General features: G+C 38.9%; 11 protein-coding genes and 1 long non-coding RNA gene across 21 annotated transcripts; 9 read left to right on the top strand and 3 right to left on the bottom strand.

Annotated features, from left to right (window-relative positions):
• Positions 1–4393: 4393 nt before the first annotated feature.
• LOC113036447 (uncharacterized) lies at positions 4394–6736 on the bottom strand. The gene is made up of 2 exons (XM_026192814.2): positions 5377–6736; positions 4394–5244 (listed from the first exon to the last, which is right to left on the bottom strand). Exons 1-2 carry the CDS (start codon positions 5656–5658, stop codon positions 4591–4593), a joined length of 936 nt encoding a protein of 311 aa, XP_026048599.2. The 5' UTR covers positions 5659–6736; the 3' UTR covers positions 4394–4590.
• A 465-nt stretch (positions 6737–7201) lies between these two features.
• Positions 7202–15707, top strand: LOC113036215 (extracellular calcium-sensing receptor-like). The gene is made up of 6 exons (XM_026192396.2): positions 7202–7293; positions 7486–7783; positions 7944–8738; positions 8894–9121; positions 9287–9410; positions 14794–15707. Exons 1-6 carry the CDS (start codon positions 7217–7219, stop codon positions 15705–15707), a joined length of 2436 nt encoding a protein of 811 aa, XP_026048181.2. The 5' UTR covers positions 7202–7216.
• Positions 15708–20094: 4387 nt separating this feature from the next.
• On the top strand, positions 20095–22936 carry LOC113036761 (uncharacterized). 8 transcript variants are annotated; one of them, XM_080289237.1, is made up of 8 exons: positions 20100–20306; positions 20360–20403; positions 20546–20713; positions 20935–20986; positions 21080–21155; positions 21272–21404; positions 21616–21723; positions 22283–22936. In XM_080289237.1, exons 4-8 carry the CDS (start codon positions 20938–20940, stop codon positions 22718–22720), a joined length of 804 nt encoding a protein of 267 aa, XP_080145363.1. In that variant the 5' UTR covers positions 20100–20306; positions 20360–20403; positions 20546–20713; positions 20935–20937; the 3' UTR covers positions 22721–22936. The 8 variants fall into 8 exon arrangements, 7 of the variants coding, with proteins under 7 accessions (XP_080145363.1, XP_080145362.1, XP_080145360.1 ...); XM_080289238.1 differs by having other exon boundaries at positions 20129–20256; positions 20307–20403; positions 20517–20713; XM_080289236.1 differs by having other exon boundaries at positions 20100–20403.
• LOC113036760 (uncharacterized) lies at positions 22838–27968 on the bottom strand. Of its 3 annotated transcripts, none has more exons than XM_080289231.1 (13): positions 27843–27968; positions 27016–27790; positions 26629–26713; positions 26439–26529; positions 26212–26300; positions 26004–26131; positions 25858–25909; positions 24921–25018; positions 24683–24819; positions 24534–24599; positions 24300–24346; positions 23986–24134; positions 22838–23267 (listed from the first exon to the last, which is right to left on the bottom strand). In XM_080289231.1, the coding sequence occupies exons 2-13, from the start codon at positions 27182–27184 to the stop codon at positions 22945–22947; spliced, it is 1434 nt and encodes a 477-aa protein (XP_080145357.1). In that variant the 5' UTR covers positions 27185–27790; positions 27843–27968; the 3' UTR covers positions 22838–22944. The 3 variants fall into 3 exon arrangements, with proteins under 3 accessions (XP_080145357.1, XP_080145359.1, XP_080145358.1); XM_080289233.1 differs by having other exon boundaries at positions 27016–27053; positions 27409–27879; XM_080289232.1 differs by having other exon boundaries at positions 27016–27620; positions 27666–27879.
• Positions 27969–31259: 3291 nt separating this feature from the next.
• Positions 31260–35432, top strand: LOC113036759 (extracellular calcium-sensing receptor-like). The gene is made up of 7 exons (XM_080289115.1): positions 31260–31303; positions 31423–31708; positions 31788–32001; positions 32035–32174; positions 32768–32890; positions 33842–33965; positions 34461–35432. The coding sequence occupies exons 1-7, from the start codon at positions 31260–31262 to the stop codon at positions 35363–35365; spliced, it is 1836 nt and encodes a 611-aa protein (XP_080145241.1). The 3' UTR covers positions 35366–35432.
• A 1919-nt stretch (positions 35433–37351) lies between these two features.
• LOC113036631 (extracellular calcium-sensing receptor-like) lies at positions 37352–40822 on the top strand. The gene is made up of 6 exons (XM_080289114.1): positions 37352–37410; positions 37519–37816; positions 37960–38754; positions 38926–39135; positions 39323–39446; positions 39909–40822. Exons 1-6 carry the CDS (start codon positions 37367–37369, stop codon positions 40820–40822), a joined length of 2385 nt encoding a protein of 794 aa, XP_080145240.1. The 5' UTR covers positions 37352–37366.
• Positions 40823–41334: 512 nt separating this feature from the next.
• Positions 41335–44739, top strand: LOC113036630 (extracellular calcium-sensing receptor-like). Its single transcript, XM_080288430.1, has 6 exons — positions 41335–41375; positions 41522–41804; positions 41992–42804; positions 42885–43112; positions 43233–43356; positions 43636–44739. The coding sequence occupies exons 1-6, from the start codon at positions 41350–41352 to the stop codon at positions 44553–44555; spliced, it is 2394 nt and encodes a 797-aa protein (XP_080144556.1). The 5' UTR covers positions 41335–41349; the 3' UTR covers positions 44556–44739.
• A 6738-nt stretch (positions 44740–51477) lies between these two features.
• On the bottom strand, positions 51478–51804 carry LOC145420016 (uncharacterized). The gene is made up of 2 exons (XR_013901295.1): positions 51684–51804; positions 51478–51607 (listed from the first exon to the last, which is right to left on the bottom strand). It is a non-coding gene; the product is annotated as an uncharacterized LOC145420016 (long non-coding RNA).
• Positions 51805–57805: 6001 nt separating this feature from the next.
• LOC113036285 (extracellular calcium-sensing receptor-like) lies at positions 57806–59909 on the top strand. Its single transcript, XM_080289113.1, has 4 exons — positions 57806–58189; positions 58344–58574; positions 58721–58844; positions 58996–59909. Exons 1-4 carry the CDS (start codon positions 57806–57808, stop codon positions 59907–59909), a joined length of 1653 nt encoding a protein of 550 aa, XP_080145239.1.
• A 3583-nt stretch (positions 59910–63492) lies between these two features.
• Positions 63493–66554, top strand: LOC113036441 (extracellular calcium-sensing receptor-like). The gene is made up of 6 exons (XM_080289275.1): positions 63493–63581; positions 63707–63989; positions 64105–64677; positions 65061–65183; positions 65371–65494; positions 65656–66554. The coding sequence occupies exons 1-6, from the start codon at positions 63493–63495 to the stop codon at positions 66552–66554; spliced, it is 2091 nt and encodes a 696-aa protein (XP_080145401.1).
• Positions 66555–72545: 5991 nt separating this feature from the next.
• Positions 72546–75759, top strand: LOC113036481 (extracellular calcium-sensing receptor-like). The gene is made up of 6 exons (XM_026192869.2): positions 72546–72634; positions 72779–73064; positions 73235–73807; positions 74147–74269; positions 74501–74624; positions 74861–75759. Exons 1-6 carry the CDS (start codon positions 72546–72548, stop codon positions 75757–75759), a joined length of 2094 nt encoding a protein of 697 aa, XP_026048654.2.
• Positions 75760–81567: 5808 nt separating this feature from the next.
• LOC113036552 (extracellular calcium-sensing receptor-like) lies at positions 81568–84802 on the top strand. Its single transcript, XM_080289217.1, has 6 exons — positions 81568–81656; positions 81797–82082; positions 82194–82766; positions 83122–83244; positions 83465–83588; positions 83805–84802. The coding sequence occupies exons 1-6, from the start codon at positions 81568–81570 to the stop codon at positions 84701–84703; spliced, it is 2094 nt and encodes a 697-aa protein (XP_080145343.1). The 3' UTR covers positions 84704–84802.
• Positions 84803–108911: the final 24109 nt, after the last annotated feature.

The raw sequence follows: 108911 nt of genomic DNA, 5'->3' as shown, positions 1-108911 counted from the left end.
AGCAAGAGCTGAAAGAGGCGGCTACACCTGGAATGGACTACGTCCTCCTGAAAGTCACAAAGAGAAAGTGGGCTGAGCCTCGCTGGACAGGCCCTTACCGCATAACAGAGCGGACCTCCCACGCTGTCAGGCTCGAAGGGAAAGGTGACACCTGGTTTCATTACACACAGTGCGCTGCTGCCACCGAACCAGGAAGAACCTTGAGAGAGGTGCAGAAGGACCTGTCAGAAGGAGCTGCAACAGCATCACCAACCACTTGAGGGAGCCAAAACTCAACCTACAAGCCGGCTGGTTACAAAAGGGGGTGTTCTTCATACTGAACTAAACATTTTTATTTTTCTATTTTTAACATCTTTTATGACTTTGCTTTTATATTGGCTTGAGTTTTTAAGATTTACATTTTACATTGCAATAGTTTTAACCGCTGAAAGCTCATTTAAAGTTGTGTCACTGATACTTTTTGTTGCTCTTTAACTCCTAGAACACGCCCTTGGCGAGGTGGGGGGAACTGGACCACCTTTCTGTGCCCCATCATCCTCTATTAGAAGACATCCAAGCTAAGTAAACATGTCTTGGCCCTTTCCCCCTGAAATGACAGGCAGGCAAAGATGTTGCGTCTTTGTTTGCTTCCTGGCCCTGGGTCTCATTCCCATTGGCATAATCCTGATCTGTGAAGGGCCCCCGAAACTTCTGACACCTTCAAGTTCAAAAGCTTCGCCCCCTTCTGACAGTCCAAATCTGACAAATGTAGCCCCTAGGGTCTTGCCCACCACTTCCTCTCCAGTTTTGCCCACGCCCGATCCATTTAGAAAGAAACGAGACACGGTTACCTCCTGTACCCCAAGTACGACTAGAATGATTACTCTCTGTGTCCCCAACAATAAAAGTTGGGTAGTCGAAATAGATTTCGCTAGCTTCCCAGTCACTCCCGTCACCAAAGACCAAGGGGGGGATCTTTTTAACCTTGCAGTACATCTCTCCTCCTCAGTGTGGTATATAACCCTGGGAGGTTGGCATCAGTGGAAGTGGTCCAGTTTAGTGTCAGAAACGGACCTCGATTGGTCCAAGCACTCTAGGGGTCAGGCTTTGCACTGGAGAAACCAAAATATGCTCAGAATAACAAAAAAACCGGATCTTTCAGGCTTAATTTTTACCCTAAAGGATCTGGCCTTGACCTCCTCGCCAACGGATGATGAAAACTCTGATCGTGAGGGTGACGAACATTATCGTCTTTCTCTTGTTTAAATGCTTCTAGAATGGTTGTTTCTCTGTGGTGTTTTGTATTAGGCTTGTTATTAATTGTTTCCCTCACCCACTTCCTCTTGAAGGATATATCTGGTTGAACTGTGTCTGGTCGGGTTGTGAGGGTTAAGCGATGTTCTCAGGGTCTCCGGACTTAAGCCTGAGCGAATGTGTACTCCCACCACTGGATATAAATTGTTTTTTTCCACACCCCTTCCTCACGTTTTACCATATTCACTTTTGAATGTCCTTAGCAGTTACCGTTCTGGGTTTATTTTATGGTTGATTTATTCTTTCACATTTTCACGTTTATATCTCTCATTATTATGGTATACTCTGTACTCTCCACATTTTTATCATTACTTATGCTTTTTGGTTGCTGAGTTACAGGAACTGTTAATTTTGTGTCACTACCCTGGTTGCACTGACTCGTTGTATCCTTGTGTGCAGGACAGCTGTTACTGCTTTCGTCTGGAACCGAGACTGCTTGCAGCCGACCCCTGGGCAGGGTGGTGCCTGGACTCTTTTCTCCTCATCTGCAATGACAGATAAAGACAAATGATAAGACCCGAGGAGTTTTTCGAGCCAGGCTTCGACACGTCTCTGTGTTCCTTTGAATGTTACTTATTTTTGTGTGTTGACCCATTTAAGATGGGTCAAAAGGGGGATTTGAAGAAAATATAATCTGATCAAACATTATTCAGCTTTAAATATTGTTCAGCTTTAAAGTTACTGTGCAACTGTGTAATAAAAATGTGCTCACGACTTTGGCCTTGAGAGCGATAAGAAGCGATCGCCTCATCCTGCAGGTGCAAGATATCTGCAAGCGAAGAGACTAGAACACCCAAGGCCGATTTCCTTTTATGGAGTTGTTTTTCTGCTAATGCAGCACTTTCCTCACAACCCCCTCCTGTAAGTTTTAGAGAATATATACCCATCCTCACAGCAAATATTAGGAATCTCCTGATGTGAGCTGTGTTGAGAGGTTGTCTCTGTCTCAATAAAAGTTCACTGATTCCCCATCTGCCGCAGGTGTCCGGTTGTCTTCATTCTCCGCCAGCCTGGTTAAGTCAATTCCTCCTTAACATCTAAAAGAACCTATTTAATGAAGGAAGACGGGTTCACTTTGTGTTTAATATTATTCTATTGCTGTTGTTGTTTTTTTTGTATCCTTCACTAATCAGATCATCATCCACTGGACGTAAAACTACAGCTTATTGCACCAGCAGCATCTACTCTTATATAACTATCATTAGCTTACAGCTTTAAGCTTTTAAGGTGCTAACTAAAAATAAAGACAAGATGATAGTTTATTCAATTTTAATGAAATTAGCAGATTGTCTCGGTGGAGTTTAATAAACTCCTTGCTATCTAAAATATAACAGGACACCGGAGTAAATTCTCCAGCATCTCACACTTCTGATGATCAGCTGTCTGCTTGACGTTTATTCAGCTGTGTAAAAACTATAACTTTAATCTCAGACAAACCGATTTACTCAGGAACAACTAAAATACTGAAAAAAAAGCCAAACAACAACATTTTTAATTTATCTAAGTGACTCATATATATTTAACCTGAGTAGCGAAAGACGGCGGTGGGTTTGAAAACAATTTGCCGGGAGTCCGGTGTTCTCACAGCGCTAGTGACCTAGCCCCTGGCTAGCTATCGAGCTAGTGGGTAACAGATGTCTCCGAAAACGTCGGAGCGCTTTTGAAAATATGTGGTGTCCTGATAAACTGAGCCGATATTTGAGGTTTACACAGCTACATTCTCGCCTGAAAATATGTTAAACGTTTATTTTGTGACCCAGAAAGAATAATAAGAGTAATATTAAAACTAACTAGCTATCGCCATTGTTGGAAACTAAGCTGGGCCGCGCTATGAATTCTGGGACAAAGCTGCTTCTTCTTCTTCTTCTTCTTCTTCTTCTTCGGGGTTTAACGGCAGCTGGCATCCTTGTACATGCAGTGCTGCCATCTTCTGTTTCAGTCCGTTATTACACTCTTAAATCCTGCTACTTATTCCTGGGTCTTTTGGGATCTTACAAAGCTTCAAACGACGCGTCGACTATTAAATCAGTCGTCGACGATTTTGATAGTCGACGTAATCGTGACTAGTCGACAAATCGTGGCAGCCCTACTGGACATCAGCGTGAACCAGGCATTTAAAGTGGCACTGCGCCTTGAGTGGGAGGCTTGGATGACAAGCGGCGAGAAATCATTTACCAAAACAGGCCGCATGCAAAGAGCATCTTTAACTAAAGTCTGCCAATGGATCCTAAATGTGTGGAGCTGTGTCAAAACATCCACCATCACCAACAGATTTCAAAAGGCTGGACTGCTGCGTGATGAAGAGCACCACCTGTGCTCAAGTGAGAGCGACAACAAAGAGACTGAAGTGTATGGCGAGAGCCTAAGGCTGTTCAATTTGGACACTGAAGAAGACGACTTTGATGGTTTTAGTGCTCAGGAGGAAGACGAAGAAGGCGATTAATTACTTTTCCTGGTAGGCTGTCGTATGTATACGGTATATATTTTTACCGGTCGTTAGAAAATATTGGAATGTTGTTCATTCACTGTTCAGTAAAAAAACATAAGCAACATAACTTGTGTGTTACCGATAAGTACAAAATAGATTTCCTGTCTAAAATTAGAGCATGTGGCTTTTACAGTTTTTTTCAATCGCTAACAAGCGCCTACCCATACTTCAGATACTTTTTCTAAACTCTTAACACAGACTCACACCTACAAAACACAATTGGCCAAATGGATAATTTTCTTCTCAAAAATACATTTTGTTAAATATATACTAACTCTTCATTTCAAAATAGAACACATCTTTCTCTGCACACACTAACTGTACAAAAACACTATAAATCTGACTCAAAATGAAATTAGTCTGTCAAAGAATAACACTTGTTTTCACTTCACAAGGTACATGCAGTCAATCAAAGTACACCAGGTTTCAAAATACTGGCTATTATTGACATTACAAAAACTGCATAGACTTTTATGTTTCAGTTTTACAGGTATTTGCATGCGAAACATGCAATCCACCATTTTGACACCAGAAATGTCTTGGTTGGTAACTGTATGTCCACATGTACAGTAATGTTCACATTCAAAAGCATTCCAGTAAAAAGCAAACAAGTTTATGTTTCTTTACTGTTTACTACAGGAGGTACAGTAGAAACACAGTATGATAGGACAGAGAAAGTTTTACAGTATTGCTTACAGTGAACAAAATATCCATGAAACGCACAAGAGCATTCTGAACAAAAAAACAACAGCAAAAAGCCAAGATCAAAAGGGGGGGAGGGGGGCTAAAAAAAGGCAAAAACTTTGCATCTAATCTCTGCGATCTTCAGGGTTAGGCCACATGTTTTCATCAACATCACATCTGATGTTATCCAAGTCGATGCACCTGGGATAGAATCGCCTGGTATGTCGGATCCACCCTTGGCAATCGTCAACTGTGATGTCCCTGGAGCCAGCATCCATGGCTTCGAGGAGGGACATCTGGTCATGTGGCTGATGGTCATAAACCTTCCACCTCCATGCAGAAAAGAACTCCTCTATGGGGTTGAGGAAAGGTGAATAGGGTGGAAGGAAGAGACTTACCAGTCTTGGGTGGACTTCAAACCATGTTGTTATTGCTTGCGAGTGATGGAAAGCCACATTGTCCCAGGTAATTACAAAGGTCCTCATGTTTTCACCCTCCTGACCCTGCTCTGGAACCAGGCGCTGGTGGAGATCATTGAGAAAGGCAAGCAAGCGCTCTGTATTATAGGGTCCAACCTGACATCTGTGAAGGAGTAATCCTGCATTTGCAATTGCTGCACACATGGTAATGTTTGCCCCTCTCTGTCCTGGCACATCAACTGTGGCCCTTTTTCCAATTACATTTCGTCCACGTCGACGCCTTTTGGCCAGATTGAATCCTGCCTCATCGATGTATATGAATTTATGAGGGGCCTGGTTGGCCTCCAATTCCATAACTCTCTGAAACAAAGTTTATGTAAGTCATGTTATTACTGTATACCATACTGTACTGTAACCTAGTATTGTGTAGGTTACCTACTTGCAAAGTGCAAAGCTTATAGAACTGGACATTGGATTGAATATACACTATACCTGGACATATTGTCGTCGTAGCTCCTTGACCCTCTCACTGTTCCTCTCAAAGGGAACAGCGTAGAGCTGCTTCATCCGCACTCTGTATTTGGACAATGTCCGCGTAATGGTTGTGAGGCTGATTCTATCGATATTGTCAAATATCTCATGGTCCGCCACAATTCTAGTTTGAATTTCACGCAGTTTTATTGCATTATTTGCAGTAACCATTTCTACAATGGCAAGCTCCTGATCATTACTGAGGAGCTTTCCTCTTCCCCCAGAGGGTGGAAGACATTGCATTCTTTAGAAAGACAAAAAATTCAACATATGCATTACTGTATGACCATATTGACATGTCAAGTGAGAATAGAAACAATCCATGTAAAATGCAATACTTACCTGTTGGTTTGTTGAAAGATGCGTATAATGGAGGCAACTGTTGACCGCCTCAAATTGGGCTGCACTCTTTCACCAGCCTCTCTTAGTGAAAGACCATGGTTGATTACATGGTCAATGATAGTGGCACGAATTTAATCACTGACTACTGTTCTTGCAGCCCTTGGAATGCCACCACCACGCATTCTTACACCTCTACCTTGCCCTCTCCTTGGGCCTGCTCTTCTCCCTGGGCCCCTTGCTCTTACTCTTCCTCGACCAGACATTACAGTGTTTGTCTTTTTTTTGTTTCCAAAAACATCACTCCTCAAGGTCTTGCCTTATAAACCCCACTGAGTCTAAGCCAGAATGGAAGAAGCTGTCGTTGGCCCAATTTACCCAACATAAATCAGCTGTGTGTCAATTATTCAATTGTTTGTTTATTATCAGCTGAGATATATTTTTGATATTGATATTGTTTTTGTACTGATATCATTGCAGAAGCAGAGGTTTTTATACTGTATCTACGGTTTGGAATATTGTTTTTGCTATTGTGGGATGTTGTGTGTTAACATTCGTAAATACTACAAAAACAGTCCATAATTTTGTTGGGAGGTATAGCTTGTCTGTTAAGAAAATGTAAGCATTGTGGAAATGTGTTCACTGACTGCATATTGGGTGAACACGACATGAAATGTAAGAATGGTATGGCCACAACAGACCGATGCTGTGCTAATTGTGTTTAGAGTTTTGCAAATGTGACAACTGTTTGGACAAACGCTTGTTAGCGACTGGAAAAAACTGTAATCAGGTGCACTCTGTAGTCTAGAATTTATGGTAAATATATGACCTTTATTGCCATAGAAGAAGAAATCACTGCAAATTTCCCATGGGAAAAATAATTTGCAAAGCATATGTATTTGTAGGGAGTTCTATTTTACACTGTGACTTCATATTTAAATGGGCATGGCTAAAGTGTATGTATGTATTTATTGTATTGTATATGTATGTATTTACTTGTATTCTATTGTACATATTGTATATCTTATTACTGTTCCTCTGTCTCTCTTGCTGCATTGAGCATGTGTATGACAAAATAATTTCCCTCGGGATAAATAAAGTTCTTATCTTATCTTATTTATCTATTTATTTTACACACTTTAACCTACATTAAATTGAAAATTAGGGCATGTCCCTCCTTTTGCCCAACCTTGTAGGTCTACTGAGAATGAACTGCCACTCTTCTATCATTTCTTATGTTTCACCAAAAGGTATAAATACCACTGTAAATTTCATTTTCAGTGCCACTAATTGATTTAGCTGAAAAATGACATCAACACAGGTATGGCCAGAGCAGGGATGGGCACTGCTGCAACTGCTGTTAGTGGCATCTGTCTCTCATGCTGAGGAGCCAGTGTGCAGGCAGAGAGGAGATCCTGGGAACCCACTGCTATGTAAGGATGGGGATATTATATTGGGGGGTATGTTTTCATTTCACACCAGCTGGAAAGACAGAAAGGATACCTACACGCACAAACCACTGCCACTTCAATGCACCAGGTAAGTCTCATCAACGAAATGCATTTAGATTAAAGGAATCTCCTAGAAGTCATTTGATACAAATAAAACTTGATAAATATTTTGTATTATGTATGTTTGGTTTCAGTTATATAAATCATTGACATTAAATGGTTTTGTTTGAAATACTTTTTCTCTCTATTTTATGAATTATTAATAATTGTCTCAATTAAGTTTAAATTTCAGAGATTTGCAGTTTGCCCAAGCTATGCTTTTTGCCATTGAGGAGATTAATAACAGTACAGACCTACTGCCGGGAGTCACTCTGGGCTATAAAATCTTTAATACTTGTGGCAATGTTGCCCGAAGTGTAGGACTTACACTGGCTTTGGCTAATGGTAATGAAATTGTGTCTGTACCCTCCAAGGCATCATGTACCAGACCTGCACACGTACAGGCCATAATGGGAGAGACCTCTTCCTCTCCAACAATAGCAATAGCCACTGTTATTGGACCATTTTATGTACCAGTAGTGAGTAGAACTGATATTTTATAAAATGAAATAAAGTAACTAAATCATTTTCCCAACTCCTCTGAGCAAATTTAATTAAGTGTTTGTCTTATTTTTAACATCTTAATCTTCTCTCATTCTGTGTCTTTTTCAAATATAAGTTCTTTATGTTTAATTCTAGATCAGCCACTTTGCCACATGTGCTTGTCTCAGTGACAAAACCAAGTACCCATCCTTCCTCAGAACAATACCCAGTGACTACTACCAGAGCAGAGCCCTGGCACATTTGGTCAAGCATTTTGGATGGACTTGGGTTGGAGCTATCAGAACTAATAATGATTATGGAAATAATGGCATGGCCACATTTACAGAAACTGCACAGCGCCTGGGCATCTGTCTGGAGTATTCTGTATCTTTTTTTAGAACAGATCCATCTGACAAAATAAGAGAAATAATTCGCACTATAAAGGCTTCAACCTCCAAGGTGATCATTGCCTTTCTGTCACACAAGGAGATGGATGTTCTGATACATGAGTTTTCATACCATAACTTGTCTGGGTATCAGTGGGTAGGCAGTGAGTCTTGGATATTTGATTCGCAAACAGCAAAAATGGATATACATCACATACTGAATGGTGCCATAGGCCTTTCCATTCCCAAAGCACATGTCACTGGCCTGAGAGAGTTCATACTGGATGTGAAGTCACTCAATTCATCTAACAATGAACTATTTACTGAGTTCTGGGAGACATTATTTAACTGTAAGTTTAGGCAGTCAACGTCATCAGCAAACATTCAGAGAGAGTGTACTGGACATGAAGATCTGAACGGAGTTCAAAACAGCTTCACTGATATGTCTCTCATGCCTATCTTTAACAATGTCTATAAAGGAGTGTATGCTGTGGCCCATGCCCTTCACAACATTGTCAGCTGTAATAAAGCATGTAGCAACAAAGTCCAGCTAGATCCATTCACGGTGAGCTTAAAACCAACTAATACTATTGTTAACACATTAAGTTCAATTAGAAAGAAAAATGATTTTAAGAAAAGAGCTAATGTCTTATATTCGCAAGTCAATAGGTGTGCAAGATCTCAGTCATGCAATATACTGAGTTATGACATATTTCTTAGATTTTACAACACATACGAAAGAGTCACTTCACAACTAAGGAAGGGGATGAGGTTTACTTTGATGAGAATGGAGATCCAGCAGCAAAGTATGAAATTATAAACTGGCAGCCAAAAGAAAACGGCGTTGTGGAGTTTGTGACAGTTGGTCTTTATGATATATCATTAGCTCCAGAAAAAAAGCTAAATTTCCAAAACAAGTCTTTAATTTGGGCAAGAAACTCAAAGCTGGTAAGCTATAAAATATTCAAAAATTATATTATAACTGTACATATTTTATACATATTTTTATATAGTTTCACGCTATGTTTTTTGCTTATTGCTACATGTTGGAAAGATGACACCATGCAGTGTTTTTCATATTTTATATAAAGTTTTATGTAATTATTCATGCAGGTCCCTGTGTCAGTTTGCAGCGAGAAATGTCCGCCAGGAACACGCAAGGTTCTCCAGAAAGGAAGGCCTGTTTGCTGCTATGACTGTATACAATGTGCAGAGGGAGAAATCAGCAATGTTACAGGTTAGATCTCTTTTTTTTTTAAGTTTCGCACATAGCAAAAATTTCACATGCCATCCAAAAATATGGACTAATTCCTCTGAAGAATTATTTAATAATTTTGATGAATTGTTTCCTACAAAATTTATAAATCCAAAACATTGTCTAAAGCAGGGGTGGCCAACCAGTCAGAGACCAAGAGCCACTCTTTTTTTTATTGTGTTACCGCAAAGAGCCACATCATACACATGGGCACACATGAACATCACCCATCCCTTCCTCCCTCTCTCTCTCACACACACTCACACACACACCTCTGCTCAGCCAGATTTATTGTAAATGTCACACACCAACATGATAATGACAGGAATGGACTCCTACAGTACTAAAACCACAGGCCAGTCATTTTCAACAATGAATATTGTGTGCACTGTCTCTCACACACAAACTCTAAGTCCACAAACAAAAATATAATAATCTACAATAGCATTTTTCTTTTACAATGCATGTTGTTTTGTGGGACTTCTGGCATTCCTTGCCTTGAACAATCCTCTTCAAATCTGGCTTGTATTCCGTTGTTACCACTCGAAGCAATGAGTGTCAGTCAGAACAGATCGATGCTTTGATTTCACATGTTTTAGGGTAGAAAACACAGACTTGCAGACGTATGTTGAACCAAACATTGACAGTATCTTAAGCGCAGCCCGTTTGACATTGCGGTATTTTTCCATTGGCACACCTTTCCAGAACTCAAGGGTCCCTTCCCTTAAAGCAGGTTTCAATTGGTCCTCCTTATAAAGATCGATCATCTCCAACTCAGCCGCAGCTTCATCTGTGACCAGCGGGACTTTCAAACAGTCTGTCTCTGCATTAAATGGGTCGACAATGAATGCAATCTGTGGCCTTTTCAATTGTAGATCATGGAACAGGGTCACAAAGCTTTTGTGCAAGTTTTCAACCAGCACTGCATATCTGTCTCTTTCCTTACTCAGGGTGGTGCTGGCGACTTAACCGCTGGCTTTTAGCAGAGTGGGAAAATGCGATAAATCTACCTTTTGAATATGTGCCTTTAACAGCTTCAGTTTGTTGACAAACGCAAACACACTTTCCACTAGGTCAGGCAGCATTTTCTAACTTACCCTGCAGGGTCAGGTTCAGTCTATCCAAGTGACACAGCTTGTCGACCAAAAATGCCAGATCCATAATACACTTGATGTCTGAGAGCTCGGGATAGTCCTTGTCCTTCTCTTCCATAAACAGTTTCAGGGATTCCAAAAGCTCAAAGAAGTGAGAGAGTACCTGGCCTTTTGACAGCTACCTCACAGTGCAGTGGAGTGGCAGGTCACCTGGAAGCCCTTGGTCCAGCTCAGCGATGACATTGTTGAATTTCGCTATGGTTAAGCGCATGTGTGCGGATGTAGTTGGCGATTTCCATCAAAGGCTTCATGACGTTATCTAAATTCAATGATTTAGACACGAGTTGCTTCCAAAACTCAGGAAATGTTTGGTCAGCTTGCACAACCCCATGAGCACGTTCACAGATCCCATCATGGCTGGTGCTCCATCTGTGGTTATTGCAGTTAGTTTCGTTATAGGCAGATTCGATTTTTCAAATGCAGCCATCATGGTTTCTTTCACATCTATGGGTTCTCTCTTTTAATGGCACAATATCAAGGAGTTCTTCTTTGATCACACAATCGTTTGACACAGACCGTGCAAATATTGCCAACTGAGTCTTGTCTTGTATATCACAACTCTCATCCAATGCGACACTAAAATACTCACATGCTTGAAGGTCAGAATGCAACTGTAATTCAATAGCTGTGTTAATGTCTGATATTCTGTGTTAACAGTGTGGCGGGACAGTTGGACGTCCGACGATACCATGCGTTTTACTTTTGTCGTTTTCAGGAGAAAAGATTTCAACAACGTCACTGAGTCTGTGAAGGTTCTCAGTCATCCAGGTCGTTGTAGTCTAAGGAGCTTGGAAAGAAAAGCATCTGGACTTCTTTAAGTTGCTTGAAGACGTTTCACCTCTCATCCGAGAAGCTTCTTGAACCTTCTTGAAGAACTGCAGAAGCTTCTCGGATGAGAGGTGAAAGGTCTTCAAGCAACTTAAAGAAGTCCAGACACTTTTCTTTCCAAGCTCCTTAGACAACGTCACTGAGGCATTTTTTTTAACAAACTCCCCTTCATTGTATGGCTTTTTAGCCCGTGCAATGTTCCAATCCAGCATATTTTTGTTTAGCTGTGCATTTTTCCCCTGCCATTTTGAGAGTGAACTTGCCCCTACTGGAAAACTTTGCGGTATTTTCATCTCACACACATGCGCATTCGATGAAAATACCATATTGAACTCAAGCAAAGCGAATGCGCACATTTTAAAAAACCAATAACAACAAACTAGAAAGCGAAAATTTCAGAAGAAATTTAAAGTGTGCCTATGCCGCCGATAATCAGTGTAGTTTGCCATTCATACGGCTACAGAGAGCAAAACTCAGCAGAGCAGCCATTCTCCACCATGAACTATGGTAAAAAAAAAACACCACTCGCGCCTCACAGATGACAGCTTACAGTTTTGTGTAAAGATGAGGTGACTTCGTACAGCCCCGATTTGCAGACGCTGTGCACAGAGGTTAATGAGCAGAAGTCCCATTGTACCACGGCAGACCCGACAATGTTTGCATGAACACGCTTTGAAGCATTACGTTATGGACCACTTTTCACACATGGTTGGTGTACCCAAACAGCCGGCTGTAGCTTTTCAACTCACAGCTCGACACACACCAAAAAGAAAAAAAAAAACAGTCGAGAGAGCACAGACTTTACGCCTGAGAGGCGTGATTGCAGATGCCGCTGAGGTGGGTCCACCTCCCCTGCAGCGGCACTGTAGACCACGGCCTGCCACACACATCAAACACGTAAAATAAATATTTATGCACTTTTGCATTCACTTTTTGTTTTTTGTTATTTTTACACAGTGTTCTGAATGATTAACAATGGTCTACAGCCAATCTTGTGTATTATTATACAAACGTTGGTTGTAAGATTCAGATAACTATTTAATAAAAGCTAAATATTTTATATGAGAGCAAGAAAGAAAAGTATATCTTTGTGTCCCCCTTTCCCTGTTAATGCCCTACCTGGCCCCCTGCCAAAAGCTTTGCTAGATCCGCCCCTGCACAGTTACCAGCTGTCAGCTACACAAAAAAAGGAGCTTGGTGTTATTTGTCTCTCAGAAACAGTTCATAACTTCCCTTCAACTCATTCATGTCACCTAAAAGGTACCTGTAAACCTGTTTCTCCATCACCAGTTCAGCTCTGATGATTCAGTAAGGACATCTCCTGGTTTCGACCAGCCCTTTTTTACAGCTGTGGCTCCAGCAAACATCAGCTGATACTAGAAACTAAAATCAAATGAATTCTAACAACAGCTGATCAAGCTTAAACGTGCAGCTGCTGTTGTTTAGCGCAATAAACAAACGAGAGAAAAGCCGATCATTGATCAGTTTCATGATTGAAGTTTCAACAGGCGAGAGAATGACAGGAAAGGTTGTCATAAAGTTCAACATCAGTAACTTAGCACGCACACAGCTGTATAGAAACTCCGTCGTGCTAGCTAGCACGCAGTACGAGTTATTGTAACTGTCAGCACAACAAAAATAAACTACACCTAAACTCGGTTTATATCTGACCCAGATAGAGTGCAGTTCATAACTTCTTACCTGAAATTCAGTTCACCTCACGCTCCTGCCTTTGGTTTCCCTTATTCATGATTGAGCTCCGCGTTAGCCACCACCGGTCGATCGGCGGTCGCCTCGCATGTCTCTTTTCCCGCATGTCCTTTCTGTCAGGGCTAGCTGCCCTTTGTTGGAGCTCTGCGTTAGCCACCACCAAAAACTCAGTTATTTTTCCCACATCGACCAGCATCTGGACAACCACCTTTCACTGTTTATACCGTTACTAAAATGAATAAATGAATTATCGGCCCATATAAACGAAAAATACTGTAAATCCAGCTGAGAAACAGTCTCTTGGCGAGTGATCGGGTGGTGAAACGAGTGTCAGCCGCCTCACTGTAAGCCAAGCCCGGGTGCTTTTTAGCGAAGAGACGCTAGCCATGCTAGCCATGCTAGCTAGCTAGCCGTGCTAGCAGCAATATCGTAAGAGCACTGTTCCTAATATGTTTTGACAAACGAGCAGATATTTGACGTTTACACACCTACATTCTCGCCTGAAAATATCTTAAAAGTTTATTTTGTGACCTAGAAACAGTAATAAAAGCAATATATTAAACGAAGTGGTGGCCGCCATTGTTTGAGTCGGTAAAGGTGTGCTATGAATTGTGGGATATGGAGTGTTCCACCAAGCATACACCCTTGCGGTTACCGTAACTATTCAATGGTTCGCGCAACCTTAAAAATTCAAATGGTTCTTGAAAGCAGCGACGCTGTGCGCGCCATTGATATTGTCGTCATTACGGTAATCCAAATACGGGTAGACAGGCCATACCACTCCCGACATACCACTAGAGAGAGCCAACACACCACAAATTAAGTTTGAAATCTGTTTCTAGGGGGCCAAAAGTTGAATCTTTCTCATGGGCCTACAAATGGGCCAAAATTTGCACTAAAATCTAAATATTTAAAAAACTATAAAAGTCATAAGCACCAAAAGTCATAGCATACTAGTCCAGACCCAGCCGCACAAAATGATATAACATATGTAACCCTTGTGTCAAAACTGTAGGAAAATAATAATAAGAATAATAAATCCGACGAATAGTAATAAGTGTGCCTCTTGGCATAGGCACACTTAAAAAACTTCAAAACACAAACACAAACTTTGATATGTATGTAAGAGCTGCATTAAACCAGGCAAAGAGCCGCACCCTGGCCACCCCGGCCTAAAATATACAGAAAAGCAGAATGCATTTATTTGCACATCTCATAAAGCAATATTTTGATTATTATTTCCAGGTTTTTTTTGTTTTTGTTTTTGCTGTTGTCGTTGTTTGTTTGCTCATTTTTCTGTGTAAATGTCTGAAAGAAGAATATTGTCCTATTCTTGTCTGATACAGGATTCTAGCTGCTCATCAGAGTGGGTCTTGTCAAGTTTTTATTTTAATTATGTGCCAAATTCTTTAAAAATATTGAAAGTTATGGCCTGCAGAAAGGCCAGTTCGGGACTGGTTTCTTGATGCCAAAATTTTGCTGTTGTGATCAGTGCAGTATGCCTTTTACCATCAGCTTGAATGTCAAACCTTTTTCACAGTAAATACTGCTTGTAAGAGAGAAAGCACGTGCATGTCTTCAGAAATCTTTGTATACACATTTCTTCCTTGGAGCAGTTACAGAAATAACTTTACTCAACAACTGTAAAATCTGCTTCAATATAAAATTTTCAGATTCTGCCACCTGTGTGAGATGTCTCCCTGAGTTTTGGTCAAATGAAAGACGAGATGCCTGTATAAAGAAGGAAGCAGTGTTTTTGTCATATGAAGAAATTATGGGAGCACTGCTCACTGCAGCATCTTTATTTGGGACATGCATGACTGCTAGTGTGATACTCATTTTCTTCAAATATAGGAAAACTTCCATTGTCAGAGCAAACAATTCTGAGCTGAGTTTCCTGCTGCTCTTCTCGTTAATTCTGTGCTTCCTGTGTTCTCTGACCTTCATTGGTAAGCCATCTGACTGGTCTTGTATGCTGCGACACACAGCATTTGGCATCACCTTTGTCCTCTGTATCTCTTGTCTTCTGGGAAAAACAATGGTTGTGTTAATGGCCTTCAGGGCTACAGGTCCAGGTATTAATGTTAAAAAGTGGTTTGGACATGTACAGCAAAGACTCTGTGTTCTGGGTTTCACTCTGATACAAGTTATCATATGCATCATTTGGTTAACAACTTCACCTCCTTTCCCATCTCAGAATTTTAAGGAATTCAAAGATAAAATCATCTTAGAGTGTGCCCTTGGCTCAGCTGTAGGGTATTGGGCTGTGATAGGATACATTGGAATACTGGCCATTTTGTGTTTCATTTTTGCATTTCTAGCTCGGAAACTGCCTGATAATTTTAATGAAGCCAAATTGATCACTTTCAGCATGCTAATATTCTGTGCAGTATGGATTACATTTATCCCAGCATATGTCAGCTCCCCTGGGAAATTCAGTGTTGCTGTAGAAATATTTGCAATACTTGCATCTAGTTTTGGACTGCTAATTTGCATCTTTATACCCAAATGTTATATCATCTTACTGAAACCAGAAAAGAATACCAAGAAGAACATGATGGGGAAGAAGTCACCACATTTATTTTGAGAAATATAAAAAATGTTTTTTGGCATGCTATATAAAAAGTATATTTGCATTACACTTGCATGGCAGGACTTTGCATAACAATGAATAATAATAAATAGCTTAAATAACTGTAATTAAATAAAGTCACTGTCAGAAGAAAATTGTACGTTTTTTTTATTGATCACTAAGCAATCCACATGTCTACGTGACTTTTCACATGAACTCTTGTGTGATAAACTTATTTAGCAACTAACAGCTTCCTCTTTTCTAAGAACATACAGACTTAGAAAAGGGGAACCTCAGCTCTGAGTTCTTGGAATAACTTTGTTATCTTTGTACACACATGTGACCAGCTTGTATAAATAAAGAACGCAGACAGTGACAGAGTGCGAGTGCCCTCCTGCAAGGACGAGCGCTCTGTGACTGCCCTTGCGAGTAAAGACGACTGGAGTGTTTGTGTTTTCTAACTCAGGTGTCTTAGCTGAAGAACTGTGGGGCGATTCTTAGAAATCCCCTGTCAGTCACTCAACTAATCATTTCTTCACATCTGACAGTAAATGCTTTAATTTAGATTTTTTTCTAAAATGTATTTAGCATTGCTTAGTGTTAAAGCATGCCTTGAAGTGGTGTCTCCTGAAGTAAAACAAATTAAATCAATAATATCATAGATCACTGATTCTAAAAGTGAGGTCTACAGTTTTTGATTTGGTTTAATCTAATCAACCTAATTAAGCTAATAATTTGTAGCCGTCAGAGTGCAGAAGTTAAGATTTCATTGAAAATGAAAATACATGAAAATATCTTGTCTTAGGCTTAAATTATTATCAAGTATTATTTTAGGTTTGGCTAACTGAAGTACTACCCATGGCACGCAGTGTTGTGTGTTGAGTGACATGTTTTTTTAATGCTTTAGTGCACAGTGTAGACTGGTGTCTCGAACTCCGGTGCTTGAGGGCCGCTGTCCTGAGAATTTTCCATGAGTCCCTGTTGCAACACACCTGAAAACAATTAGTAGGTCATTAGCAAGACTATAGAACTTGACTGCATGCTGAGGTGGCAATTCAACCATTTGATTCATTTTACAGCAGCTCATGAGTGAATGAACATGGTTCAATAAAAGTACATTTTTACAAACACTTACATTTACTTAAATTTAATTGGGTAGAGTTATGGGTGGCCACTTTCGCAGGGAGTAAAGTCCTATACTCTTGCTAACGACCTACTAATTCTATTCAGGTCAATCAATCAATCAATCAATCAAAATTTATTTCTATAGTAGCACATATTAAAAACCAAAGTGCTTCACAGTCAGACAGAGCAATAGAATGAGACAATTAAAACAAAACAGTTAAGAAAGAACAGGGCAAAAAACAATATAGGTGACAACACAACAAGCCAGATAATAGTCTGCTAGTTTGAATCAAAAGCCAAAGTAAAGAGATAAGTTTTCAGATGCAATTAAAAAAAACTGGATAGACTTGGAGGTACGAATATGAGCAGGGAGGTTATTCCAGAGTCTAGGTGCTACGGTAGCAAAGGCCCGGTCACCTCTGGACTTCAGACAAGACCTCAGTTGCGTTAGGAGCATCTGATTGGAAGATCTTAGTGTTCTATTGGGATTGTACAAATACAGGAGTTTGGATAGTTAGCTGGGCGCTAAATTGTTTAGAATTTTAAAAGTAAACAAAATAATTTTAAAATCTATATGATATTTAACAGGGAACCAATGTAAGTTGGCTAAAACTGGAGAGATGTGATCATAGGTTCTAGTATCTGTTAAGAGACATGCAGCTACATTTTGAACTAATTGGTAAAGAGAAGAGTGTTGGAGGCCCAAGCAGAGGGAGTTACAGTAGTCCAGTCTGGACGTGATAAATGCGTGGATAAGCTTTTCAAGGTCCTTTAAAGGAAGGAATGGTTTTGCTTGAGATATCTGGCGCAACTGGTAAAAGCTGCTTTTTACCACTGTGGAGACCTGGTTCTCTAGATTAAAAGAGCTAATCAGGAACACTCTGAGGTTTCTTACAGTGAGCAAGAGATGGCTAGCAAGAGGACCTAAGAGGACGTACCTCATGAAGACAGCTGAACAGAGGTTGCAAAGAAGCAGAGACATCAGAATTAATTAAAGGCGAATAAATTTGGATATCAATGGCATAACAGTGGAAGGAGATGTTATATATATATATATATTTTTTTTTTTTTATTAATCCCAACGGCAGCATGTACAAGGAGAAAATAACTGGACCGAGCACAGACCCCTGAGGCACACCACTGTAAATTGGGGCAGAGGCCAAGGTGTGTTCCCCTATAGCAACGGAGAACGGTCTGTCTGAGAGATAAGATTTAAACCACACTCAAAAAAATCAACTAGGGCATGTGTTTGATTAGCAAAGCAGTAATATGTTTACATTACATGAAGAAATAATTTTTATGGGTATTAAATGATTCATTCTTTTTTGTTGAATATGAGTCAAAGAAAATTCTGATGAGTTAAATTCATTCATGGCAATCCAATGAGAATGAGGTCCATCAAACCAACGACTCAGATAGCGTCATGCATTGCGCATGCTCTACGCCCACCGGATGCGGAAGAGTCCGTTGAGAGTTGACGAGCGCATGTGGAGTTACTCCTTTGGTATACTTGACAGTAAGGTAAGTTATTCACATATCTCTTTATATATTTATTTAGGTTAGGAGTGTGAGAGATAAATACTATTGGTTAAATGTTTTACCTCTAAGTGGTAACTTAGAGGAGCTTTATATATCAGGGAGTGTGTGGAGCCAAACACTTTTCACATGTAAGTCGTGAATTTGAATTTTCTTTCCAACTTAACCGGAGTGGCTAATTGTTGCAACAGAGCAAAAACTGATGAGGCTATTTTGGTAAGTTCGGTTTTTGTGTCTGTTGACTTTGAATGAGGTGTGTTTCATGGTTATCTGCATGGTTAGCACTGTTTTTTCTCTGGAGTTAGCTAACTTTGAAGAGTGTCATGTCGGCGGGAAAGCCGCGTAGAGTAATGTCTTCGCATATAACTCCTTGAATGAAGGGTTACTTTCTCCTTAACCGGAGTTGGTGATTGTTGGTAGCAGTGGTAAGACTGACTGAAGTAGTTTTGGTGATTTTTATGATGCTGTACTTAAAATTGCTGTTTTTGTCAGTGGAGTTTAGTAAGGGAACAACCGCATTAACTGGATAGATGAAGGGTTGAATTCAACTATACCAGTGTTTTGCGGAATTAATAACAAGGAGAAAGAGAAAATCTGTCACAATAATTGCATGTGTATTTTCTGTTTTTTGTAATATCTTCAATTAGTTTTTGAATTCAGAATGATTTAGGTGGATCATTGTTCGGGTCATAGTTTCTCTGCTCTCTGCATTAAGGCTGACTAACAGTCTTCACATTTCACAGTATGTAGATATTAACACAAATTCATCAAGAGTAATAATTTTATTTTAATTAAATAATTTCTCTCCCCAGAAATACGTTGAAAAATAAAGCCACATTCCCGTGTTCTGAGATTCTTATACCTCCTCAACAATATCAGGTTAGTTTCATAAGTTTGACATATTATTAATATTATAATTATTATTATTATTATTAGTAGTAGTAGTAGTAGTATTGTTGTTGTTATTATTAATCTGTTTTTCAGATTGACAAGGAATTCCTGCCCATATCGACAGTACCGCTGCTATCTACATTCTTTTTTGAGCTAGACTTGTACACTCCATGCATGATGGAGATCTTTAGAAGCAAAGGTGGAGGGCTGGAAGAAAAATTATGGGGACCATCTCCAAGGTGTGTGCTAAAATGGTTAAACCTGTGTTTAAGAACTTTTTATGCCCATAACATGACAATTTTATGAGCAAAAGTATCTATACATATGGTAGGCAAAAGTCCTAAGTTGTTTTCATAACCTAGTCAGTTTTGAAGATTAACAATGGCTAACACTGAGCAGTGCTGATTTTCTAACACTGGAAAATAACTCAAAATGTTAGAAATATTCCAGTGTTAGAAAATCAACACTACTCAGTGTTAGCCATTGTTAATCTTCAAAACTGACTAGGTTACTTTTAAACATATAACACTGTCAAAAGTGTTAATTTAACACTCAACAGTGTTGTATTTAACACTCAGAGGTGTGGACCCATATAGACACTCTCTAGTGTTAATTTAACACTGGAGATTTTGCTGTGTATGTCAGATTCATTGATGGATGAGGGAGGAATTACTTTTCTGCAAACAAGTTCCTACCAGAGCCACTGCAGAAGAACTGTTTAAAATCATAGACTCTTACTTAAAAGAGGTCGAGCTGAAATGGGAGGACTGTGTGGGGATTTGGACTGCAAGCGCTGCAAGCACTCATCAAGCGTGTCTCCCCCAATGTGCAGTGGACGCACTGTATGATACACCGCGAAGCACTGGCGTCTAAACAGCTCAGACCTGAGCTGAGTAACGTAATGACTGATGTACGGTGTACATTTTAGGACATCGTCAGGTATCAGACAAAAAATTGTCAGGTGTCAGTTGTCAAAAAAAAAATTGTCAGTTGTCAAAAAAAAAATTGTCAGGTATCAGAAAAAAAATTGTCAGGTGTCAGTTGTCAAAAAAAAATTGTCAGGTATCAGACAAAAAATTGTCAGGTGTCAGTTGTCAAAAAAAAAAAAAAGTCAGGTATCAGAAAAAAAATTGTCAGGTGTCAGAAAAAAAATTGTCAGGTGTCAGAAAAAAAAATTGTCAGGTATCAGAAAAAAAATTGTCAGGTGTCAGACAAAAAAGTTGTCAGGTGTCAGAAAAAAAATTGTCAGGTGTCAGACAAAAAAGTTGTCAGGTGTCAGTTGTCAAAAAAAAAATTGTCAGGTATCAGAACACAAGGTACCAGAGAGAAAATCTTCCTGCAGGTGGCGCTGTTGTCATGTCCCACCCGAATTGATTTCCAAATACGTCATCAACGTGTGACCGTGGGAGAGCGTAAGGTCATTGACCTCACCGGAGTTTTACCGTGGTTCAGGCTCCTAACGACACAAGGTAAGTTGAACTTTTTCTCCCTTTTGTTCATATTTTTGCCACAGTTGTGTTATATTAAGTTGCAGTTATGTTGTGAAAGTTACATATCAGAGACGGAAAGCCAGTTTTGTACGAAACCAAATCAGTACTATTTTTGTCTGGCTAATTCATTCTAGCTAGCGACAGTGGTGAAATGTGATTCAAATTTAAACTGTTCAGTAATTGTTTTGTATACATTTCAGCAAATGGACAAGCTGAAAGCTTACGAGCAGCTTAAAAAAGACCTTGAAAATGGTAATCCAACACTTTATTAAATTTTTTGGTAATGTTTGCAAGTTAATTTTTTTAACTGCAAAGAAAATAGAGGTTCTTTTCATGGTACTCCAGCAGCTGTTAAAAGGATCATGTGTGGCCAACAAGGGATGGAGGACAGCGACATTCATCATGAGATAAATGTTTCACTGTAAGAACTTTGACACACTTTTTTTTTTCCATTGTCAAAATCGATTCTTCCTCAAGCTGTAACATAATATGCCTCTATTTTGTTTTTTTTATTCGGACATGTTTCTGTTTTATTAGGAGACTGTCTAACCCCAACATCGTCAGACTCATGGCAGTTGCCCGCACTGAGTCCTGCTTTTTGTTGGCAGCTGAATACATTCATGGCGCAACCCTGCAGCAAGTGCTTCACACAGACAGCTGCTTGGTGAAGGTACTAATACTCATAATTTTATGTTTAATACATTTAGGTAGATGTGAATAATCTTAATACCCTCATATTAAAAAAGAACTTTTTATTGCTGGCATTTGTTTAAATATGTACTTGAAACCATCTTTGTGTACAACATATAAAAAGACTGACATGTTAGATTGTCACACCTGGCTACGCATTGTTTTATTAATATTATATATTGTCTTGATAGCTTGAAGGGGATGATGCCGGTTTCATATCACTGGACTTATCCATGGCAGTAGAGTACATCCATGCACAGAGAATCATTCACCAGGATATAAAGCCAGCAAATGTCATGGTAAGCCATATTGTATTTTTCTTTTTCTCCACTTTGTTTTTGAAGATCAAAATAAAAATAGTATATTATTTATTTAACTTTATTCTCTTCAGTCTATTAAACACTACATTTGAACAATGATAAACTTTTCTGGCATATTCATATAAAGGATTTTTAAGTAAGAAGCCTTACATTGTTTCTTTAATAGTCCAATTTTTCTTTAATATGTTGGTTCTTGCACACCTACAAAATTCCCAAACATGTTGTAAGTTTAGGCTTTACAAACTGAAAGTTTCTATTATTTTATTAGTCTGTACCACTTGCTTAAGTGGAACGGGCATTAAAAAATGCACAGGACTATAAAACCGGGTTGGATCATTAACCAATCTGTTAATTTTAATGTTGGGTATAATAAACAATCTCAGAATAAATCTGCAGTGATTGGGTGATCTGGGTGCTAAAAGCTTTGAGGGTTGTTTTTTTTTCCCCAATTATGAGCTGTGGTCTTTGGAATGACATTTTTGATAACATTTGTGAAATTTTAGACAACCTGGTAAGTTCTCATATGTATACCTTATAGGTTCACCACCCTTCTAAGAAGGCAGTCCTGACAGACTGGGGCATGGCAAACATAAGAGACACTGTGATGCTTCGTCAAGGGAGTAAGTTCACTGCCCAGGCTACTGGTCCAGCTGGTGGCACATATCTTTACATGGCCCCTGAATGCATACTGATGTTTGAAGAGGCCTCGTTCCAGACAGACATGTGGTCCCTCGGAGCCACATATCTGGAGATCCTGACGGGTTCCGCTCCGTGGATGGTTAAAAAACAAAGAGAACTGGCTGCACTAATGGCCACCAAAACCCCACCACATGCCCTATCACATCTCAGTGACAAAAACAGTTTTCTTGGTGGTTTGGTGAGCTATGACCCAGACTCAAGGCCTTCCGCATCTGATGTTGTTAAGTTTCTCAAGTCAGGCCTTGATCTTACGAGCCGATATGGCTACAAGTGGTAATGTTGCTACAGTCTGCAGTTCAAAAGTCTTTCAATGTGAATTATGTTCTACATTATTGTTAACAAAAGTTGTGGTAAATGAAACACTGAATCATTATGAAAGATGGCACCTTGTCAATTGTATTTCAACATTTTATTGTACATTTTGTTGGTCAGACAGTTTTCAAATTACCTGTTGATTTTAAACAAGGATAAATAAATGTTAACAAACACTGTTGTATGATTTTATTGGTCATTGGAAATGTTTACTGGTGCACCTTCCATCCTCTCTCTCTTCAGAAAGATGTATATGTCATTTGCCTCGGCAAACGTAGAAAGTGTAGGAACTGCATTTCTGTTCATGGCAGTTGTGAGCTCTTGGACTAGCATGAGGTATGCAGCAAGGCAACCATCAGGTGTGCAGGGAAACTGGCTGTTTTCTAAAATGTTCTGGCACATGTCTCTGAATTCCTGGTTTGCTACCAGTGAAGGCTCTTCCCTCTCACAGATTAATTGCTTGGCATAGTCTAAAAGGTCTGGGTCAACAATGTGCAGCACATTGCCATATCCTGCGAATGAAAGACAATATTGAAAAGATGTTCACTTTGAATGTTAAAAATAAATGAATAATGACAAAGCTGTTCTAGAACCTGTATAAGAAGCAGTCAGTGTTTACAGATGTTATTACAGAAACTTAAAGATGGAAATATCACTCAAACATTTAGATAAATTTTTAGTTAAAGGTGTCAATATGAAGCCATTTTAGTATTGACAGTAGAAATTCAGAAATCTCTTATTGTACTACAAGTAGGCTTCTTCGGAAGACACAAAAGAGAAAGCACATTATAACAGTTTTACGCTCATTACACTGGCTTCCAGTATATTTTAGAAAATTCATTTTAAAATTTTAGTAATGACTTTCAATGCTCCGAATCGTGAAGCTCCTGCCTTAATTTCTGATCTTATAGAACCCCACGCTCCCTCTCCCAGCCTGTGATCATCTAATCAATGGCTGTTAGTAGTCCCACCAGAAGACCAGAGGCAATAGATCTTCCAAAGCGGTGGCTCCCAGGTCATGGAATGCTCTGCCTCCATCATTACGTTTCCTTGATTGCATTTATTCTGTATGTTCGATTGTGCTGTTTTATGTTTATCTGTTTTATATTATTGTGAAGCCACTTTGTGGTTTTTATCCTGTGAAGAGTGCTATATCAAAGTAAAAGTAAACTAATGAAAGTTAAAAAACAAACAAAAAAATAAAACCCCACAGGCTTTCAAATGACATACCAGGAGGTGGTGAGGTAAACAGAAGGTCGGGTTTCCCAAATGGACCAGGTGCATTGCGTTGCTTGCGGATGTCATGGGTGTTCCAAACTGTTTGCTCCGTTTTTAAGTCTCTTTGAAGCAGTGGCAAGTGTGAGTACTGCAAGCAGTTGCTATGAAAAAGGAGAATTAAAAAATTAATATGTTCATCTGCTTCTTTGAGGTAGAATAAGTAAAAGCTAAATTTTAATCAGTACTCAAAAAACAAAGGCATTCCTAGACCACATACTTTCATACTGCTGCTTGATTATTTTTCATGTCTAAAAATATTGACTTACATGTGCACAGGATTGTCCAGTTCAAGGATCCCAGACTCCATCATGGCCTACGCATGTTGTTTTGAAAAAGACATAAGTTGTGAAGGTGAGAATTTCATTAGTGAAAAGGTACAGATGTACATAAACACAGATTCTGGCCTTGTGTTTTCAGATAAACTAATCCATCGTATGTTTAACGAAATTTGGATGGCTAGTCTTTGTTAATAGGTTTTACAGGTGAAAGATTTGCTTTACCTCAAATGTTGTCAGCCATTTCTTAATCCATGTCTGCTTTAAAATACTGTTGAAACATTCAGCTCTCTAAACAACAGAAACATGACATTATCAGTTTTGTTGTCAGGTTGTTACTTTAGAAATAGTCATTTACCAGCTTAAAGACATACCTGGTTGTGCACTGATGTCCCCATTCTGAAGCACCTCCATGCCTGATTCCCAAGATCTCGCATGTGAAATGCCATCTGCATTTGACCCACAACAAGGTTCTCCTTTCCTCTGTCCCCCCGAATCATTTGAGGACAGCCTAAAGACACAAACTGAAGATAATTAGTGAATGATGAAAAAATAAATTTATTAACAAAATGTAATCTTTTTTAACCCCCCATTTTTTAGTATATTGCATACCACCCTGTTCTTGAACAGCCTCAAAGAAGTATCTGGCCACAAAGTTTTGCTTGCGGTTGGATGTGCCCACCTTTAGCCATAGAACCTTCCTGGAAAATCTGAAAAGAAAGAAACAGAAAAGTGGCCACTTGTACATATGATTTAATCATGTTTTGGCACTATGTTTGGTTTTTGTTACATTCCCCAAGAGTATGCTGGTTTTCCATTGTATTATGTCTAGGCGTTGTATCTGGTTCCTCCGGCCATTTTGACTGCCATAGTTGTGTAGGCTTACATGCCTTTGGAATTGAATGTGACTCTTGACTGTGTTCAGACTGACGCGAGGGGAGAGCTGCCTTTTGTTTTGTAATCCCTTGTATTCTCCTGTTTATGTGTTGGTTAGGTAGGTTATCGTAAATTGTACATTTTATTTTCTTTGGAGTTAAATTCTGTTTACTTTATATCAGGGATGTTTTGTTTGTTGTGTTGGTCTTGGCCCTCCCTGAAATTAACTGCCAGTCTGAAATGGCACTTTAAGACTAGCAGGAAATAAGCCTTTTAAAAACTGCCATCTTGAATCCTCCTTCACTATTCATACTTTATCTTGGTCCCTTAGACCAGGCTTGGCCAAATCCAGACCTCGAGGGCCAGTGTCCTGCATGTTTTAGATATCACCCTGGGTAAACACACTTGAATAAAATGATTAGTTCATTACCAGGCCTCTGGAGAACTACAAAACATGTTGTGAGGGTAATTTAGTCATTTGAATCAGCTGTGGATCAAGGACACATCTAAAACCTGCAGGACACCGGCCCTCGAGGCCTGGACTTGCCCATCCCTGCCCTAGACTACTCAGGAGAGATAACACCTCAGTTTACCGCACATCCTTATCTTGAAGCAACTTTGTACTATCACTGAATATAATAAATTAAGTAGCGAATGCCATATTCAAACCTACCCATCAATCCCCAAATGTATCCACATTCCAAAGAACTTCAGTTTATCATTGCCTATATGAAACAACAAATAATAATTACAATTTGTTTCAACAGAAGTACCATCAAAACATGTTTGGAAGGTTAATTGAAAAGATAAAATAAATACCATCAATGTGCCATGTGTCATTTGGACCACGGCTGATGTAATTCCGACGGGGAATTTTCTTCTTTCCAGGAGATCTCCTCTGAAGACCACTTGCATCCATATACCTCATTACATTAGCAACATCGTCTCTACAGTAACAATAGATTTTACTCTGAGCTCAACAGTAAAACAAGAGAATACTTGATTATATACACACTATTTAACCAACCTGTAACAAGGCCGCACTCCTCTGACATCCCTTACCCGCTTTACCATTGCCCTGATTCCTTGTTCAGGAGACCACTGTTTCATCTCACTCTAAAAAACAAACAAACAGACAATTGAATGTTTTTTTTTTAAATCACTACAGAAAATAACATTTATTGTTTCTACAATAGCTCATGACACAGACTTCAGGAAAATATATATTTTTTGCACTGATGTTTTAACGCTTACCTCCACAGCTTTGTGGATTTCAGTAAAAGGTCGTTGGGGGCATCTTCGCTTCAACCCTAGAAGTTTTAAAACTCGTCTCAGATGCCTCTCACTGTTAAAAGACAACACAGACTTACATTATATTAAATGCAAACTGCATGTTTTGTCATTTTAGAGAGTTGTCACGGAAACTGTTGAAATGCAGACTTACCTTATTTTATGCCCATATGAATTCAGTGCACAGCTGATTTCCTTTTGTTTTAAGCCTTTGTTGAACAATGTTATTATCATCATATCTTGAAAGGTTAAGTGTAACAACAACAGTCTAATTGATCACCCACGTCTTACACTGAACATAAGTAATTAACCAGTAAAGTACTAAATCTTTTTATGTGGCAATTACACTAAAAGCATTGTCTATTCAGTGCCCACAAATAAAACATGTGTAGCAAAAAATACACTTCTTTGATATGAAAGAGGTGAACAGTAGTTAATAAATAAGTTGTACTTTAGTCATTTATTTTTAATGCTCTTTTTTTAATTTAAAAAAAAAAAAGTATTTTTGGTACAGTCATGGGAACCAGCCAGAGTCGGATACTCCTTTCATCATCGTCAGATGACATATTGCAGCAAAGTCTAAAAACAACAACAGAAAAAAACATATCGGGATCAAAACATATCCCGACAGTAGCAATATAGAAAAGAGAAATAAAGAAAAAGAGCGACAGAAAGGATGCAGGCTGCTCGTGAGCTTTCAGCTTGTCCATTTGCTGAAATGTATACAAAACAATTACTGAACAGTTTAAATTTGAATCACGTTTCACCACTGTCGCTAGCTAGAATGAATTAGCCAGACAAAAATAGTACTGATTTGGTTTCGTACAAAACTGGCTTTCCGTCTCTGATATGTAACTTTCACAACATAACTGCAACTTAATATAACACAACTGTGGCAAAAATATGAACAAAAGGGAGAAAAAGTTAAACTTACCTTGTGTCGTTAGGAGCCTGAACTGCGGTAAAACTCCGGTGAGGTCAATGACCTTACGCTCTCCCACGGTCACACGTTGATGACGTATTTGGAAATCAATTCGGGTGGGACATGACAACAGCGCCACCTGCAGGAAGATTTTCTCTCTGGTACCTTGTGTTCTGACACCTGACAACTTTTTTTCTGACACCTGACAACTTTTTTTCTGACACCTGACAATTTTTTTTCTGACACCTGACAACTTTTTTGTCTGACACCTGACAATTTTTTGTCTGATACCTGACTTTTTTTTTTTTTGACAACTGACACCTGACAATTTTTTTTCTGATACCTGACAATTTTTTTTCTGATACCTGACAATTTTTTTTTTGACAACTGACACCTGTCAATTTTTTTTCTGATACCTGACAATTCTTTTTTTTGACAACTGACACCTGACAATTTTTTGTCTGATACCTGACGATGTCCTAAAATGTACACCGTACTACGGATGTCATCACCACAGTCAACTACATCAAAACACGACCTGTGAAAGCCCGGATTTTTTCGGCACTGTGTGAAGAAATGGGCTCCGACCACACAGCCGTTTTGTATCACAGCAAGTCCCGACGGCTGTCACGTGGGAAGATGCTATCCAGGGTCTTTGAACTGCGAGATGAGATCCGCATCTTTTTGAAGGAAGAGGGCAGTGATCTTACCAACAAATTTAACTGTAACAACTTTCTCATGAAACTGGCATACCTCAGTGACATGTTCCTGAAACTCAATGAACTAAATTTGCAGATGCAGGGCACAAACACTCACCTCCCACATCTGACAGATAAAGTCACATCATTTGTCAGAAAACTTGAAATGTGGAAGCAGCGAGTGAAAGATGGAAACGTGGACTCGTTTGAGAATTTGAAATCATTCATTGAAGACAACAAGCCGCAGAATACAGTGATCCCATGCATAAAAGAACACATGTCTGCCCTTCAGAAACATTTCCAGAGATATTTCCTGGTGCAAGATTCCAAAGAATGACTGGATCCGTGACCCCTTCAGTGCAACACCCCCTGCTGACACACATCTGAGGAGGAACAGTTCATTGATCTTACCTCTGATTCAATTAAGAGGCTGCAGTTTAATTCAAAGACCCTGGCTGCATTTTGGATTGGAGTGGACAAAGAGAGCCCTGGCAATACTTCTTCCTTTTGCCACATCCTACTTATGCGAGGTAGGCTTTTCTGCTGTGGCTTCAATCAAGACGAAGTACAGATCAAAGCTGGACATTGAAAATGAACTCAGAGTGGCTGTCTCAAAACTGCAACCCAGGTTTGAGAAGATCTGCAGCAACAGGCAGGCTCACACCAGTCACTGAAAAGATGTGAGGATCAAATGTGGGGTTTTTTGCAACAAACCTTTAATTTTTTTTAATTTTTCCTCTCAGGAAGTTGTTCATGTTTGTAAACCCATTTTGCACAGAGAGGCATTTAAAAAAATATGAGGCAATTTTGAATATTCTTGCACAGGAAAAGATACGAATACTGGATTTCAGGAAAGCAAACTGATTTTGTTAGGAATTGATGGTTTATTTCCTGAGTCAGTCGATTTAGACCTCCATTAGCATTCCTTTGAATTTATTACAAAGAAGTACAAAACTGTCCTTTCTTTCATTTCATTTTGTATTTTCAAACTCCTGAAGGCATTCTTAGATATGTAATTTAACCTCTTAAGTCCCGAACTCTTCCATGGCATGCATTTCTAATTTCTCTTTGATATTTGGGCTGATTGGGACCCGATGAATGTAAAACCAAGATTCACCAGAGGGACCATCTCTAGTGGAAAGTTACTGAGACACTGTTGTTTAGACTAGAATGAGAGAGCTTCTGTAATAAACCTGTTAGGGGCACACCACCATTTTGAGATCCACGGCAACGTGTCATGCACAACAGACACTAATGTTTTTGTCACTTTTTATGGAATCAAATTCAAAATAAGGTCGGTACTTCCACGCTTTAAACGCTGTACGCTCATACTCTCTCCCGCACTTGATATATTATCCATTGTTGATCTGCACACAGCTTTTGTCACAAACATCGCACTCGCTTATGTCACTGTCATGAGACATTCTCGCAAAAAAATCACGGTTTTAGTAACGTAGTAACGCAGTAACGTAGTAACGCAGTAACGCAGCGTGCTTACGGGAAAGTAACGGTAATCTAATTACCGTTTTTGCAACAGCAATCCCTTACTATACTCGTTACTTGAAAAAAGTAATCGGATTACAGTAACGCGTCACAAGTAATGCGTTACTGCCCATCTCTGCTCAGGCCACTCCTAAACCAACCCTATTCAGACTAAGTGTCTTGTTTGCATTACCTCTGAGCAATTTGCAACCATTTTGTTCTCCAATGTGTGCCTTTTTCTTGTATATATTTCTCTTATTTTGTATATATCCCTCTTGGTTGTATTTATTGATTGTATATATTTCTCCTGTCTAATATTTATATTTTAATCTGGCACAGTTGGTGTGGAGCACCTACAATTTAATTGTAGGTGTTGAAATAAGCAACTAAGTACATACAAAATATAATCATGAATGAAACCCAAAAAACTATGAGGAAAAGACCAAAGAACATAAACATAAAGAAACCAACAGAGAAATATCCCCAAAAAGGTTAAAAAAAAATACAAAACTCCAAGACAGTATGAGTGCAATGAAATTCCAATAACTCCACGTTTACTTTCATTTCGACGTTTGCAAATATATTTTATCATTTTCATTGGAAATTTGAAATGTAAAATAACCCAGTGCAATTTAATATTTGTGTTTTAACCTCCTATGACCTGGCGTCCACATATGCGGACATCACATTTTGGGTTGTCTAGACCAAAATACTAAGTTTAGCTCCACAAGGGCCTGATATCCACTTACGAGGACATTATACTGCCTCTGTTTTATCAAAATTTAAAACAAATGTCTTCATATGTGGCTCTCATTTTTCTTAGAAACAAAAATCGGGTAAAAAAAAAAAAATCTGGTGAATCTTGGTTTTACATTCATCGGGTCCCAATCAGCCCAAATATCAAAGAGAAATTAGAAATGCATGCCATGGAAGAGTTCGGGACTTAGGAGGTTAAATTACATATGTAAGAATGCCTTCAGGAGTTTGAAAATACAAAATGAAATGAAAGAAAGGACAGTTTTGTACTTCTTTGTAATAAATTCAAAGGAATGCTAATGGAGGTCTAAATCGACTGACTCAGGAAATAAACCATCAATTCCTAACAAAATCAGTTTGCTTTCCTGAAATCCAGTATTCGTATCTTTTCATACATTAACCTTCATTTGGCTTTCACCGTTTTCTACTGTTACAAATCTATGTTTAAATACATGTTTAAAAACAAATGTCCAAGACAACATGATGTTTCAGTGAGATAAACTATGTATATATTTTAGAGGTTTGCAAAGCAGGCTACAAATGAAAACCCTTTTTTGTTTGCTTTTTTTCATTTGGGTATGTCTCTCTTCTTCCTCCACCTATAGGTTGACAGAAATGAGTCATCACTACTCCATTATTTCTCATGTTACTCCAAAAATGCATAAATACCAGTTTAAGATTCAAATGTATCTAAAGGCACATGTGATGCAATCCAGTGTTTTATTTCTCACTGACAGCATGACATCAACGCATAGCTGGCCACAGCAGGGTTGGGCAATTTTACAAGTGTTATTGGTGGTGTCTTTCTCTCAGGCTGATGAACAAGTATGCAGGCAAATGGGGGATCCTGAAAACCCCCAACTATCTCAGGATGGTAATATGGTATTAGGGGGGATCTTCTCATTTTACAGCAGTTGGAAAGACAGAATGGACACCTACTTGCATAAACCACTGCCACTGCAATGTACCAGGTATGTGAAATACTGAGTATTAAGATAATCGTATATGCTTTTGTCATTCCACTGTTTCTGGTTTAAACGTCATTTGGTTTTAATTCCATATTTCAAATTGAATCAAGTTTGAATTTCAGAGGCTTCCAGTTTGCTCAGGCTATGCTTTTTGCCATTGAGGAGATTAATAATAGTACAGACCTACTGCCAGGAGTCTCTCTAGGCTACAAAATCTATGATGAATGTGGCTCCATTGCAAGAAGTGTAAAAGTTGCATTGGCATTGACTACCGATAATACAGTTGTTGCTGCACTATCCAAGACGGCATGTACCAGACCTTCACAAGTGCAGGCCATAATTGGAGAGACATCTTCCTCTCCTTGCATGGCAATAGCTACTGTCCTTGGACCATTTTATATACCAATGGTGGGTGAGATAGCTAATAATAAATATTTGTGGCAAAAAATGCAAGTGTGAATGTTCTACTTAGGACTTTTTCTTTTAGATCAGCCACTTTGCCACATGTGCTTGTCTCAGTGACAAAACCAAGTACCCATCCTTCCTCAGAACAATACCCAGTGACTACTACCAGAGCAGAGCCCTGGCCCATTTGGTCAAGTATTTTGGATGGACTTGGGTTGGAGCTATTAGAAATAATGATGATTATGGAAATAATGGCATGGCTACATTCACAGAAACTGCACAGCAGCTGGGCATCTGTCTGGAGTATTCTGTATCTTTTTTCAGGACAGATCCATCAGACAAAATACAAGAGATAATTGACATTGTCAAAACTTCAACTTCCAAGGTGATTGTTGCCTTTATGTCACACATGGATATGGATGTGCTAATACATGTATTATCCCAGCATAATTTGACTGAATACCAGTGGGTAGGTAGCGAGGGCTGGATAGTTGATTCTCAAATAGCTGCAATGGATATACATCACATACTGGATGGTGCCATAGGCCTTTCTATTCCAAAAGCACATATCAGCGGCCTGAGAGAGTTCATGCTGGATGTGAAGCCACTCAATTCATCTAATAATGGACTGTTTACTGAGTTCTGGGAGGCATTATTTAACTGTAAATTTAGGCAGTCAGCATCATCAGCAAACATTCAAAGAGAGTGTACTGGAGATGAAGACCTGACAGGAGTACAAAACAGCTACACTGATATGTCTCTCATGCCTGTCTTTAACAACGTCTATAAAGGAGTGTATACTGTGGCCCATGCACTTCACAATATCCTCAAATGTAATAAAACATGTAACAAAGCTGTTCCGCTAGACCCATTCACGGTGAGCTTTTTAATAACTTAAAGTATAGTTTTAACATTACACAATAACAATCAATAAAAAAAAAATGTTTTTATATATATTTTTAAAGTACATTAAATTGATATTTTTTGTTCTTTTGCCAGTTACATCTCATCTTTTTGCCAAATTACTGATGGGTAATTAAATAAATTAATGCCTTTTTATAGATTTTACAGCACATAAAAAACATTTACTTCAAAACAAAAGAAGGAGAGGAGGTTTACTTTGATGAGAATGGAGATCCAGCAGCAAAATATGAAATTATAAACTGGCAGCCAAGAGAAAATGGCGTTGTGGAATTTGTAACAGTTGGTCTTTATGATGCATCTTTAGCTCCAGAAAAACAGCTGCATCTGCAAAACAAGTCTTTAATTTGGGCAAGAAACTCAAAGCAGGTAAGGTATCAGTGTAACTAATTTTAATAATCAGTAATTCCATTTTAATAAAATAATTTGGCACAAGGCTTTTAAACTGTAAATATCAACACTTCACCGAGTTCTTTCGATTCCTCAGAGGCATCCAATGGAAGACAAAACACTGCTCAGTAGACCATTTAACACTTTATTACTTCTAGATGGGAGATGCGTCCTGCATGACACGTTGCCGTGGATCTCAAAATGGTGGTGTGCCCCTAACAGGTTTATTACAGAAGCTCTCTCATTCTAGTCTAAACAACAGTGTCTCAGTAACTTTCCACTAGAGATGGTCCCCTCTTATCTACATTTTGCCAGGCAAGCGTGAGCGAGTCTACAGCTTTCTACTCCCCAAGGACACATGGTCTAATGCCTTTATTTTTCAGGGCTGTGTCCACTTAATACTATACTATATAACTTCATAACGCTTATTAATAAAAAGTATGGCATTATTGAGGCACTGCAAATAATTTAATCACAGCAAAACCTATATGAGCTTTAATGTTCCATAATTCATCAAAATTAACAATTTATGGTTGCAAGGGCAATATTATACATACAGTTGTTGCTGCACTATCCATGACGGCATGGGTCATCTTTTCTTCTTCTTCCTTTTTGTTTTTTGTTTTTTTCCCTTCACCTGGAGGAGACCGTCACACCCGCCCACACCAGGACCTCGTGAAAAACCTCAAATATTTCCTCCCCCGTGATTTGACCCAAACTTCTGACGCTCGGCGTTTTTCGGTGCTGAACTTAAAAAAACAAAAAAAAAACAAATTAAGAAAAAAAAAAATAATTTTTTTTCTCATAATGCTTCTGTTCATGCAGGTTCATGTGTCAGTTTGCAGTGAAAAATGTCCTCCAGGAACACGTAAAGTTCTCCAGAAAGGAAGGCCTGTTTGTTGCTATGACTGTATAAGATGTGCAGAAGGAGAGATCAGCAACATTACAGGTTTACTATAATATTTAATGTAATCTTTTGCATTTTTGTTACTAGCTTTGCCACAAAACATAAATGTCATGGTTTGACATTTGGCCATGTTAAATCTTTGTTTTTCTTCTTGATTAAATATAAGTAATTAAATTAAAAGTATATGCAACCAGACATAACCTTAATAATTTGCATATCGATAGAAATTTTAATCAACATTAATGTCCTGACATAATGCTTTCAAGAACATTCGTCATGTGCTCAATGGTATTCTTATGAGTTTATTTAATAGTTAACCAAACTAAATTATGACTGAATCATAGTACTGTTGAATGATCATGTAGTTGTCATACTGTTGTGATATCTTTGTGGCACTGTCCATCAATTATCTGTTATTCAGGTCGAGCTATAAATATATATATGTATATATATATATATATATATATATATATATATATATATATATATATATATATATATATATATATATAAAAATTTCATTTTATTTTTTGGCAGATTCTGTCACCTGTGTGAGATGTCACCCTGAATATTGGTCAAATGAGAGAAGAGATGCTTGTATAAAGAAGGAAGCAGTGTATCTATCATATGAAGAAATTATGGGAGCACTGCTCACTGCAGCATCTGTATTTGGAACATGCACAACTGCTGGTGTGGCGCAAATTTTCTTCAAACACAGAAAAACTCCTATTGTCAGGGCAAACAACTCTGAACTGAGCTTCCTGCTGCTCTTCTCCTTAATTCTGTGCTTCCTGTGTTCTCTGACATTCATTGGTCAGCCCTCTGAATGGTCCTGCATGCTCCGACATGTAGCATTTGGCATCACCTTTGTCCTCTGTATCTCTTGTGTTTTGGGAAAAACAATACTTGTTTTAATGGCCTTCAGAGCTACACGTCCAGATAGCAATATGAAATTGTTTGGACACACACAACAAAGGCTGTGTGTTTTGGGATTCACTCTTATACAAGTTGTCATTTGTATCATTTGGTTAACAAGTTCTCCTCCATTTCCATTTAAGAATTTTAAGGAATTCAAAGATAAAATCATCTTAGAGTGTGCTCTGGGATCAGCTGTAGGGTACTGGGCTGTGCTTGGATATATAGGAATCTTGGCCATTTTATGTTTCATTTTTGCTTTTCTGGCTCGGAAACTACCCGATAATTTCAACGAAGCCAAGTTTATTACTTTTAGCATGCTGATATTCTGTGCAGTATGGATTACATTTATCCCAGCATATGTCAGCTCCCCTGGGAAGTTTAGTGTTGCTGTAGAAATATTTGCTATACTTGCTTCCAGTTTTGGACTGCTATTTTGCATTTTCATTCCAAAATGTTATATAATTTTACTGAAACCAGAGAAGAATACCAAGAAGAACATGATGGGAAAGAAGGCACCCCATTAATTTGAAATTTGTTGTGTTTCATTTTGGTAATACTATATAAACAGCACAATTGCGCTACAGTTGCCTTGGGGGATATTGCAAAATAATGAGTCATATGATAATTTTTCTGGCCGTTGATATTTACATGTGCATAAGTCATAATGGCAATGTGTACTGATTTCAGCAAACTGGGAAATAATTATTGGGCTTGATTGCTCAGTATGTATCATCAAAGGCCTGCCTAAACCAGTTACTTGAGTATGATCACACAGCACATAAGAAGAGAGCCTATAGGAAACAGCTGATATTCATGGTCAGATGCAGACAGAGTGGGATTAAACCCAAAAGCCTACAAATGAAATCATCTGCTAGGGCCACCAAGCAAGAAAAATCCCACAAAACAATGGCACACTCCAGTGTTTAGTTCCTAAGGTCCAAACTAAGCAATTTTGTGTGAGAGGATGGGTGTGAATTAGACATTAAAGACAGTAGACAAATTCTGGCTAAACAAATAACACAAAACAGAAGAGGTTCTTCATCAAGCCAGGACTGTGCAGTCTACTTTAGCCTATTTGCCAGTAGTCACTCTTTTAATGATGAAGATGTGTATATCCTAGAGATGAATTTGAGTGAGGAGTTAAGGAGTTAATTTATGTAAAACGGAAATATCCATCTCTGAACCAAGGAGAAGGCCTAATATTAAATCTTTCACTGTTTTACAATGCTGTGATTGCAGCCATTCCCAACCCTATGGTAGCTATGAATAAGGGACATTACTTATCACCAATCATGAAGCTGATCATGTGGATCATTGTTATGTGATGATGTTAATTGTCATGTAAATGTACTGTTCATAAAGTTGGGGAACTAGCAAGCAATGGGGACTGGGGGAGTCAGGATGAGAGTCAGGATGAGTGTTGAAATGTTTCTCCCAATTATAACATTGCGTAAAGATGAACAGAATCACCTTTCTGGGATTTTTCATAAAAATTATCCCAACTCAGGACCTTCAAAGACTCTTGAGGCAAATTTGTGATTTGTTGAGTGGCTTAAAAAAATATGACCCCATCTTGATTTTTGTTTTTTTACATATTCTTCACACCTCTGGGTTTAAAAAAATATATAAAATGTAAACAATGATTTCATTTATTAAGGTAAAAAAGAACCCAAACCTACGTGACCTTACATGAAAAACTAATCCCCCCTCCAAAAACACTTTATCTCATGTAAATGTTGTAATTAAAGTCATGATTTGGGGCTTGTGTGAGTTGCAATAAATATCAGATTTCAAAATGAGCCAGAAGTTCAAAATTTTAGAACGAATGCTTTAGATTTTTTTTTGAAAATTGACTGTATGACTATGGTGAAATTTTACTGACTCTAATCTTAATTTCCATTATGGTTAAGTAAATTTAACAGTTAACGTTTTAATATTTGATTGAAAATATATTTTCTGATATTAATTGTATGTCTATAATCTAAAAAATCTATGTAAAAAATAAAATTTCACTGTTCAATTTCTGATTGTTGTCAATTATAAACTAACCTTGTATATAATAGTGAATATACTAAAATTTCCCCAGGAGTTGGTGAAATAAAAAAATAAAAATAAAAAGGAAGGACAAAGCAAAGCAGATTAGATAAGAAAAACATACTATTTTTTTCATTTGGGTATGTCTCTCTTCTTCCTCCACCTATAGGTTGACAGAAATGAGTCATCACTACTCCATTATTTCTCATGTTACTCCAAAAATGCATAAATACCAGTTTAAGATTCAAATGTATCTAAAGGCACATGTGATGCAATCCAGTGTTTTATTTCTCACTGACAGCATGACATCAACGCATAGCTGGCCACAGCAGGGTTGGGCAATTTTACAAGTGTTATTGGTGGTGTCTTTCTCTCAGGCTGATGAACAAGTATGCAGGCAAATGGGGGATCCTGAAAACCCCCAACTATCTCAGGATGGTAATATTATATTAGGGGGGATCTTCTCATTTCACAGCAGTTGGAAAGACAGAATGGACACCTACTTGCATAAACCACTGCCACTGCAATGTACCAGGTATGTGAAATACTGAGTATTGAGATAATACATACTTGCTTTTGTAATACCACTGTTTCTGGTTTAAAGATAATTTGGTTTTAATTCCATATTTCAAATTGAATCAAGTTTGAGTTTCAGAGGCTTCCAGTTTGCTCAGGCTATGCTTTTTGCCATTGAGGAGATTAATAATAGTACAGACCTACTGCCAGGAGTCTCTCTAGGCTACAAAATCTATGATGCTTGTGGCTCCATGGCAAGAAGTGTAAAAGTTGCACTGACGCTGACCAATGGTAATGAAATTGTTGCTGGGCAATCTGAAAGACCATGTACCAGACCTTCACAAGTGCAGGCCATAATTGGAGAGACATCTTCCTCCCCTTGCATGGCAATAGCTACTGTCCTTGGGCCATTTTATATATCAATGGTAGGTAGAATAGCTAATAAAAATATTTGCAACCATGCACATTCAACTGTCAATGTTTGACCTTTTTTTCTACTTAATTTCTTCACCGTTTGTTGCAAAAAATGCAAGTGTGAATGTTATATTTTGGACTTTTTCTCTATTAGATCAGCCACTTTGCCACATGTGCTTGTCTCAGTGACAAAACCAAGTACCCATCCTTCCTCAGAACAATACCCAGTGACTACTACCAGAGCAGAGCCCTGGCCCATTTGGTCAAGCATTTTGGATGGACTTGGGTTGGAGCTATTCGAACCAATGATGATTATGGAAATAATGGCATGGCTACATTCACAGAAACTGCACAGCAGCTGGGCATCTGTCTGGAGTATTCTGTATCGTTTTTCAGGACAGATCCAGCAGACAAAATACAAAAGATAATTGACATTATAAAGGCTTCAACCTCCAAGGTGATTGTTGCCTTTCTGTCACACATGGATATGGATGTGCTAATGTATGGGATGTCCCAGCACAATTTGACTGAATACCAGTGGGTAGGTAGTGAGGGATGGATAGTTGATTCTGAAATAGCAGCACTGGATATACATCACATACTGAATGGTGCCATAGGCCTTTCCATTCCAAAAGCACATGTCAGTGGCCTGAGAGAGTTCATGCTTAATCTGAAGCCACTCAATTCATCTAATAATGAATTGTTTATTGAGTTCTGGGAGGCATTATTTAACTGTAGGTTTAGGCAGTCAATATCATCATCAGACATTCAGAGAGAGTGTACTGGACATGAAGATGTGACTGGAGTTCAAAACAGCTACACTGACATGTCTCTCATGCCTATCTTTAACAATGTCTACAAAGGAGTGTATGCAGTGGCACATGCACTTCACAACATCCTCAGCTGTAATAAAACATGTAACAAAACTGTGCAGCTAGACCCATTCACGGTGAGCTTTTTAATAATTTCAATTATAAGTTATCACATTACACAATAACAATCACTGATAAAAAAAAAATGTTTTCACAGTTTGAAAAAATAATTAATTATCCATGTCCTATAGCCAGTTAGTTTGCAAAGTTTTTCTCAGGTAATTAAATAAATTAATGTTGTTTTATAGATTTTACAGCACATAAAAAACATTTACTTCAAAACAAAGGAAGGAGAGGAGGTTTACTTTAATGAGAATGGAGACCCAGCCGCAAAATATGAAATTATAAACTGGCAGCCAAGAGAAAATGGTATTGTGGAGTTTGTCACAGTTGGTCTTTATGATATATCATTAGCTGCAGAAAAACAGCTATATCTGCAAAACAAGTCTTTAATTTGGGCAAGAAACTCAAAGCAGGTAAGGTATCAGTCTAATTAATTACAATAATTACAAATTCAATTTTAACAAAATAGTTTGGCACAGGAGATATAAACATCTATTGGCTCTAGTATTAAATACATTTCATTAACATGGCTGTAAGGGCAATATTATACATGTTTTTCTCATAATGCCTTTGTTCGTGCAGGTTCCTGTGTCAGTTTGTAGTGAGAAATGTCCTCCAGGAACACGCAAGGTTCTCCAGAAAGGAAGGCCTGTTTGCTGCTATGACTGTATAAGATGTGCAGAAGGTGATATCAGCAACATTACAGGTTATGTTACAAGTGTTATATTCAGTGTACACTTTTGTATTTCTTTTGCTCACTGTGCCTCAAAACAAAGATTTTATCATTGCTTGGTTATGTTAAGTTCTTGCTTTACTGTTTGGGTTTTACTTTCAGGACTATCTGTCATGTAAGACTGGAACTGTTTTGAATGTATTTAATAATTAAGCAAAGTTATTGTATGGTGCCTATGTCTAGAGAAGTAGAGGTGTACACTGGAGAGATGAGGAATGAAAGCCAGTGGAAGCAAGTAAATGAAAGAGGGATGGGTGTAAAAATGAAAATTCAAGGAGTAGAGATAGTGAAGGCAGATGAATTGAAATACCTGGGATCAACTTTCCAAAGCAAAAGACGGTGCAGAAGAGAGGTGAAGAAGAGTGAAGAGCCTGTATGCAGTGGTTGGAGATGAGTGTCGGGGTGATTTGTAATATGTTGATATTTTTTTGGCAGATTCTGTCACCTGTGTGAGATGTCTCCCTGAATATTGGTCAAATGAGAGAAGAGATGCGTGTATAAAGAAGGAAGCAGTGTTTCTATCATATGAAGAAATTATGGGAGCACTGCTCACTGCAGCATCTGTATTTGGAACATGCACAACTGCTGGTGTGGTGTTAATTTTCTTCAAACACAGAAAAACTCCTATTGTGAGAGCAAACAACTCTGAATTGAGCTTCCTGCTGCTCTTCTCCTTAATTCTGTGCTTCCTGTGTTCTCTGACCTTCATCGGTCAGCCCTCTGAATGGTCCTGCATGCTACGGCACACAGCGTTTGGCATCACCTTTGTCCTCTGTATCTCTTGTGTTTTGGGAAAAACAATAGTGGTTTTAATGGCCTTCAGAGCTAAACTTCCTGGTAGTAATATGATGAAATGGTTTGGGCAGACACAACAAAGGCTCTGTGTTCTTGTATTCACTCTTGTACAAGTTATCATATGCATTGTCTGGTTAACAATTTGTCCTCCGTTTCCATTTAAGAATTTTAAAACATTTAAGGACAAAATTATTTTAGAATGTGCTCTTGGCTCAGCTGTAGGGTATTGGGCTGTTCTTGGCTACATTGGACTTTTGTCTGTCTTATGTTTCATTTTTGCTTTTCTGGCTCGAAAACTGCCTGATAATTTCAATGAAGCCAAGTTTATCACCTTTAGCATGTTGATATTCTGTGCAGTGTGGATCACATTTATTCCAGCATATGTCAGCTCTCCAGGAAAGTTCAGTGTTGCTGTAGAAGTATTTGCTATACTTGCTTCCAGTTTTGGTCTACTGATTTGCATTTTCATGCCCAAATGTTATATCATCTTACTGAAACCAGAAAAGAATACTAAGAAGAACATGATGGGGAAGAAGGCAACCCATTTATTTTGAAAAATGAAAACAATGTTTTCTTTGTATTTGTAACATTTCTACATAATTGTTAACCAAACTGAATAGATGGTTCTCTGAAGTTACTGAAATACCTGTCCAGTCATAGCATGAATGCAGTATATCGTTGAAAACAACTGTGATTAGATCATATAAATATATTAGCCTTATATTGTATGCCATATGAATTATACAATATACTATAATGCTAATAAAACTGTGATCAAAACATCTTTTGCCTAAGGTGTGCATATGTCTCTAGAGGCTACATTGAGCCATGACAACTTAAAAAGTGTATAAAGCTCCAGTATGAACTGTAAAGCTGATTGGGGTAATGTTCAGGCAACAGCAGAGATATGGTATTATTGAGACTGCTACTCTTCATTCTATTACTGGAGAAAGGAAATTCTGCATGTCAGCTGCAAGGCTTGGCACAACCACCTGAACTAACCCAGGATGGGGATCTTATTATTGGAGGCATTTTTTCATTTCGCACAGGCCAGGATTCTGTAACTAACACATTCCAGACAATGCCAGAATTTCGAAAATGCAAAAAGTATGTATTATTTATCCTATATCCTACTTTATACGAGAAATGTGTTAAATTTACATTTCATTTGAAATAGTTTATGCTTGTGTGTATTTTGTTCTGCATTGGAACCTTTAACATAAAGTTTTTGTTACTTTTATTAATAATTACAGCTTTAATTTTAGAGAATTTCAATTTGCTCAAACAATGATCTTTGCCATAAATGAAATCAACAAAAATCCCCACATGCTGTCTAATATTAAACTTGGCTATAAGATTTATGATAACTGTGGAACCATGGACATACTGAGAGCAGCACTGACACTGCTGAGTGGGTTAAATAGACAACTCCGTGAGGACACCTGCACTGAGACGGTGCAAGCAATCTTGGGACATTCTGGATCAAGCCCAACTATTGCATTTGCACAGGTTGTTGGAAGGTTTCAGATACCTGTGGTAAGTCAAAGAAAACAAGTCATTGAAGTATAATTTCGCTTTTCATATTGCACTTTTGCACCTCTACAGTTCTCTTGCAAAATTGGAAGAGTAAAATTATAGCTACAGGTAATGCATAAGCCTAAAATGGCAATATTTAATGTTTGCTCTGCCAATGCTATTCAGATACTTGTATATTTCAATGCAGATCAGCCATTTTGCCACCTGTGCCTGTCTGAGCAACAGGAAAGAGTACCCTACCTTTTTCAGAACTATTCCCAGTGACTACTACCAGAGCAGAGCTCTTGCCAAGCTTGTCAAGCACTTTGGATGGTCCTGGGTTGGGGCGTTAGCTGTGGATAATGAATATGGCTTCAATGGCATAGCAGCATTTATCCAAGCTGCAAAAGAATATGGAGTGTGTATTGAGTATTCTGAAGCATTTTCATCATCAGATCCACCAAACAGACTACAGAGAATAATAGAAATCATTAAGCAGTCCACTTCCAAAGTTATTATGGCTTTTATGTCTCACAGAGAAATTAAATTGCTGGCTACTGAGCTGTACACGCATAGCATTACAGGACTCCAGTGGATTGGCAGTGATGCATGGATCACAGATCACTCTCTGACTGACAGTGAGGGACACAAAATCCTGGTGGGCTCATTAGGCTTCACCAGCCCTAAAGCTAAGATCTCAGGGCTAGAGGAGTATCTAAAGCAGCTCTACCCCTCACAGTTCCCCGATAGTCAGTTTGTTAGGGAATTCTGGGAAGAAGTGTTTAACTGCTCTCTCAATAGAACTGTGAACACTCAAAAACAGCCATGTAGTGGCCATGAGAGCTTGCAAAACATTGAATCACAGTTCACTGATGTGTCTGAGCTCAGATTTACTGATAATGTCTACAAGTCAGTTTACGCAGTGGCTCATGCTCTCGACATGCTGATCAAATGTGATAATGATCAACTGTCCTTTTCTAATGAGAGCTGCATTGACCCCAAACACATTAAACCATGGCAAGTGAGTGACTGTCAGTTCATTCTGACAATATGATAAGAGTTGAAATGCTTAATTTAATTTCTATGGAATTTCATTTTTAGGTCTTACAGTATCTTAACACTGTAAATTTTACAACAAAAAAAGGGGAAAGGGTGTATTTTAACAAAAATGGTGACACCCCAGCAAGATATGAACTTGTTAATTTACAGTTTACAATTCGAGGAACAATGGAGGGAAGAACCATTGGCATTTTTGATGCGTCTCTTCCAGAGAGAAATCAATTTGTCATGAACAACATCCCAGTTGTCTGGGGCAATGGGTTGACTGAGGTAACATAGAAACTGAAGTTTGAAATCTTCATATAAATATTAACTTTTATGTTTTTTAAATTCTTATTTAACTATAGAGATAGTACAAAATGAATATGATTGTTTTTATGCCTGTAGGAGGTGCCTGTGTCAGTGTGCAGTGAGATGTGTCTCCCTGGAACACATAAGGTCCTTCAGAAAGGAAAGCCAGTCTGCTGTTATGACTGCATACCCTGCCCAGAAGGAGAGATCAGTAATGTGACAGGTGAATAAATAGCAAAAGAAACAAAGAAAATTAAGCAGCTGGATACTGTATTGGTAAGACTACACACCTTTGGAGTGGGAATTGCAAGTTCAATTCCCACCCACTATCCAGTAAGGGTCCTGGCTAGACCATCCATGCTGGAATGGCGCGGCTATGTCTGTAGTCTGACCGTAGCTCGGACACAAGCATTTCACTACATGTTGTACTCTGTATGATTGTGTATGTGACAAATAAAGGTTGTTTGTTTGACAATTCCCTACTTTATTTTTAATTTTGCAGATTCAATACACTGTGCGAAATGCCCACCAGAGTACTGGTCAAACAAACAACGAGACGCCTGCATCCCCAAAGAAGTAGAATTCCTGGCATATGATGAAATTCTAGGGTTGGTGTTAGTGTTATTTTCATTGCTGGGAGTTTTTCTAACTATGGTTACGACATTAGTCTTCTACTGTCACAGAGAAACCCCAGTAGTAAGGGCAAACAACTCTGAGCTGAGCTTCTTGCTGCTCTTCTCCTTAACTCTGTGTTTCCTGTGCTCTCTGACCTTCATCGGACGGCCAACCAAATTGTCCTGCATGCTGCGACACACAGCATTTGGCATCACCTTTGTCCTCTGCATCTCTTGTGTTCTTGGTAAAACAATAGTAGTTTTAATGGCCTTCAGAGCTACACTTCCAGGGACAAATGTGATGAAATGGTTTGGCCCTCTACAGCAGAGACTCACTGTTCTGGTCTTTACTTTTATACAGGTTTTGATATGCATACTTTGGTTAACAATAAACCCACCTTTTCCTTTTAGGAATTTACTACTGTATAAGGACAGAATCATTTTAGAGTGTGATACAGGCACAGCTGTAGGGTTCTGCGCTGTTCTAGGATATATAGGATTTCTGGCTATATCATGTTTTGCAATTGCATTTTTGGCTCGAAAGCTGCCTGATAATTTTAATGAAGCAAAATTTATAACCTTTAGCATGCTGATATTCTGTGCAGTTTGGATCACATTTATCCCCGCCTATATCAGCTCACCGGGAAAGTTTATTGTGGCTGTAGAAATATTTGCTATTTTGGCTTCCAGCTTTGGACTACTTTTCTGCATTTTTATACCAAAATGTTATATAATCCTGTTTAGGCCAGAACAAAATACTAAGAAACACATAATGGGAAAGACATCAAATTATGATATACAATATTAAGAGTTTAAATTCCAGGGCTGGGTTGACACTACACAATCTTCCTATAATGATTGTTAATGTGAATAAATGTCATATGTTGTGACCAGTCTGGCAAGTGAAAGACAGTAGAGTTACATTTGTGATGATTAGTCCAACCATGATGTTGCGAAATACACATTTTGTATTAAACTTACACTTAATTCTATTTGTTTGTTTTTAATTTATTTCGATCATCTAAACAATATACAAAGTTCATTTAGCAAAGTAAAGAAGAGAAAAAAATGCTATACAAAATAAAGGTAATAGATTTCAATATTGCTTCACCGTTCTGATTCAGTTACATATCAAAAAGGAGCGAGAAAAAGTGCAAACTTATTTAATCCCATCTCCACATTTTATGTGACATAACAAAATATATTGAATAAAGTACCCCTAATTCCCTCAAATATAAATCATGTGCTTCACCTTCACACAACATTGAGTGGTGTACCTCTATCTGAACTTTTGCTGGCATCTGCCTTCTCTTTCCCCATTCCTTGTTTAGGCCCATGTTATACTGCTCATTTAGATTGAACAGTACCTAATTGAAACATTAAGTTTTTTGATGGGCTGGATATCGATTGTTATATGCCTTACTTCACAAATATGTGCATTCATTCATACTTGTTAAACCTTGAAAATAATTTAACTTAAAAATCTAACATAATGCTAATCTAATACTCTCTCTACTAGTAAAACTGATAATGGCTACCCATACTTAGTTCATAAAAAATGTTAATAGGAATTGTTTAAGATTTATGTTGCTATCAACTTTCGAGAACGTTTTTATTAGGAATTGTTTTCGTTAATGGGGTTCAGTAATGACCAAACTTCTATGCTGAAGTTCAAATGAACAATGATGCAATATAAAATAAAAGATTGCACATACAAAAAAAACAACAACAAACAAGAAAAACTGAGGAAGGCAAATAAGTGCACATCTATTTCAGGCATGACTTTATTACCCAATAGATTTATTCCAATGGGACAGCTGCACCAGAGTCCAATAAAGGAGCCGCATGGGATTAAAAACAGAAACAGATTGCTTCATCCTTTAACACAACAACAAGAGCAACAGGTGGCATATTCCATCAAGCAGAAAATAATAAGGTCTAATTTAGTTAACATCTGTGTCACAACATGTAACTGTTACATGTTTATTAAATTAAGTCTTTGTTTTGATCTCTTGCTCTCTTGCCTCCTTTCTTTCCTCTGTTTGTTTATTTAAGGTATTATCTCAGTGCTACTGAACTGTGCTGTTCCTTGATCCATAAGTAATTTAATTAAATTTTATTTCAAACTCTTTTTCAAGTTTGAAAGTTTTTATTGCATTGTACAATATTAACATAGGTATAATGAAAAAGCTTTTGATTAATAAGAGAGTTCTGTCTTTGTGCTGGGAATAAGTGTGTGTCTTTAAGAGCTTAAATCAAAAGATTTTATAATATTATACCATACATTTTGAATTCACTGACAAATGTACTATAGTCAGTTTGTAGTACAGTACACACACACATACATACAATAGTAACAGCTGCATTTGACATCTTGCAGTGCCTTTACACCAAAAGAATACAAACTAAACAATCTATTTACTAAAAGAGTAAAATAAATGACAGCTTATGCTAATTCCAAAGTTACGAAACGTTATCCAACTGGTAAATATAATAATTGCTGCAAAATATGGGGCAGTGGAATTGTATTTGGCAATTTTCATGGGTATTTTTTTAAGGATAATCTAATACCAACAGGGCCTGTGTGAACAGAGGTTTCTTAGTTACTAAGTTAAAATAAATAAATAAAAATAACTTTTAAACTACAATGATAACCTGTTGCAATCCCATTCAATCAAATTATAAAAATACAAAAGTATTTTCTTGAGTTTCTTGAGTTGATTACATGGGATTGCACAGTAACAAATTTCAGTCCCTCTAAATTCTTTTACCACTTTTCGGTCACAACCCTAGAATGGGCAGTAGTTTCTATATTCCTTTGAAACAAACTCAGTCCCATGATAATTTTACCAAAGGGCCCTCGGAATCTCTTTATTTCTTTATATTTTTGCAGACATTTTTGATCTCCAAAGATGGAGATTTAGCAAGGCATGAACGCATACATTTAACTCACATACGTTCAAGGATCGTGCAGATCATGCATTTTTAAGCAGCAGGTGTCTCTTTAAATTAAAATGTCACTTTAAATTTTGGGGTCTTCAGTAGGGTGTACATTTTAGGACATCGTCAGGTCTCAAGAAAAAAGTTGTCAGGTATCAGACAAAAAATTGTCAGGTCTCAGTTCTCAAAAAAAAAAGTTGTCAGGTATCAGACAAAAAATTTTCAGGTCTCAGTTCTCAAGAAAAAAAATTGTCAGGTCTCAGTTCTCAAAAAAAAAAAAATGTCAGGTATCAGAAAAAAAATTGTCAGGTTTCAGTTCTCAAAAAAAAATTGTCAGGTTTCAGTTCTCAAAAAAAAATTGTCAGGTATCAGAAAAAAAATTGTCAGGTCTCAGTTCTCAAAAAAAAAAGTGGTCAGTTCTCAAAAAAAATTTGTCAGGTCTCAGTTCTCAAAAAAAAAATTGTCAGGTCTCAGTTCTCAAAAAAAAAATTGTCAGGTATCAGACAAAAAATTGTCAGGTCTCAGTTCTCAAGAAAAAAGTTGTCAGGTATCACAACTAGAGATGGACCGATCTGATATTACGTATCGGTATCGGTCCGATACTGACCTAAATTACTGGATCGGATATCGGAGAAAAATAAAAAATGTAATCCGATCCATTAAATATCACGAAAGCACCTCACAAAACTTGCAACATGCCGTAACTCACCTCAGAACGTTAGCACGTCGGAGCAGTATGCATCACGTGATAGAGCGGCTGTGGCATGTGGGACCTGTCGGTGGTCTGGATAGCATTTGGAGCTTCGCTAGCAACCCGGCATTTCATCTCCGACAAAGTTATCCCGAGAGAAGTAAAGCAAGTGTGTAAGTCCATCTCTGAATGTTTGTAAAGCATTCCTGCGTTAAGCTTAACAAACGATATATGGAGCGACTGCCTCTTCTTGCTGCTACTTCAATCATGAAACTGCTTAACGATCAGCTGATCGGCTTTTCTGTCGCTAGTCCGTGTCTCTAGTTTGCTTTTGGCCCACTTTGCACCAGAAAGAGGAAACCAGCGGCTGAACAACAGCAGCACGTTTAAGCTTGATCAGCTGTTGTTAGAATGTATTTAATATTACTTTCTACTCGAGGATCTTTTTCTACGTAGCTGACGCTGGTAACTGTGCAGGGGCGGATCTAGCAAAGTTTAGCCAGGGGGGCTGATAGGGCATTAACAGGGAAAAGGGGGCACAAAGACATACTTTTCTTTCTTATTCTCATTTAAAATGTCTAGCTTTTAATAAATAATTATCTGACACCCAAAGTTTTAATTTGATGTAAAATGAATAGAAGTCAATTACTGTATATAGTAACTATTAAGTCTAATATATATACCCTAGTAAGCTATAGTACTTTTTCCTTTGGGAAGGTACCATCTGTGCAGTCTGCAATTTTGTTGAAGAAAGATGTTGAATCTATTTAATATTTCTTGAAAAATAATTGATTTCTGTGCATTTTTTTTCACACTGCATCAAATTAAGGTTGATTACGTCGATTAAGCATCATGAGGTGGAGCGTGAGGGGTGGTTCCCTATTTTTTATTTATTTATTTTTGTTGTTGCTGGGAGTTGGAACCCTATTAGTTAGGTTGCTTAATATTTATGCTAAGTACTCTTTAAAATACCAGAATAGGGAGGATGGTGTAGGTTTAAGTTTATTAGATTGATCAGTATTGCTGAACTATGAAATATTTTTTTTTGCATACAGGTATAACAGAATAGCTTTAGTGTAGTTGTTGTTTTAAACTTGAGTATGAACTTATACAAAATGCAGCAAGATATTTAAAAAACAGTTTTGTTGATTAAAAAACACTATAACGGATTCATATCGGTATCGGCAGATATCCAAATTTATGATATCGGTATCGGTATCGGACATAAAAAAGTGGTATCGTGCCATCTCTAATCACAACACAAGGTACCATACAGAGAGAAAATCTTCCTGCAGGTGGCGGTGTTGTCATGTCCCACCCAATGAAAGTATAAAAGATGGACAACACGACAGCTCCCCAAAAATGAAGCCAAAACGTCTCTATCGCCCCCTGGTGTCTGGCTGCAGTATATACGTCATAAACCCCGCCTCCCCCACGTTAGCGGATGGGACTGGGGTCAGACTAAAATTAATTTATTCTCCTCAGATAATTTTTTTCCAAAGGTTCTTTCTTTTGTTATCAATAGTTCTCATCACGCTTATTGATGTTCAAGGGGTCTCCTCTCCCATAAGTTTGATTCTAATTCCTACCGCGGTGATGTTAAATTGGGGTGAAACGTCATCATAACAGCTTTGACTGGCAGCTGCAGTCACGGAGAAACTTGCGTATCTCTGTTCGGGAATAGCAGATAGAACGTAGGCTCTGAGAGGAGGGCCAGCGTTTACGCTACGAAGACACGACCGAGTGTTTTAACCTGACAGCCTGAGGTGTTCTTCAGTAAACTGGACTACCCGACAGAAGGACCCAAGGCCCTGCTGCACTTTTTCGGTAAGTTAAACGTGTTTGTCAACTAATCCGTAACTACCGTCCTTAGCTCGGTCCTGAGACCTAGCTAGCTAAGATGAGGACTCGGCTGTCAGGGTTCGTTTAGCTAATCTGTGCAGGTGAATGAATTTACACCGACTAAAGAAATCAAGAGAAACGCTCCGGGCTACTCAGTCACTAATTACTGTTACTGTACTTTTATTACAAGTATTATACTGTAAAAGCAACAGGCTGCATCCTGCTTCAGCTCCTGTGCAGAGCTGATTATTAAATATGTGCAAACAACAGCATGTTTTCAGTCTCTTGCCACATCTGTAAAGACAATAACGTAAAAAAAAAAAGCTTGTACCTTGTAGCTCTTCATTAATCAGGAACTATGGATTAAAGTACTGTAGTGTACTGTAATACTGAAAAAAATGTAAGAGAACAACTTCAGATCCTGAGTGTGTGAGGACAGAAGAATCAGCTTTATTTCAATTTTGAGGGATAAAATTTATATTTGAGTTTGATGGTTCTGTTCTCTTTGTGATTACAGGAGCTGCCCTCAGATTCAGACCTCAGCACCACCCAGTGACAGCAGACAGATCATCCAACATGTTCACATGTTAACTGCAAAATGAACTGATGAAAACAATACAAAGGTTAAAGTACCACATGTGCTGTAGTGAAAGCTGCAGCTGTTTTATTGATAAAGTTAAAGACAAAAAAACAAAAGGATTAATCACCCATGTAACTGTGTCACTATATATCAGCATTAACAGGACCTCAGTTTTTATCTCAGACCTGCACAGCTTCCGTTTTAAACACTTGATGTACTCAGCTGTATAAAGAGCACGTTTGAGTTTCTCTAACACAATTAAATAAAACCTGATGAAGGTCAAAGGTCACAGTTTTCACAGTTTTTTGCAGATAGTGTGTTATTTACCATAAAGTGATTCAGAGTTATTCATACCAGAGTAACCAGAGAGGATCATATCTTTTTAAATATATAACTTTCTACAGGACTGAATATAATACCTTTGTGTAAAAGTCCGGAGCCTCTGGGGAGTATCCGAGTATTTATAACATTACACAAACCAAAGGTCTCCATCACAGTGTTCATGAAATGCTGGGTTTATCCATCTCCTGGGGCAGGCCTACGGAGGAGTGCTGAAGATTTCCCTGTGAGGGAGCTGCTGGTGAAGATCATGAGTCCTGTTTGATCAATGCGATGAGCTTCAGTGTTCCTGGTGTTTCTTAAATGATGCCTCTTTCAGTGGGTCAACAGAACTTCTGGCACAGGACAGCTGTGATGAAAGAAAGGGAAGAAGTTTCTCCAAACCTCTGGACCCAGGAAACCCAGCTTGGTCCTGATGGTCTCCCTCACTAGTTTCTCTCCAGGGTGAATGTAGCTGTTATACATAATATGGATTATTATTAAATGAAAGGAACAAATTAGACTACACTACTGAAACCTTCTGCTGCTGTTTTTAAAGTTTCCATGTTACCAGGCTGTAGAGATTTAAACAGTTTTAGATCCATTACACTCACAGTCTTAAATGTTAAAATCTCAAAGGACAGCATTATATTTTTGATATTAACAGTAACTCTGGGCTTCTGAGTGTGTAGCCGATCTCATCGCTGTCTAAAAATGGATTAAAAAAAACATAAGAAGTGCTGAATCCTTCAACAACACAGACTATTAGGGTAGCAGCTGTCTGTGTGAAGCACTTGCTGCAGGGTTGCGCCATGAATGTATTCAGCTGCCAACAAAAAGCAGGACTCAGTGCGGGCAACTGCCATGAGTCTGACGATGTTGGGGTGAGACAGTCTCCTAATAAAACAGAAACATCTCCGAATAAAAAACAAAAAAATCACATTTCACCACTATCGCTAGCTAGAATGAATTAGCCAGACAAAAATAGTACTGATTTGGTTTCGTACAAAACTAGCTTTCCTTCTCTGATATGTAACTTTCACAACATAACCGCAACTTAATATAACACAACTGTAGCAAAAATATGAACAAAATTTAAACTTACCTTATGTTGTTAGGAGCCTGAACTGCGGTAAAACTCCGGTGAGGTCAATGACCTTACGCTCTCCCACTGTCACACGTTGATGACGTATTTGGAAATCAATTCGGGTGGGACATGACAACACCGCCACCCGCAGGAAGATTTTCTCTCTGGTACCTTGTGTTCTGATACCTGACAACTTTTTTTTTTGAGAACTGAGACCTGACAGTTTTTTTTTTGAGAACTGAGACCTGACAACTTTTTTTCTGATACCTGACAAGTTGTTTTTTTTGAGAACTGAGACCTGACAATTTTTTTTCTGATACCTGACAATTTTTTTTTTGAGAACTGAGACCTGACAATTTTTTTTCTGATACCTGACAAGTTTTTTTTTTTGAGAACTGAGACCTGACAATTTTTTGTCTGATACCTGACAACTTTTTTTTTTTTGAGAAATGAGACCTGACAATTTTTTTTCTGATACCTGACAATTTTTTTTTTTGAGAACTGAGACCTGACAATTTTTTTTCTGATACCTGACAAGTTTTTTTTTTGAGAACTGAGACCTGACAATTTTTTGTCTGATACCTGACAACTTTTTTTTTTTTGAGAAATGAGACCTGACAATTTTTTTTCTGATACCTGACAATTTTTTTTTTTGAGAACTGAGACCTGACAATTTTTTGTCTGATACCTGACAATTTTTTTTGAGAACTGAGATCTGACAACTTTTTGTCTGATACCTGACAACTTTTTTCTTGAGACCTGACGATGTCCTAAAATGTACACCGTACTTCAGTCAAAATTTCATATATGCGCAGAACTTCCACATCCACCATAGTAACATGAAGCAAATATTTAAGCACAGTTTAAAGTACATATAACTCTTCCATATTGTCATGCACACTGTTCCTGTGTTACTTCTTGAGCAATCGTGGCTCAAGAGTTGGGAGTTCGCCTTGTAATCGGAAGGTTGCCGGTTCGAGCCCCGGCTTGGACAGTCTCGGTCGTTGTGTCCTTGGGCAAGACACTTCACCCGTTGCCTACTGGTGGTGGTCAGAGGGCCCGGTGGCGCCAGTGTCCGGCAACCTTGCCTCTGCCAGGGTGGCTGTGTAGCTTGCCATCACCAGTGTGTGAATGGGTGAATGACTGAACGTGTAAAGCGCTTTGGGGTCCTTAGGGACTAGTAAAGCGCTATACAAATACAGGCCATTTACCATTTTACCATTTACTTTACAGCCATGGTTGCCCTCCATTCCAGGGACTGTTGAAGGTAATACATGATTGCTTTTATGACAACATTCTTTGTGCACAACAAACATTAAGAACATTCCAAATTAAATTTTGGCCTTTGCTATATCTATAATATGCTTTGTCTTTTTCCTTATTAGCATATTAATTTATCAGTAAATTTTGTCTCTTTCTAAAAATAGGTTGGCTTGGTGGGGATTTTCAACTGTCAGACTGATTACTAGCTAATTGTGAGAAAATACTAATAAATATAGAGACTTGCATTCTTGAAGGCAGAAACTACTTTTTTTTGTGCAGAGCTCCCGTCGATCTATTTAACATCATTAATAGGCCTGATCAAGTAGTGACCAAGACCTCTGCTGAGCTTCCTGCATGGTGCCATACACAAAAATTCGAATCACATTTATATTCTTTATTGAAAACAATAATTGATTTAATGGCCTTCAAGACAAAACTCTTAAGGAGTAATTGATACTCTTGCTAAAAATCAAACCTATTTTTTGTCATTATTAATTTATAGACAATATTTTATATAAGCTAATAATCATTAATGACTAATCTGTAAGCATATTTAATAATGATTTTAGCAACTGTGTTTCCTAGAACACATTCCTAATAAAAGAACTTCAACATATTCTACTCTATTAACAAACAAATTATATATATTAATAAAATTGTTATTATTATTTTGGTTATCATCATCATCATCATCATTATTATTATTATTATTATTATTATTATTATTGTTGTTGTTGTTGTTGTTGTCCAGTGGTGAAGGTCCTGGGTTTCAGTATACTGACTGGCTGATGTCTTTCTGTGTGGAGTTTGCATAGTTTTCCTGGGCTTGTGAGGTTTCTTTCTGGGTGTTCCAACTTCCTCAAATTGTCTAAAGACTCCTGTATTTGACATAGATGTGAGTGTGAATAGCTGTCTGTCTCTTTGTGTTAGCCCTGCCATAGACTGGCAAACAACTGAGGGTGTCCTCTGCCTTTCACCCTATTACAGCTGTGATAGATCCAAAATTCCTGTCACTCCAAACTGAGTGAGCAATGAAGAAAGTGGATGGATATAAGAGCTGATTTACAGGAACAGCTGTAAAAACTTACAGGCCCTTATTGTGTTGGTCTCAGTAAACAGTCGAAGACATTTTTTAGTAAACATTTTTAGGAAACCGGACACATGTGTTATAGCTGATATTCCTAATTTAAAAAAAAAAAAGATTACAACAGCAACAACAGTTATTCCATGTACCAATGAGAGTGGCCCATTGTTTTGGCTACACTTTTTTTTTTGCTACAGAGAAGAAGCTATAAAACACGTCCCTCTAAGAAGCATGCATGCCAAAGGCAAGGCTCTGAGATGACAACAGTCACATTTGTTTTCCTAACACTGTTCATTTGGGTGTTGTCATGTGAGACATGGCGCAACCTGGACCTGCATGAGCATTATGAAGAAACAAAGGCCTTTGCAGCATTGTGTAAAAATGTTGCCATTCATGACAATGACAGCACAAAACTAATACAGACATGTTACAGGTGAGTAAATTACAACCTGACTGGTGATCTGTGTGTACATGGTTAGCCGGTGTGGTTTTCCCAGAAATTTGGGAGTCTAAATACCATAAATGATAATATGTTTTGATTTCAAATATGTTACAATTTCAAGTCATTAGTATATTACTGTAATTATAGGCAAAGTAACAGGCTCAGTGCTGTGTTATGATACTTTTTTTAGTTTTGCATTTCATATTTAAAAATGGTTTACCATAATTTTATCCTTCCATCTTATTTAAATGAAATTAAGTCATTTTTATGTGCCTACAAATAATGAATAAATGGAAATTCAAGCAATTTGACTGTAAATAAGTGTAATGAATTCATGAAGACTTCTAAAATGCTATTTAAAAATGTTTATAATTCTTTTCTCATTTTTTTAGGACTTCTGAAATTACTGTTGGCTCTAATAATATTTTCACACAAGAGAGGATCAAAACAGACTATACAGTTTTTGTGGATCTGCCTTTGAACTGCATGGTCTCCAATGGGTGTGTACACCTGCTTCAAGAATATAAGTACACTGTGAATGAAAATAAGGGAAGCAAGCATGTACATAAATGTAGAATTCTACAGTTCTTGGTATATTTGCTGTCCAAGACCAACTGTGTTCCCCACATGACACAGGTAACTGCCGGATTTATGATAGAAAAATAAAATGAATCCTACTGTATAAAAAATGAGATGTGAATTTAGAGCACTGAAACATTTTTGCTCATGCCAATTCAATACAAATTGTAATCCTATGTATTATCTGTAATTAGCCTTCATCCAGATATATTCTAATCATTAAAGGATACATTTAAATTACAGAAATACCAGCCCATCTGTTCTTCTGAGATCTCTGGCACATTGAACCCACATTATTACTCTTGTCCTGGTGTACCACCAGAAAAAAAAATGGATTGTATATGCATCTGTAATGTGTACTTTAAGGGCAAACTCATTCTCGTTCCTGTATATAAAGACCCCAAATTCCACAGTGTGTTAATATTTTAATGTTGCTGACAACAAAATGAGCCAAGAATCCTTTGAAAAACTGAAGAGCTTATGTCAAGATTAGCTGCAATAAGATATGTGTGCAATTAATATGTCAAATTGTGTGTTTTGAGATTTTCGTTTTGTCCATCTCCATTTGTTTTGTCTATGATGACGATCCAATAACAGATTATTTTTTTTATTTCATCAGCAGATGTCATCCAAGGTCTATTCAACACACTACCCAAAAGAAGTGTTTCTAACACCAGCAGGTAATAAACAAATAAATACACAAGTTCTTTAATACCGTGCCTGAACAGTTGTATAAAAAAGCGTAACTTTCTTTTCATACAGATGGCGTCAGAGTTACTGTTTACATGGGCAAAATTGTGCAGCCAACAGATTCCAGTAAATGGGTGGGCAAAATTTTTCAGGCAGCTCTGTTGCTGTTTGCAATGCACATGACAAGAATAGAAATGTCATCAAACAGAGACAGCCTGCATCATAACTGCAACTTTTCTGCATCAGTCAACATCTACCAGCCATCTCAGTGGTATATAATACTTGCATGCTTGACCTGTGTAGTGGGGAGAACTTTTCATGTATTAATTATCTTCAAGGCAGCTCATCCTGTCATGAAATTGTTTTTTTCAACACGCTATCGATTAAATGCCCAACTTGTTGCTGTGTTGCTCATCTGGCTGACCTTTAGTATTTTTCTCCTCAATAATAACATGAAACACATGTCAAAAGACCTACTTATTGAGGGAACTGATGGATCAGCACTGAGATCCTGGGGTGTGTTAAGGCAGATAGAACTATTAGCTACTTTGTGCTGTGTGTTAGTTTCCCTTTCAAGTTTGCGACAATCCATCCTAACAAAAGTCAGTTTCTTGAGTGTCCTTTTTCATGTGCAACTGGTCACCTGCCACCAGAATTCTAGGATTCCAACAAAGTATCTCTTAATTGTCAAGATCAATAGGTTAATATGAAGGTCATTTTCAAGCATCCATCTCTCTCCACTACAGCTGTCATATGAAATGTGAAAACAAAATGAACATTTGTATTAATGCAGATCAAAGATGTATAATAAAAGCATCCATCTGTGTCCTCTTGTACGCCATTTTCCTGTTCTTTTTTTTTTGCCTGTTTGCTCCTTGTGGAAAGAAACATTACTCAGAAGAGTGCGTAGAGCACGTCCCATTAATATTGGTCCAAGAAGTATTGCTTTTATGTTTTTTTAAACACAATTCCATTTTTTTTCACATGAATACAAATATTGTTGTTTGTATATAAACAAAGCACCATCATCAGATAAGAAAAAAGCACAATTTGATGCCAGAAACAATAATAAACAGATAGAATATCTGGCCAGTTAAAAATGAAATACTGATTAGATTACATAATCAAATGTACTTCAGAATATCACACATAATATAGAGTTAATATTAAACCAATATACCATGAAGTATTGTTTAGATTCTCAAAGAACATTTTAATTGCTTGTCTTTTACAAGTCAAATAGCAGAAGTAGAGATAGAAGTAGTTTCAGTGATGCAAAATAACAAAATAATCTTTTGAGAATGGGGAAAGTGCTCACAATCGATGGAGACATTTCTCTGATGATTGAAGAAAAACTATAAAGGTCAGCTCCGAGCACACAACTACTTCAGTGAAGGGGAGGGCAGCTCATGATGAGTATGATCACTTTGATTTTATTCACTCTGCTGGCAAGGATAAAGTCTGACAACCATACATGCAGACTGATTGGACAGACAGGATTCATGGAGTTTTCTAAAGAAGGTGATTTAATTATAGGAGGACTTTTCTCTATGTCTAGTACAAGGACACTTATAGATAATAACTACCAAGCACTTCCATACACATACTGCACAAAGTAAGTGAATATGATTAAAATAAATAAATAACAGCTGTATGTTATGCTAGTAGAATACTTCATGTCTTTCTGATATAGTGCATTATGATAATGTGAAATATTTTTTTTATGTGTATAGCATCAACAGTTGACACTTTCTTTACAGACGGAATGACAGGGAACTGAAATTTGCCAGGACAATGATTTTTACTGTGGAGGAGATCAATAGAGATGCTATACTGCTTCCTGGAGTGAGTCTGAGTTATAGGGTGTATAATGGCTGCGGGAGTGAAAACCTAATACGGGCAGCTGTAGAGGCTATAAGTGGAGAGAATTCAAAAAGCTGCAGTGATCAGGTCCAGGCTCTAGTTGGCCATTCTTCATCAGGAGTAAGTGGAGACATAAACTTCATATTAAGTTCACTATCAGTTCCACAGGTGAGCAGAAATGACTGGGAGGGATAACTTTTGAATACTGTTTATTGAGTTTGTCTATCTTTAAAACATAAAAAGGATTGTTGTGTTTGCTTTTTTTTTTTTGAAGGTGAGTCACCTTTCAACCTGTGCTTGCTTAAGTGACAGAAGACTTTACCCCACCTTCTTCAGAACAGTGCCAAGTGACCGCTACCAAATCAGTGGTCTAGCACAGCTTATGAAATATTTTGACTGGCGCTGGGTGGGAGTTATTTATTCAATAGGCATGTACTCAGAGGATGGTACAGCTGACTTTGTTAAGGAAGCAAAGAAAGAAGGCATATGTATTGAATACAGTCTGCCCTACTCACAAACAAGCAAAAAACTTTTCAGTGTTATTCTAGACACACTACTGGAGTCCTCATCAAATGTGGTCCTCTTGTTTATGTCCTTGTCTTATGCCAAATCATTCCTGTCAGAAATTGAAACTTATAAAATAACTGGAAAGCAGTGGATTGGCACAGAGTCATGGATAATGCAACCAGACCTGGCTTCTGCTGACAGAAAGCACATTTTACATGGGGCAATGGGCTTTGCGCTCCCTCAGGCATCCATACCAGGTCTTGGAGAATTCTTACTTGGTTTGAAGCCTTCTGATGAGCCACAGAGTGCATTAATTAAAGCTTTCTGGGAGGAATTCTTTGACTGCAGCTACTCTCCATCAAACACTTCTACTATGTGTACTGGTGCAGAGGACCTGCGAACAGTCTCAAATGATTACACAGATGTGGCATATTTCAGGGAAGAGAATAATGTATATAAAGCGGTGTATTCAGTAGCATATGCCCTACACACTCTACTGCAATGTCAGAATGGCTCAAATCCTACAACAGGGAAGCTTTGTGTGAACAAAAATGAGGTTCAACCTAAGTTGGTAAGTCCTAATATATCGAAATTATTTGATCTTTGTCTCTAATCATTAAATTTATTGTTGTTTTCTGTTTGTTTTCTGTTAAATTCTGACTATTTAATGATTTTATATATGACAAAATGTGCTAATTGTCTTTCTGTAGGTGCTCGAACACATTAAGTATGTGAACTTCACAACTAAGAATGGGGTCAGGGTTTTATTTGATGAATATGGGCAATCAGTTGCCCTCTATGACTTAGTAAACTGGCAGATGAAAGAGGACGGCTCTGCTGAAATTAGTATTATTGGTCAATATGATGCCTCTTTTCCAAAGGAGGAAAGATTCAGACTAAAAGAAGATGTCATCATAGTTTGGGGAGGAAACAGTAGTGAGGTAATTTCCCTCAACACTATGGACATTTCATAGATTTAAAAATAATCTTTTCTTCACAGCAGTTTTAGAAAAATTTTAATGTTATTAAGAAAACATATTTTGTGTTTCAGTATTGAGTTTTAACATGTTGAATTTTGCCGAATCAGGTTCCCAGGTCTGTCTGCAGAGAACCATGTCTGCCAGGGACTCGAAAGGCTATAAACAAGAATAAGCCTGTTTGCTGCTTTGACTGCTTTAAATGCCCCGAGGGAACAATTAGTAATCAGACAAGTGAGTAAGGATACCTATTTAAAATCAGTTCTAGTGTCCTGAATGAATATATATCAAAAACATTTAAATATTTGAACCACCGAATGTTTCAATTGATTATATATCTTGGATATACTATACTTATATTTTCTGTCATTTACATCTGTCACAGATTCTCCTGACTGTTTGCTCTGTCCACCTGAATTTTGGCCAAATGAAAACAGAGACAAGTGTCTTCCAAAACCTACTGAATACCTTTCCTACAAAGAGATCATGGGGGCACTTTTAACTGCATTTAGTTGTATTGGTGTGTTTTTAGCACTAATGATATCAGTAATATTTTTGACTCATAAAGAGACTCCTGTTGTAAGAGCAAACAACTCTGAGCTGAGCTTCCTGCTGTTATTCTCACTGAAACTGTGTTTCCTGTGTTCTCTGACGTTCATCGGGCGTCCCTCCGAGTGGTCCTGCATGCTACGACACACAGCATTTGGCATTACCTTCGTTCTCTGTATCTCTTGCGTTCTGGGGAAAACAATAGTGGTTTTAATGGCCTTCAGAGCTACACTTCCAAGCAGTAATGTCATGAAGTGGTTTGGGCCTGTACAACAGAGGCTCACTGTTCTGATATTTACTCTGATTCAGGTTATGATATGTATACTTTGGCTAACAATAAACCCCCCATTCCCAAACATGAACATTGACTACTATAAAGAAAAGATCATCTTAGAGTGTGCTCTGGGTTCAGCTGTTGGATTCTGGGCTGTCCTGGGTTATATTGGACTTCTTGCTATCTTGTGTTTTATACTTGCTTTTCTTGCTAGAAAACTGCCAGATAGCTTTAATGAGGCCAAACTGATCACTTTCAGTATGCTGATATTCTGTGCAGTATGGATCACATTTATCCCTGCATATGTCAGCTCTCCAGGGAAATTCACTGTAGCTGTGGAAATATTTGCCATTCTGGCATCAAGTTTTGGTTTGTTGGTGTGCATTTTTGTTCCAAAATGTTATATAATCATATTTAGGCCAGAACAAAATTCTAAAAAGCATTTGATGGGAAAAATACCACTAAGAACGATGTAATTTGTAATTTATTTGGTCCTGGTGTATGAATCATAGAAATAATTTCACTGTATCTGTGTAGTCTGTTTTAATTTTTTTAGCTGTGAGATGCTGAATAAACTGAAAACATAGATTAAAGGTTTTTTTCCTCTTTTCTGTTTATCCGGGAGGCTGTTGAGTAAAGGAATATAAAATTCGAACTTAACTACTACATATATTTGACACAAGCTTCATTTGTAATATGTTTCAAACCTTCTTTGATACATTTTCACACAGAGTGTGTGAATGTGTGTGTGAATGGGTGAATGACTGAATATAGTGTAAAGCGCTTTGGGGTCCTTAGGGAATAACTAAAGCACTATACAAATACAGGCCATTTACCATTTACCAGAGAAGCTTTTTCCAATGTTCTTTCTTTTTTTTCATTATGTTCTTTTTCAGTGAGAATGTAATAATTTAGATGGTTTAGCGGTTTGTTTTCTTTAGCTATTTGTTACCCTTTGTTTATTGGCACATTCTTCTGTATTTTAACTTTACAGCCTGCAAAGAAAATATCTAAATCATCTTTAAAAACAAATAAACTGCCTAAAAATTCTACTTGTTTTGTCAAATCTTACTTAAAAATGCCATTATTGCAGGGCAGAATTACCCCCTTGTGCAGCTCTGGGGCGTACTAGTGTTACTTGAAAAGTAATTAATTATATTATATATATTACTTTACGAAGTTATGAAGTATCATAATATATGTATTATACATATTCCACTCTCGCCCCTGTGGGCAGTCTCTCCTTTAAGCTCAGGTCCTCTGCCAGAGGCCTGGGAGCTTGAGGGTCCTGCACAGTATCTTAGCTGTTCCTAGGACTGAACTCTTCTGGACAGAGATCTCGGATGTTGTTCGGTATCGCTATGTCTAGCACTACGGCCGTCTTCTTCTGCTTGTCTACCACTACAACATCCGGTTGGTTAGTCATCACCATCTTATCTGTCTGTATCTGGAAGTCCCACACGAACTTAGTTCGGTCATTCTCAACCACCCTTGGGATTGTCTCCCATTCTGACCTCGGGACTCTAGGCCATACTCAGCACAGACGTCTTATACTATGTTACTAAAATTAGCTACATCTAAATCAGGTTGGGATTTTAACTGCTCCCTTCACATTTTCAGGCAAATAGAGCTAGCACTGCTTAGTGAGATTTTGAATTGCATTTCATATTGAAGGCGTGACATGCTTTTTGTATGTATTTAGTAGAATTGTTGTTGAGATTTGGCTATATAAATAATTTGGCTATATTTTCAAAGCAATAAAAATAGTTAAATTCCTAAAAACTTTACTTTGTTTTAGTAAAGACCAATGTTCCGTCTAATTTTTCATGTGTCGGAGCGAACACACAAACTCCCTAAGCGGTCCCTTGGACCACTGTGAGCAACATTAGACGAGAGCACTGTGGTCACGCCAGCATCGACTCCATCCATGGTTTATTAAGATAATCAAATTACAGCATTTACATTTATGTTAGACTACTTTTAATTAACTGCTTTATCCCACTTACAATGAAAATTAAAAAAGAAAATCTTGTTCATGACCTGTGTGTTAACACTATTGGAAGTAAAAACAACTTGAACTCCAATTTTGAAAACACAAATTTCTTTCTTTCTTTCTTTCTTTCTTTCTTTCTTTCTTTCTTTCTTTCTTTCTTTCTTTCTTTCTTTTTTAATAAAGCTCTGACTTGTATTGTGAGTATGAGTCTGTGGTCTGGGAGAGAGTCCTGTAACTCTCTGTCTGCAAAATACAGTATATAATGACCAGTGCTGGGCAATTAATTATATGGTTACTTCTTTAAAAGAGTAACTGAGTTATGCAAACAACAAAGTTTTTTGCAGCTGTTTACCTAAAAATGCAGCCAAGGCGTTTTTTTAAATAAACATTTCAAACTGTTTACAGAACAATCAGCTGTTCTGCATTAAATTTGATGCCACATAAATTATTTGTGCCACTCCAAAAAATAATTTCTGTCCACTATGAGATAAAGGAGAACAACAGCCTGATACCTGCAGGCCTGACAACAGGAGATGTATCACTCCTGTAAAACCTGTAACATTCAGCAATGGCCTCATTGTTCTGACACACACAGCAAAACTATTGACTACACTACACACTAACTACACAAGATTTACGCTAAACGTCGAAAATCTCTCACATCTCAAAACACCGCCGTCACTCCTAAAACTTCCCCCCTTCCTAAACAACTAAATGCCATGTTGCCATATCATTTTTTGATTGGTCGACATGGTACTTTTTTCGACGAATAGGAATGGGTGGGGTTTTTAGTTTTGTCTTTGCTCACAGGCAGAGAGTGCTTTTGAGCGTTTTCCTTATAAAACGCCGTTTTTACCATTTCTTCCCGCAGTAAATATAAACAATGATAGTATTCAGGAAGAAAACCAAACATTGCATATATTTTTATCACAACTCTGGTTTTACGTGGCCTATCAACACAATTTAAAAACTGGTACAAAGTCCACACTTTTTCCGTCAATTGTTCCGTCTGTCCTGCTCACATCTCCAATGGTTGTACACGTTGTCATTAACGTGGCTTCACTCCACATCAGCCACGACAGTTTGCTAGCTAAAACACTGGTGTCGGCACGTAAGGGCGCTGTCATAGCCTGTCAACGACGTTGATTAGCTGCGTATATACGAATGTGAATCGCATTATTGGCTGGACTATGGGATTGGGGGGCATCGTTCTAATCCCATACGGGAGCAGCCAGTCACTCACTGACTAACACTGCAAAACAGAATTGTTAAAGTATTAATTTTAATTTCAATTCAGGTTAGATTTTTTTCTGTGCGCAACACAGATTTTCTGTGAGCAGAGACCATGCCAGCAGTGCGCAATTGCGCACTGCTGGCACAGCTTAGAGGGAACATTGGTGAAGACATAGTCTATCCTTTGTTAAGCACAACCTGCAAAATTGAAACAGTTATTAATAACTTTAACCTCAGATAATCCCAGTTTCATGTAAAATGATGATCTGAGATGTTCAGGTAATATAATGTATACTTTATTAATCCCCGTGGGGAAATTGCTTCAGTTTAAGACATTGCAGATATCCCTACAATAGACCCTACAATTATTATTGTAGGGTCTACCTTATAATACAAAGTGCCATGAGGTGACTGTTGTTGTGATTTAGCACTGTATAAATGAAACTGAATAAAATTGAATAGATACTTAGTTACTATTCAGTACATTATTTGCATTTGACACTCTTTGAATTATCAGTGTGTTGAATAAACTGCTTTATCTGTAGGGAATTGATTACATGTGGACATGTCTGTTACGTTACATGCAGCACTGGATATGTGAACCTTCTTTTGAGCAGTCACCTTTTCTTGTTGTGCTCAGATTGCTGCCTTGGGATATTTGCCTTTGTCCAGCTCATTATAAAAGCTCTAGCCTCATTTGATTTTAGAAGTGCAGTGTAAACATGCAGAGAACTGTTTTTGTTTTTCTTTCCATACAGTACTTGAGCATAGTTTCTGGCTGTGAGCTGCTTGGCAAATTTAACATGCCAAGTTTGTTTGAGCAGGGTGACATAATGATCGGTGGGATTTTTCCAGTTTTTAACAAAGAGGTCAGCAGCACTTATACTTTTGAGAGTGAGCCTCCTGGAGTGAATTGTGCAGTGTAAGTCTTGATACATTAGACTTCTCCATACATGCTTCTTTACGCTTGCATCTTTAATGTTATGTTGCATAGAATTGTTCAGCAGCAATTCTATAATTGTGATTTTTTGTAATGACACATTTTAGGTTTGACCTACGAGCTTTTCGATGGACACAGGCGATGATGTTTGCTGTTGCAGAAATAAACAATGATCCTGCTTTCCTTCCAAATATATCTCTTGGTTATAGGATCCTTAACTCATGCTCATCTCCTACTAACACTTTACGTGCTGCACTAACACTAGCTAGCAGACCACAGGGGATAAAAGCTACTGCTTGTTCTCCAACAATATCTTCAGTCATAGCAGAGGCAGGATCATCTCAGTCCTTAGCTGTCGCTGGAACTCTTGGACCATTTCAAGTGCCAATAGTAAGAGATAAAGTTGTTTATTAAGCGATGTTAAGGCTTTGTTATGCTTTATTAGGCAATTTCTTAGAATATTTTCATCACATTTTGTTGGTGTTGCTTTTTTCTTCCACTACAGATAAGTTACTTCTCAACGTGTGCTTGTCTGAGTGACAGAACTAAATATCCTACATTTTTTAGAACAATCCCCAGCGACTACTTCCAGGCAAAGGCATTGGCTGCACTGGTCAAACATTTTGGATGGCAGTGGATTGGAGCCATACAGTCAGATAATGATTATGGACGTAATGCAATTCTTGCTTTTAAGCAGGAGGTTGAAAAGCTTGGGGTTTGCATTGCTTTTGTTGGGTCAGTTCTACGTACATATACAAGGGATAAAATTCTAGACGCTGTAGAAATGATTAAACAGTCAACTGTCAAAGTAATTCTAGCTTTTGCTCCTGAGGGTGACTTTTCTCCTTTGATGAAGGAAGTAGTAAAACAAAACATTACAGGGATCCAGTGGCTTGGTAGTGAGGCTTGGATAACAGCACCTCAGCCCTCCACACCTGAAATATACACAGCTTTTGGTGGCGCCCTGGGATTTGTAATGCAGAAGATGGCTATTCCTAAACTTAAACACTTTCTTACAAGTAATAGTCCTTATAAAGATCCACATGCACCTTTTGTGAAGGAGTTCTGGCAGATAATGGTGGGCTGCACACCTGTTTTGCCAGGGGTACATGCAGATACTGAGGACACAACCAAAAGATGTACAGGCAATGAAACATTAATGAATTCCGAGCATGATTTCTTCAATGTCACAGAGCTCAGAGTGACCTATAATGTCTATAAAGCAGTTTATGCTATTGCACATGCTCTGCATCAGCTGGTATTTTGCCAACCAGTTGGAGCAAAAACAGTAAATCCATGTTTGAATCTTTCAGAAATTCAGCCCAAGGAGGTGAGAAATAATCAACTGAAATTTTTCTGAATTATTAGATAAATTATAATAATAATTAATAATAATAATAATAATAATTAGTCATTTATAAACTTATAAAAATCTAATGAATAATCACTCTGTTTTTTCAGGTCAGTAATAGCTTGCAAAAAGTGAATTTCATAAATCAGTTTGGAGATAAGGTGTTTTTTGATGAGAATGGCGATCCTCCTGCTTCTTATGAAATTATTAACTGGCAGTTGACAAATGGAAAAGTGCAACATGTGACACTTGGTAATTTTACATCTGCTGCAAATGGTGATTACAAGCTCAGCATTGAAGAGGAGAAAGTAGTGTGGAGGACAGGAAAAATGGTAATTATACTGTAATTTTCCATTGCAGTATTGAATTTGACAACTGTATGTTCTCCTGAATGTTAATGTGACATGTCTTTTGCCACAGGTCCCCACATCGGTGTGTTCTAATGGTTGTCCAGCAGGAACCAGGAAAGCTCAAATTAAGGGAAAACCTATATGTTGTTTTGACTGTGTTCCCTGTGCTGAGGGAACTATAGCCAACTCAACAGGTATACTATACCGCCCCCCAGTCCCACTCATCCTGCCAAAAAGAAGGAAACAAAAGACATAGTGTGATGTACTCAGTGTTTGTTTATGTTTCAGGTTTAAAAAAATATATGCACATCTAGATACACAACACAGCCTTTCTGTTTATTCTCAACAGGTGCAGCAGACTGCACACCTTGTCCAAAGGAATACTGGTCCAATGAGAGAAAAGATGATTGCATTCCTAGAACAATTGAGTTCCTGAAATATCATGAGCCTATGGGAATAGCTCTAACACTTGTATCCCTGTTAGGGGCCTCTCTCTCCTTGGCGACAATGGTGGTTTTTATCAACTACAGAGAAACTCCTGTGATAAAAGCCAGCAACTTTGAGCTGAGCTCTTTCTTATTGTTTTCTCTTTTTCTGTGTTTTCTCTGTCCTCTCACTTTTCTTGGTCAACCAACAGTCTGGACATGCATGCTGCGCCACACCGCTTTTGGTGTGACATTTGCTCTTTGCATTTCCTGTGTCTTGGGAAAAACCATTGTTGTTGTCACAGCCTTCAAAGCCACATTTCCTGGCAATAAAATTACTGGAAAGTTTGGTCACGCACAACAAAGAATTATTGTTTGCTCCTGCACTTTGATTCAAATAGTAATATGTGTGTTGTGGCTGACTTTAAGCCCACCTTACCCACATAAGTTGTTTACATACAGCAATAGAATGATTGCTCTGGAATGTAACACAGGCTCTGAGTTTGCTTTTTATGCAGTGTTGGGATACATAGGGATCCTTGCAATCATTTGTTTGATCCTGGCATTTATGGCAAGAAAACTTCCTGATAATTTCAATGAAGCCAAATTGATCACATTCAGCCTGCTGATATTCTGTGCTGTGTGGATTACCTTCATCCCAGCATACATCAGCTCTCCTGGAAAGTTCACTGTAGCTGTAGAAATATTTGCAATTTTGTCTTCAGCTTTTGGTTTATTAATTTGTACTTTTGCACCCAAGTGTTACATAATAATTCTTAAGCCAGAAAAAAATACCAAGAAACATGTTATAGGAAAAAGTATTAAGTAAAAAAATATATAATTCCTCAATTTTAAAACACCAGTTTTATGTTTCTAAATGCAAGTTGTATGGGCGCTGGAGCTTATCCCAGCCATCATAGGGCAAGCCAGGGGGATAATTTCCAGGTGGGTTAGGGGGTTACGACCCCCCCCCAATAATCGGACCCAACCAATGTAACCCCCCCCCCCCAATAAAGTTATGTATCGTTTTGCATAAATAGGCTGTTGATTTTCTTTACTCATTTCAGGTATCACCAGCAAAATAGTTGCATGTTGAATCATCTGGGAATTTATTTATTTATTTATTTATTCAGACAGAGATCTTGACCTCCCCAATGTTCAGCACAAAATTATGCCAATGGGGCAAGAGGAGGGGTACACCCTGGACAGACTGCCAGTCTTTTGGAAGGCTAACACATAGGCACGTGGCTGCATGTGGTCTTTGGACTGTGGGCAGAAGCCAAAGTACGTGGACAGAACCCATGTAAACACGGGGAGAACATGCGAACTCCACACAGAAAGGTCCCAGCCAGACATTGGTGTCAAACAGTGCTAACCACCATGCCATCATGCTGCCTTTGAAATATATGTATATTTCAATAATAGATATTGAGCCACTTAATATTGTAAATACTTTATGTACAAAATTACAGTACACTGCAAAACATTAAATATGCTGCAGAAAGAAATGGATGTGAGTAATTATTTGCATACCTGTATACAGTGTCAATCTATTTACATTTTATTTTCACACAACATTTAGGGAGCTTCAGTTGGATGTTTACACAGTTTAAATAATGATGGCTGGCAGAAGGAACTTTAATGACTTTTCTGTTTTACTCTTCCAGTGGCTGTTCTCATTTTTACTTAGAAAATGCCCATTTAAAAATTTTCCAGCTGCCTATAGAGCTACTATTAATGGAGGACCTACAGCTAAATTCAGAATGACAGAAAGAATAGGAAAAAGCTTTATTCAATTAGATTCATAGAATTTGTTTGAGGTTCAGTGCAATTACAGGCAGATCTAACTATTTTAACAGGCAGAGATCATTTGGAAGAACTGAACATGTATTATTGTAGGGTCTACCTTGAGGTGTTGTTATGATTTGGTACTGTAAAACGTATTTTTCGGACCATAAGGTGCACTGTCGATGAACGGGTCTGTTTTCATACATAACGTGCACGGATTATAAGGCGCATTAAGCAAAACAAAACAGTCAGCTCAATCAAATTTTACTTGACTCATTCTTATTGCTTCCTCCACTTCTGTACCATTGATTTGAATTCTCTCGCAGCTGCTGTATTCCCATGTTTTTGCAGTATATTAATGACTAACCTCATATTGTGGATGGATTATCACAGTTGTTCTCGTGACTGAAGTTTGGTCCGTTTACAGCATCCTGCCATGCGATTGCATTTGTCCCTCACCATCTGGAACACTCACATTAACTTTTATCGAGTGGAAAAAAAGCTAGCATTCATCCTCCAGCTTCACTGTGTTTATGTTATGCTAACATAGCTGTGTCGCAAGCGATCACATAGCACATCATTATATACCAGCTAGTCCAACTTCAGTAACCCTACAAATGTCATTGCTGTTTAGTTTTCTGTCTTCATTTATGTTGGAAGTGATAGCAGAGCTGTACCTTCTAATCTCTCAGTCAGAACATAGTATATCATGTTTAGGTTGAAGCTAGCGAGCTAACTTCTAACTGAAATTTAATAAATTCTGTTTTCATTGATGCCTGGATGTTAAACTCAATTGTTACACCTGGCAAAGCAGCAACGTTCATCATTTTATCAAAGATGAAAGAATTTAGAGTTTTTAACTCTCAGTGATACTGCAGTGTACGTTTGACTTTGGGCCTGAAGTGGATGGAGTTTTGGACCCAGATTACTCCGCGAGGCTCTTGACTACGGTAGACGTAATGCTCCGACAATCCATCAAGCGGTGTGGTTCGTAGCTTACCAAAGTCGTACTAAAACATTTTTTGACATATTTTTGAGCGCCATGTACCACAAAAAATCAGTTCGAGATCAGTAAGCACAACCAGAATTCATACATAAGGCGCACCGGATTATAAGGCGCACTGTCAATTTTTGAAAAAAATTAAAGGATTTTAAGTGCGCCTTATAGTGCGGAAAATACAGTAAATAAAATTGAACTGAATTGAAGTTTATTGAAATTAATTGAATTGGGTGATTAGACTCAGATGACCCATCGTGGTAGAAGTAAATTAAAGTAAGTAAAGTAAAATGTTATTTTTAAAGCACCTTTCTAGATAAAACGATCACAAAGTGCACCACAACGGGATGACAGAGTATAAAACAGAAATAGACAAAAGTTAACAAAATGCAATTCTAAAAAGATGCGTTTTTAGTTGTTTTTAAATGAGTCCACAGATCTTAAACTCAGACGAAGAGAGTTCCACAGTCTGGGGGCTACAGTGGCAATAGCTCTATCTCCCTTGGTTCTCAGCCTTGTATGCTGAATAACAAGTAGGCACTGATCACATGATCTCAGGGACCTCCTAGGGACATAGGGCTGTAAAAGTTTAGTAATGTAGGCTGGTGATTGTCCATGAAGAGCTTTAAAGCTCAGAACCAGAATCTTAAAATGCACTCTGAATTCAACGGGGAGCCAATGGAGCTGTAGTAGCAACAGTGTCACATGAGAGTACTTAGATGTTTTGGTCAGAAGCCTTTCTGCAGCATTTTGGACACTTTGCAGACGCTCCAGGGAGCCCTTGCTTAGACAAGTGAACAATGAGTTACAGTAGTCCAAACTAGTACAAACTGAAATGAATGAATATGCAATAACAATGTCCATACAATAGGACTTAATTTAGAAATGTTTCTTAAATGATAGAAGCAAGACCAAACCAGAGATTTGAGTGAACATCCAAAGTAAGAGCAGAGTCACAAATTACCCCTAGGTTCCCGATAGATGATTTCACAAATGTTGAAAGAGGACCAAGAGCATTCATTATCATAGGTACATGTCTGTCAGGACCACATACAAGGACTTCAGTCTTTTCTTCATTAAGTTGGAGGAAGTTGTCAGCCATCCAACCTTTGATGGATTCTAAGCACTCATTTAGAATCTGCAGCTTTGACACATCTTGGGGTTTAACAGAACAGAATCCTAGCAGCAATAGGATATAGGGCATGATCTTCTGGAGTTTGAACACTGGTGATGGTAAAGATGTAGACTTGATGGAGCTCTGAATGACTCAGTTGAGGTGGAGATGGGAAGGGGGTGGGTTGCACGAATGAGAGTCTGAAAAGGAGAATGACAGAGCACTGACATGGCCATGCCATCATATTAGATTCTTCTTCATTAGCCATCTTCTTGATGGGACCTGCAAAAAGACTAAAGGCCCCAACTTACAACGTATATAATACAAAACTCTCTATAAACACTATACAGGACAAAGCATGTTCCAAATGGGGGTTACACTCAAACATATGCATCCACTGTAGTGATGGGATTTCCGGCTCTTTTTAGAGAACCGGCTCTTTCAGCTCGGCTCACTAAAAAGAGCCGGCTCTTTCGGCTCCCAACCGGCTCTTCAGGTTGTTTTGTTGCTTTAATTAATTTATTATTAACAACAATCATCATCATCATCATCAACTTTATTTATAAAGCACTTTAAAACAACCACAGCTGACACAAAATGCTGTACATTGGAACTGTAAAATAAAATTACATGAGATATAAATAAAAAACAAATAAAAGAAGAGTGAAATCATTAATTAAATAACTACTTCAATTAAAAGAGAAAACTAACTCTCACTGAGGTTAAAAGCCAAGGAATAAAAGTGGGTTTTAAGACGTGATTTAAAAGTGGACAGTGAAGGGGCCTCTCTAACATGCATGGGCAAATTATTCCATAATTTTGGAGCCACAATAGAGAAGGCCCTGTCCCCTCTGAGCTTCCTCCTGGATCTCGGTACCTCCAGGAGCAGCTGGTCAGCTGACCTGAGAGACCGACAGGGTATGTGGGGATGAAGAAGCTCAGAGAGGTAAGGCGGGGCAAGACTGTGAAGGCATTTAAAAACAAACATAAGAATTTTAAAATTGACTCTAAAAGACACAGGCAGCCAGTGCAGAGAGGCTAGCACGTGGGTTATATGCTCTCTTTTTCGAGTTCCTGTTAGGAGTCGTGCAGCTGCATTTTGAACCAGCTGCAGACGTGAGAGCAATGACTGACTGACCCCCACATAAAGTGAGTTACAGTAGTCCAGGCGGGAAGAAATAAAAGCATGGATCAGTGTTTCAAGGTGCTGCCTCAAAAGAAAAGATTTTACTCTTGCCAGTCGCCTTAAATGATAAAAACTGGACTTCACCACTGCTCTGGACTTCACCAATTTAAAATCACTGTCCAACTTAAAACCAAGGTCAGTAACAACAGATTTAAAATAGAATTCCAGGGATCCTAAAACAACAGAGGAGGACTCACAGGGACCACTGGGTCCAGACACCAACACGTCTGTTTTCTTTTCATTAAAATTTAAAAAGTTTAAAGCCAACCAAGCTTTAATGTCATCTAGACATGTCAAGAGAGGTTTTATGGAGATGCCATCCTTGTGTTTTAGTGGCAAATAAATTTGGCAGTCATTGGCATAACAATGAAATGAGATCCCATGCCTTCTAAGGATAGAACCCAGAGGCAGTAGATACAGTGAAAAGAGCAGTGGTCCTAAAATTGAGCCCTGTGGGACGCCGCATGACAGAGGAGCAGAAGACGATTCGTAACCGAGAAGGCTGACAGAGAAAGTTCTATCTGACAAATAAGACCTAAACCAATTAAGTGCAGTGCCACCAATACCCACTACATCATGTAATCGAGAAATTAGAATATTGTGGTCTACGGTGTCAAAGGCAGCAGTTAGGTCAAGCAAGACAAGAACAACATGGTTACCAGAATCACATGCCAGAAGGATGTCATTAAAAACCCTTTTAATTGAGTCTCAAAGCAAAGCCAATGAGAATCAATAAGAGAATTGGTAAGGAATCCAGCCGACAAATTATATCAATAATGTAATCAGAATCATTAAATTCTAATCAATTCCCATCCCTATTAATGTATCGTGATGAGAAATGTTTCTAAAAGTGGTCAAAATTTTCTAAAGAAGGGTAGATCTAACGAACAAGTAAGGCCGCACAACACAGCCATGTGTCGTACTGTAAAAATTAAAATTAGAAATGAGTTTTTTCAAAGTTTTTTCAGCACCCAACACAAACAACAAGAGTGTAGAAATGAAAAGTGTTGTATCACACAGTCAAGAATATAAACAAATGCAGACATTCTTGCAATGGAATGACATGCGTGGCTACAGTCATCAACATGATCATCTTGTTAAAAAAATTCAGGATACTATATAATAATTTTAGCAGGCCTGTTTTTAAAGTAATGAATATGCATAATTAGTTTAATCATGCATGCAGTGTTATGCAGCAATTAATATCTTAATTACTGAAAAGCCAGTGCTGTGCTTTGCAGGCATTTCACATCAATAGCTTCCACAATAAACTGTTGTGGAAGAAATGACTGTCACTTTCTTGAGGAGACACAACATATATTATTCTCACCAACCTCAAATGTATACTGTAGTCCTAAACACAAAACTCTTGACATCAAACTCTTGGTCATCTACAGGTTATATGTGGAAGTCTGTATAGAAGAAATGTGAATTTTTACTGACAACAGACAAAATAGATTACTGACATTTGAAAATATATAATGAGTAGAGCAATTATTTTCCTTGTTGTTTCAAGCTTACCAATCTGAAATCACTGTGCCCTTTGGGAAATGAGAGAATGTCTGACTATATCTAATACTGTCGTTATAAGAACTGTGCTCTCATGCATATATGATAATAGAGCACAAACATGAAAACAGGTATCATCTTATTCCTCTGTATCCTCACCATGAACACTGGCTGTGAACCGTTTGGCAGGTTTGATGTGCCAAGTTTTTTTAAGGAAGGTGACATAATGATCGGAGGAATCTTCCCAATTTTGATCAAAGAAATACTCAGCACTTCTACATTTGATAAGGAGCTGCCTAAAGTGCAGTGTGAAGGGTATGATTTAACACAAACATTTTTGTTCATTTGTCATGCATGTATGTTTATTTGTGTTTTAATTCTTGAGATTGTAGTGTACATACATGTAAAGCAAAAGCTTGGTTACTTTATGACTTGTATCAATCACTGAAATGTCTTTAGGTTTGACCTGAGAGTTTTTCGATGGACACAGGCAATGATATTTGCCATTGAAGAAATCAACAACGATCCTGCTCTGCTTCCAAACATATCTCTTGGCTATAGGATCCTTAACTCTTGTGCATCTCCAACAAATGCTTTACGTGCTGCACTAACACTGGCTAGTGGAGTAGAGGAGGTAGATGTATCTTCTCATTGCCCTCCAGCTATATCTGCTCTCATAGCAGAATCTGGGTCATCTCAGTCAATAGCTGTGGCTGGAATTCTTGGACCATTTCATATGCCAATAGTAAGAGATAACTAGACAATAAGATACAATTATATGTTTTATGATGCTGCGTGCAAATAGTAAAAGAGATAAAACTGTATGTTTTATGCCATGTGATATATGTGATATTTTGGCATTGTATGATGTATTGTTGCATGCACACTGTTTCAGTGTTCTTTTCTCTTTTATAGATCAGCTACTTCTCAACGTGTGCTTGTCTGAGTGACAGAACTAAATATCCTACATTTTTTAGAACAATCCCCAGCGACTATTTCCAGGCAAAAGCTTTGGCCGCACTGGTCAAACATTTTGGATGGCAGTGGATTGGAGCCATACAGTCAGACAATGATTATGGACGTAATGGAATTCTTGCTTTTAAGCAGGAGGTTGAAAAATTTGGGATTTGCATTGCTTTTGTGGGTACAATTCTACGTACATACACTAAAGACAGATTTTTGAAAGTTGTGGAAATAATAAAACAGTCAACTGTCAAAGTAATTTTGGCTTTTGTACCTGAAGGTGACTTTTATCCTTTGATGAAAGAAATTGTGAACCAGAACATTACAGGAATTCAGTGGATCGCAAGTGAGGCCTGGATAACAGCATCTCGACCATCCACACCTGAAATATACACAGCTTTTGGTGGCGCCCTCGGATTTGTTGTGCAGAAGATGGCTATTCCAAATTTCAAACACTTTCTTACAAGTATTAGTCCTTATACAGATCCACATGCACCTTTCGTGAAGGATTTCTGGGAGATTATCGTGGGTTGCATGCCCGTTTTACCAGGAGCACGCACAAGTACTGATGACACAACCAAAAGATGTACAGGCAATGAAACATTAATGAATTCCGAGCATGTTTTCTTCAATATCACAGAGCTCAGAGTGACCTATAATGTCTATAAAGCAGTTTATGCTATTGCACATGCTCTGCATCAGCTGGTATTTTGCCAACCAGTTGGAGCACAAACAATAAAGCGATGTTTGAATCTGTCAGAAATTCAGCCCAAGGATGTGAGAAATGGTGCAATTGAAAATTACAATTCTTCTGACTGAAGAAGAAGCTCATAAAAAGCTGATAAATAATCCTTTCCTTTCTAGGTCAGTAAAAGCTTACAAAGGGTGAATTTCACAAATCAGTTTGGGGATGAGGTGTTTTTTGATGAGAATGGCGATCCTCCTGCTTCTTATGATATCATTAACTGGCAGTTGATAAATGGAAAAGTGCAACATGTGACACTTGGTCATTTTGCATCTGCTGCAAACGGCAATTACAAACTCAATGTCCAGGAGGAGAAGATCGTGTGGAGGACAGGAAAAACAGTAATTCTGATGTCTCTTTTTTTCCCATGCAGTACACTTTTAGTATCTCAACTTTATTTGAATTGTGGCAGTAAGATCATTTCAACACTTATTTATCATTGCTACAATACTTAAACATTTCTTTTGCCACAGGTCCCCACATCACTGTGTTCTAATATTTGCCCATCTGGTACCAGAAAAGCTCAGATTAATGGAAAACCAATTTGTTGTTTTCACTGTGTATCCTGTGCTGATGGAACTATAGCCAACTCAACAGGTAGACAAGTAGACCAATATATGAAGTGTATATGTCTTATCAAATCGAGCATACTCAGTATAATATCACATATTTAGTGTATACAAATAAGTAATATTTAAAATATTAATGTGGTAGGGCATCATCTTGATTTCTAATTAATTTCACTGCTTTTTCTGTCAAGGAAGTTAAATCTTTGACTAACACGGTCTCTCAATTCATTATTCACCCTTTCTGTTTATCATCAACAGGTGCAGCAGACTGCACACCTTGTCCAAAGGAATACTGGTCCAATGAGAGAAAAGATGATTGCATTCCTAGAACTATTGAGTTCCTGAAATATCATGAGCCCATGGGAATAGCTCTAACACTTGTATCCCTGTTAGGGGCCTCTCTCTCCTTGGCGACAATGGTGGTTTTTATTAACTACAGAGAAACTCCTGTGATAAAAGCCAGCAACTTTGAGCTGAGCTCTTTCTTATTGTTTTCTCTTTTTCTGTGTTTTCTCTGTCCTCTCACTTTCATTGGTATGCCAACAGTCTGGACATGCATGCTGCGCCACACCACTTTTGGTGTGACATTTGCCCTTTGCATTTCCTGTGTCTTGGGAAAAACCATTGTTGTTGTCACAGCCTTCAAAGCCACATTTCCTGGCAATAAAATTACTGGACAGTTTGGTCACGCACAACAAAGAATTATTGTTTGCTCCTGCACTTTGATTCAACTAATAACATGTGTGTTGTGGCTGACTTTAAGCCCACCTTACCCACATACGTTGTTCACATACAGCAATAGGATGATTGTTCTGGAATGTAACACAGGCTCTGAGTTTGCTTTTTATGCAGTGTTGGGATACATAGGGATCCTTGCAATCATTTGTTTGATCCTGGCATTTATGGCAAGAAAACTTCCTGATAATTTCAATGAAGCCAAATTGATCACATTCAGCCTGCTGATATTCTGTGCTGTGTGGATTACCTTCATCCCAGCATACATCAGCTCTCCTGGAAAGTTCACTGTAGCTGTGGAAATATTTGCAATTTTGTCTTCAGCATTTGGCTTATTAATTTGTATTTTTGCACCCAAGTGTTACATAATATTTCTTAAGCCAGAAAAAAATACCAAGAAATGGGTTATGGGAAAAATTATAAAGTAAAGAAACATGATATTGTTCTATGTTAAACCTTTATAAACCAAGTATCCTACAGGCCGCCTGGAGTTGTCTTCTAATTTTGGGTGTAAAATTACAAAATAATTCAGAGCACGGTGGCATTGTGTTTATCATTGTTGCCTCACAGCAAGATGATCCTTCAATTCTACCATCAGGACAGGGTGTTTCTGTGTGGAGTTGCATGTTCTCCCCGTGGGTTCTCCCCAGGTGCACCGGCTTCCTCCCACAGTCCAAAGACATGCACTTTGTGGGGATAGGTTAATTGGAAAATCTAAATAGCCACTAGGTGTGAATGCAGGAGTAAATGTAAGGTACACCCTGTCCAGGGTGTACCTTGCCTCTCACCCTATGACAGCTGGGATAGGCTCCAGCACCCCCCGCGACCCTGAAAAGGATAAGTGGAAGCGAGTGGATGGATGACTTGATAGCATAAGTGGTTAACAAGTCATTTTAATGTAAAGCACACATGGTAAAATCTAGGCAGAGCTAATTTTGTTGTCTGTGTTTGGACAACAATACCTTGTGTATGCTTTGTACTAACACGAAACACCATATATGTTTTTTATTAAAAAGCTTGTTTGTTTTTTTAATGAAATCATTTCAATTTTGTCTCTAGCACAAACAGTAGCAAAGTTACTTCATTTAAAAGCACCTCTAAAAAAAATGGAACCACAGCTGGGTCAGTGGTGAAAAAAGGGTCAGTGATGTTGCCATTTATGTTTTGATTTACATAAGCTATATTTCACTAGTACAGCTATAAGTATTTCAATGTCCTGTAACTTAGTAACACTATCAATGTAGCAATATATGTAACATATATGTTGTATATACGGCCTTTCGTTAAATATATACATTGGGGATATTTTAGACACATCTAGATCATGGCCAGTTTTAAAGAGAAGAAAGATTGATTGAGAGCTCAGACATTGCAATGCATTCTTCATAGTCCCCACCATAACGCACAAATTTCCCCGCCATCGGATCAATAAAGTCTCATCTTATCTTATCGTGCTGTTTTTCATGTAATATAGACATACACCCCCTCCACAAACACATGTATGGATGTATATAAATAGATAGATAAATAGATAGCTTGTGATGGAGAGAAATAGGCTTTTGTGTACAACATTAAAAATGTAATGCAATGTAACTTTGAAAAATCAGATGGAAAAAGAATAAATCATAATTTAAAGCAAGATTACTCCACTTATACTATCAATAATTGTATATCCCCTGTCTGTGACCTTGAAAAGTGAAAAACTGTGGTAATTTAAACACCATGGAGCTAAAGCGTTTTTTTTGTTGTTGTTGTTGTTGTTGTTTTTAGAGGTTGTTTTTCCCTGAAATGAAATGAAATTACATTTACTTTTGTATAAGTAAATATTCATTAAAGCCCTGCTGCAAATATTGTGCGACTTCTAGTTGGCGGTTGAATAAAATTTCCCTAATTACACACCTTCCTCTTTTTTTTCCTAAATAAATAAACCCAAGTGGATGCTCTTTGAGCTTCTGAACAGCAAAATAGGTTTAGGCAGAAACTGAAATATAAGTAAAAGAAAACCTCAAAAACTCTCTCTATGTTATTTATTTGCTCAAAAATTTACTGTGACCATCAACTGGTCCATGTAAAATTGTAAATGTGGGCCATTTTTGGAAAGGATGAAGTGACTTTAGTAATGTGTCATCTGGATATCATGATAAAGTAGCCCACATGGTGAACTATGAATAATTTGTAGGATTGTTGTAAATTGATCCATAAAAATTGTGCAATTGAATTCTTAGTTATTATACAGTCCTGATCAAAAGGGGTGCCGATTGGAGCCCCATAAACATCAGCTGGTATCTGAGACTGAAGGGCTTCAAAAACAAAAAATGTCTTCAAAGGCCTAGTGTCCTTAAACGCCACAGAACTGACCATTTGAGCTTTGCAGGAGAGCATCAAACATGGGACCTTAAAGGGTGGAAGAAAGTTTTATTCTCTGATGAGAAAAAATGTAACCTTCATGGTCGTGATGGTTCCCAATATTACTGGCATGCCAAGCAGATCCCACCTGACATGTTTTTGACACGGCACAGTGGTCGCGGTACAATAATGGTCTGGGGTGATTTTTCCTTCAGTGGAACAATGGAGCTTCAGGAGGTGCAGGGGCATCAAAAAGCCACTGTCTATGTCCAGATGGTGCAGAGAGCATCCCTCATGACTGAGGGCCCTTGTCTGTGTAGGAACGACAGGGTTTTTCAACAGGACAACGCTACAGTACACAATGCCCGCAGGACAAGGGACTTCATCCAGGAGAATACCATCACTCTTTAGGACCATCCTGCGTGTTCCCCTAATCTAAATCCATTTGAGACCCTTTGGGGATGGATGGCAAGGGAAGTTCTCTAAAATGGACAACTGTTCCAGACAATAGATGCCCGCCGTGCGGCCGTCTTTACCACTTGGAGAAATGTTCCCACTCACCTCATGAAAATGCTTGCATCAAGCATGCTGCAACACATTTTATTAAGTGAAAACAATAACAGTGGAGTTATTCATTACTGAGTTCTTGTTTGGAACTTTCTGTTTTGGGGGGGTGGGTGTGGTTTTTTTTGGAGGTATGGTCCTAAGCTTTTAATAAGCTGTAAAACAACATGTTTCAGTTTAAGTGTTGTTTTCAAGAAATTGCATGAGTTTTTGCCATTTTTCAAGTGGTTTTAAACGTTTGATGGGATTTAACTCTTTCAGCTCCTCAGCTGTAACATAATCTGCCCCATTTAAAGATCCCATCCACAACCCATTCGACTCTTTAGTATAGGGCTGGGTATCGTCACTGATTTCGAGAATCGATTCAATTCCGATTCACAAGGTCCCGAATCGATTCGATCCACGATTCAATTTAATTCGATTCTATTCAATTTGAATCTGGGAAATTTTGACAGAAATATTATAATTCAGATCAGTACATTTACATATTTTTGTATCTATAAAAAGGAAGCTGACACACGCAAGACTTTATCAAAGGTGTGAGCATCACAGCAGATGCCTTTGTGTCAACATGAAGGTGATTTTCCTGGCCTGGGATTTTATAAAAATATTCTGCAGTACATCAAAAACGAAAGAAAACCATTAATCAACACATGATTGTAATCTGAAGTTACAGCGGTTTTATTAGAGACAGGGCTAAGCATTTTGCATTTTGCATAATTTTAAAAAGTTTAAATTTGTTCAGTATTGAACGGCAGAAATTAGGTTTTCTTTTCGGAAGTATATAAAACGCACACAATGCACCCGACCCCTATGGCGCCTCCTGCGGGTGGTGGGCCTGCGGGAGGATGGGCCCATGTCTCCTCTTCGGGCTGTGCCCGGCCGGACCCCATGGACTAAGGCCCGGCCACCAGACGCTCGCCCTCGGGCACCCTCCCCGGGCCTGGCTCCAGGGCGGGGCCCCGGTAACCCTATCCTGGGCAGGGTAAACTGTTCCCTCGGTGTCCTTTCCATAAGGGTCTCGTTTGCTTTGCTTAGGCTGCTGCCCCTGCGACCCGGCCCCGGACAAAGCGGATGAAGATGGATGGATGGAAGTATATAAAACGAAAAAAAAAAAAAAAACGTCGGCCGACAGCGCTGTAAACAACGGTAGTCTTGTGCGTAACAAGTAAGCGAATAATGAAGAAAACAGATTTTTAGACGGGAAACTGTTCTTGAAGTACAGAGAGAGAGAGAGAGAGAGAGAGAGAGAGAGAGAGAGAGAGAGAGAGAGAGAGCTGTGCATCGTGGTCGAAGCAAAACAGTAAAATTAAGAGTGAATACATGACAATGTTTATGTGAAGCATAGTTTGGATCTTCTTTTGCTGCTGGTTCGGTCAATATTGTTTGGAGAGAATTCAAACTAACAGCTTTAGAATCAGCGCATAAAGGGCGTGAACACAAAGCGCGGACCCGCCGACAGATCAGAATCAGCAAACTGTCGGCTTTCAGCCCCGACCGTGAGAAAGGCAACATCTAACTGATTCTGATCCGCGGGTCACGCTGTGTGTTTAAGTCTTTGTGCAGAATCCGTGTTCCTGCTCTCATTTACTGTCTTAGCTGTTTGGTGGTGGTTGAAATTTTGTGAGATTTCACCTGAGATTCTGGCATTTCGGGCAAAATAAATTTATATTAAAAAATTGATTCAGGATTTTAATGAATCGATTTTATGTTATCCAAGCCAGAATCGATTTTAATCAATAAATCGATTATAAAAACCCACCCCTACTTTAGTATTTGTTCATCTTTTATGTAATTACACAGTTCCCTATACACACACACACACACACACACACACACACACACACACACACACACACACATATATATATATATATATATATATATATATATATGTATATATATGTGTATGTGTTACTCACATCTAGATTGTTCTGGCTGATTTTACAGCAGCCTTTATATTAAAAATATGTGTAAATCATGTGATCATGTTACTAAGCAACACATCAAACCTCAAAATTCATTATATGATGAATAAGTCCATCTAAAGAAAAAAAAAGAACTTTTTTGCTTCTCTGTTTTGCCTGTCCAGTTGCTATTGCTATTATTATTAAATATATCTATTGAAATCGTTTATCGCTGCCTTTAAGATCTGTTATGAGACAAGGAATTGGCACTGCAACCCGTTCTCACTCCCAAAGCGTAACATTTTACGCTAGGTGACAAATCGTCACCATGTTACGTTTTCGGCTACCCACCACGTTCCTAAATGACGACCTCGGAAAAAAGAGGAAATATGAGAACCATCTGGACTGAATCTACACATGTTCGCTCTTTTTCTTCAAATCACTTAGAAACACGCTATTTAACTTCATTAAAGTCCTGGTTAAGGTCAGGAATAAGGTTATGGTCAGGGCTAGGGATAAGGTTAGGTTTAGGGCTGGAATACAGGGCTGGAACATCTATTACCGCGGAAGCGTCATTGCACTGGATCCCAGCCATAACCCGCCGCGTACCATAAGAACGCCGAAGGTCTCCTTTCGCGTTCCTCAGGAACGCCGCGGGACGTGACAAAACGTTGACATGTTACGCCTCGGGAGTGAGAACGCTCTGGGCACAAAGGTATAGATTACACAAAATTGTAATTTAATAATAATGCTGCCAATGAATCACGACAGATTTTTTTTCATGCAGTATAGACACACACACGCACACACACACACACACACACACACATACATGTATGTAGATAGATAGATAGATAGATAGATAGATAGATAGATAGATAGTTTTGTGTACAAAAACAAAAATGTAATGCAATTTAACTTTTAAAAAGCAAAATCAAAACGAATAATTCATCATTTAAAGCTAAATTAATCTACTTATAGGGGCAATAATTGTATTTACCCTGTCTGTGAAAAACTGAAAAACTGAAAGACTATGGATAACTTGTACATTACCTAGCTAAAGAGTTTTCTAAAGTCCCTTTCAAATTTCTTTATGATTAATGTGCATTGCAAAAGTAGTTTTAGACACTTTTCGATACAAGATAGTTTACTGACATTTAACAATACGTGTAGAGCATTAATTTCCTTATTCCAAGTTTGCCAATCTAAGATCACTGAGGCCTTAGGGAAATTATAGCACATTGACTACATGTAATACTGTTGTTATAAGAACTGTGCTCTCATGCCTATATGGCAATGCAGTGCAACATGCAAAGAGGTATCCTCCTATTTCTGTGTGTTCTCAGCACAGACACAGTATCTGGCTGTGAACTTTTTGGCAGGTTTGATATGCCAAGTTTGTTTAAGGAAGGTGACATAATGATCGGAGGAATCTTCCCAATTTTGATCAAACAGATACTCAGCACCTCTACATTTGATAAGGAGCCGCCTAAAGTGCAGTGTGAAGGGTATGATTTAACACAAACTTTTTCATATGTCATGCATGTATGTTTATTTGTGTTTTCATTCTTGACATTGTACTTTACATACATGGGAAGCAATGGCTGGGTTACTTTATGACTTGTATCAATCACTAAAATGTCCTTAGATTTGACCTGCGAATTTATCGATGGACACAGGCAATGATATTTGCCATTGAAGAAATCAACAACGATCCTGCTCTGCTTCCAAACATATCTCTTGGCTATAGGATCCTTAACTCTTGTGCATCTTCTACAAATACTTTACGTGCTGCTCTAACGCTGGCTAGTGGAGCAGAGGAGGCAAGTGCGACTTCTCATTGCCCTCCAGCTATATCTGCCCTCATAGCAGATTCTGGGTCATCTCAGTCAATAGCTGTGGCTGGAATTCTTGGACCATTTCATATGCCAATAGTAAGAGATAAAGTTGTATGTTTTATGATGCTAAGTGATATTTGATGTTTTGGCATTGTATGATGTATTGTTGCATGCACACTGTTTCAGTGTTTTTTTTCTCTTTTATAGATCAGCTACTCCTCAACGTGTGCTTGTCTGAGTGACAGAACTAAATATCCTACATTTTTTAGAACAATCCCCAGCGACTACTACCTTGCAAAAGCTTTGGCTGCACTGGTCAAACATTTTGGATGGCAGTGGATTGGAGCCATACAGTCAGACAATGATTATGGACGTAATGGAATTCTTGCCTTTAAGGAGGAGGTTGAAAAGTTTGGGGTTTGTGTTGCTTTTGTTGCATCAGTTCTACGCACGTACACAAGAGATACATTTCTAGAAGTTGTGGAAAAAATAAAACAGTCATCTGTCAAAGTAATTTTAGCTTATTCTTCTGAAGGTGACTTTTATCCTTTGATGCAAGAGATTGTGAACCAGAACATTACAGGAATTCAGTGGATTTCTTGTGTGGCTTGGATAACAGCACCTCGACCATCCACACCTGAAATACATAGATCCTTTGGTGGAACTCTGGGATTTGTAATGCAGAAGATGGCTATTCCTAAACTTAAACACTTTCTTACAAGTATTAGTCCTTATACAGATCCCAATGCACCTTTCGTGAAGGATTTCTGGGAGATTATCGTGGGCTGCACACCTGTTTTGCCAGGGGTACATGCAGCTACTGAGGACACAACCAAAAGATGTACAGGCAATGAAACATTAATGAATTCCGAGCATGATTTCTTCAATGTCACAGAGCTCAGAGTGACTTATAATGTCTATAAAGCAGTTTATGCTACTGCACATGCTCTGCATCAGCTGATATTCTGCCAACCAGTTGGAGCACAAACAGTAAAGCGATGTTTAAACCTGTCAGAAATTCAGCCCAAGGAGGTGAGAAATTGTTTAACTGAAAGTTTAAATTGTTCAAATAGTCTGAACAAAACCAATAATTGAACGTTTATACATACCTAATACATAATCCTTTCCTTTCTAGGTCAGTAAAAAGTTACAAAAGGTGAATTTCACAAATCAGTTTGGTGATGAGGTGTTTTTTGATGAGGATGGCAATCCTCCTGCTTCTTATGATGCCATTAACTGGCAGTTGATAAATGGAAAAGTGCAACATGTGACACTTGGTCATTTGACATTTGCTGCAAATGGTGATTACAAGCTCAGCATCGAGGAGGAAAAGATAGTGTGGAGGACAGGGAAAACAGTAATCATGATGTCTCTCTATTTTTACATGCAGTACACTTTTAGTATCTCATCCTTTAGTATTCTCTTGTTAACACATAATCATTTGCCTCTAAAATACTTAAATATTTCTTTTGTCACAGATGCCCACATCGGTGTGTTCGAATGTTTGCCCAGTTGGAACCAGAAAAGCTCAAATTCAGGGAAAACCTATATGTTGTTTTGACTGTGTACCCTGTGCTGATGGAACTGTAGCCAACTCAACAGGTAGACAGAAACATATCAAGAGTGTATATCCTGTAAACGTTGAACGTGTACATTATAACATGACATGTTTAGTGTCTAAATATAGCTAATATTTAAAATATTAATGTCTTACTTGCATCATATGCTTTTTTTAAGTAGATTTTGTAATTTATTATTATCCCAAATGTACATCTAGATACACTACTGACCCTTTCTGTTTATCCTCAACAGGTGCAGCAGACTGCACACCTTGTCCAAAGGAATACTGGTCCAATGAGAGAAAAGATGATTGCATTCCTAGAACTATTGAGTTTCTGAAATATCATGAGCCCATGGGTATAGCTCTAACACTTGTATCCCTGTTAGGGGCCTCTCTCTCCCTTGCCACAATGGTGGTTTTTATCAACTACAGAGAAACTCCTGTGATAAAAGCCAGCAACTTTGAGCTGAGCTCTTTCTTATTGTTTTCTCTTTTTCTGTGTTTTCTCTGTCCTCTCACTTTTCTTGGTCAACCAACAGTCTGGACATGCATGCTGCGCCACACCGCTTTTGGTGTGACATTTGCCCTTTGCATTTCCTGTGTCTTGGGAAAAACCATTGTTGTTGTCACAGCCTTCAAAGCCACATTTCCTGGCAACAAAATTGCTGGAAAGTTTGGTCATGCACAACAAAGAGTCATCATTTGCTCCTGCACTTTGATTCAAGTGGTAATATGTGTGTTATGGCTGACTTTAAGCCCACCTTACCCACATACGTTGTTCACATACAGCAATAGGATGATTGTTCTGGAATGTAAAACAGGATCTGAGTTTGCTTTTTATGCAGTGATGGGAAATATTGGGATCCTTGCAATCATTTGTTTGATCCTTGCATTTATGGCAAGAAAACTTCCTGATAATTTCAATGAAGCCAAATTGATCACATTCAGCCTGCTGATATTCTGTGCTGTGTGGATTACATTCATCCCAGCATACATCAGCTCTCCTGGAAAGTTCACTGTAGCTGTAGAAATATTTGCAATTTTGTCTTCAGCTTTTGGCTTATTAATTTGTATTTTTGCACCCAAGTGTTACATAATATTACTTAAGCCAGAAAAAAATACCAAGAAACATGTCATGGGCAAAACTACAAGCTAAAAGTAAAAAAAAAAAAACAGTAACAATTTATATTATGTTGCCATTTTTGTGTTTACATTATTGTTATTATTATTACATTTATATTACATTAGTAGACATTACGAGTCACTTACAATTCTGTGACACATTAAATAACAGAGTCTGGGTATATGCATATTTAAAGTTAATTTTTGTCTGATAAAGGATTTATAATTAACATTACAGTACACTGCAAGATATGTTTTATGCTGCTGAAAGAAATGGATGTGAGTGAGTTTAGTCTCCTTTGCTTACCTACTTCCCAGATGATTTGTCTCAACTGTTGAGAGGGGCCGGTTGTCTTTTGGGTGTCTCTAGGTAATTAGGAAGTGAGCACAAAGGATGGGAGTTCACTTTGTATCTTCTTTTTTAACCAGCAAAATAAGAACAATATTTTGTGTGTACATAAACACCTTCCTCTGCCTTTCCCAATAAATGAAAAAAAACTGGAGTAAACTTTCCCTTCTACCACGTTCTCTTAGCTCCATTTGAAAGGCAAAACAGGCCTTGAGACAACTGCTGTTTGGCATTATATTTGCATTTATATGTAATGTAGTGGGCCATTTCTGGAAATGATATAGTGCTTTGTACCATCTAGATTTAATACTAAAGTGACCTATATGGTAAATTGTAAATAATTTCAGGAATGTTGAAAAGAACAAATAAATTTTGTGTTAATAATTTCTTTAAATAAATGCCATAATAATTTTAAATAAAATCATCTGAAATGTTCATGTTGTGGAGGTAAGGATGTATGTAAGGATGACACGAGGGATCCCAATACTTTACTGCAACTTTAATCTCGGCTTAACTGGCAAACCATACTGACATTTAGACAAGTTATTGATCAGGCCATGTGCTGCCAAGCGCCAAGAAACCTGACGCAGGTGTGCTGTTCCTCCAAGCTGTTGGCCACCAGGATATTATCTAGATATACAAAAACGAAGGAGAGCCCGCGCAATACCCAGTTAGTCAAACGCTGGAAGGTTTGGGCTGCACCCCTCAGGCTGAAGGGCATGTGCAAAAACCTGAAAAGGCTGAACTGAGTTATTATGGTGGTTTTGGGGACATCCTCAGCACGCACAGGAACCTGGTGATACCCCTGCACTAAATCAATTTTAGAAAAAATTGATGAAAAAAGTCCCCGCGAGACGAGCCAAAAAAACTCTCAATGTGCGGAATGGGATAACAATTGCTTTCCGTGACATTATTTAGATGGCAAAAATTCCTACAAGGCCTGCACTGACCGTCAGATTTGGGTGCCACGTCTAATGGGGAAAATTGTGCAATTGAATTCTTAGATATCATACAGTCCTGATCAAAAGTTTAAGACCACTTGAAAAATGGCAAAAATTGCTGCCGAGGTGGGATGCAGTAAGACAGTAATTTGGAATTTCTTAAATGATCCTTAGGTTTATGGAACAAAAATATCAAGTGGAAGACCCAAAAATATTTCACTAGCACTGAGCCGGAGGCTCCAATTGGCTGTCAACCAAGAAACTGGATGATCCTCAACCGAATTTAAGGCTGTTACTGGTGCCGATTGGAGCCCCATAAACATCAGCTGGTATCTGAGACTGAAGGGCTTCAAAAACAAGAAATGTCTTCAAAGGCCTAGTCTCCTTAAACACCACAGAACTGACCATTTGAGCTTTACAAGACAGCATCAAACATAGGACCTTAAAGGGTGGAAGAAAGTTTTATTCTCTGATGAGAAAAAATGTAACCTTCATGGTCGTGATGGTTCCCAATATTACTGGCATGCCAAGCAGATCCCACCTGACATGTTTTTGACACGGCACAGTGGTCGCGGTACAATAATGGTCTGGGGTGATTTTTCCTTCAGTGGAACAATGGAGCTTCAGGAGGTGCAGGGGCATCAAAAAGCCACTGTCTATGTCCAGATGGTGCAGAGAGCATCCCTCATGACTGAGGGCCCTTGTCTGTGTAGGAACGACAGGGTTTTTCAACAGGACAACGCTACAGTACACAATGCCCGCAGGACAAGGGACTTCATCCAGGAGAATACCATCACTCTTTAGGACCATCCTGCGTGTTCCCTAATCTAAATCCATTTGAGACCCTTTGGGGATGGATGGCAAGGGAAGTTCTCTAAAATGGACAACCGTTCCAGACAGTAGATGCCCGCCGTGCGGCCGTCTTCACCACTTGGAGAAATGTTCCCACTCACCTCATGAAAATGCTTGCATCAAGCATGCTGCAACACATTTTATTAAGTGAAAACAATAACAGTGGAGTTACTCATTACTGAGTTCTTGTTTGGAACTTTCTGTTTTGGGGGGGTGGGTGTGGTTTTTTTTGGAGGTATGGTCCTAAGCTTTTAATAAGCTGTAAAACAATATGTTTCAGTTTAAGTGTTGTTTTCAAGAAATTGCATGAGTTTTTGCCATTTTTCAAGTGGTTTTAAACATTTGATGGGATTTAACTCTTTCAGCTCCTCAGCTGTAACATAATCTGCCCCATTTAAAGATCCCATCCACAACCCATTCGACTCTTTTGTATTTGTTCATCTTTTATGTAATTTCACAGTTCCCTATACATATATATACATATATATATATATATATATATATATATATATATATATATATATATATATATATATATATATATATATATATATATATATATATATATATTGTTAAGGTTCAAAATATTGGGGATGGAGACAAGAGAAAAAAACCACAATAACAACACTGGTCCGGCCGGGTTGAGTCAAACGATGATTTAATGATCACACACGTGGGAGATGGACACTGATGCAGACAGCCTCAAAATCTCAAAATGGTGGAGCATTGCTCAAACTTTTATAGCCTCTGGTGCCTCCACCTTATCATAAAAAGCCTAAACATTCACATGCTCTCTCTCACACAGCGCCTAAGCTACGACCTTGGCTCCCTGTTTATCTGCTCCTGCTGAAATGGGGCAGAAAACTCCAGCACACTCTGTTCTCTTCTACTCAGACAAATTAGATTTCTTATAACTCAGCAGTATAATGCATCATAAAACAATATCATTCATTCACAACAAGTCAGCAATTTAATGTAATGCAAATCAGTTTAACTAATGCAATAGTTATCAGCTTCTTCTAATTCAGGAGAATAATGCAAACTAAAACTACATAATAATTCACAATCTTTGATTAGGGGTATAACATGGCATAAAATAATATCATAATTTTACAATTCCCCCTGATGAGGTCATTAGAATAATGACCTCACAAACACCCTGTAGCCCAGTGTGGCCGGGTTCATCTCTTCTCACTCCTGAGGTCCTTTGTCCCCCTGACGGGCAAACCATATGTAAGATGACCTCTGTGTTTGCGCAAGTCAGGTGCAAGACAAACTATTACTACAAGGATAGCAGGTCCAGATGACACTCCCCTGTTCTCCCACAGCTTTATTTGGTGTTCCCTTATACCATTCAGACGTAGACTAGAACCTCTGTCCGAAGAGCTCTTAACCTTTATTTTATTGCTGCAGCTACCAGTGTCGTCCAGTTGCGTGATCCTCTGTTCTTCTTACTTCAACCTCAGGGGTTAGACAACCCTTCAGTCGTGACACAGATCAGGGGATTATTCTGCCCCTATTTCAAACAACGATCTGTGTATTCTCCAGAAAAAGGAACAGGAAGGTGTCCCCTTTTTGCCCAAAAGCCTCTCGAACTTCGTTGGTCTGGTGTTTCCGGATTTCCGTCAACCCCTTCATGGTTATTGCTGTGTTTATGGGATCCATCCTTTTGTGGTGACTAGCTGGAGCCCAAATGCCATGACCCTTGGACCCAGTTGATGTCTCGGCAGTCACTGTGTCTGACTCTGCTACGGAGGATCCTCGCATCTCTGTGACCTCGTCTGGTGTCTGTTCCTTTCCCTGTAAGAGACAGAAAACCAAAACACCTCTCTTCCTAACCCTAATAATCTAATGTTGTTATCTACTGACCTTCTAGTGATTCAGAATTGGTCTAAACATTCAGAATGTGCCAGGGACTTATTCTAATCATATCTTATGTGTGTGTAAGCAGTGTTTGCATTTAGCCCTCTGCACTCAAGGCATTTCCTACACTTTATCAGTCCGGACAGTCACGCCGAACGAAGCTTCTGACCTTCAAAAGGCCGAGTGCCAACTCGTTATAAGCACATTTGCAAGGTGTGTCTGAAAATTATTGAAACCCCTCTTTTTAACAAAAGACAAAAAATTAACAAATCTTCTAAACGCTATTCAGTTCATTTCAATGAGTAATGATTAAACATGAAAGTGATAGTTTATGCTTTTTCACTGATTCTCTAAAAGGTCCGTCTTCTCGGACCGCTATTAGCTTAAGCTTTACCATTCCTAAATTATTAAAGACACAAATGAAGTTATAAATTGTTCAAATAATCCTTGCTTGATGTTAAAGCTCAACTTTCCCCCCTTTTTTGACACATTCCAATGTGTCAAATCAACGGAGCTAGAACATTCAAAAAAAAAAAAGTTAGGCAGCTACAAAGTTTCCCAGACTCTTAAGGTGATCCGCGTGTAACGTTCTGACTCAGGTATTTAATATTTTAATAAATCTCGTTTAATTAACTGCCACTATTTAAACTAACCTTAAAGACATAATTTAAGAAAAGATCACAAAGAATAACATGATATCAGTGTTTTGTAAGCGCGTGCGGCCCTCCATGCTCGAAGCCTTTCCCCTCAATAGATCAGTCAGACATTCACGCTGACTGTAGCTTTTAACCCTTATTAACTTGAGCACAACTCTACAATGAGCAACAAGTTGCAATATGTATAAAAATGATCATAGTTACACCTGCAATGAAAAATTATATCATTATCCTAACACCTGTAAATGGAAGATTCATCAGGAGTTATAACAATCACAGGAACACAGATGTTAGTATAAGGTCAAAAGCTTCAATAAATGATCATCGATGCAATGCTTGTTGCATGATTCTCATACAATAATAATGCTGACATTGAAAATAACAGTATAACACCCCCTTTTGTCCCGTTTCACTTGACACCTAAACGTTTATAAATGCCTCTTTAATTCCTGATTTTATTTCCCCCTTTTCTCCCCTTACTAACCACAGCAGGGGGATCTTAGTTTTGAATCAGCCATGAATCCAGCTCACCTGATTCATCAGTGAGCTCCACCATCACTGGCGTCTGTCAGGGTGGTGCTGCATACTCTTCCTTTAATGTCACTATTTTCAACCTGTTAATTAAAGTGTTTAAACCTGAAGTCGACTACGTCCACAACAAGTCAATACAGCTGTAAATGTGGCCAATTATCAATCTATTACCAATCAATAACAACAGATAACTTCTATTTTATGCATGCTTTTAATCAACCACTCACCCAGAGGATCTCCAATCCCAGCAAGTTCCTTCTCCTCCTTTAATGAGTCTGTCCTCCTTCCATGCCCTGGTAACCGGTCCATCCAGAGCCATATGATCTCAAATATACATACAACAAGCCAAACCACCCCTTGGTCACACCAACCCCTTTTTTTTTTCATCTTCTCACCATATAATCCTCTCATAACCCACCAAGCTGACAGGACAACACAGGTACATGTTAAAATTCTTAATATCATGTTTAAAGCACAAAAATGGAATTTTCTTTCATTCAGTAATCACTTGTATTAATCAATCAGAAGAAAACATGTCACAATTTGACTTTTATTAACCACTAAATTTGTCGTGTTATCACTGGTTGTGATTTTTTTTTTTTTTTTGAAGTTAAGTTGTTGTCCTGCAACCCAGAGGGTTTATTTGTTAGTAGTGGATAAACTTTATTGTGTAACGGCGGGTGTATGTTAAGCTTCACTGCTTTAAACTTGCTGGAAAATCTTCACGTGTTCATGGGTGTAAGCTGTTTCTTCATTGCGTGTATGTGTGTTTGTAGATGGGCTAATTTAACGTTTTTTTTCTCAAACGAGGCATTTCTCTAACATGTGCCTCTCTCTCACATTTCTCTGCTTGTGTGTGTTTTTATTTCACCTTTTTGTTGTGATGCTCCAGGCGCCTTCCCAACCTCCACAAGTCTGTTGGCCGCAATTTTATGTGTTAAAACTTCTCTTAATTTCTCCTTTAATTCTCTGCTAGCTGCTGTCTTTTCCACAGCTGCTGATTCTTGCTGAGTTTGGTTTCCATTACTATAATTTTGCTTCGGCCGCCGTGCTTGTGGGGGCAGTTGGTCCAGCCCCATAGCCACCTGTATCAACACACTGAGAGATTTATTTAATATCATTTTCATCACTGTTAAATAGACTAGCAGGCAAGACGCCCACCTTTGCACTGCAGACTACATGCCAGTCTCCCAACACACTCCTCTCTGAGTTTCCGCTTTAAACTCCAACATCATTCACACCCTAGTCATTCAACACCTTATTTGTAGTATCATAATCAGCAAAATCAGCGTTTTACTTACAGGCATGTATCATTGTTTGCAAATCAAAATTATAAAACTCAAAAACACGCTAAACAGGAAGCAAAGTCCTCTGTGCGCGTCACAGCTCATTTGCATGTTCACACACCGTCTAAAAATAGCTCGCAGCGCTGCAGTGCGCTGTCGTCACACACAGGGTCACACAAAGCTCAGACAAAACTCTTCTATTTTATATTACAAAGACGTCTTATATTTACAATCACTGACAGGCCTGACAGATTCAGCACCTAACAAATTTCGACAAATTTAATATAACGGGTCTCACCGAAGAAAGTCTCACTTTTTTGTAATCAATCAAACAGTATCTGTTACTTCTGGGAACAGTTTCTGACCTAACTTCTAAATCCCTAACTCAATTTAACTTTGTCCAAACAAGCACATGACACCGTTTTAAACGGTGAGGAGATTCTAACTCCTAGCTTATTTCAGGATGCCCTGTACCCCACAGTTAAACCAAACTGAACTAACCCTGTTCGCCGACAGGTCAAGACCGCGCGTCCACGGCCAGGAGGGGGCGTAACCCCCGGGCTATGTGCTTCTTAGCAGACTTCTGGGCTGCCGTCCTATAATAATTTTCACCTAACCGATTTTGAGAAATTTTACCATAACGGGTCTCACCGAAGAAAGATAACTTTTTTACGACCAATTAAACAGTCTCTGTTACTTCTGGGAACAGTTTCTGACCTAATTTGTAAAACTATTAACCAGTCTCTGTTACTTCTGGGAACAGTTTCTGTCCTAATTTCCCTACCAAACTACCTGAGCCTTCAGCTCAATATCCAGGGACTCAAACCCAACATTCTCTGTTACTTCTGGGAACAGTTTCATACTTCTTCAACTTCATTAAATACTCTTAAGCAACTTTAACTGCATAACACACGGTGATTCTCATCAAAATCAAAACAGACACTCTACCAGTAATTTCAGTGAGTAGACTTTAATTTAGTCATATCCAATTTGGCACATTTTGGAAATAATTCAACAGGTAGTGCCTTACCTTTAGATAAGCCGGCTTTTGTCCACTCACATCAGACCACTGGCTCGTGCCTGTCCGTTCGACAACCTCGGACCGTCCAAACTTTTAAATTCCACCCCAATACCACAGGACGAGCCCCCAAGCTGTTAAGGTTCAAAATATTGGGGATGGAGACAAGAGAAAAAACCACAATAACAACACTGGTCCGGCCGGGTTGAGTCAAACGATGATTTAATGATCACACACGTGGGAGATGGACACTGATGCAGACAGCCTCAAAATCTCAAAATGGTGGAGCATTGCTCAAACTTTTATAGCCTCTGGTGCCTCCACCTTATCATAAAAAGCCTAAACATTCACATGCTCTCTCTCACACAGCGCCTAAGCTACGACCTTGGCTCCCTGTTTATCTGCTCCTGCTGAAATGGGGCAGAAAACTCCAGCACACTCTGTTCTCTTCTACTCAGACAAATTAGATTTCTTATAACTCAGCAGTATAATGCATCATAAAAGAATATCATTCATTCACAACAAGTCAGCAATTTAATGTAATGCAAATCAGTTTAACTAATGCAATAGTTATCAGCTTCTTCTAATTCAGGAGAATAATGCAAACTAAAACTACATAATAATTCACAATCTTTGATTAGGGGTATAACATGGCATAAAATAATATCATAATTTTACAATATATACACAAAAAAAAAACAAAACACCCAGCACGCCCCTGCGGGCGGTTTATCCTTCAAGCTCGGGTCCTCTACCAGAGGCCTGGGAGCTTGAGGGTCCTGCGCAGTATCTTAGCTGTTCCCAGGACTGCGCTCTTCTGGACAGAGATCTCTGATGTTGTTCCCGGGATCTGCTGGAGCCACTCGCCCAGCTTGGGGGTCACCGCACCTAGTGCTCCGATTACCACGGGGACCACCGTTACCTTCACCCTCCACATCCTCTCGAGCTCTTCTCTGAGCCCTTGGTATTTCTCCAGCTTCTCGTGTTCCTTCTTCCTGATATTGCTGTCATTCGGAACCGCTACATCGATCACTACGGCCGTCTTCTTCTGTTTGTCTACCACCACTATGTCCGGTTGGTTAGCCACCACCATTTTGTCCGTCTGTATCTGGAAGTCCCACAGGATCTTAGCTCGGTCATTCTCCACCACCCTTGGGGGCATCTCCCATTTTGACCCCTAACTTCCAGGTTATACTCGGCACAGATGTTCCTGTACACTATGCCGGCCACTTGGTTATGGCGTTCCATGTATGCCTTGCCTGCTAGCATCTTGCACCCTGCTGTTATGTGCTGGATTGTCTCTGGGGCATCTTTACACAGCCTGCACCTGGGGTCTTGTCTGGTGTGATAGACCCCAGCCTCTATGGATCTTGTGCTCAGAGCTTGTTCTTGTGCTGCCATGATTAGTGCCTCTGTGCTGTCTTTCAGTCCAGCTTTGCCCAGCCACACACATATATATATATATATATATATATATATTTATTAGGGGTGCAACGATATTCGTATTGATATTGAACCGTTCGATACAGTGCTTTCGGTTCGGTGCGCATATGTATGAACAATACAAAATTTTTAATTTATTTTATCAACTTTCCTTCTGACGATGCTGTCTGTGTTAAGCACTCAGTGAATCTGCTTTCGACTACTCCACCTAGGCTGCACTGTCGAGCGCAGATCCACTGAGCGCTCAACACAGACAGCATGGTCAGAAGGAAGAGCGCAGGGCAAGCTAGCGAGACAGAAGTTAAGCTCTCCTTGCAACATGGCAAATTGAACCTCCCCCACCCTCATTCAGATCTGGCGTTTGGAATTATTTTGGTTTTCATGTGACGTATGACCCTGAAGGTAAGCGCGTCATGGACTAAAGTAAAACAGTATGTCGGATGTGCCATGCAATGCTCAATTACGTGGGTGGGAACTAGTGTGTTAGCGCAGTTAGCTCGTTAACGTGTTGGCCGTCTAGCCCCATGCACGGGGAGATCTGCGGTAGCTCGTTAACGGAGATTTGCCGTGTTGTGGCGTTAAGGTCATTTCAACGAGATTAACCTGAAAGCACTAGTGGGAACACAACGAATATGACTGCACATTTACGCCGACATCATCCTAGTGCAAAGACAAAAACAACAAGCATGCTACTAACTTTAGCCGAGTCATTTAGACAGCTGTTAGCACATGATTCTCCTTATGCTGCTGAGAATATAGCCCAGAAGAAGCGGATAGTATAGCTTTTATTTTGGAAATGTTAGGGAAAATATTCTAAAACACTTCTTCAGTAAAGACTCAGAGAAGAGAAACACACAGAGTTCTTGCTAGCAAGGGCAGTCTCAGAGACTCGCGCTGAGCTTTGCCCTGGTCTTTATTTATACTTCAGTGGTGTGTGTGTGTGTGTGTGTGTGTGTGTGTGTGTGTGTGTGTGTGTGTGTGTGTGTGTCCTGCTGATCAAAGGGTCATAAAAGCACAAAAGATACATCCTTGGTCAGGAAAGGGTAGTCTCCCCCTCACCCTAAATAACATGGTGAGGAAGTCCAGCAGTTCATCTATATGTAAAGAAGCACTTAAACTAAAACAGACATAGCTACGTTAATCCTGCCGTAAAACAATAAGAGAAGGTATGACCTCTCTCGTGCTCCCAGGATGTGGGTGTGCATTCTAGTGTGGAATACACACCAAGCCTTTGCAGCCTGTTAGAGATCACACACAATTAATTATATGCCTCTAAGTATACATGGTTGAATATTTCCTAATACAAATAACTACATGCAGTATTTTACCATATGCAAACTTATATCACTAAAAGATTATACTGACTACTAAATACAATTTTCCATTAACATTCCCTCCTGTTGTCAGTAAAACTTTAAGTGAGATACCAGTTTGTAACATCTTGTTGTACATTTTCTGTCACATCGTCATTAATCACACAAAGTCTTCATGTTCCAACAGGCCAAAGTTATCATCATCATTTGTCACAGCTATTTATGCAGCAACAGTAGAAAATATTACGCGGTTAATCATGAGTTTTAAACATGGCAATATACACGTTACAAAGACACAAAATAAAAGTAAAAATATCCCAACTCCGATGAGTAGTCTTTTTAGCACCTGTAACCAGGAGCCAGTGTAAAGCCAAGAAAACCAGTCACTTGTATCACTTACATAGTCCTGATTTTTGGGCCTGCTGGATCTGTCTCACAGCATTCAGGGCATCAGTCATGTTTGATGAATGTACATCGTCTGGTATGTAAGTGCAGCATGTGTTGTTGAAGAGGACACAAAGTCCCCTTTCTCTGCTAGTATCATAGAGTAATTCTTCCCTGAGTGTTGGTCCAGGAACACATATAGTGTGGGGTATGTTACCGTGCTGGGTAGACGGGAACAGACATAACAGTCTGTATTTGCCGATTCTGTTTTTGTTCTGTCGTGGATATAACGGTACCAGGCATTATTCATCCACGGAGGGATGTGGTCTTGCGTCATATCCCTTAGGTGAGAGTTGTCGTGTGTCCATCTTCTCTGCCTTCCTCCTGGTTCAGCTGTTTCCGGCACCAGCTGGGGTCCTGTAAAAGTGAGCGTCGTAGTCAAGGTAACCAAGAGGGTCCACCTTCCCATGGTTGCACACAGGTCCGTCACGCCTCGCACTTGGTTGCCCTAGAGTTGATCAGAGGCTGGAGGTTGAAGTGCGAGCTTACCCTACGGGGGCTCAATCAGCACTCCCCCTTCACCACTGAAACAATCAAGTGTGAGATTTCTCTATTGTGCTGTCTTGAGGGTGCTGGGGTTTCCTGGGACCTCGACCTTTTTGCAGTGGCTCTGATAAATCCAGGAGGGTCTCTCCGGTATTTTGCAGGCAGTTGAAATGGTCAGAAGCACTTGAATTGGCCTCTATCAACCCCCATCACCTCACTTCAGGCCTTCATCCTGCGGTAGGAATACTTATGACTCTTCTACTGTCCATCCTCTGCAGAAAAACCTCTTTGTAGAAAGGGTGCTGGGTCCAGTTATCTTACTGGCGTTATGATCCCAGCAGTCTTCAATGTGCCAGCGTATGCACAGTATAGTGACACAGCATTAGGTGATGTTCATAGGAAACTGCTGTCATCACCACCATAGCTTCTGGTTCCTGTGCTTTCACAGAATCATGATATCATCCTTAGATTCCTTCTGCGCTGTCGATGGAGCTTGGCACGCTCCCCTCATCCTTCAGGTGCCCATCTTCTGTCCACAATCTCCTCTGTTGGCCTCTGGAAAGCCCTTTTGGCACAGCTCTCATTCCAACGCAGTTTCATGGTCCTTGCTGTGGCTCCAAAATCTGATCTCATGATGGGCCCCAACCAGCTCGACCTTTGACCTCAACCACTGCCTGGGCTGTCAGTTATGCCTGGAATGGTTCTCGCTTCTCACTGGGCCTCTGAAGATTTCTCAGGAGATTACTGCTGCACCTGTATTTCCTTGCTAGGAGGAAAAACTTCTATTTGGAGAGCATGTCAACAATCATCAAACCACATTCCTTAGTTCAGTGAACTTCACTTATAGGCCATCAAAGCCTCATCTGAACATGGATGCATCACTTGCATAGGTTTAATACCCGTTGAATGAACTGTTAATCACACAAATCGCTGCAAAAATTATATAAAACAAAATTTAATGTTAATTCATTGTTTCATATTAATCCTGGATCCCTTCTCTTGACACATGGACACTCCCATGAGTCAACTCATCAAAATCAGATTCCTGTCTTAAAGAAAAAGATTAGCTAGATCATATCCCAGGTAACATCAGGGCATCTCCTCCTCTGGAGCAGCACCACCCTGGACCTATAATCCTGCAATAAAAATGTTAGTGTATTTTGCATAACACCTGGCTCTGCCAGGAGCCTGCATACACACCATCATGGCCTGGAAAGCAAAATCTGGAAGTGAAATCAAACTTCACACTTACAAACAATTATATCATAAGAGTAATAAGCATTCAGCACTAGCAGGACAAGTGTCATGTGCAGGTTTTCTCAAATCAGTAAATTACAACTATTACCCCAATTTGCCCCAGACATGGATCATCCCATGTACTCTGTTAACATTAATGTAATCAGTGACTTCCCTTAAGCAAAGTCACTCCACTCATATATTACTAGGAGCTCAAAGGTGGCCAGCAAATGAGCTCCATTTTAAACTATTCCATAAACACCGTATCTCTTATTTGTTTTTCTCATGTCACTTGTCCGCTTCTGCCGAATCCTCTACATCCAGTCATAGAAAAACAAACATTAGCAACACACATTGACCGTGGTCAGACGCAGGTCAACAGGTTCCAGAGGTGCCATAAAAAGACCATAAAGTCAACCATCCATAACTGTGGAAAGAAGTGACACTAGTTTTCAACACAGGAAATTTCTCACATGTTATTCACATCATCAAAGTAACCTTCACATTTTCCCAAAAACACAGTGTAACAGCATCACCACTCATAACCTATAAACACAGTTTCTTCACACATAAACCCAGAAATCCTGTAGTAGAAAAAACATCAACCAGCTGTCCTGGTATAAATCATGTGATCAATTCACATGAAGAACTGTAATGCTGTAGAAAAGAAAATGCAAATGTTAGCGCTACTCAGATGTATACACTTTCTCACAGTTTCCTCTGTGAGCAACACAGGATAGTGAATAATACCCCTGGTAGATGCACAGACACAGAAAGTGGCACTTAACAGGTTAAATCGTCATGCAACCTCGAATGTTGCTGTCATCTTTCTGCTCCTGTAACAGGAAACACATAAATTCATCCACCCTTTGTCCTGTCTAGGTGGAGGTTAACCTTGAGTCGTGGTCAAGTCCTGTCAGCTTTTACCAGTCAGTCAGTTTGTTTTTTATTTCCATTCATTCATTCATTCTTTCTTTGCTGATAGTGGAACCTGTCGTCGCATTTAGTTTCCACTTCCAGCAAAATGACGTCATTTCAAAAGAAAAAGAAGAACTTTTAGATCGGATTTCCTCACTGAATCCTTTTTGTCCCAAATAAGTGGCTTTCTCCTGAGCCCATTTTAATTTTGGAGAAGCTCACCTTTCAACAGTTTTCTCGACGACGAGTCGTATAGCGCTTTTAATTCCCGACGTACAGATCTGCTTAGAAATTGACAAACAGAAATCAGTGCCTGTTGAAAAAAAATAAAAAATGAAAAATAACAGAGATTATCAAACCAAACTTTCAATGCACTGTGAAAGTATCAAAATAAAAAGGCCTTGTTAAGTCACGACACAAACTCCTCATCAACTTCACAACAGGAGAAGAATAATCAGCTAGATTCACTCCAAACCAACCATCAGCTGCACAACACACAACATAAGCCTAATGTCTTCTTTAACTTATGAGTTTAATCACCAGGTCTGTGCTCTTCATTCATTTAGGCCACAGATCTATTTTATTCAATTTTCCTTTTTTCCCTTCATCATAAAACATGTGACATGCTGTCATGCACTTCACAAAAGAAGTTTGTTCTGACGTATTCAGAGTTGTGTATCTAAATACAGGATTCACTCACACATCAAAACAGGAAACTCAGTGTTTTAGAGTCTCCGCTCAACACACAACAACTCCAACACATCCCATTCACTCGTGCTAGAATTCAATCACCTTTCATTAATCTAAAACTGATCAACTAATTTGCATATCAGCTATTAACCCACTAAGTTGACAGGACAACAGAAATGCATGTTCAAAATAGTATCACAAAAGACAATTTCCCTCATACAGTAAATTACTTGTGCTGCATCAATCAAGCAGGAAGCTTCTCCCAATTTACTATATCAACAACTAAATTTATTGTGTGATCACTGGTTGGTCAAACCAGAATCTTTTTTCCCACAAAAGTTAAACTGTTGTCCTGCAACCTAGAGGGTCAATTTTTTTGCATTGGATAAATTCAGTATTTGATAACAAGTGTCTGCTAAATTGACACTATTTTAACACTGATGAAAGATAACAAGCTAATTTTCATTACATGTGTTTGTGTTATTAGGCAGGTTTAATGTATGTCTGTGGAGCTGCATATCCAGCAGAGCATGTTCTTAGAGCTGCCTTTCTTACACACTTCTCTACTATTATTTGATCATTTCTTAACTATGGTGCTATGAGTCCACTGGTCTTTGCATCACACTAAGTGACTTGGACAAGATGATAAACAGACTCACACGCTTAAGATGTTGTCTAATCTTCATGAGTTATTTCGTGTTTGGAAGTGTTAGTATGGTTAATGCATATTCTGCTTGTGTGGTGTCACCTTTCCATTTTTGTAACAGTACTGTTGCATACCTCAGTGCTTGTCTTCCTCCCCCTTTTGTGGTGGTCTGGACACTGTGTCAATCCTCCACTTCCAGGCAGTCGCTTGTCTCCCCGGATTCCTTAACCTAATTTGATTGCCCACACTAAAACAGCAGCCTCAGCCCTCTTCTGCTCCTTTCCTTCTCTCCCACTTTTCAGTCCAATGGCAGTCAGTTTTTTTTCAGCTTTGTCCCGTGTCTCTCTTTGTCCCACTGTCTCTTTCATTGCCATCTCACTCCAAACATAGCAAATGTCAAACTCAGACAGTCTTCTCAAAAGTTCTTCACACACAGTGAGGTTGCAGCTTGCTGGAAACGCATCTCCATCCATCCAATCTAGATGGTGGTTCTTCTCTTTCTGATGCCGTTTGCCCACAATGCTGCTGGACCTCTCTGCTCAGAACTCTGGTATTTTCTCTTGGACTCCTGTCCACTGTTGATGTTCATGCTCGTGCTTCTGAAACTGCACTCGGTGTCTTCAGGGAGAGATCAGTTTCCTTGGAGCTTGCTTGTTCAGGATGAGGACGGGAAGGTGCAAAACAATTCAGCCAAAAAATTCTGGCTGGGCGTTTCTAATTTTTTCTAATGATTTCTACCTATAATTTTCTTCCGACTGCTGCCCGTGGAGAATTGATCCAGGTCCGTTCCCCACCTGTAAACGACAGACTGAGAGACTTTCATTATTATCATCACTGCTTAATCAACACACATCTCTCTCTGTGTGTGTTTTTGTGAACAGTCCTTTCTTAAAAGCAGAAAATGAGATTGTAGTTGTTCTTGGTTGATCAACACAAAACCTTTTTCCTATAATTATTTTTCATCTACAGTGTAAATTTTGTCTCTTTTTCACTCTTTTTTTTTTCTTTACAATAGCTGGTGACCTGCAGAATCACCGCTCTCACAATCAAAGGCAATTACTTTTACACAGCGCACACAAACACTGTGACGTCAGACACATTCACACTCACTTTGTCATCTGCGTAAATAAATCACATGGCTGATGATATGTGCCATGGTGATCCATAAATATGATCACCAGTTTAACTATTTTTCAACCCAACAAAACAAATAAACAAAAACATGATGCTGATGCTATGAACACTCTACACACAAGTCAAGATGCAGGAAAACTGCTCATGGAAACGCTGCACACTCCAGTTATCACAGTTATCATAGTTCTGTTTGTGTGAATTATCTGCTTTCATTATTAATACCAGTTTATAGGTTGTTATCCTTTTTATTATTAGTTTGAATGCATTAAAATTAAGTTGTAATTTAGCTTTTTGTTTATTTTACTTTATTCCTCTTGCATTTATATCTATTCAGTCGGGTCTGTTTCCAACCCTTTTTTAAACTACTTCAAACTACTGTGATCTCTAATTTTCACTGGGTGAGGGATTATTATGTTCTTCCTAGTCTGAACTGCTCTCTTCACCTGAGCTGCTATCCTATTTTGAGTTACTGTCTACTTTGTTTCTTCTACCTCTTGCTCTTCCACGATGCATTCCTCTCTCTTTCTTTTGGATTAATCGTGCTCCGGCTTGCTGTTTTTCTAGACATTTCTCATCAGGTGTTAATTTTACTTGTTTATCACCCATTTTCAAAGATTTTGCTGGGCCGTCGCTGGCACGCTTGACTTCAGACTGGTTTACTGATACGGCCTTCGACTTCACCCTAACGGTGAAGCGGTATCAGTTTTATGAGATGAAACTCAACCATTCTCCTGTCACCAGCACGTGAGCCTCAGCAAAGAAAACAAAAATGGAAGTAGTTCAGCAGCTTATTGTGCTGTAAAATCAACTTACTTCCAGACACATACACACACATAGACATTTGCGAACTAATTTGTCACGAGATAATTTCGGCTACCTCTAAAACTGGTCAAAACACAGTTCCTTTTGGCGAACTTAAACCTAATTTGTCACGAGATAATTTCGGCTACCTCTAAAACTGGTCAAAACACGGTTCCTTTTGGCGAACTTAAACCTAATTTGTCACGAGATAATTTCGGCTACCTCTAAAACTGGTCAAAACACGGTTCCTTTTGGCGAACTTAAACCTAATTTGTCACGAGATAATTTCGGCTACCTCTAAAACTGGTCAAAACACGGTTCCTTTTGGCGAACTTAAACCTTTTTTTTTTATCACATTTCTTTAAACTTTTGCGGCCGTCTTATATACCAAAATAGTGTTTCTCACTCTCCGACGTCTCACTGGTGGTTCAGATCATTGGACTGAATCCCACCGCCGTGGACCAGATTAAAAACACCGGCCCAGACCCGAATTTAACGTCCTGGGGCTCTCTCCTCGTCCAAGAGGGCTGTGCACAGGCTTCGGTGCTGGCTCCCCACGGCGTCAGGAATCAGTGCTGGATCCTGGAACAGAGTCACAGATAACAGTTCTGATATTTTCTGATCCGGCTACGAAGGACCAAATAATGTTAGGGAAAATATTCTAAAACACTTCTTCAGTAAAGACTCAGAGAAGAGAAACACACAGAGTTCTTGCTAGCAAGGGCAGTCTCAGAGACTCGCGCTGAGCTTTGCCCTGGTCTTTATTTATACTTCAGTTGTGTGTGTGTGTGTGTGTGTGTGTGTGTGTGTGTGTGTGTGTCCTGCTGATCAAAGGGTCATAAAAGCACAAAAGATACATCCTTGGTCAGGAAAGGGTAGTCTCCCCCTCACCCTAAATAACATGGTGAGGAAGTCCAGCAGTTCATCTATATGTAAAGAAGCACTTAAACTAAAACAGACAAAGCTACGTTAATCCTGCCGTAAAACAATAAGAGAAGGTATGACCTCTCTCGTGCTCCCAGGATGTGGGTGTGCATTCTAGTGTGGAATACACACCAAGCCTTTGCAGCCTGTTAGAGATCACACACAATTAATTATATGCCTCTAAGTATACATGGTTGAATATTTCCTAATACAAATAACTACATGCAGTATTCTACCATATGCAAACTTATATCACTAAAAGATTATACTGACTACTAAATACAATTTTCCATTAACAGAAAGAGACATTTCTCTGTAATAAACTCTTTTCCAAAGATGAGTGATTCCTCAATCAGATACAGGGCTCGCAATATCGGTAGCCCAACGTCCTGGGGCTAGCGATTTTTTCAGTCGGGCTACCAAAATCTATCTCTGCCCTGCCCGTCGGGCTATTGTAGGAAGGAAAAATATATGTCAATGCTTTTGCATTCTTTCAGAAATGTAGCTGGGTAATTATGTCATTGGCATCGGCGAGCCACTGTCAATATGTGACATATTGAAATCGCGTTTGAATTTGCGCTTGTTTTTTGCTTTCACTTTGCAATCGCGCGAACTATGTATAGAGAGCGACAGCACTGATTGGTGAGTGATGATAATTTGCGCACCACTTCCTCTGACATCGTCTTATCAATCGTTAGCTTACTATGCAAACATGACAAGTGAAATCTCCCGCAGCAAGCTTAAACATGTGAGAGGTTGATCGCGCAGAGAATCGCTGAGCTTATGTGAGTGCGTGTGTAAAAGCAGCAGGATATATATTTCAGTTCTGCTAAGCCAAATAAGACAGGTCATGGTGAAGAAGTGACAGCCAAAGATAAGCTTACCACAAAACGGAAAAGTTATGACAAATCAGACTATAAGGCAAAAAGAAAGTGCAGCTTTATGGTTTCATGGACAAAATAATTTCTGTGGCTGCAATATGATGAGCTATATAACCAGGGGTGCACATAAGTGGTCCGCAGGTGCGCATTCGCTGTCAAAATAAAAAACACGCACAAGGGTTAGGGTTAGGGTTAAATTTAAAAACTGTACTTTTGAGTTAAAATATATATTTATAATTTTAATAAATGACAAATTAAAAAGGCACCCCTAATATATATATATATATATATTAGGGGTGCAACGATACACAAAATTCACGGTTCGGTTCAGTTCGATACTTTGGCGTCACGGTTCGATATTTTTTCGATACAAAAAAAATGTTCATGCCTTTTTAATTTGTCATTTATTAAAATTATAAATATATATTTTAACTCAAAAGTACAGTTTTTAAATTTAACCCTAACCCTTGTGCGTGTTTTTTATTTTGACAGCGAATGCGCACCTGCGGACCACTTATGTGCAGCCCTGGTTATTTAGCTCGTCATATTGCAGCCACAGAAATTATTTTGTCCATGAAACCATAAAGCTGCACTTTCTTTTTGCCTTATAGTCTGATTTGTCATAACTTCTCCGTTTTGTGGTAAGCTTTTCTTTGGCTGTCACTTCTTCACCCTGACCTGTCTTATTTGGCTCAGCAGAACTAAAATATATATACTGCTGCTTTTACACACGCACTCAAATAAGCTCAGCGATTCTCTGCGCGATCAACCTCTCACATGTTTAAGCTGCGGGAGATTTCACTTGTCATGTTTGCATAGTAAGCTAACGATTGATAAGACGATGTCAGAGGAATTGGTGCACAAATTATCATCACTCACCAATCAGTGCTGTCGCTCTCTATACACAGTTCGCACGATTGCAAAGTGAAAGCAAAAAAACAAGTGCAAATTCAAACGCGATTTCAATATGTCACATATTGACAGTGGCTCACCGATGCCAATGACATAATTACCCAGCTACATTTCTGAAAGAATGCAAAAGCATTGACATATATTTTTCCTTCCTACAATAGCCCGACGGGCAGGGCAGAGATAGATTTTGGTAGCCCGACTGAAAAAATCGCTAGCCCCAGGACGTTGGGCTACCGATATTGCGAGCCCTGTATCTGATTGAGGAATCACTCATCTTTGGAAAAGAGAGTTTATTACAGAGAAATGTCTCTTTCCAAAATAAAAGCTATACTATCCGCTTCTTCTGGGCTATATTCTCAGCAGCATAAGGAGAATCATGTGCTAACAGCTGTCTAAATGACTCGGCTAAAGTTAGTAGCATGCTTGTTAGGGCCCGAGCACCGAGAGTGCGAAGGCCCTATTGTATCTGCTCCGTTTCTTATTAGGGCCCGAGCACTGAGAGTGCGAAGGCCCTATTGTATCTGCTCCGTTTCTTATTATTATTATTCAGGCAAAACAAGGGCCTTTTTGAGGGCCTAAACATGGTCAAAAACTCATGAAATTTTGCACACATGCCAGGTCTGGTGAAAAATTTTGTATTTTAATGGTTTTACATATGAGCACTGGGAAATGGCTCTAGAGCGCCACCTATGCCTTGTTAAATGCAGCCCTACGACCACATCGTTTCAGCTACATGTATAAAATCTGGCACACATGTGAACAAGACGACCAAAAAAGTCTGTGGGCCCATTGACGCAAACCCAACAGGAAGTCCGCAATTTGGAACTGAAGGTGACATTTTGGCTCTAATTTTGCCATTTCCATGCCTCGAACTTTTTCGAACTCCTCCTTGGGATTTGGTCGTATAAGCTTCATCTTTGGTCAGTGTAAACTACACACCTGGGCCATGTTAAATTGCGGAGCTTTTGAGTTTTCGTGATACGGTGAGGCCGTGGCACCACGGCGAATTTTGATGACTCGCCATGAAAATCTTATTGCCTCTCATTCTGTCATACATTGTCCGATCTGGACCAAAGTGAACACATATGATTAAGGCTCCAGCCCTGAACATATTTCAACTGCCATATTTGACATCAGGGACAGCGCCACCTAGTGGCAACAGGAAATGTCATGTTTTACACTTTGGGGTACAGTATTGTGATGGGTGACATCTGCAGCCTCAAATTTCTCCAGAAAAGCCGTAAGGAGTTGGTCTTGGGTTACAGTGAAAACTGTGACTTTTCGCGAAAGGGTGTGACCTCAGCAGCATGGCGAACTTTGATGTCACGCCATGAAGAAACAAATTAGTATAACTCAATAAAATCCAGTCTGATCAGTACCAGACTTTACAGGCATGATGTCAGTCCCGCCCTGAACAGATTGACGTGCCCATTGTCAGTAATACGCAGAGCGCCACCTAGTGGCAACAGGAAATGTCATGTCTTTCATTTTGTCGTACTGATTTTCACAGGTTCATCGTGGCCACCTCAAAAGCGTCAGTTGCTCATGATGCTTCGGTGCGAAAATTGTGACTTTAAACTGAACGGCGCACCCTGGTGACAACGTGGTTCACCGTGAACAATGAAGTGACGTTTGAGGGGCTTGAAAAGTTTAAAAAGTCTTGAAATTTGGCCCACACCTCCAATGGGACGAAGGCTTTGTTGTTATGTGATCACCTTCCTTGAATAGCGCAAAATGGCTCCACAGCGCCCCCTACAAACTTTCAAAATCATCAGCCCCTGCTCTGTGTTTTATGTATGAGTCTGAAATCTGGGAAGCTTATAGGAGAGATCAAGATGTATAAAAAAGTCTCTTGGAGCAAAATCCCAAATCCAACAGGAAGTCAGCCATTTTAAAATGAATGTGTAATTTTGGCGACATTTTCCCCTCTTTTCAGGCACCGTTCTTTGACGAACTCCTCCAAGAGATTTCATCAGATTGATGCGGTTTCCTGTGTGTGGAATCTAAAGACCTTTGTGATGTTAAATTGCGAAGCTTTTTACGTTCAAGGAAACGGGGTGGTCATGGCGGCATGTGGAGTTTCAATCACTCGCCAAAAAGCAGTAATCTGCTGTCACTCGAAAACACAATGTCCAATCTCTCCCAAAGGTCGTAGGCATGATTAGACTCGAGCTCGGATATGTTTGTTATGCCATTTGTACATAATGGTTACACCGCCACCTAGTGGGACGACTATAATCCTGGTTGAATAAGATGAAATGTTAGCTGGTGGTTAAATGCATGAAATCCATCAATGTCACATCAGATCGGACGTGCTGTTTTTAGGTGTTGGCCGTGGCTCGACGCGCCGGGGGTGCGAGGGCCCTCATAACGCTGCTTGCAGCTTTAATTATTATTATTATTATTAGGGCCCGAGCACTGACAGTGCAAAGGCCCTATTGTAATTGCTCTGTTTATTAGGGCCCGAGCACTGACAGTGCGAAGGCCCTATTGTAATTGCTCTGTTTATTATTATTATTATTATTATTATTATTATTATTATTATTATTATTATTATTATTATTATTCCGGCAAATGAATCGGCCTTTTGAGGGCCTAAACATGCTCGAAAACTCATGAAATTTTGCACACGCGTCAGGTCTGGTGAAAATTTACGTATTTTAATGTTCTCAGACATGGCCAGGGAAAATTAGCTCAGTAGCGCCACCTAGAAAAATGAAAAACGCGAGCCCCCGGTATGGGTATGACCTACATGTTTGAAAGTCGGTACACCTATAAAATGTTCAGAGTCGAACAAAAAAGTCTATTATGGCAATGTCCTAAACCCAACAGGAAGTCCGCCATTTTGGATTGAAGGTGACATTTTGGCTCTGATTTTGCCATTTCCATGCCTCGAACTTTTGCGAACTCCTCCTTGGGGTTTCATTTCATAACCTTCAAATTTGGACAGTGTCAACTACACCCTTGTGCCATGTTAAATTGCGGAGCTTTTGAGTTTTCACAATACTATGAGGCCGTGGCGCCATGGCGAATTTCGATGACTCGCCATGAAAATCTTATTGCCTCTCATTTTGTCATACATTTTCTGACCTTGACCAAAGTGAACACATATGATAAGGCTCCACCCCTAAACATATTTCAACTGCCATATTTGACATCAAGGACAGCGCCACCTAGTGGGAACAGGAAATGTCATGTTTTACACTTTGGGGTACAGTATAGTGATGGGTGACATCTGCAGCCTCAAATTTCTCCAGGAAAGCCTTAAGGAGTTGGTCTTGGGTTACAGTGAAAACTGTGACTTTTCGCAAAAGGGTGTGACCCCAGCAGCATGGCGAACTTTGATGTCACGCCATGAAGAAACAAATTAGTATAACTCAATGAAATCCAGTCTGATCAGTACCAGACTTTACAGGCATGATGTCAGACCCGCCCTGAACAGATTGATGTGCCCATTGTCGGGAATACGGACAGCGCCACCTAGTGGGAACAGGAAATGTCATGGCTTTAATTTTGTTGTACTGATTTTCACAGGTTGATCGTGGCCACCTCAAAAGCGGTGAATATCACCATCAGTCCCTTGTGATGCTTCAGTGCAAAAATTGTGACTTTAAACTGAACGCCGCACCCTGGTGGCAATGCGGTTCACCATGAAAGATGAAGTGGCTTTTGAGGGGCTTGGAAAGTTTAAAAAGTCTTGAAATTTGGCGCACACCTCCAATGTGGTTAAGGCTTTGTTGTTATGTGATCATTTTCATTGAATATCCCAAAATGGCTCCACAGCGCCCCCTACAAAATTTCAAAACCACAGCCCCTGCTCTGTGTTTTATGTATGAGTCTGAAACCTGGTAAGCTTATAGGAGATATCAAGATGTACAAAAAAGTCTCTTGGAGCAATATCCCAAATCCAACAGGAAGTCAGCCATTTTAAAATTAATGTGCAATTTTGGCAACATTTTCCCCTCTATTCAGGCATCGTTCTTTGCCGAACTCCTCCAAGGGATTTCATCAGATTGCACTATTCTTCAGTGTGTGGAATCCAAAGACCTTTGTGTTGTTAAATTGCGAAGCTTTTTACGTTCAGGGAAACGGGGTGGTTATGGCGGCACGTAGACTCTCAATCACTCGCCAAAACGCAGTAATCTGCTGTTACTCAAAAACACAATGTCCAATCTTACCCAAAGGTCGCAGGCATAATGAGACTCGAGTTCGGAAATGTTTGTTATGCCATTTGTACATAATGGTTAGAGTGCCACCTAGTGGAACGAAAAACTAATCATGAATGAATGAGTTGAAATGTTAGCTGGTGGTTAAATGCATGAATTCCATCAATGTGACATCGATCGGACGTGCTGGTTTTAGGTGTTGGGCGTGGCTCGACACGCCAGGGTGCGAGGGCCCTCATAACGCTGCTTGCAGCTTTAATTATTATTATTATTATTATTATTATTTCGGCAAATGAATCGGCCTTTTGAGGACCTAAACATGCTCGAAAACTCATGAAATTTTGCACACGCGTCAGGTCTGGTGAAAATTTACGTATTTTAATGTTCTCAAACATGGCCAGGGAAAATTAGCTCAGTAGCGCCACCTAGAAAAATTAAAAACGCGAGCCCCCGGTATGGGTATCACCTACATGTTTGAAAGTCGGTACACCTATATAACGTTCAGAGTCGAACAAAAAAGTCTATTATGGCAATGTCCTAAACCCAACAGGAAGTCCGCCATTTTGGATTGAATGTGACATTTTGGCTCTGATTTTACCGTTTCCATGCCTCGAACTTTAACGAACTCCTCCTTGGGGTTTGATTTCATAACCTTCATATTTGGTCAGTGTCAACTACACCCTTGTGCCATGTTAAATTGCGGAGCTTTTGAGTTTTCACAATACTATGAGGCCGTGGCGCCATGGCGAATT

This window comes from Astatotilapia calliptera, chromosome 14 (genome assembly GCF_964374335.1).
Source record: "Astatotilapia calliptera chromosome 14, fAstCal68.1, whole genome shotgun sequence".
Lineage (NCBI taxonomy): Eukaryota > Metazoa > Chordata > Actinopteri > Cichliformes > Cichlidae > Astatotilapia > Astatotilapia calliptera.
The sequence above is the reverse complement of the archived record's forward strand: the minus strand, read 5'-3'. Positions and strand labels throughout refer to the sequence as shown.

Bases quoted from the DNA above. Each gene is read 5' to 3' on its own strand.
- LOC113036760 (XM_080289231.1), bottom strand. From the start codon at position 27,184: ATGGACAAGCTGAAAGCTCACGAGCAGCCTGCATCCTTTCTGTCGCTC. The intron at 26,132-26,211 runs GTTGGTTAAATA...TTGTTACTGTAG, and splicing joins GGAGTGCGGCCTTGTTACAG to AGACGATGTTGCTAATGTAA. The intron at 25,910-26,003 runs GTATTTATTTTA...TGTTTCATATAG, and splicing joins TGACACATGGCACATTGATG to GCAATGATAAACTGAAGTTC.
- LOC113036759 (XM_080289115.1), top strand. From the start codon at position 31,260: ATGGACACCTACTTGCATAAACCACTGCCACTGCAATGTACCAG. The intron at 31,304-31,422 runs GTATGTGAAATA...TTTGAATTTCAG, and splicing joins CTGCCACTGCAATGTACCAG to AGGCTTCCAGTTTGCTCAGG. The intron at 32,175-32,767 runs GTAGGTAGCGAG...GCCTTTTTATAG, and splicing joins ATTTGACTGAATACCAGTGG to ATTTTACAGCACATAAAAAA.
- LOC113036447 (XM_026192814.2), bottom strand. From the start codon at position 5,658: ATGCAATGTCTTCCACCCTCTGGGGGAAGAGGAAAGCTCCTCAGTAAT. The intron at 5,245-5,376 runs GTATAGTGTATA...ACTTTGTTTCAG, and splicing joins TACGACGACAATATGTCCAG to AGAGTTATGGAATTGGAGGC.
- LOC113036441 (XM_080289275.1), top strand. From the start codon at position 63,493: ATGATCGGTGGGATTTTTCCAGTTTTTAACAAAGAGGTCAGCAGCACT. The intron at 63,990-64,104 runs GTAAGAGATAAA...CTTCCACTACAG, and splicing joins GACCATTTCAAGTGCCAATA to ATAAGTTACTTCTCAACGTG. The intron at 65,184-65,370 runs GTGCAACATGTG...CTTTTGCCACAG, and splicing joins GGCAGTTGACAAATGGAAAA to GTCCCCACATCGGTGTGTTC.
- LOC113036285 (XM_080289113.1), top strand. From the start codon at position 57,806: ATGCAACCAGACCTGGCTTCTGCTGACAGAAAGCACATTTTACATGGG. The intron at 58,190-58,343 runs GTTCAACCTAAG...GTCTTTCTGTAG, and splicing joins TTTGTGTGAACAAAAATGAG to GTGCTCGAACACATTAAGTA. The intron at 58,845-58,995 runs GTGAGTAAGGAT...CATCTGTCACAG, and splicing joins AACAATTAGTAATCAGACAA to ATTCTCCTGACTGTTTGCTC.
- LOC113036630 (XM_080288430.1), top strand. From the start codon at position 41,350: ATGCCAGAATTTCGAAAATGCAAAAA. The intron at 43,113-43,232 runs GTAACATAGAAA...TGCCTGTAGGAG, and splicing joins GGGGCAATGGGTTGACTGAG to GTGCCTGTGTCAGTGTGCAG. The intron at 43,357-43,635 runs GTGAATAAATAG...TTAATTTTGCAG, and splicing joins AGAGATCAGTAATGTGACAG to ATTCAATACACTGTGCGAAA.
- LOC113036552 (XM_080289217.1), top strand. From the start codon at position 81,568: ATGATCGGAGGAATCTTCCCAATTTTGATCAAACAGATACTCAGCACC. The intron at 82,083-82,193 runs GTAAGAGATAAA...TCTCTTTTATAG, and splicing joins GACCATTTCATATGCCAATA to ATCAGCTACTCCTCAACGTG. The intron at 83,245-83,464 runs GTGCAACATGTG...CTTTTGTCACAG, and splicing joins GGCAGTTGATAAATGGAAAA to ATGCCCACATCGGTGTGTTC.
- LOC113036215 (XM_026192396.2), top strand. From the start codon at position 7,217: ATGTTTTCATTTCACACCAGCTGGAAAGACAGAAAGGATACCTACACG. The intron at 7,294-7,485 runs GTAAGTCTCATC...GTCTCAATTAAG, and splicing joins CTGCCACTTCAATGCACCAG to TTTAAATTTCAGAGATTTGC. The intron at 7,784-7,943 runs GTGAGTAGAACT...GTTTAATTCTAG, and splicing joins GACCATTTTATGTACCAGTA to ATCAGCCACTTTGCCACATG.
- LOC113036481 (XM_026192869.2), top strand. From the start codon at position 72,546: ATGATCGGAGGAATCTTCCCAATTTTGATCAAAGAAATACTCAGCACT. The intron at 73,065-73,234 runs GTAAGAGATAAC...TCTCTTTTATAG, and splicing joins GACCATTTCATATGCCAATA to ATCAGCTACTTCTCAACGTG. The intron at 73,808-74,146 runs GTGGGTTGCATG...TTTCCTTTCTAG, and splicing joins AGGATTTCTGGGAGATTATC to GTCAGTAAAAGCTTACAAAG.
- LOC113036631 (XM_080289114.1), top strand. From the start codon at position 37,367: ATGGACACCTACTTGCATAAACCACTGCCACTGCAATGTACCAG. The intron at 38,755-38,925 runs GTGAGCTTTTTA...GTTGTTTTATAG, and splicing joins TGCAGCTAGACCCATTCACG to ATTTTACAGCACATAAAAAA. The intron at 39,447-39,908 runs GTTATGTTACAA...TTTTTTTGGCAG, and splicing joins TGATATCAGCAACATTACAG to ATTCTGTCACCTGTGTGAGA.
- LOC113036761 (XM_080289237.1), top strand. From the start codon at position 20,938: ATGGACAAGCTGAAAGCTTACGAGCAGCTTAAAAAAGACCTTGAAAAT. The intron at 20,987-21,079 runs GTAATCCAACAC...ATGGTACTCCAG, and splicing joins TAAAAAAGACCTTGAAAATG to CAGCTGTTAAAAGGATCATG. The intron at 21,724-22,282 runs GTAAGCCATATT...TATACCTTATAG, and splicing joins TAAAGCCAGCAAATGTCATG to GTTCACCACCCTTCTAAGAA.